The 144179-nt window shown below is 40.8% G+C and overlaps 1 protein-coding gene across 4 annotated transcripts; it reads left to right on the forward strand.

Annotated features, from left to right (window-relative positions):
• The first annotated feature begins 13116 nt into the window (after positions 1–13116).
• Positions 13117–115026, forward strand: RB1CC1 (RB1 inducible coiled-coil 1). 4 transcript variants are annotated; one of them, XM_060243799.1, is made up of 25 exons: positions 13146–13406; positions 42307–42428; positions 44280–44337; positions 46341–46470; positions 47150–47276; positions 47357–47527; positions 48751–48953; positions 53160–53595; positions 63613–63783; positions 68487–68671; positions 73109–73295; positions 73416–73497; positions 73796–73857; positions 75388–75491; positions 76269–76395; positions 82600–84512; positions 96595–96748; positions 97882–97990; positions 98084–98324; positions 102374–102428; positions 103600–103647; positions 109165–109223; positions 112052–112188; positions 112835–112905; positions 113789–115026. In XM_060243799.1, the coding sequence occupies exons 4-25, from the start codon at positions 46400–46402 to the stop codon at positions 113864–113866; spliced, it is 4791 nt and encodes a 1596-aa protein (XP_060099782.1). In that variant the 5' UTR covers positions 13146–13406; positions 42307–42428; positions 44280–44337; positions 46341–46399; the 3' UTR covers positions 113867–115026. The 4 variants fall into 4 exon arrangements, with proteins under 4 accessions (XP_060099783.1, XP_060099782.1, XP_060099785.1 ...); XM_060243802.1 differs by having other exon boundaries at positions 112052–112179; XM_060243800.1 differs by lacking the exon at positions 44280–44337 and having other exon boundaries at positions 13117–13406.
• Positions 115027–144179: the final 29153 nt, after the last annotated feature.

The raw sequence follows: 144179 nt of genomic DNA on the forward strand, positions 1-144179 counted from the left end.
ATTAGAGTCCATGCTCTTCACTATTACACCAGTTATTAGATTTTATCCTATTATACTTATTTATCTAAAACAGGTGTGTCAAACGTGAGGTTCAGGGATCTTCTGGGGTTGAAGCTTGGTGAGCTGACCTGTTTCCCTGTGTGGAGCAGACCAGGATCTTTGTTTTTGGACAGAAAGGGCTTTATAAAGCCTACTGTCTACTTTTTCCAGTAAAGGAAATTGTCTACGGCATGCATGTTTATTTCGAGGGGTATTCACTTTGGCTGACGAAAGATCCCAGGAGGGTTTTTTTTTTTGGCTTTGAAGATTCCCCCAATGAAGAATTGCATTCTATTGCCTACAAAGAATCCTTGGAGTCATTAAATTGACATAAACTCACTAAGGTTTCAACTTCCTATGGACTATAACAACATCTGAGATAAAGTGGACGGGATAATGAGAGAATAGACGTCGTTAATAAGGTAACGATCCTTATCTGCTACTCCGGGTTCAATTTAAGCTTGTTAAAAGGGAAGATCTGGGACCCAGAACTATTTTTCAAAGTGGAAAATCAAGGAGAAGTGGAAGGGGGTAGAAGTGGGTTTTTTTGGACTCAAAAGAAAGCAGAAAAGTGCAGAAAAATACTTGCTGTTATGAATTCCTGTGGCTTCGGAAAAAACCCCCAGTAATAACAAAGCTGCAGTCTCTCTCCTCAAAACAGGAAGTGACGTTTTCTGTAATCATTATGAGACTTCAATGCTAGAGAGTCAGGAAGTAAGTGTGGAGTGAAGAGGAGCATCCAAATATCCGGATACTTGCAAGAGTCAGTAACCATAGAGAAACATTGGAGGCTAATTACAGAAAGGCCAAAATATTTTCACTAAATAACTTGAAAGTGGACTATAAAAGGATTCAAAATTTATATAAACAATCCCCTAAGGGCTAAATAACATGGACTATGTGCTTGAAATTGGAAAATAAGCCCTAGAGGGTAAAAGGAAAACTTTTTAAAAAGAGAGGCTTGGAACTTTAAAAATTAATATCTTGAGCTAGGAAGCTTCGAGGACGGCGTTTTTAGGCTTGTTGAAAAGGGCATGCTCTGTTCTGTTAAATGCAACTATCAGATTGGGGAGTGAAGATACCAATTAAAAACCCATTATTTGTAATGGACAATCAGTAATGTCTGAGTAAAAGTTGGAATCAAGAATTACAAGGTTAAGAGCTGCCTTAGTGAGAGAGGGTAAAATGTCTAAACAAGTTTATGATCAACTGTACGCTATGGAAGGAAGAATATTGAAGGCAATGAGTGATTTAATAACTGGAAGTGAGAAGAAATTAACTAAGGAAATAAACTCCAGTGCTGAAGAGGTAAAGAAAGAATTTAAGAAGGAAATTGATGACCTAAGGAAAGAGTCTCAAGCAATAGCTAAAAAGACTGCTGATACAGAAGTGAAAATTAGAGATCAAGATGCCACCATTAAGAAAATGCAAGAAAAAGCAATACTACAAGACTGTAAGTTGATGGAGAATATGATTCGGCTAAGGGGAGTGCCTGAGAATGAACAAGAGGATGTGAAGACTCATATTGTCACAATTACAGCTGAATTTTTGGAAGAAGATCCGGAGGAGATGGAGCGTTTATGTGATGATGCATACAGAGTCAATTCAGAGCTTGCCAGAAAGCGTAAACTACCCAGGGATGTTGTGAAACAATTTTGGATAATGATTCAACAGGAGATCTCGAAAATCTTGGGTTATAACATTAGGAGAGCACCAGATGTCTTTCTGGTGGGATTACAAATGGAAAGCTTTCCGAAGCAACACAGAACATTGTTGTGGTATTTGCTTTCAGCTGCGAGAACACTGTATGCGCAAACGTGGAAGCAAGATAGAATACCTGAAAAATGGGACTGGGCCTTAAAGGTTCTTAACTGGAGTGAAATGGACAAACTTACTAGAATCTTAAATGACATAATTTGGAGAAGTTTAAAGAAGACTGGAGTAAATCCCAAAGTTACGTGGAAATATAATGGAGGGTGAAGAGTCATTTAGTCTTTTATGACAACATTAACTGAACTTTAAATGATAAAGAGGAATTGTGATTATTTAGTTAGTAAGATATAGTTACATGGTAATTATACATATATGAGTTAAGATAAGAATAAGATAGCGGGAATTCCGGAGTTGATTTTATAACTATGAGTTTTGTGCATAATGAATACCAAGCGAATTATAGAGAAAAGGTTATTGAAAAATTACTTTTTGTATCAAAATTTTATAATGGTGAAAAGATATTTAGTAGTGTTTAATAACATTAATTGAACTTTTAATGATAAAGAGGAATTGTGATATTGTGATAAAAGCATTAGTAGAACATGGTTATTTGGTAAACATATATATATGAGAGTTAAGATATGACTAAGATAGGGGGAACTCTGGAACTGAATCAATAACTATGAGCGTTGTGTTTAATAAGTGCTAAGTGATTATTAGAGAATAGGTTAGTGAATGATAATTTTTTTTTATTTTTAAAGATTTTACAAGTGTGAATTTACCTTTAATATGCTTTTAATTTGTTTTAAGTACCGGCGGAGGTCATGAATAAGAGGGGGGGGAGGAAAATATGTAATGTATTGGAGAAATATATTTGAATTTGTAGAGATGAATTTATCTCAATATATTGCAAAATAAAAAGCTTGGTCACATAAAAAAACATGAGGTTCAGGGACCAAATCAGGCCCCTGGAGGGCTCCTATCAGGCCCCCGATCAACTGGCTGTCATCTGCTTCCTTCTCCCTATATCTTGCTTCCTTCTGCATAACAGCTTGCTTTGCAAGGCTTGCTCAATCGCACAGGAGCTACAGAGCAAAACCTCTATTTTCTCCATTGGTTGAGGCTCCTCCCTTGGGGAGGGAGGAATAGCTTGCTTTGCCAGACTCTCTCAATTGCACAGCAGCTACTGAGCCAAGCCTCTCTTCCTTCTATTGGGTGAGGCTCCTCCCCCTCCTGGTCCCTTGGGGAAGGAAGGAAAGAGCTAGAGCTTCCTTTGCCCAGTTCCCTGGATCCCATGGGAGAAATACAAAGAAAGCATATGTAAGACCAATGAGTGCTAATGTTTTAAGCATGTTTTAAGGTTTTTTTAAATATATATATATATATATATATATATATATATTTGTATTTGTCTGTGTTCTTTATCAAATGTATGTCTCTGCTACCTAATCTTAAAGAGGTACACAAATGGCCCAGCCCGACATGGTCCGGCCCAACAAGGTCTCATGTCAGTTCCGGCCCTCATTACAAATGAGTTTGACACACCTGATCTAAAAAGTTAATGCAGGCTACAAATTATATGAATCCCTCCAAAGGCTTCCAGAAGAATTCATGATAAAATTCAATATATGAACATTTTGGGATAACATATTTACTTATGCCATTTTTATTTTAAGCCAATTCTAAGGAACTGAAAGTTTACTCAAAGTTCATTTGACAGCTACTGGGCACAATGTCCCTCTCCTCTTCCCTACATTCACTAACCCTACTTTGCTTCAACAAGCACTAAACCTTGTTCAGGACAAGGGGCTGGAAAGAGAAAGATGACTCAGTTAAATCACGAATGCATAGCAAATAGGCTTCCCAATCCCCAGGTCCCAGCAGGAGATCCCCTGGTTTTACAGGCTTCCCCCCACCCCCAGCCAGCTGGCCGGCGGGGGGAAGCCCTGCCCCCACAGTTACCATGTACCTCTAGAGCTCAGGCAGGTTTAAAAACCTGCAAATAGGTCCATTTTTAAAATGTGTGCCTTTAAAGTTGAGCAGGAAACAGGAAGCCCTTCATGGAGAAGTGTCAGCAGCAGTTTCGTCAGAGCACAGACCTTCCGTTTGTTTTGCTTTCGTTTTCAGAGCAAGTAAAGTTATGGAGGAACCAGACACAGTGTGTGTATATGAGAGAGAGGGAAGGGGCAGGAAATTCTCAAATTTAGAAAGCTGAGGTGGGGGAAGGGAAATGTCTGCGTGGCACTCTATCATTCCCTATGGAGAATAATTCCCATAGGGAATAATGGGAAATTGATCCACGGGTATCTGGGGCTCTGAGGGGGGATGTTCTTTGAGGTAGAGGCACCAAATTTGCAGTACTGCATCTGATGCCTTTCCTCAAAACACCCTCCAAGTTTCAAAAGGATTGGACCGGGGGGGCAATTCTTTGAGCTCATAAAGAAGGTGCCACTATCCTTCATCATTTCTAATAGAGGGAAGGCATTGAAAATGTGCAGTCCCTTTCAATGTGATGGCCAGAACTTCCTTTGGAGTTCAATTGTACTCGTTCCAAACTTGCTCATGACTCCACCCCCAATGTCTCCGGGCTCCACCTCCAAAGTCCCCAGATATTTCTTGAATTGGACTTGGCAACCCTAATAACAAACCTGTCTCCTAGAGCTCTGTACTCTGCCACTGAGTCTTAGAGAGACATCTGTCCCTATTATCTGCTGGTACTGCAAAAAACACAAAACCACTTAGTTTCTCTTCTGACAAATATCAGATTGCCAGTTGCTCCTATAGCTATGCTAAAAACAAAAAAAACCAAGCAAAAGTATATATACACTTAATAAATGAAATGGAAAAGCTGAAATGAAGGCAGCTAGCAGTACAGGCCGCTTTGAAGATTGAGCAGGGGCGTTAAGTATGGGGAAAACTGCAAGATAAGGTTGACAGCATTGGTAATCTGGATATGTATTCACATTCAGAAGTGCAAACTAAGAGAGGTAGAATTTGGACCTTTCTATCCAGTATATCTTTATCTTGTCTTTCCTCCAAAGAGCTTGAGGAAGCATGCATGGATCTCTCTTCCTGTTGTGATAAATTCTCAAAGTTCTCTTTTCTTAAGAGACGCACAGTATGTATTTACTCACATATACTGACACGTGCATAACACATTTTCTCATGCATCTTGAAATACTGTACATCTTCTTCCCCTGCATGCATGCATATATCAACAAACTCACACATATTGCTCCTTGGCAGATGCACACAAAATCTGCCATCTGTAAATATGGATACATATGTTTCATGTTCCCTCACGGAAGACTCCCATCCCTGCAGATTTCATCAAATTTGGGATGGGGGAGAGCTAAACTGAAACTTACCTTCTCAAATCAATGGAAAACTATGGGAAATAAACCAAAACCAGGCTTGTAGTTAATTGATGAAAACTGGTTAAGTGAGCCAGCACAATGACTCAAATCATTAAAAGAGGCAACAAAAAAATATTTTTGTTTGCATACCCCTAGCATTAAACAGTAGGAGCATGAGGCCTAAGTGGGTGAGCTCCATCAGCTTCTCCATCCTACGCCACCTCTGGTTAAATCCTTCTGATTCTGTCACGGCATGCCAAATGCACAGCATGTTCCAGTCTCTTCTGCACAGTGTACAGATTTCATCATCAAATTTCCATCCACATGTGAATTTGCCTCTCTAGAACAAAATTTCCTGGTTGTTGGCATGTCATAAGATTACTGGATTATTGTATCCTAATATAAATTAACAAATCAGTAAGAAAAATTATTAATGTCCCCTCACCCCCAAATCAATACCTAAGTTCACCAACTAGGGATAAGGCCCATTGTGAAAATAAATACAACGGGCTCTAGAAAGAGGCTGCAGGTGAGTGCCCTGGGGAGCTGGGGAGGGAAGAGAAAGACAGAGGGACACAAGGCATGTTTAGAAGTCAGCTGTTGATCATGTACTTTATTTGCAAAGGAAAAGCAGAATTTTGGAGACAGTGAATCCTTTCTCCATCTTTGCTTCCTTCCTTCTTCCTCTTTCCATCTTCCCTCTTTCTCACCTTTCCTTTGTCAATCTACCCTCATCTCGAATTCCAAACCTTTAATGGCATAACAATTACAAATAAGAGTACACAGAATGTAAAAAGTTAAACATAGGAGATAAAATCAAAAAGAAACAGAGATTATATGTGCATTTATACAAGATCAGATTTACATTTAAGAATGTCAGCCAAAATTTTTGCCACAGCCTCAGTAACCTCCCACTCAGTGTCATTCAGTAAATAATGACAGGGTGGCAGAGTAGATGGATCTGGGGACAAAGAAAGCTTGCAAGATAGTTCCTTATGGAGACTATGGTATATGGAACAATCAAGCAATATATGCTGACTTGAGTCAGGAATATTTGCTCGACTGCTTGCCCGTACTGGCAATTCAGTTAGCATTCGTGCTGCTGCATTTTGCACCAGCTGGAGTTTCTGGATCAGTCTTAAGGGCAAGCCTGCGTAGAGCGAGTTACAGTAGTCCAACCTGGAAGTGACTGTTGCATGGATCACTGTAGCTAAGTCTCAAGGAGCCAAATAGGGTGCTAGTTGTTTGACCTGCTGAAGATGGTAAAAAGCAGATTGTGCAACAGCTGTGATCTGGGCCTCCTTAGAAAGGGTGGGATCCAGTATCACACCCAGACTCTTCACCTTCTGAGCTGGCACAAGAGGTGCGTAATCCAGGGTGGGGAGCTGGATGCCCAATCTGGGCCTCCCATGACTCATGTACAGGACTCCTGTCTTGGTTGGATTAAGCTTCAGTCAGCTCAGCTGTAGCCAACCGGCCACTGCATCCAGTGCCCTGGTCAGATGGTCTGGGGCAGAGTCTGACTGGCTGTTCATCATCAGATAGAGCTGGGTGTCATCTGCATACTGGTGACAACCCAACCCAAAACCTCTAGCAACCTGGGCAAAGGGGCGCATGTAGATGTTAAACATCATTGGCAAGAGAACAGCTCCCTGTGGTACACCACATTCTAATGGATAACGCAAGGAGGTCACCAATAGCCACCTTTGTCCCCGACTATGGAGGAAGGAGGAAAACCACTGTAAAGCTATCCTCTGTACTCCAATGTCAGCAAGGTGGTGAGTCTTTAGATCGTAATCAACTGTATCAAACGCTGCTGAAAGATCTAAAAGCAATAGTGGCACTGATTTGCCTTGATCCAGATGCCTTCTAAGGTCATCTGTGAGGGCGACTAGAGCAGTCTCCATCCCACGACCAGGACTAAAGCCGGACTGGAAGGGGTCAGGAAAACTTGGAACTACTCAGCCATCGCTTTCTCAGTTATCTTGCCCAGAAACGGTCAATTCGAAACTGGCCGATAATTGGCAAGGACCATCGGGTCCAAAGATGGCTTCTTCAAAAGCGGCCGGACCACTGCCTTCTTAAGCTTGGCTGGGAATACCCGATGACAGGGATAGGTTGACAATCTCAGCCAGGGGACCCTGAATGGCATATCCACCTGCTTTGATAAGCCAAGATGGACATAGGTCCAGAGGGCAAGTGGTAGGTTCCAACATGGGACCTTTTTTAGACAATCAAGAAGGTTGTTAGGATCCGTTCTAAAATGAATTTTGGCTGCTTTGGTGAAATCCAACTTAAGGTGGTCCTAATGGACCCCTGCCTACCACTTGCCCAGGCTTGTCCTCCCCAGCACTGACTTTAATCGTGGTTAATGTTTACCTAGCCCCTTTTAATGGAGAGTTGGAGTTCGTTGCTGTTTGGGAGAAATTTTCTGAATATGTTACATCTTTGTCTAGGAAATTTCATATCGCTCAGCTCATGATTTTTGGTGATTTTAATGCTTGGATAGGCAGTAATAATCAGAAATGGAAATCACATTATGGTTTCAAAGTGGCTGAATCCCTCCCACTACAATTATGTTTGTCCCATTGTTCCAAAGATTTTTTTAACCAACAAGGCAGGTCCTAGATTAATTGAATTCTGCATAGCACATAATGTTACAGTATTTAATGGTCTTTCCAAATTTCCGGCTGCAACTGATTTTACTTCTTTTTTCCTCACGGGGTCACAGTGTGATAGATCATTGTTTAGGTTCACCCAGCCTTTTGTCGTCTATTGATAACATTTCTATAGATTTGTGCACGGAAAGTGACCATCTGATATTATCTTTAAGATTGGGTCTGGAGGTTATTACGGTATCATCTTCCCAATCTGTGATGAGCTCTGAGAATGTTTTTTAAAAAATTAAGTGGTCCATAGCCCTAGAAAGGGAGTTTTCTTTCCTGTTTGGCTTTAAAACGCTGTGCAGATTAAGGTATTCAATCATAAATGCTGAATCTGACAATAGAATCCTTTCAGGATTTTCATTATTAATTGATTACTGTAGTGCTAAAGCTAAAGCTAAACCCGTGACTTTGTGTAGGTCCAATTTCTCTAGCTGGTTTGACACAGACTGTTTAGCTCAGAAACAAGAACTGGGAGCACTGTTTAAATTCTGTTACTCTGAAGACCCAACAAAAAGTAAGGCCTATATTGCTTGTAAGAAAGCCTACTTGGAGTTTATCACATCTAAAAAGAAAGTTTTCTTTCAGAATAAATGGGACCAACTTTACCACTCAATAATATCTAATGATAATAAGGCCTTCTGGAGAATCATTTCAGGTAATCTAAAAAACAATTCTGTTACTGACCCAACTATCTCTGCGTAAGCATGCGTTGATTACTTTTCTAACATATTTGCTGCTCTATGTGTATCCCCTTCCTATCTTAGTAAACCCCGTTGTTACCAATAGGCTGGTCTGACCTCCAGTAACTCTGGATGAAATTGGTGATTTATTGAAAGGTTTAAAAGTGGGTAAAGCACCAGGCCCTGATGGCCTTCCCACAGAGTTTTTCACAAAGTTTGCTGACTGGTGACTTTTGCCTCTTGCAAAACTGTTCATTTTCATTGATCTGCATAGTTCCATCCCAGACTCTTCGCTTGATTCTATAATTATCCCAATCTACAAAAAAGGGGGGTTGGAGTTACCAGAAAATGTCCTCCCCATTAGTTTATTATCTATAATGGGCAAGTTGTTTGCTAAATATTTGGAACTCCGATTAATTGATTGGATGCGACTTGATAACATCATAGGTCCTGAACAAATTGGCTTTTCCAAAGGCAGATCTACCCTCATCTCTTTTGCCTCACATTCCTTCTCTGTCAATCTACTCCCCTTCTCTGATATCCTACCCCCTATTTTCCCCCTTTTCCCCATTCCCTTTATCTTAACTTCCTTCTCTCTTCCACCAGTTTGGTGTAGTGGTTAAATGCACAGACTCTTATCTGGGAGAACCGGGTTTGATTCCCCACTCCTCCACTTACAGCTGCTGGATTGGCCTTCGGTTAGCCAAAGCTATCACAGGAGTTGTCCTTGAAAGGGCAGCTGCTATGAGAACCTTCTCAGCCCCACCCACCTCACAGGGTGTCTGTTGTGGGGGGAGAAGATATAGGAGATTGTAAGCCACTACCAGTCTCTGATTCAGAGAGAAGGGTGGGGCATAAATCTGCAGTATTCTTCTTCCTCTCAACTATCCCTGTACCTTTGGCACTCCACTACTCCCCCTACCCTTGGCATTCACTCACCCTCACCTCCCCAACCCTTGGAATCCATTCAATCCTCCCACTCCTTGCTGGAGGGACCCAGTGGTGGTGGCAGCTCCTGGGGTGTTCTGCTAGCCTCAGGAGGGACCCGGTGGTTCTTGGGGTGTTGTGAAGGTCCCAGGAGGCCACAGGAGAGATTGTGTGCATGCATCAAAAGTGCCCATGTGCCAAAAATGAATCGTTGGCAACACAGGTTGCCTTTTATATATGTTTGTCTCAGGTTTCTTTCACATGGGAATCCTCTTCCTACCACCTCTGTGGGAAGTAGGAAGTTCCTGGACTAAAGAGGAATGCTCACATAACATTGTGATCATTCTGAGCATGATTTGTGGCATTCTTGTGGCTTTCACTTTTACTCAGGAGTGGAGGATCAGTCTCATAATGATGTGATGGGGGAAGAGTGGGGGTGGGGGGACAAAGGCAGCAGCAAGTGGAGCACAACTGGATGATGGAAACTGTTCCCACATTGCTTGTTGCTTCTTCTGTGATGGAACAGGTGGGTATATCACCCAGTCACTATTTCCTAATGCAGGTTGCTTGATTTCCAATCCAGGCACCTGGAGGTGTGGTTTGCTTTCCCCTACCTCAGGGTTACACTGCATTACATAGAGGAAGAGCCTGTAACCTGCTTCTTACTCCTCCCTTCTTCTTCTGCCAGCTTCCTCCTATTTCCTCTTCCTCCCTTTTTATAGTCCCAGCTTCACACTTAACCCTTGAGCTAAGCTCTGCCCTCCTCTCTGTTCCCTGCTCTGCCTTGAAACACCTGGGCCCAGAAAGCCATTGTTCTTCCCCGCAGGCTTGCTCAGTGCCTCCAGACTTCCCTGGGCCACACTGTCAAGCCAAAGTACTGTGACTGTACTTTTCTGCCCTACTCCAACCAGATGAGTCTTGATCTGGGCCCTGCCAGGCTGTTTGATTCTGGGTAGTGCACACATGTGTGAATGAAAAAAGAAAGGAAGCATTTCGGTGACTTGACAGTGCAAACCTAAGACTACTTTGCTGAGAGTAAGACCCATTTATATATTTATTTAAAAAGATTTATGTGCTGCCTTCCACCCAAATAGAGTCCCCCAAAGCAGTGACATCAAACATTTCAACATTAAAAGAATGCTTAAAATAAAGAATATGTAAAATAAATCAGTAAAAACATAGAACCACAGAGAACACCAAAACCAAGGAAGAGGACTGGAAACATTTCAACAAAATAAAGAAGTCTTCACAAGTTGGCAGAAAAAAAAATAGAGGGACTAGATTAATCTTGGAAAAAGAGTCCCAAAGTTTTGGTACCATGATCAAGAAGGCTCTTTCTTAGGTTGCAACCTGTCCAGCCTCAGGGGTGTGCAAAGCAGGACCTCCAAAGATCTGGAATGTCTAGGAAGGTCAGCAGCCCTTAAAACATGCTGGCCCCAGGCTGTATAGGGCTTTAAAAGTCAACACCTGCAACTCGAATTGGGACCAGAAGCTGATTGGGAGCCAGTGTAGATGGGAAAGTGTTGGGATAATATGGTTCCTATGACCCACTCCAGACAACATTCTGGCTGCAGCATTCTGTACTAATTGTAGCTTCCAGTCTTCAGCCCCTTGTAAAGCGCATCACAATAATCTAATTTAGATAGAACCAGGGGATGAACCACAGTAACAAGACCCTTCCCTTCAGGAACAGCCACAGCTGGCTTATCCATAGCTGATATAAGGCACCCTTGGCTACTGATGCTACCTGTTTATCCAGCAGGAAGCCTGGGTCCAGGAGCATCCATGAAGTATGAACCTGCTTCTTCAGGGAACATGCAACCCCATCCAAAACAAGAAAGATTTCCTAGGTCAGCCCACCCCCCGCGCATGCCTGTTTTGTTGGGATTAAGTCTTAGTTTGTTAGCCCTCTTTCATTCCAAAACTGGCACCAGACACGTGTTCAGTTTTCATGACCTCCCTGGGATCTGCTGGAAGTGTAAGACAGAGCTTAGTGTCATCTGCATATTGGTGGCAATGTTGCCCAAATCTCCAGATGACTTCTCCCAGTGGTTTAATGTACATTTTGAAAGACATGGGGGGGGGGGGGAGATAGGACTGAGGGGAACCCCATAAGCCAGAGGCCACATTAGCAATCTCCTAGCACCACACTCTGAAACCTGCCTTTGAGGCAGGAATGAAACCACTGCAGAACAGTGCCTCCCAGGCCCAACCCTGAAAGGCAGTGCAGGATACCTTGATCAATGATATAAAAAGCCACTGAAAGGTCCAGGAGAATTAACAGGGACACACTTCCTCTGTCCGTTTCCCAGTGAATGTAACCCACTAGGGCAATCAAAGCTATTTCAGTCCCATAACTAAGCCTGACATTAAAGTGGAATGGATCCTAACAATCTACTTCATTCACGAGACTCTGAAATTGCCCAGCCACCACTTGTTCAATTATCTTGCTCAAGAACAGAACAGCAGAGAGGTATCTGTGTATGTACAATGCAGCAAAACCAAAATGGTGAGTCTCAGGACACCAGTACCAAACCACACTAAATATTAGTTTTTAGCATGGCTGGCATGTAGAAGTAGACAAGGTAGGCAACCACCTAGGGTGCCACCTTGCCTGTGGGGGCACCAGTAGGCACCCCCTCCCCTCTGCTCTTGGCTTCCCGGGTCTGCAACCCAGGAAGCTGACAGTGGCAGGATGGCGCATTGGCATGTGCTTTCGAAGCTGAGCTTGGAGAAGCTGTGCCATTGCCTCATCCGACTGCTTTTGCCTTCAAGAGCAATCAGGGAGGGCACTTTCTCCTTCCAAGCGAAGTCAGGCTTGGAGGGGAGCACACACTAATGCCCCATCCCACTGCTCTCCACGGTGGGGAGGAGGCCCCAGGCAAGGTGGCACCCTAGGTGGCTGCCTACCTCTCCTATTCCCGCATGCCAGCCTTGCAAGGGAGGTGGAGCTCAGAGAATGTGCCCTGCCCAGCTGCTCTCGCCTTGAAGGTGAAAGCAGCCGGGTGGGACGTTGGCACAGCTTCTCTCACAAGGGAAGCCAAGCTCAGAGAAGAACGAAACCCCCCACCCACCCTCCTGCTCTCGCTTTTAAGCGAGAGCAGCTAAATGTGGCATCAGCATGGCTGACCCACAGTCCCCACTCAGACTTCTCAGGTCTGCCGAGAAGGCTGAACGCGGGCAGCAGGTGAGTTGCACCTGCGCAGTGCAATCTTGGAGGCGTTCCAAGCCTGCCCCTAAGAAGGACGCTCTCGGAGAGCCTCTGAGAGCGCACTCCACAGGCACGAATGGCCTGGAGCCCATCCGCCTGCTGCGCCGCCGTGCCTGCCCTTCCCGTGAGCGGGGTAGGCATGGGTAGGGGGGCGCCCAGGGCAGGTGTTGGCCTGGGAGGGGGGGGGAGAGGAGGCCCTACTGGTGGGCCTTGTTATTAGAAAATATGGGGACAAGGCTTACAATAAACCCCACGAAACTATTTTCACTCTGCCATCTGTTTTTTAGAAACTCCCTCATAAGGAAAATACCCACCTCCACCCCCAAAGAGCTTTCCTCATCATTTCTGAACACCAACTTTTATCCCGTTCTACTGGGAACTACAGGAAACTCATCGTCCTCTCCCACCCTCTTTGGTAATGTCGCTCTATCTGCATTTCCCTCTCGATGGTTTTCCTCGCTCACTCCCTTCCGCTCATCCGGCCAGTGACTTACCCGGCATGCATTGCGGCGCAAGCGAGTGACGACAATAACAAACAGCGGCAGTCAGTGTTGCACTAGGGGAGCGGGGGCCCGAGAAGCCACTGGAGTTCACCCCTCCCCGCGCGCTCTTTCTCCTTTCTCGCGCCCTGTTGGCTGTTCCGCCGGACTAGTCGGGCCCGCGCTCCCCGCTTTTCTCATTTGGGTGGTGGCCTGAAGCTACCCGGTAGATCCGCAGCGAGGAGGAGGAGCTTCTGTCGCGGCCGCCGGTCACCGGCGCGGGATGGTGCTCGGGGCCGCCCAGCTGTTGCTGCTGTTATTGCGGCCTCCTTCGGGTGAGTTGAGCCACTATATTGGCCGCGGTGGCAGCTGCTGTCAGCGGGGCGACCAGCGCTCGCCCTCCGATTCGGGTAGGGGGCCTAAGAGAGTTCCATGGGGGAGGTAAAGTCTTGTGTGTGTTTGTGGCGCTGAAGGCGAAGAGTCTCCTTTGGACAATGAAAGGGCTCCGGGTGTTGAGAGGCTAGAAACTGCGGAGGGTCAAGGCCCCCGAATCTGTGTGTCCTTCGCTTCCAGGCAACTAGTCCGACTCTGTTCCCGAAGTTAACTCCAAGGGGGATGACTCAGCCCATCTGCAGCCCCGCCCAAAGCACCTTGTTATTAAAAGCAAGCACCGTGGGTCTGGATTCCTTCGACCATCCTTCAGTGCTGTGTGGGAGAAAGTCTTGGTGTCTAAGGATAAGAACCAAGACTTTTTTCGTTCCACAAATTCTTTCTTGTCTTCTTTATTCCACATTGGGTTTGGGAGTGGTTTAAGTCCATGTACAGATGTTAAGTTACACTTGATTTGTGTAACTTAAGTTGATTTGTCTGCTGCTGGAGTTAAACGGGTTTGGCCCAAATTGAGGGTTTGGTGTTTTGGTCAAGGCCTGTCTTTGAGTTACTTCAGCATGGACTCATGCTAAGAATTCTGTTTGCATGCTTATTAGCACTTGCGAGTCATGCTGTTCCACTTGTGAGAATGCTGTTACCTGTTATAGATACCTGTGAAAATTAAAAGGAAATTTGGCAAGGAAACACCAAGGAACAGGTGCTGATTTATTGCAGTTTGAAATCAAGATAATTATTTTTCAGTTAGTGTAAGTGAAAGTCAGTGAGCTTGTGTGATATGTAGGCTATGCTAGATATGACATAAAAGGTTGGACAACAGTAATGGTTTCAGTGATGTCATAAATATCATTTCTGCAATATTTATTTTTCTGCTGGAAAGTATAAGAGTTACTGAAGTATTTTTATCATGAGGGACACTGCAGTTGTTAAGGCTGTTGTTAAGCTTTGAGAAGTCCTGTTAACTCATATATTTAAATATTCTTAACTATCAGCATTTGAAGTGCATGTAGAATGCCATCAGATAAATATTGAATGCTTTTTATGAGGAATGCTTGAGAAGGTCATTGTTCATAGTGCAATCCTATCAATTTTTACAAGGTATTATTAGATATGTAAGTAAGTAAAAGTAATATGCAGATGTTTCAGTGCTTATTGATGGTTTCAATATTAGATTTCCATATTAAAGAAATAAGATTATTTTTATTAGAAAGTATCAAGACATCTCGCTTGCGTCACCATAACATATGCCTGTTTCCCACAACAAATTATTACTGGTGTTTTCCTAGTATATGTACTATTTAATATCTTTAACCAATACAAAGGATACAGTATAGAATCATTTGGAAGGGACCTCCAGGGTCATCAGTCCAACCCTCTGCACAATGCAGGAAATTCACAAATACCTCCCCTCCACCCTCAGTTACCCCTGTTCCATGTCCAGCAGATGGTAAAAAACCTCTAGGATCCCTGACCAAACTGGCCTGAAGAAGAATTGCTTCCTGAACCCAAAGTGGCAATCAGTATTTCCCTGGGCTTATAAGAAAGGGCCATAAGACCTAAGCACTGATGCAATCCTTCCTGCCCTCCCTCTCATGATCTGCCTAATTCACAGAATCAGTGTTGCTGTCAGATGACTATCTAGCCTCTGTTTAAAAACCTCCAAGGAAGGAGAGCCCACCGCCTCCCAGGGAAGCCTGTTCTACTGAGGAACCGCTCTGTTAAGAAGTTATTTCTAATGTTTAGCTGAAAACTCTTGATTTAATTTCAACCCATTGGTTCTGGTCCGACCTGGAGCAATAGAAAATAACTTTGTGCATTCCTCTATACGACAGTGGCAAGAGCCCCGTGGTGCAGAGTGTTAAAGGTGCAGTACTGCAATCCTAAGCTCTGTTAATGACCTGAGTTCGATCCCCGGTGGAAGCTGGGTTTTCAGGTAGCTGGCTCGAGGTTTACTCAGCCTTCCATCCTTCCAAGGTCAGTAAAATGAGTACCCAGCTTGCTGGGGGGGAAGTGTAGATGACTGGGGAAGGCACTGGCAAACCACCCCGTAAAAAGTCTGCCGTGAAAATGTTGTGAAAACAACGTAACCCCAGAGTCGGAAACGACTGGTGCTTGCACAAGGGACTTTTCCTTTTTCCCTGTATGACAGCCCTTCATGTACTTGAAGATGGTAATCATATTACCTCTCAGTCATCTTCTCTCCAGGCTAAACATACAGAGCTCCTTCAACCCTTCTTCATAGGACTTGGTCTCCAGACTCCTCACCATCTTCATTGCCCTCTTCTGGACATGTTCCAGCTTGTCCTTCTTAAATTGCGGTTCCTCAATTCTATTTTAGGCGAGGTCTAACCAGAGCAAAGTAAAGCGATACCATCACTTCACATGATCTGGACAGTATACTTCTGTTGATACAGCTCAAAATTGCATTTGCTTTTTTAGCCACCATATTACACTGCTGACTCATGTTCAGTGTATTGTCCACTAAGTCCCCTAGATCCTTTTCACACATACTACTGCCAAGAAAAGTCTCCCCCATTCCTGTAATGATGCATTTGATTTTTCCTACCTAAATGCAGAACTTTATATTTATGCCTGCTGAAATTAATTTTATTTATTTTAGCCCAGTTTACCAGCCTGTCAAGATCATCCTGTATCCCGACTCTGTCTTCTACTGTATTTGCAACCCCTTCCAGTTTGGTGTAGTGGTTAAGTGTGTGGAATCTTATGCGGGAGAACCAGGTTTGATTCCCCACTCCTCCACTTGCATCAGCTGGAATGGCCTTGGCGATAGCTTTAGTAGGAGTTGTCCTTGAAAGGGCAGCTGCTCTGAAAGCTCTCTCAGCCTCACCCACCTCACAGGGTATCTGTTGTGGGAGAAGGAAATAAAGAAGATTGTAAGCTGCTCTGAGACTGATTCAGAGAGAAGGGCGTGGTATAAATCTGCAGTCTTTTTCCAATTTAGTCTCATCTGCAAATTTAATAAGCATTCCCTCTGTTCTTTCATCCAAATCAATTATAAAAATGTTGAACACAACAGGTCGCAGGACAGATCCTTGAGACACTCCACTTGTCACTCATCTCCAAGAGGATGAGAAACCATATCACATGCACTTTTTGGGTGCAATCTGTTTATTAGTTGCAGATCTACCTAACAGTAATAGGATCCAAACCACATCTACTAACTTGTCAGCAAGAATATTATGTGAAACCTTATCAAAAGCCTTACTGAAATCAAGATAAACAATGTCTACAGCATTCCGCTGATCCAGCAAGGTAGTAACTTTCTCGAAAAAAGAGATAAGTTTTGTCTGATGTGACTTGTTCTTGAGGATCCAGTGCTGGCTCTTAGTAATCACACCTATAAATGTTTATGACAGTTTAAAAAAAGGTTCCCTGTGACAGCATTTCCCCCGGTTAATTTAGCTGTTGAATGTGTACCAGTTGAATAACCAGCTGCTGAATCGAAATTGTTCTAGCAGTAGTGAATTTCCTAGGTATATTAATAGAATTTAGGGACAGTACAGGTATTGAAATATTGCTTGGTTTATGGGCTTGGGGGTTATGATTGCACTCTATGAGTATGATCACACATGCTAAATAATGCAGTGTCAATCCGTTTTCAATGCACTTTCCAGCTGGATTTTACAGTTTGAACTGACAACTTCCAGTTTGAAAGTGCATTTGAAGTGGATTGAAACTGCTTTATTTAGCATGTGTGATCTCAATCTATATATGTTATGGATGAGAGTCTTTAAGACTTTCTTAAAGGACTTAATGTTGTTATTGTTAAGGTAGAAACATGAAGTATAGGTACATTGTACTCTTGAAATGTAGTTGTTTCTATTCAGGTATTTGTTTAGTAAAAAATTCCAGCATAGCCATATGGGAAGCTACTCCTCCATATTAGTATTATCTAGTCCATAACTGCATATTCTGTCCACAGTAGTGGAAGTGAATTTGTGAGTTTTCTTGAAGTTTTTTTTAAAATTTACGTATTAACTCTTGTCCTGTATGGTGCATATGTAGTTTGGAATCTGTTTGCCAGTGGTAATGAGAGTTTTCAATGATATGCAAATACAGAATCTAAATCTAAAGGGAAGGAGAAAATTGCATCCCTGAATTTAAGGATTTTTGTATCTTATTTGTATCATCCTCTCTTTGGCCATCTACTGATCCTTACAGAGGTCCTGTACATATGGACTTCATGTTGCATATATTATGGATGAGAAGGTGGCAACTTGTCCCAGTCTTACAAATACATTCATAGAGAACTAGCTATTTGACTTCCTAGTTCTGTTCCTATTCATTGGACTTTGGTCCACATGGCATTTGTAGTACTAGCTTTTAGAGTTTTTCTGTGTTCTTCACCGGTAGAACAGTATTAATACAACATTGCATATTTGGGGACTGGAAAAAATACCTAAAGTTTGAAACTTCAGAATAAGCTTTTTTTAAAAAGTTTGCTAGTATTGAAGTGTCAGGCACATAGCTATAGACTTCCAGTTTCATGCTGATGGAGATGGTAGTTTGTTGTGAGCTGTCTGTAAGATTTTATCCTTTTTTCTCTTTACCCAATATTTCTTTTTTCTTGCATGAGCCTGGTGGGAGGTTCTCATGTTTAAATGTCTTAGCCGTGTATACTTGAAGGTGCTCCCATTGAATGTTTTTAAGGTACCTTATTGTCCAGATGCTTGTAGATGTCCAGAGATTTCAAAGCCACAGGAAAAGCCTGGGAATGTGTGTGTGTGTGTGTGTGTGTGTGTGTATATATATATATATATATATATATATATATATATATATATATATATTGGGGGGAGGCAGATATTTTTGGCTGGGAAATATATATATATATATTGGGGGGAGGCAGATATTTTTGGCTGGGAAATAGAATATGCACAGTATTTACCTACAAAGTCTACACTTATTTTACTGTTTTAATAACATAAAATGAATAAATGAATAAAAATTTGATCTTAAGAGTCTCAGCCAATGGTGAAAACAGAGGTTTTGCTCTGTAGCTGATGTGCAATTGAGCAAAGCAAACTATTATGCAGAAGAAAGCAAGATATAGGGAGAAGGAAGCAAATGACAGCCAGTTGCTTGGGGCCTGTTAGGAGCCCTCTGGAGACCTAATTTGGTCTCCGGACTGCACGTTTGACACCCTTACAGTAGACATATCCTTGAAAGTACATTGCTTATGTCTACTGCATATGTAGGAATTATAGTTATCTAATGTTGCAGAAGTTACCTGAATAGCTCAGCTTAGCCCAAGCTAATCAGTTGGGAAAGCTAAGCAGGGTTGGTCTTGGATAGTACTTGGATGGGAAACCACCAAGGAGGACTCAGTGGAACATTACTCATGAATTCAAGGTAGACAAACACATAGCCTTACATTAAAAAATGTTTAAAATATAGTATTTTGAACAAGGAAATTCTTATCTTAAAAAGCATTTCACTGATTTTGAAAGAATAAAGAATTCATTAGAATCTTTTACTATGCTACCCCAAATTTTCAAGTCTTTTGGTGAACAAATTGATGAAATAAAGCTCTCAGGAATAAACAGGTTTCCTTTTCTGGGACTTCATAGCTCTACAGGTGCCTGGGATATTTCTTGTTCTGCTTACGTTTTAGTTGCCATTACGAAATATATAAAAGGAAACTTCAGTAGCTGTGCAAGTGTACCACAGAAATTAAAAAAATTAAAAAAGAGCAATGCCTGAAGATATGGAGATCAAGCCATCTTGTTCAAGTTTTAAAATAACACATCATTGTTAGTATATTGACTAGATGTGATGGTATATGTGTTGCATTTCTTTAAGATATGATGTAGAATCCTGATTAATTCTCAATAGTTTGAGCTCTCATCTAGAAATACTGTCCTTTTTTTAGTGAATGATCTTAAGTACTTTTTGTGGTACATTACTGGAAAATATACCAATGTTGTGTAGCTAGTTAGTTTGTTAACCAACTCTAAATGTGGCTTTGCCCAATCTGTTTAATGAAATTTTAAAAATGTCATGCCATGCCATGCAGTGGACTACAGGCAGATGTAGACAGGGGAACACCAGTCACAGTATAGCTAGCTGCATGTGATGTGATGGTAGTAGAGGAGTGCTAAATAAGTTGTTGCGGCAACTTCTCACCTCACCTGTTTTCTCAATGTTAAAATTCTGGTAACATAAGACACAGAACATGCTTTAAGGTTAATATAATTCAAATATTACATATTCTGTTTAATTACTCTAGAAGGTTAAACATGAAGTTTTCCTTCTTGAGGAATGAATATACCATTAAACAAAAGTACAGCAGCTTGTCAGAGAAGTTTTAAAATGTCAGTTTCTATTTCTGAATTTATTTTATTTTATTATTCAGGTTTAAAGTGTTGTAACTTGTGGATATTGTATATCCCAAGGAACAAGGTCAAAGGCATAATGTTAATGGCAGGGAAAAAAGGGCAAATAGTAATAGACATTTCCACAGCATAACTTGTGGTTCTGTTGCCACATGCTAATTCCAGTGTCATTTCTGCCAGTGCCGCCATATTAGCTATGCATCCAGGGCATCCGTCAACATGTGGCAATTATGGAAAAGTTCACAGAATTCCTGTAGTGGTAGGTTGGCTAGAAGAGCTCATAGGATTCCCATAGTCCTAGGGTAAAGGAAGAGAGCAATTACTGCCACACACTGGTCCAGAAAGTTTTGACTTCCTGGAAATGTCCAGACACATCCAGCAGCAGCTAGCAAAGAACTCTCTTTGCAAGGGGAAATGCCAGTGTCAGGCAGAGAAGGACTACTACATTCCACTGAACTGATTGTATAGTAGTCAGATGGCAGCCTGGCTCTATAATTAGTACATTTGTCTGTAAAATTCTTAGGCAATGAAACTTCTAACAGAGAGAATTTCAGTTTTCTTGTGATACCAATGATTCTATACAGACGATGTACCCATTGCTGCAAATACTACTTGTGTACTAATGTGAGGGAAGAAGGTATTTGGCATTGGAAAAATGGACACATGGACAAGGAAGAATGCATATGACATGAGCAAACATACAAAACTATGACCTGGCTGGTGGCTCTGAGAGATGGAGCAGTGCAGTGTGAATCAGGAAATGATGGATCAGATCCCCGTCTTAAGAAATGAAAGCAAAAGATCCACAAAGAGTCACAGGGCATATTTCTCCTTCCCTGAAAGCCCCCATAGGTTTTCTGCTTTTCATGATTTTTTTCTGAACTTTCCATCCACCTTTAGCCTCTTGTTGTCACCTTTCCCTCCTTCATTCCCCAGAAGCTTCTGCCTGTGAAAACTGTGGCCCAGTTGTGTGGTGCTGGCTGTCAGGCCAAGTCCAGATACACAACAGAGAACCTGCACCTCATTTCCCCCATAATCCATTTTCTCTTTCTCTTCTTCTGGCAACAATTCCTGCTTCCTTCTGTACTTCCCACCAACCTATCTTTTACCTGCCCTGCTGTCTTTAGCTATATTTATTATTTATTTATACGGCACCTTTCTTCACAATGGTGACTCAGTGCTGCTTACATCGTTTTCCTCTCCACCATTTTATTGCCACAATAAACTTATGATGTATATTAGCCTGGATGTATCTGTCTGGGCCAGGGTCACCAAATGAGCTTCCATGGCAAAGTGGTGTTTTGAACCTGGGGACTTTCCTAGTATGAAGCTATAACCACTGCAAGACACTGGCTTTTGTGGAGTGGCTGCTGTTGGACAGTAGTAAGCAGCCAGTCCTGGATGAGTCATGGAAGTCACGTGATATCAAATTGCCTGGTGGTTGCTGTCATATCTGACACCTCCTTTGAAGACCTAAAACTGCTTTAGAAATAACCCACTCATTTGCATATTAGGCCACACCTTCTGATGCCAGACCAGCCGGAACTGCATTCTTGTTTTTAAAAAAAGCCCTGGTCCTATCCCTCCCCAACTTTTACTGACAAAAACTAAGACTTTAAGGCTAGCAATACTTCTTTTATATTGCCAAGCAACCCCCACAGTATCCATTGCAAAGGGCATATGTTTCTTAAAGGAACAAGTTTTGCTTCTATTATTTTGGGAATTTTAATCTCCCTCCCTCCCACCCTTTTTTTTTTTAGGATTTCTAATTTTTGAACAAACATGTTTTCAGGTTTGTATAAGATCTGTCTTGTCTGTTCATAGCTTCCAACTCAGAGTTTCCATAGATTTGGCCAGGTTGAGAATTAGGTAGCTAGACAAACAGGCAATGCACAAGGACTTTGGGGGCATCTAATTTTCCCCTTCTGCACTATTTCCTCTTTTCCTTCCTTGAAAGCCCCAATACTTTCCCCATTTCCTGTTTTCTTCTCTCCTTCCCACCCACGCATCAACGTATCTTTTATCTGCTCTCCCCCCCCCCCCCCCCCCCGGCGCAGAGTGGTAAAGCTGCAGTACTGCAGTCGGAGCCCTCTGCTCACAACCTGAGTTAGATTTCAGCGGAAGTATTGAAAGGTCTGTTTGTAGAAGTGCAAGTTTTGTGGAAATAAGGATGAGCTTGAGTTTGAGCCCTATGTATGGAAAGAACAAACAAAGGAAGGGAAAGCAGCTTATGTAGAATGTGTGTAGTCAAGTGCTTAGTGTAGGAGAGGTTGAGGCCATCAAATATCAGTGATGCTTCCACAGCCTTAGATGCAAATCTCTTTCCCCCCCCCTCCCTTTGGACATGGTGTGTCTCTCAGTGAAGTAAATACATTGGCATAGTAGAGATATATTTCTCCAAGTCAGAGAATGAAGGTGTAGCATACTATCTTTGCTTGTTCTTGTTTGACAGCTATGAGAGGATTAGTTTCCCATCCATGACCCACAGAACAATGTTGCTTCCAGGTAACTTATTTTCTTGCTAGTGCATGATCATATGCTTTGTAGCCAACTGTAATTACTTTCCAGAGTTACACATTATAATAAAACACAGGCTGAGTCAGTACCCTTTCCCTTTAAGTAAGAGAGACATACCATGCTGCTGTGTGATTGTTCAACTTGACAGTTTTTTAATACTTCCTCTATAGTTTGAAGTTTTCTTAGATGGGTATTTTTTATATTTCTGGATTTTTTGGAAACCTAGTATATTTTTTCAGATTCTCCTGAGCAGGAAAATGTGAAACAAAAGAATATAAAGGAAACAAAAGGATATAAATATTTTAAGGGGGAGGTAGTGATGGCGGTGGGGGGGGGACAGACATGTTCCTACAGCCATTGTTACCTCATCCCTACCAGATTCTGCTTCAGGAGGGGAATTTCTGTGCACCCTCCAGTGACAAATAGATCCTGCCTTGGTGGCAGCAGCAAGAGAAAGATGATTGCTTACATAGCTGCATGGAAAGGATCCTAAGAGTAACCCTATTCCTTCCACCTGGCAGGACTGGCTGAGCACTGCTCTCCATAACGACTGTGTTGAAATGGAGGAAATAAATATGCATTTCTTGACTAGGCAAGCTCATCTTCTTAATACTGTGTGTATGGAATAAAGACAGTTGAGGGAGCATCTGCAGCAGCTACCATTATAACGATCCTTGTATCCAGATGAATTATCATGGCCTGGAAATGTGTTGATTCATTGGATGCACTGTGATCAGATGTGGCTAAGGCTTGTGGAGTCGTCTTTGTGTTTTTCAAAGAGCAAACTGTCTTCAGTAAAAGGAATGTTGTAAAAAAATAATAATAAAAATTTCCACAAATCATTAGTTTTTATTAGCTGTTGATGTCAGAGGGTGTGACCTAATATGCTAATGAGTTCATGATAACAGGGGTGTGGCCTGTTATGCCAGTGAGTTCCTGTGAAACTTTTTCTGCAAAAAAGCCCTGGACTTAAAGATTATAGTACTTCAGCTGAAGAATTTCTGAGATGTTCCAGCGAGAAACTTCTAAGTTGGAATTCATATTTCAGCCTTGAGCTCAGTAGGAATGGGATCTTTAACTTACTACAAAAGGTAGTTGTTCTCTGCTGATCTATGTATGCTACTGAGTTTGATCCTATTTTGCTAATTCTTTATCAGTTAGTTGTGATTCTAATTGGCACATTTATTCTTTTGACTGGACCTTGTTTTTAACTGCGCTTTGCAATATAATGTAGCACACTGATATCCTGGGGAAGTAAGCCTTCTGGCTCAGGGGTGGCCAAACTTGCTTAACATAAGAGCCACATAGAATAGATGTCAGATGTTTGAGAGCAGGCAGGCAGACAAATAGATGGGGAGGGAGAGGTGGAAAGAAAGCAACTTTAACTTTTTAACATGCATTCTCCAAGCTGCTGGCTGGCTTGGCTTGGAGAAGTGATTCAAAGAGATCAATATCTTTGCCAAGCCAGCCGATGGAGTGGTGGAGACTTGAGAGCCACACAATATGTGTGGAAGAGCCATATGTTGCTCCCAAGCCACAGTTTGGCCACCCCTGTTCTAGCCTCTTTCTAATAATTCTCCTTCTGTATATGCTGTTCTGCTGTTTTTAGTTCTGTGTGTGTGTGTTTATCTGTCAAATGACTATACAATGCTTCATCCTGTAGACAAAACCGGTTTCATGTTGGCAAATCCAAGCACCCTGATTGGTTGGAACTGTGTGCCATTGATTGAGTCTGCTCCTCTCTCTCACCCAAGTCTGCTCCTCTCTCTCACCCAAGTCTGCTCCTCTCTCTCACCCAAGTGGCTCTTGCTACCCAGCAACGCTGTTTTTGTCAGTGAAAGGCAAACAACCTTTGTTCTGGAAGTTACTGGTTCTCCCTACTCTCCTCTTATTGGCTGAGCTGCCTGTCACATTGATTCACAGAGAAGAGAGAGAAAGCCTTCCTTGATTGGCTGAAGGAGGAGGGAGACAGCCAGAGACAGGCCTCCCTTGATTGGCTGAGGACTCCTCCCTATCCTCCCATAGAAAGGGAGAAAAAATGGCAACAGACCAGATACAGAGAGAGAGAGATTGAAGTCCTGTGCTTAAGACCAACAGCTTTGTCAGAGAGAGACTATTGGTCTGAAAGGTTTCGCTACAGGCCTCTGAGACAGAACTCATAGGGGCCAGTCCTGACTACAGTTTCAGGTTCTGTCAGTGCCGGTGCTGGGAAGCTGGCGCAAGGCTGGAGCCCCAGGGCAGACATCCCCAATGCCCCTCACCTCCGAGGCAAACTTGGCGGCTGCTACCACAGGGCTTCTGGCCTCAGTACACATGCCTTCTGTCGCTCCACCCCTCATGTCTGTGCTTGGAAGCACAGATGTGAGGGACAGAGTGACAGCAAGCGAGTGACATGCATGTGCACTGATGCCAGAAGTCCCGTGGTGGCTGCCACTGAGCTCATATTTCCCTCGCCTCTGAGGCCGAAACCAGTGCCCTCCCCCCAGACCTCACTCCAGGTAGCTGCCTATGGCTGCTTAATAGACATTCCAGCCTGGGGTTCTGTGGTGGCATTTGAGGAGGGCATAGGAGTTAGGGCTTCAGTGTGGGGTCTGCCAGACCCAGGTTCTTGTTGTGGAAGCTGACTGAATGATTTCAGACCAGTCACATATTTCCAGCCTAACCTACCTCACAGGGTTGTGAGAGGAGAATGATGTAAGCTGCCTTGGTCCCCCCCCCACCACGTGAAGAAAGACTGTCCTTTGCCTATGTAGAGGCTGCAGGGAGGGGGGAGGTGATGGAAACTGAAACCAGATAATGGGAAGGAGATGGTTAGGAAATTCCCAGAGATTTAAGGGGTGGGGCCTGAAGAGGGTGAAGTTTGAGGAAGTGTGGGACTTCAGACAAGTATAATGCCATTTCCTTCTGGGGAACTTGTGTTGCCAATCTCCAGGTGATTAGGCAAACCGGAAACCACAGTGCACAGATTGCTAAGAAAACAACAAAACACTGTGTAAATTACATGCTTCAAATAAATGTTTTACATTTAATTTACCTCAGAATTGATTCAAGGATATACAGTACCATCTTTGTCTACCAGTAAGAGGGATATAAAGACAGCAGGATTTGGTATCTGTTGTTTGCAGCATCCAGTTTGAATCCTACTTGCAATAGAGCCTTTGTTTGAGGACTGTGGACTCTTTAAGTTTCAGTATTGGGTTAAGAGCATTTGATTCTAGCCATAATAAGTGATGCATGAGTAAAGAATGTAAAACATTAATTTGAAGCATGTAATTTACACGTTGTTTTGTTGTTTTCTTATCAATCTCCAGGTGATGGCTAGAGATCACTCAGAATTACAGCTGCTCTCCAGGAAAGTGAATGCCGTTGCTTGAGTGGATGGGAAGATAGCAAGGGTGGAGGGGCACTTGCCCAGAGCCTCTTTCTAGAGCCTCTTTTGTATTTTTCTTCACAATGGGCCTTATTCCTAGTACATATGATAAAGTGGATTCTAGCTCACAAAAGCGCGTACCACAGTAAATTTCTTAGCATTTAAAGTGAAACAAGACATAGTTGTTTTGACTGCTGCAGACTACAGCATCTTTCTCTCTGGAATTCATAACGTTTTAAACAGGAGTCGTTTTGTAGGAAAAAAGGTGGGGGAGCTCATCCAGGGATTGTTATGCAGCTACACCTACTATTCAATGGACAAGGAGGTGGAACTCTCAGAAGGAGGAGGTGGAACTCTCAGAAGGAGGAGGTGGAACTCTCAGAAAGGTTCAGGAGCTGTGCTCCTGTGAGCTCCCACTGAATCCGAGGCCTGGTTTTAAATCTGTATCAAGTACCCTTCTCCCCCCAAATGAAAAGCTCTACACATTTTAGTCTTTCTTCATACCATTTTAGTCTTCCTTCATACCGATTATAAAACTATAATCCTAGAAGCTCAGATAAAATACATACCACAAGTTAGGAAAGGCACAAACAGGCATAAGAAAAGGCCTGCGTGGTTAACAAACAAAGTAATGGAAGCTGTAAAAGGTAAGAAGGACTCCTTTAAGCGGTGGAAAACCAGTCCAAGTGAGATTAGTAAAAGGGAACACAGGCTGTGGCAAATCAAATGCAAGACTGTGATCAGGCAGGCAAAAAGGGACTATGAGGAGCATATTGCAAAAAACATAAAGACCAACAATAAAACTTTCTTCAAATATATTAGAAGTAGGAAACCAGCCAGGGAGGCAGTGGGGCCCTTGGATGACCATGGCGTAAGAGGATTACTGAAGGAGGGTAGGGAAATAGCTGAGAAGCTAAATGAATTTTTTGCCTCAGTCTTCACTGTGGAAGATGAGAACTTTTTGCCCTCCCCAGAACCACTAATTTTGGAAGGGGTATTGAAAGACCTGAGTCAGATTGAGGTGACAAAAAAGGAGGTCCTACAACTGATAGACAAATTAAAAACTAATAAGTCACTGGGTCCGGATGGCATACATCCGAGAGTTCTGAAAGAGCTCAAAGTTGAACTTGTGGATCTTCTAACAAAAATCTGTAATCTTTCATTGAAATCTGCCTCCGTTCCTGAGGACTGGAAGGTAGCAAATGTCACCCCCATCTTTAAAAAAGGTTCCAGAGGAGACCCGGGAAATCACAGGTCAGTCAGTCTGACTTCAATACCGGGAAAGTTGGTAGAAACCATTATCAAGTACAGAATGAGTAGGCACATTGATGAACACGGGTTATTGAGGAAGACTCAGCATGGGTTCTGCAAGGGAAGATCTTGCCTCACTAACCTGTTACATTTCTTTGAGTGGGTGAACAAACATGTGGACAAAGGTGACCCGATAGATGTTGTTTACCTTGACTTCCAGAAAGCTTTTGATAAAGTTCCTCATCAAAGGCTCCTAAGAAAACTTGAGAGTCATGGAGTAAACGGACAGGTCCTCTTGTGGATCAAAAACTGGCTTAGTAATAGGAAGCAGAGAGTCAGTATAAATGGGCAGTCTTCGCAGTGGAGGACGGTAAGCAGTGGGGTGCCGCAGGGCTCGGTACTGGGTCCCATGCTCTTTAACTTGTTCATAAATGATTTAGAGTTGGGAGTGAGCAGTGAAGTGGCCAAGTTTGTGGATGACACTAAATTGTTCAGGGTGGTGAGAACCAGAGAGGATTGTGAGGAACTCCAAAGGGATCTGTTGAGGCTGGGTGAGTGGGCGTCAACGTGGTAGATGCGGTTCAATGTGGCCAAGTGCAAAGTAATGCACATTGGGGCCAAGAATCCCAGCTACAAATACAAGTTGATGGGTTGTGAACTGGCAGAGACTGACCAAGAGAGAGATCTTGGGGTCGTGGTAGATAATTCACTGAAAATGTCAAGACAGTGTGCGTTTGCAATAAAAAAGGTCAACGCCATGCTGGGAATTATTAGGAAGGGAATTGAAAACAAATCAGCCAGTAACATAATGCCCCTGTATAAATCGATGGTGCGGTCTCATTTGGAGTACTGTGTGCAGTTCTGGTCGCCGCACCTCAAAAAGGATATTATAGCATTGGAGAAAGTCCAGAGAAGGGCAACTAGAATGATTAAAGGGCTGGAGCACTTTCCCTATGAAGAAAGGTTGAAACGCTTGGGACTCTTTAGCTTGGAGAAACGTCGACTGCGGGGTGACATGATAGAGGTTTACAAGATAATGCATGGGATGGAGAAAGTAGAGAAAGAAGTACTTTTCTCCCTTTCTCACAATACAAGAACTCGTGGGCATTCGATGAAATTGCTGAGCAGACGGGTTAAAATGGATAAAAGGAAGTACTTCTTCACCCAAAGGGTGATTAACATGTGGAATTCACTGCCACAGGAGGTGGTGGCGGCCACAAGTATAGCCACCTTCAAGAAGAGTTTAGATAAAAATACGGAGCACAGGTTCATCAGTGGCTATTAGCCACAGTGTATGTGTGTATATAAAATTTTTTGCCACTGTGTGACACAGAGTGTTGACTTGATGGGCCGTTGGCCTGATCCAACATGGCTTCTCTTATGTTCTTATGATGGTTTCCCAGCCACTTTATTATTTCTTTTCCAGTTCTGGGATACTTGCTTTTGTGAGATGACCAGAAGTGTGTACTTTTTGAACTTCTGAAAGTAGGATTATGTTCTTGCTGTCAAGTCACAGTTTAGGGTGACCCTGATGGGTTTTTAAAGCAAGAGACATTCAGAGGTAGTTTGCCATTCTTTCATAAGCAACCTTGGTAGTCTCTGATCCAAATTCTCACCAGGGCTGACCTTGTTTGCTTCCAAGATCAGACTAGCCTGGGCTATCCACAAATAAATATAAGTTATTCATTTTCCCTTTCTGTTCTCAGACTTGTCTTAAGTATCCTGCTTCATTATTTCTGTTTCAAACAGCCACTAAGAATCTCAACTCCTACAACTGGAGCAGAAAAGACAGGACATCCCTAACAGGTAAACAGTGGGGAACAGGTCATTCCCAAATGGTATAACATTCACAAAACAATCCTGAAGTTACACTCTTGTAAAGCAATTGATGTCAATAGACTTAGAAGGGCACAACTCTGTTTAGGATTACACTGTCAGTACCAGAATGCTATCTATACTGTGGCTACCCTGACCTGAATAGCCCAGGCTAGCCCAATCTTGTCAGATCTCAGAGGCTAAGCAGTGTCAGCCCTAGTCAGTATTTGAAAGGGACACCACCAAGGAATACCAAGGTTGTGAAGTGGAGGCAGGCAATGGCAAGCCACCTCTGAAGGTCTCTTGCCTTGAAAATCCCGTTTTGTCAACATAAGTCAGCTGCAGTCTGACAGCAAAAAAAAAATGTTTAACTTTAGCTGTTCATGCAAAGGGTTCCATTTCTGTGCAAAGTGTTCTTTCATCAGACTTCCCATTACTAAAATTCTTACTTGTGTGAGTCTGATTTTTTTAGATAGTCAAAATGATGAAAGACTCTTGGCTTCATATTTTGATGTACAAGTTTGAATTTATATACCATTGGTGCTGTGTTGTGAGATTGCCTGTAGAACAGGGAGAAGAGAGACAAAATTATCTTTGGTTCTCCATTGACTTCAGCGTCTATGGATTAGCTATTTTTCCAGTGAAGATAGATAGGATCTGTACCCATGTAACTATAAGATAAAAGTTGGTAGCCATCCAACCTGATCCTATTATGTTTACTCTTTCTTTCCCTATTACATCATGGTTATGGTGGCATAGATAGTGAATGACTGACAGGAATTCTGTGATGTTTTTGCCATGTCAGGAGTTCATTGTGCTAGTGTAGGATATTTAGTTGCAATCCTGTCTCTTTTCTAAGCAGCATAATTAAAGGATTACATTATTTATTATAAATCTAATAACCATGAGTGATCCCCTTGTGCAGATCAAAAAGTCTGCTGCAGAGCACATAGGGCTAAAGTAAATCAAGAGTTTCTGGCTCAACATTATAAAGAACTTCCTCACAGAGAGGTTCCTCAATGGAGCAGGCTTCCTTGGGAGGTGGTGGGCTCTCCTTCCTTGAAGAGGCTAGATGGCCATCTGACAGCTCCTATGTGACTCTTATGAATGTAGGGGGAGGTTTTCTCCCAGATAAGAGTCCGCACATTTAGCACATTTAGCCAGTACACCAAACTGGCTCTAGAAATGTGGAATCTGGTAGTATGTTGTACTAGAAGTCAGAGGACAGATAAAGGGAAGGAGATAGGGTTGCCAGCTCCAGGTTAGGAAATTTTGTGCTGTGATGTATTTAAATAGAGCCCACGCAAATCAGTATTCCATGATACAGAACAAATCCCACCAGAATTTGATACAGAATTTGTTTTTTAGTAATAAAAAGACCTTCCTTTACTAAAAAATGTGTTCTGGTGTTGAAGAAGAAAAAAAATGATCTCCAGATCTGTGGGTGGTAGGAGGTTTGACTAGGGTTTAGCATTTAACCAATCAAATATTGGTTAAGTATTTTTTTAAATTGAGTACCCTGCTTGCTGGGGGGAAAGTGTAGATGACTGGGAAAGGCAATGGCAAACCACCCCATAAAAAGTCTGCCGTGAAAACGTTGTGATGCGACATCATCCCAGTCAAAACGACTGGTGCTTGCACATGGAACTACCTTTATTTTTAAAGCAGAAAAAAGATGCTTTAATAAAAGGTTTGATATTTTGCTAATCCAAAAAATACCATTTATTGTGAAAAAGTGATTTTTGAAAAAAGCAGATTAAATTTTTGTGGTTTTTAACAGTTTTATGTAAGGTTTCTATTAAGAAAGATACACTGAGGAGTTCTCTTTTCTTGGAAGACCAAGGATAGCTGCTAGACAGCAATTTTTAAAAATTAAGCTTAAAACAAAATAAAGGTTAAAACAGAGGTAAAGTAATAGGTGTAGCAGTAATGCGAAGTCATAAGTATAGCAGTAATTTAATAGCAGTAATGCTAAATAGGCCATCTTAGAGGTTGTAAATACCTAGTTATAGCAAATGGCAGTGGAAGAAGTTTGTTCTACTGCTAGTTCTTCTACAGATGATTGCTCTGCATTCTCAGTTAGCAGAAAATAGATGTAAAATGATATGTCAATGTCATTAAGAGAACAGCTAAAATGTTTCCAATTGTTGGTTTTGTGGGGAAGACAGACTACTGCTGACATTTGTGATGGAATCACGTAAGGGCCAAGTGGTTTAAAACAATTTTATTGGTAACATATGGTAATAAATCTATATCTTACATCTTTTAAAAAAACTTCTTTTATCTACCCCATATTACTTTCTACCCACCCCTCACCCCGTTACTTGACCCCCACCGGTGTTATTTACTTAAAATGCAAATATTTAAAGGTACCCTTAACTAAAAAATTATATTCCTCTTCTTTTTAAAACTTAATCATTATCAAAGATTGTCCAATGTCCTTTTATTTTCCACTCTTTTTCTATCTTCTAAACTTTTTCCATTCTGTCTTAAAAACTTCCAAATCATAGTCTCTTAATGTTCTTGTTAATTTGTCCATTTCACTCCATGTCATAACTTTTATAATCCAATCCAATTTCTCTGGTATTTTTTCTTGCTTCCACAACTGCACATACAATGTCCTAGCGGCTGAGAGCAAGTACCAGATTAAAGTTCTATCTTCTTTTGGACATTTTTCCGTTTGTAGTCCCAAGAGAAAAGTCTCTGCAACTTTGTTAAACTCATATCCCAAGATGTTAGAAATCTCTTGCTGAATCATCTGCCAAAACATTTTAGCTCTTTCACATGTCCACCACATATGGTAGAAAGAACCTTCATGCTTTTTACATTTCCAACATCTGTCTGGCATCTTATTATTCATCTTTGCCAATTTTTTAGGAGTTATATACCATCTATACATCATCTTAAAACAGTTTTCTTTAATACTTTGACATGTTGAAAGTTTCATAGAGTTCTTCCACAAATATTCCCAAGTTTCCATCTGTATTTCTTTATTTACATTAATTGCCCATTTAATCATTTGCGATTCCACTACTTCATCTTCTGTAGACCATTATAGAAGTAATTTATATACTTTTGAGATTAATTTATCATTGTCTCCAAGCAGAACTTTTTCCAATTCTGTTTGCTCTTTCCTTATTAAGAACATAAGAGAAGCCATGTTGGATCAGGCCAACGGCCCATCAAGTCCAACACTCTGTGTCACACAGTGGCAAAAAATTTTATATACACACATACACTGTGGCTAATAGCCACTGATGGACTTGTGCTCCATATTTTTATCTAAACCCCTCTTGAAGGTGGCTATACTTGTGGCCACCACCACCTCCTGTGGCAGTGAATTCCACATGTTAATCACCCTTTGGGTGAAGAAGTACTTCCTTTTATCCGTTTTAACCTGTCTGCTCAGCAATTTCATAGAATGCCCACGAGTTCTTGTATTGTGAGAAAGGGAGAAAAGTACTTCTTTCTCTACTTTCTCCATCCCATGCATTATCTTGTAAACCTCTATCATGTCACCCCGCAGTCGACGTTTCTCCAAGCTAAAGAGTCCCAAGCGTTTCAACCTTTCTTCATAGGGAAAGTGCTCCAGCCCTTTAATCATTCTAGTTGCCCTTCTCTGGACTTTCTCCAATGCTATAATATCCTTTTTGAGGTGCGGCGACCAGAACTGCACACAGTACTCCAAATGAGACCGCACCATCGATTTATACAGGGGCATTATGATACTGGCTGATTTGTTTTCAATTCCCTTCCTAATAATTCCCAGCATGGCGTTGGCCTTTTTTATTGCAGACGCACACTGTCTTGACATTTTCAGTGAGTTATCTACCACGACCCCAAGATCTCTCTCTTGGTCAGTCTCTACCAGTTCACACCCCATCAACTTGTATTTGTAGCTGGGATTCTTGGCCCCAATGTGCATTACTTTGCACTTGGCCACATTGAACCGCATCTACCACATTGACGCCCACTCACCCAGCCTCAACAGATCCCTTTGGAGTTCCTCACAATCCTCTCTGGTTCTCACCACCCTGAACAATTTAGTGTCATCCACAAACTTGGCCACTTCACTGCTCACTCCCAACTCTAAATCATTTATGAACAAGTTAAAGAGCATGGGACCCAGTACCGAGCCCTGCGGCACCCCACTGCTTACCGTCCTCCACTGCGAAGACTGCCCATTTATACTGACTCTCTGCTTCCTATTACTAAGCCAGTTTTTGATCCACAAGAGGACCTGTCCTTTTACTCCATGACTCTCAAGTTTTCTTAGGAGCCTTTGATGAGGAACTTTATCAAAAGCTTTCTGGAAGTCAAGGTAAACAACATCTATCGGGTCGCCTTTGTCCACATGTTTGTTCACCCACTCAAAGAAATGTAACAGGTTAGTGAGGCAAGATCTTCCCTTGCAGAACCCATGCTGAGTCTTCCTCAATAACCCGTGTTCATCAATGTGCCTACTCATTCTGTACTTGATAATGGTTTCTACCAACTTTCCTGGTATTGAAGTCAGACTGACTGACCTGTGATTTCCCGGGTCTCCTCTGGAACCTTTTTTAAAGATGGGGGTGACATTTGCTACCTTCCAGTCCTCAGGAACGGAGGCAGATTTCAATGAAAGATTACAGATTTTTGTTAGAAGATCCACAAGTTCAACTTTGAGTTCTTTCAGAACTCTCGGATGTATGCCATCCGGACCCAGTGACTTATTAGTTTTTAATTTGTCTATCAGTTGTAGGACCTCCTCTTTTGTCACCTCAATCTGACTCAGGTCTTTCAACACCCCTTCCAAAATTAGAGGTTCTGGGGCGGGCAAAAAGTTCTCGTCTTCCACAGTGAAGACGGAGGCAAAAAATTCATTTAGCTTCTCAGCCATTTCCCTATCCTCCTTCAGTAATCCTTTTAGCCCATGGTCTTCCAAGGGCCCCACTGCCTCCCTGGCTGGTTTCCTACTTCTAATATATTTGAAGAAAGTTTTATTGTTGGTCTTTATGTTTTTTGCAATATGCTCCTCATAGTCCCTTTTTGCCTGCCTGATCACAGTCTTGCATTTGATTTGCCACAGCCTGTGTTCCCTTTTACTAATCTCACTTGGACTGGTTTTCCACCGCTTAAAGGAGTCCTTCTTACCTTTTACAGCTTCCATTACTTTGTTTGTTAAGCACGCAGGCCTTTTCTTGTGCCTTTCCTAACTTGTGGTATGTATTTTATCTGAGCTTCTAGGATTATAGTTTTAAATAGCGTCCAAGCTTCCCCAAGGGTTTTGACCGTATGTATCTTTCCTTTCAGTTTCCTCCTCACATGCCTCCTCATCTCAGTGTATTTACCCCTTTTAAAGTTAAACGTGGTTGTGGCGGTCTTTTTGGACAACTCCCTATTTATACAAACGGTGAAATCAATAACATTATGGTCACTGCTCCCAAGCGGCGCAATCACTTTTACATCTCTCACCAAGTCTTGGGCATTACTTAGGACCAAATCCAGGATCGGCCCACCCGTGGTAGGTTCTGAGACCATCTGCTCCATAGCACAGTCATTGAGAGCATCAAGAAACTCAATCTCTTTCTCTCGACCAGAACACATATTGACCCAATCAATCTGCGGGTAGTTAAAATCACCTATTACGACACAGTTTTTACGTTTAGCCGCTATCTTTAAGCCTTCCATCATATTTTAATCGTCCTCTCTCTTTTGATTTGGTGGGTGATAACCAACTCCCATAGTTAAATTTCCTTTTGGGCCCTCTATTTCAACCCAAAGCATTTCTAAAAGTGAATCTAATTCTCTGACCTCAGTCTTACTGGACCGTATATCCTCTCTGACATACAGAGCCACCCCACCTCCAACCCTTCCCTCCCTATCCTTCCGATATAGCTTATATCCAGGAATCACCGTGTCCCACTGATTCTCCTCATTCCACCAAGTTTCTGAAATTCCCACAATATCTATGTTTTCTCCCAACACTAAACATTCCAATTCACCAATTTTACTTCGAACACTTCTAGCATTTGCATACAAACATCTATAATTTCCCAGGCGAGCTAGGCCCGCCACCTTCCTCTTGCCACCTCGAGACTCTGGCAGACAGTCCATATTGTTTGTCGCCTTCACAGTGGACAACTCTGGTCTGTTACCCGGTAGAAAAATAGCAGCTAACCCTTCATCTCTTTGAGACGAGTCCTCCCGAACCAGAGACATTTCATCTCCTGTCGGCTTTCCCCCAAGATTTAGTTTAAAAACTGCTCTGCCACCTTTTTGATTTTAAGCGCCAGCAGCCTGGTTCCATCCGGGGACAAGTGGAGACCGTCTCTTTTGTACAGCTCCCGCTTGTTCCAGAAAGCATCCCAGTGCCTAACAAACTTAAACCCTTCCTCCTTACACCATCGTCTCATCCACATATTGAGACTTCTTTCTTTGTATTTTTAATAATTGATTATATGACAACCACTTTACTTCGCCTATCTCAGCCGTTATTTTTATTACTTCAGCTGGCACTATCTATAACGGTCTTCTCTCATCTCCATATTTCTTGTATTTAATCCATGTATTTAGCAAATTATTTCTTATATAATGGTGAGAGAAAAAACCATCCATCTTCTTTTTTCCATAATACAAATACGCGTACCAGCCAAATTTATTTCCGTGACCTTCTAACACTAAAAGTTTTTTGTTTAACAACATTATCCATTCTTTCATCCACACTAAACAAACTGCTTCCTGATATAATTTTAAATTCAGCAGTTGAAACCCACCTCTTTCTTTTGCATCTGTCAAAATTTTCATCTTAATCCTTGGTTTCTTCCCAGCCCACACAAATTCTGAGATTTTCCTTCGCCATTTATCAAATTGTTTGCCCATCCTTCACAATAGGAATAGTTTGAAACAAATACATTATTCTTGGTAAGATATTCATTTTGATTGCAGCTATTCTACCCAACAATGACAAAGTAAGCTTATTCCTTTTTAACATGTCTTCATCCATTTTACACCATAACTTCTCATAATTATTTTTAAACAGATCAATATTCTTCATTGTTATCTCCACCCCTAGGTATTTTACCTTAGAGGTGACTTCACAACCCGTTAGTCTCTGTAATTCTGTTGCTTGTTCATCTGCATATTTTTACACAGAATATTTGATTTTTCTCTATTAATACAAAGTCCCGCCAACTCCCCATACTCTTGTATTTTAGCTAGCAGCAAAGGTGTAACTTGTATGGGGTTTTCATTTATAAACATTATATCATCAGCAAAAGCTCTATATTTGTAAGTAAATCCTTTTATTCTTAATCCTTCTATTTCTCTTCTTGGATCTGCATCAATAATATTTCAAGAGTCATTATAAACGAACAGTGGTGAAAGCGGACAGCCTTGTCTAGTACCTTTGCTAATTTTCATATCTTCTGTAAGATCTGTGTTTATACACAACCTTGCACTTTGTTCAGAATATATTGATTTTATCATTCTTATAAAGTTTTCACCCAGCTTCATTTTTTCCATTACTGCAAACATAAAGTCCCAATTTAAATTATCAAATGCTTTCTCTGCATCTGCAAAGATTAATGCTACTTCTTTTTCTGGATGTCTTTCATAATATTCTACAATATTTACAACAGTTCTAATATTCTCTCTTATTTGTCTTTTGGGAAGAAACCCTGCTTGATCTTCCTTTATAAAGTTTATCAAATGTTGTTTAAGCCGTTCTGCCAAGATTCTTGTAAATATTTTAGAGTCATTATTTAATAGCGATTGGTCTGTAATTTTTTACGTTCATGACATCTCTATCTTCCTTAGGTATCAACGAAATAGCTTCTTTCCATGTATTTGGTACTTTCCCTTTTATTATTATTATATTCATCAACTTCTGCAATTTTGGTATTAACTCATCTTTAAAAGTTTTAAAATATTTAGCTGTATATCCATCAGACCCAGGTGCTTTTCCATTCTTCATTGCGTTAATTGCTGCTTCAATTTCTATTTTTTCAATTGGGCCATTCAAAACTTTTCGCATATTTTCAGTTAAGGGCTCTATTTTTATCTTTTGTAAATACTCATCCATTTTCTCTTTCTTTATTTTAACACCTTTAAACAATTTGGCATAGTACTTAAAAAAATCTCTTTTTATTCCCTCTTGAGTAACCACTTCTCTTCCATCTACCACAATTCTGTTAATTATTCTATTTTCTCTCTTTTTCTTCAATTGCCAAGCCAAATATTTTCCCTGCTTATTTCCTCCCTCAAAGGATTTCTGCTGAAGTCTTTTCAAACTCCATTCCACTTTATTTAACAAATGTCTCAATTGAGTTTGTAATATTGTAATTTCCCTTAAAATTTTCTATTTCCCTGGCCTTTTTCTCAACTTCCCTTCCTTTTTCTTTATTTCATTTTGAATGTCCAACAACTGTTTTTCTTTTACTCTCATCTTTATTATTCAAAGTAATCAACATTCCTTTCATTAATGCTTTATAGGCATCCCAGACCGTCTGAAAGTCAATATCCTCTTTGTCATTCACTTGGAAAAAAGCTTTAGTTTCATTTTCTAGGTATGTCACTGTTTCTTTATTCTGTAGCAAATCTTCATTCAATCTCCATCTTCTCACCTTCTTGGACAATTTTGTAATCCACATTATTGGGTTATGATCAGCACCAATTTTAGGTAAAATCTCTATTTTCCTTGTTATAAGACCTAAATCTTTAGTTCCCCACAGCATGTCAATTCTAGAAAAAGTTTTGTGTCTTGCAGAAAAGAAAGTATAGTCTCAAACGTCAGGGTTAAATTTCCTCCATATATCTTCCAGATTTTCTTGTTTAACCAGTTCAAAAAAAGACTTTGGCAATTTTCCTTCTTTACTATTATTTTTTTTCCCTCCCGACCTGTCCAATGAGTTCTTAACTGTTCTATTAAAATCTCCCATTATCAAAACTTGCTCATAGGTCAATTCATCAAGCTGTTGTATAATGTCTTTAAAAAAGAAGATGATATTAGATTTATATCCCACCCTCCACTCCAAAGAGTCTCAGAGCGGCTCACAATCTCCTTTAACTTCCTCCCCCACAACAGACACCCTGTGAGGTGGGTGAGGCTGGAGAGGGCTCTCACAGCAGCTGCCCTTTCAAGGACAACCTCTTCCAGAGCTATGGCTGACCCAAGGCCATGCTAGCAGGTGCAAGTGGAGGAGTGGGGAATCAAACCCGGTTCTCCCAGATAAGAGTCCGCACACTTAACCACTACATCAAACTGGCTCGCCTTTGCACCATTAGGTGCAAAACATCCTTTGCACAATTAGGTGCAGAAAGTCCCAATAACAACTTTTTTTTCTGTCTAATATTGTCTCTACCACAACAAATCTTCCATCTTTATCTTTAAATACTAATTTTGGCTCTAATTCTTGTTTAGTATAAAAAACCACTCCCCTTTTCTTCTGTTCAGCCAATAAAAAAAATTCCACTCCCAATTGTTTGAACCATAAAAATTTATAATCTTTTTTGTTTGATATGCACTTCTTGCAAACAAATTATATTACAGTTTTGTTTCTTAATCCAATGAATTGTTGCCCTTCTTTTTTTTGTGGTGAATTTAGTCTATTTACATAACAAGACAATAATTTGTAATCCATCATGGTGCAAATTCTTTATTTTCTTCAAAAAATCTACGCATATCCTGTGCATTTGTAATTGTGATTCTTTTCCCCTGGAGTTCAAAGCTCAGGCCTTCAGGTATTATCCATCTAAACCTCATTCCATTGTCTCTCAATTTTTCTGTCAACTTTTTATATGTTCTTCTATCATTTATCACTTGCCTTGGCAGCTCCTTCATGATTCTCACTCTATTGCCTCCCACTATCAATGTCTTTTTCAAAGTTTTTACTCATGATCCTTCCCACCATTTCCTTTGTCATATATCTTATGACAACATCTCTTGGTAAGTTATTTTTCTTGGCATAAGGTGAGTTCACTCTACACATATAGTCATACATGTTTTTAGTCTCTTCAGGGTCTTCCTCTAAAAATTCTGCAATTATTTTTATTATATATTCTTTTAAATCACCCTCCTCCTTCTCAGGTACTCCTCTCAGACGTATCTGAGTCTCCATCAATTTGTAGTCATTGATTGTCACTTTTTCTTACATTTTCAACAAGGTGGAATCATATACTTTCATTCTGCCTTCTACCTCCTGCACTTTCTTAGATGTTTCCTCAGTTTCTTTCTGAGATCTTCCATATCTTTTTTAATCTCTGCAATAATTTTTTCCCCCGATTCATTTATCATCTCTCTCACCCCTTTCATCATTTTGGCCTCCATTGCCTCCAATTGGTCCTGCATTTTTCCCAATGAATTAGCCCTTGTACGGGGCTGCTTGTGTTCAGACATTTAAAAAACAACAAAAATTTGGACCTCACCAATTTCCAATTCGACTATCAGATTCAAAAGAGTAGGACTTGCCCTTTATAACAAGCCCAATTTCGCTATTCTCGGAGCTCCCAAAGTCAAGATATTTATTTTTAAAGTTTTTAAATCTTCCAAAATGGTGGTCGCAACTTTTTACTGCTTTTTACAATTTTTTCCCCCCTTTTAAAAACATCCAAGGTCCACACCAATAATATGACCAATAGTATTTAACTTCTTACCCTCTTCTCAGTTAACTCCAATTTTTAATGTCCCGAATTCTTTAAAAACATTGTTTTTATTTTGACCTCCAGCAATGGCCGCCGATGTTTCTCAATGGTAGTAAATTCCTAGAGTAGGTTTTCCTTCCACTGCTTTTGTTGCCACAAAGTCTCATTCACACTGGTAAGGAGATCTCACGATACTTGACGTACTTCCTGTCTTGCTTGAATGTGCTGCAGGTCTGTGACGATGGTGCTCTTTTTCAAAACCGCAAGTAGACTAAACAAGAAATTCCTTTCCACTTTTTAACACTGTCTTTTATATTTATAAAGTCCAAATTTCACCTCTTCCTCCCCTCTTCTTCCAGACTTTCTAGATTTTCCTTTCCCACCTTTTTTAAATTTATTCCATTAAGCTGTAAATAGTTCCAGAATGAAAGATAGTAATTTGTACCTTCTCTTTCAATTATCCAAGTTCCCACCGGTCTTGCAAAGCTTTAGATGTTTAGCAATGTCCAAGAAGGTTAGGATCCTGTCGAGCTTATGTCAAATAAATGATTCTGAAAACTTCTGCAGATGATGAAAATGCAACTCTTCCCAGAGACCCTCAATGCCTCAAAGGAGCGCCCCCCCCCCGGGACTCCCTTTTAGCCAAGATAAATCTTCTAAAAGTTTCCTGTGCATATCTTGGACTAATCTCTGACTGAGAAAAGTAGGCAGTAGGCTTTAAATTGTCTTCTACTACCCCAAACAGAAGTTCCAGCCTGCTCCCGTTATGAGAAGCAGCTCAGCTTGACATTTTCCTCCCCCGAAAGTCCATGTAAGGGCCAAGTGATGACACAGATGTTGTCATTAGCATTTAGTATGAGCCAGCAAACTACCATTTAATTATTTTTCTTAATTATGTTGCTGTAATCCCAAAAGTTTACCAGCATTTTGGCTCTTTATCTGATAGCCACTGTTAAATTAATATTTACCAGGTATTGGAAATCTGTCAATATTAAAAATCAGAATTGGATGGATAAAACTCTGCAAAAGTTTTGTACTAATTGACATATTCTCATTTTTAAAAGTCCATTCTGTAAAGAAAATAGCTAAGAAATTGAATGTTTTTGTTTAACAAAATGAAAACACCCACAACTGACATTTGGTGTAGTTTCTGGCATGTTGAACCTTTCTTTATGTCCTTTGTCAATGATGTAATTTAAAACTGATACTGTTTATTTGTATGTTATAATTTAGGCAATCTTACATTTTTAATTTTTCTTTTTATATACATTCTGTGTTCTTTTGATATATAAAAGTTTTTTAAAAGTGCAATGTATTCATTCCATTGCATTGTAATTCTGTGAGATTGATCTTGTTGGCAATGTTCAATTATTATATATCAAATTGTTTAACCAGAAACTGTATCCCAAAGGTATGTTGTTTCTGTATTTGGCAGTAGCGATTGTGGTTAATAGTCATTAACCTGCCCTCCATTAATTTTTCTTTGGTGCAGTTTCCAGCATTTCTTGTTAAAAAGCAAGTCTGGGAAAGGTCTCATCATCTTGAATCATCCAAGAGTTGCTAAAGGTTTTATTTTTGCCAGTGCTAGCCTTGATGGAGATAAGGTAGATAGTGTGTGCCCATGTGTGTCCGTGAATACTTTTTCCTTCTCCTATTCAAATAAAATGTAGATTTATTTTCTTTATTTCTACCTTATATCTGGAATTAGTGTAACCTACCTTGTCTTTCACACTGGTCTTACCATATCTGTATATCATTAGCCACCTTTGGTCACGGACTGTGAATATCTAAATCTGTGGACTGGAGCCTCGTGGAGGCTAAATAGATCTTTCTGCACAGTTGGGGCGTTCCCCAGGTATGTAGAAAAATCTGATTTTTAAAAAAATGGTGGAGAAAAAAACCCAACATTAAAGTTTACCTTGCTGGTAGGCCATGCTAGATTCAGTAGCAGCACAGCCAAGGAGCCCTGCTGGCAGATGCTCCAGCCCAGGAAGAGAATGAGGGTGGTGAGTGAGTGAATGCCAAGAGGGGAGACAGTGTATTCCCAAGGCTGGGGGTAGATGGGGAAAGCAGCAAGGGAAGGGGTGAGTGAATGCTAATGGTGGTGGGGTAGGTGTGAAAAGCATGAAGGGCTGGGTTGACTGATGGAAAAAAGTGGGGAGAGCAAATAAGATGGGGGGGGGTGTAGGTTGACAGATAAAGGGGAATGGGAGAAAAGAGTGAAATAGGAGGTAGGTTTACAGATAAAGGGAATGGGAGAAAGGGAGGTATAGGTGGGTAGGTTAACAGAGAACGGGGACAGATTGAGAGAGATGGAGGTAGGTGACAGATAAAGGAAAGGGGAGACAGAAGGGGAAGATAAAGAAGGAGAAGAGTGAAGAAAGCATAGAGCAGGAAGGAATCCGCCCTCTTTGCAAGTTTCTTGCGGGTCTTCACTTGTCTTCTTTATTCTTTTGTTGGCTCACTTTGATTCCAGCCAAAACAGTGTTCTTATCCTTACCTTTTAAGTACTTTGTGGCTTTGCTTCCTTTGGTGTTACCCTTCACCGGTTTATCAACTTCCTTATTGCCTGCTCTTTGTGTATGGACCTTGATCTTGGCATATATGTTCTTGAGGTGAGGATTCCCTCAGATAGAGATTTTGAGTTTCAGGTGCAGAAGTTGATAGTTATAAGTGTTATTGACAAAGACTGTGCTGTTCTGAGTGATCCCTACTGCAAATAGCAGTCTAAAAGACGCCAGGATTAGCGCACTTGAGTAACTGTAGGATTTGGTTCTGTGCACGTGTGCACTCATACGTGTGTGCGCGTGCACACACACACACTTTGTTTTCACATGACAACAAGAAATGACTTCTGTGTTGGGCAAGTCCTTAACTGCAAATGTAATTACAATCTCATTGTTTTTCTCCCACTTACAGGTCTCTGATGCTCCGTGTTTAATAGAAATTTCATTCTCTTGCCAAAGTCAGATGAGGAAAAGAAGAGGTTTTGCAATCCAGCTGTTTGGAAAAACCCTTATACCTCCATGCAGTACCTGAAGGTACCTTCTCCCCCCCCCCCCCCCCAGGAACTAAAGATTCAGGTTAAGGCTTGTCACATATGCTTCAAAATAGCTTATTTTGTGAGTTTGTCATAATTTTTTCTAAGTCTGGGTGGTCTGATGCTTTTTATTTAAAACAAGCAACTCTCTCCTGGCTATTCAAACAGGGCAGTCTATAACCACAGTAATTATTCACTTAAGTTTTTAAAATAAGACACAAGTGGAAGAATTAAATAATACCTCATAGTGATCCTATGGGGCACTGTTGATTTTCTCCTAGCATCTGCTCTGCAGAAGAAGACAAATTGGTTGAAATGTTAGGTACCTAGGTTTGTGGTTTCTGCCATTGATTTTTATCAATTTTAAATGATTTTACTGTGAATCACTTGTAGTAATTCATAAATCTGAATTTTAATATTTAAGTTTATTCTAAACAGAAAAAAAATCTGCCACAAGTATATTAGTTATGTGAAAAACAGCAGCTATATAAATCGGTACTAAGGTGATAAACTTAAAATAAAATTAAATAAGACTGTTATGAGTAGGGATGGTCAGAAACAGGAAAACTGAAGATCTGTTCATGAAACAGGAAAACTGAAGATCTGTTCATGAAACAGGAAAACTGAAGATCTGTTCATGATCTCATGGTTCATGAACCTTCCTGTTTACCAAACTGGTTCATTTTGTGAGGTTCGTGATGTGGTAGAACAGCCCCCCTGCAGGCTAGTGATGCCAGATTTGTAGTGACTCTGCAGCTGACTCTCCTCTTCTATAAAAGGGAGATCACCCCCCCCCCCCCTTTTCCTTTTGACCCTGCAATCCTTGACTTCTGGGCCTCCTGGGGTCCCTTTTTTTGGCCTGGCCTCATGTGCCAACCTCCCTCTGACTGCCTCACAAGCTGGTTTCCCAGAACTCCTGCCATTCCTGTGAAAAATAGATCACCTTCCCCTTTCTCTCCCAATCCTTGGGTCTCTGCCTCCTCTCTCTCCTGCACTGCTGCTGGCGTGCACCCCTCCTCCACCTCTCCATCACCCCCTTTTGCTCCCGACCTTGGTTCTTTCATGCTTTTTCCACTCCCACAGGGGCCACTTTTGTTTGATTTTGGAAGGCCACTATTGGTGTTTCGAGGGCTGCAGATGTCCACCCCCTGTTGCTTTGGTGATTAATTGGTCGGTGCTAGTGTGTCTGCCCCACAAACTGCCAACATGAACTGCATGGACCTATGTAAAAGCCATGGAGGTTTGTGGGAAGTCCATTGTTGGCTAGATTGCATGACCTTTGATGCAAAACCCATGAACAAGCAATTTTAATGACAAATTTAGGTTTGTGATGAGCTTTGTGCCTATCCCTAGTTACGAGTGCTACTGTGGAAATTTCTGATTGGGTGGAGGCGTGTGGCTGAAAGAGGACTTGAAGCCTGCTTCTCTTTTCCCCCTTTCGCACACTTTCCCCAGTTCTTTCTCTCTGGTGCAAATTCTCCTGCTCAAAGAGATATGGTACAGTAGGACAGGTTTGGTTGTCTCATTCAGTGAACAGAATAATACACAATAGGCTTCTCTGTAACTGGCAAACCTCACCTGTTCCGATATGATCCCTAGTATTTTCCATTGAAGCCCTTTTCTCCTTGCCCATATCTTCAGAGGTAAGGTGAGTGGCCACAAAGATCCACAATAGCTCAGCACTGGCAGCCAGATATTGTAATACTCTCTGCAGGCATATTTATCACTCTTATTTTTTTATTGGCAAGCTACCAAAAAAGGTCTTTGGTAGCATTTGATTACTGTTTAATTAAAATAATTTCTATAGCTGACTGCTGCTTCTGTTTTGTTTTACTTTGTTTTATTATAATAGATTTTTGAAATTTTGAGCAGACGAGACAGATGTTTCTACAGTCCTGAGAAAAGCCCAGGTTTGCAGAAAAATCTGAAATTTTAAACACATAATCTGGGGGTGTTGGTTTAAAAAAAAACCAAAATAGAAATAATGTCTGTAGCTTTAAGAAATGAATGCTCTCAGTGGCAGTTGGTAGGCAACCACAACAGTATTGCCAGCTGTTCAGCCTTGATCTTGTAGAAGGAGGTGGGGAGAGGGGTCAGGGACTTTTCCAGGGTGTTCTGGCCTTTGAGGAGAAACACACTGGGGCCAGGCCCAGCAGCAACCATCAAGTGACTTGCATGATTTACCCAGGTCTAATTGCTTGCAACTATTCAGCAGCAACCACCTCAGAAAAGGTAGTATGGTGTAGTGAGTAGAGTTTCGAATTGGAATCCCCACTCTGCTGTGGAAACTCACTGGGTGATGTTGCACCAGTTACACACACTTATTATAATGTAACATTATGGTGATAAAATGGATGAGAGGAGAATGATGTAAGCTGCTTTAGGTTCTCATTGTGGAGAATGGTGAAGTATGAATGAAGTAAATAAATACCAGGATAGCCAAAAATGGGGGCAGATAAAGGATAGCAGAGTGGGTGGAAAAGAGAAATAGAAGTAGGAAAAGGTGAGAATATGGGAGTTGCCAGGAGGAGGAAAGATGAAATAGTGTGAGGAATAAGGGGGAAAGTGTAGTGCTTCCTGCAATTCCTTGTGGGTTCTCCACTGGGAAGCTTGGCCTGGCAGACAGCACTGCACAAGTGTTTTACACAAATCTGCTCTGAGTGTCTTTGGCCAATAGAAAAATTTGAGGAGTCCAATGGAAGAGGAAGATAAAGTTTATTGCAATAAACTGAGAACAGATCTAAACCATAGCCTGCAGTTTGCTCTGAAAAATTTAAAAATGGTTACAATCTTACATACCATTGATGACACACTGGCACATGTTATCATATACATATATTAATTGACTGTAACCTGCCTAATTTCATGGTGAGAGCCAACTTAATTGATATTGATACACTATGTCAGCCTGGCATCCATCCATTGGATGAAAATTGTTGCATAGCAAGAAATTCAATGCGCCTGTGTATGTCTTGCCCAGATAAATCCAGTTTGGCGCTCTAAGAACCCTCTACTCCTATTTAGAAATGCAGTAAGGCACAGTTCATGTTTCTGTTACAGATAAGACCAGAATGTTGGTAACTTTTCTGTCTCCTCAGTCAGGCCTAACTGTGTGTTAACCCATAAAGATGTTACTCAAGCATGCTTGAGTGGCCTTCCCAACTAAAGCTGTATCCCACAAGTGGACCATAGTTTTCCTGTGTTGAGGCTGCAATGGAGAGAAAGCTGAAGACAGGGGGTTATAAAGTTATAATTTGTACATATCTCAGACACATCCAGAAGTCTACAGATGTACCAAGGAGATAATCCAGTCCTGTGATTCAGTGCATGGAAAGAGGCTGTAGAGTCTTAGATGCATGCAAGTAGACTTGCAAAGTCAGTGGATGCCACCTGGGACAACACATACAGAACCTTGCATAAGTAACCTATATGACATATCCATAAAGGCATGGGTCTGTGGTGGTCCTTGTATGTAGAAATGAAGAATAGTAGTTGGCTGTTTGTCTTGGTAGGGAGGAGAGGTAATTCTTTGACACGGGCTGCTATCACAAACCCTACTAGAAGAAATGGATTCCATATGCAGCACTCTAGAGATTAGAAGAGGCCAGGTAGACTGGCTGCTGAATGGCTTGTTAAGTCCTGCGACTGCATGCCAAGTGTCAGATTTGAAGCAGCACATCAGTCTCTCTGATCTCTTGCAGACTCTTCGTTAAGGCATGTGCACCGTTCCATGTGCATATGTGACTACTCTATGACTTTGGTTAGCGATTGGTGCAGGGCTTTGGGCATAGCTGTGCATTTAGATTTCTTGGTCCTTAGCACAGAAACTCTGATTTGTGCCTTAAGTTGTGCTTTTAAGTTGACAGTGATTTTATTACATGCTCATGAAACCAATGCTTTCATTTCTTTACAGTTCCTAAATAATAATCACAGAGTCAAAGGTATAAACTTCAGGAGCCTAAAGAAGTCACCATGAAGTTATATGTATTTCTAGTCAACACTGGAACCACCCTTACCTTTGATACAGAACTTGCAGTACAAAAGTAAGATATTCTCATTGGATTTCTATGTGAAGTCTGTTCCTAGGTTAACTCTAGCAAGACTGACTTCTCCTTTATCTCCAAGTTAATTAATAAACTTGATGTTTTCCAAGCGCTATATGAAAACTGTAAGACTACAGCTATAAGTACCTTTTGATAGTGGTCAACTTTTCCAGGGTTTGAAATGGCTGCTGGGGAGGGGGGGTGGGACTGAAGGGCAGAGTCATCAGCACCTTCTGATGATGGATTGCTGGATGCAATGCAAAGTCTGGAATTGAAACTTAAAGAAAAACTGTTGCCAGAAGATGCTTATAGATGTAATTTGACAGTTTTTGTAGTACTTGAAGAACATCCAAAACTGTGGGAAAAGTGCACCTCTGTTGCTATTTACATAGATGGCATACTGTAAATATTGGTAGAACTTTGCCTGATATTTTTCATCATCTTCTGGTAGCTGTTTAAGGGAAGAAGATCAAGAGACTGTCTTGTGCTTCTGCTGGTATTGCTAAGGATAGAATGTCAGTGCTATTGGAGAAATAAGGTGCAGTCACTTTGCCACTGATAAGTTTGGGTACCTAATGTTTAGCATTTATTTGGATTTGCCTTTAAAGATGTACATAAATGAGGTTTACAACTTCTGTAAAAATAGCAATGAATGAACTCAACTTTTTTATCGTTTTAGTGTTGCAGACCTTAAACAAGCAATTCAAACCAAGTACAAGATTGCTATTCAGCATCAGGTGCTGGTTGTCAATGGAGGGGAGTGTATGGCAGCTGACAGGAAAGTTTGTAGTTACAGTGCTGGAACGGTAAATATTAATTTTGTTTTCATTCTTGTCACAAAGAGTCTGGAAAGAAAAGGGAAATAATAGGTTTTATTTTAACACAGGACACAAACCCAATTTTTCTCTTCAACAAAGAAATGATCTTATGTGAACGTCCTCCAGCTATCCCCAAAACGACATTTTCAGCAGAAAATGAGATGGAATTAAAAGTTGAAGAATCTCTTATGATGCCTGCAGTTTTTCACACAGTAGCTTCACGGACACAACTTGCTGTGGTAAGCAACATCAGAAAATACAGCAATTGGTTGCATTCAGACAATTAATTTCAGGCGTTATGTGAAACCATGTTTTGTTTTAACTGTGGCTATTTTGTAGATGGCCATTGAAATCCTTGTTTGCTTTGGCAAATGCTGGCTTTATCCATGAAAAAGTGATGAAAAGCAAGAGAGGTTTTGATTTAAAACTGCTCTGTCCAGTTATCTCTGTAGCCCAGGAAGGAACAAGCCGGGGTGTCTGCACTCATACATCATGAGAAACTGTAGTTAAACTTAAATGTGGTTAATAAACCAGGTTCAAACCCTGGTTTCAGATCCTGGCATGAAGTTCCTAATTGACTGTAGTTAGCAAGGTGTTCCACATTTGAATGATCACCTAAACCATACTTAGTTCAGAAATCGTATAAAACTGGTTTTAATTAAACTGACTCATGGTGTGCCAAAGTTGAGAATAACATCCATCAAATACATAACAGAGTATTAATAGCTCAATAGTCAGTTATATATTAAACTTATTTTGATTGTGTATGGTGGTTTCTCTTCATAGAGCAGTATTTCTGATCATTCTAATTGTGACTCAGATAAGACCTCTGATAAAAATTAAAGAGCCTATTTGTCCAACATCTGGTTAACAAGATCACATATACTTGGTTAAGAAAAAAGTTCTGACTGTGTTTTGTATTATATGGCTTGTAGTTATATGTTTTTTTCTTGTTGGGTACATAAAGTTAGTGCCACTGGAGAGTCTAAGACATGTTGAATAAAACACAAAGACTGCTTAGTTTGCAGCTGCCTCCAATACTTGGCAACCAGCTGCTACATAAGCAGGGTTTGATAGAAATAGCCATCCCCTCTTGTTTTTCTCTGAGATACAATAATTGGTGGTGTACTGCCTCTGAAAATTTCAGCTGTTATGGCTAGTAGCTGTCAAAAGATGCTGCCCATCAGTGTATCTACTCTATGCTGATGGTCATTACAGCCTTTGGCAATTTCATGTTAATGATTTTTTGTAAGAAAAAGTTCTTCCTTTTGTCTTGAGCTTGCTGCCAGTCAGTTTTGTAGGATGATCTAGATTTATAAGCTTTTTAGAAGGATATACCCAATGAAGTCAATTTATTGGAGAGACTAGCAACAAACCAGACCAGTTAGTTTTGCAACAGGTAACATCTGAATGGTTGAAGAGTCAACCTATTCATTTTAATCTGTTTTTTCTCATTATGCAGGAAATGTATGAGATTGCCAAGAAACTTTGTTCCTTCTGTGAAGGTCTCGTCCATGATGAACATCTTCAGCACCAAGGCTGGGCTGCCATAATGGCAAATTTGGAAGATTGCACATATTCCTACCAAAAGCTGCTTTTCAAGTTTGAAAATGCATATTCAAATTACCTGCAGTCCATAGATGAGATTAAGCTGAAACTTACACAGTAGGTTTGCCATTAGACTCATCAATAAGAAGCTACCTCTACACAGTCACTTTACTCAAAACTAAGGTTTTATGATTTTGTATATTTATAGTAAATTTTATTTAACTCAGTAGTTCTAATTTGTGAAGTTTGGATGGTAGTTGAAATAATGAATCAGGTTTGTACTGTTAAGAAATGTAAGTTTTTCCTGTGAGAAGATGATTCTGTTGCATTTCTGTTCAAATATGTAGAAGCTGTTTCGCACTATATGCTGCCCTTAATGTGTTCAATATGATTTATCCATAACAGTTTTCTTAATTATTTAGCAAAGCTTTCTGTAGACTAGTACCCACTGTATGCTCAGTTACTAAGAGCTTTGAGGTTCAGATTTCAGACTTGTTCTGTATGGATTGTATCCAGGGTACCAGGAGTGGAACTCTGCTCACAGAACACATCCTATCCTTCTGCTGCTCATCATGCCTACTGGAGAACCTCCAGGAAGAATATTGGTTGCACTGTGGTAGTCTGTAGTGCAACGGGGGAATTGGCAAAAGTGCCTTTTTGCTGATGGAAACAGATTTAGATGCAACTCATCTAAATGGGCTTTAAGACATATAATTAAAGAATAATGTTAATTCATTTTCAGTCATTTTGTAAATGGTTGTTTTGAAAACTCTGGATTGTTTTGTTGACACCGTTCTGTGGAAAATACTAATTGAGAAAGTGCTGCAAAGATAAAATTTCAATCTTATATCAGTGTTTAAATGACAATTTAATATTATGCCTTGTTTTTTTCTAATTTACCTCAAGATATCCACCTGAAGTTATTGATTAGGACAGTTTTTCAGATACATGCTAAATATTGTTGATAAAGCATTTTTGAAGAAATGTGGGCAGACAACTTTTCCAAAGGTTTTGGATATGTAAAAGCCACACTTTGGATTGGAGTTGTGCATACTTGGTTGAGATTAAAGTTAATGAAAGATAGCTTTATTTTAAAAGGAACAGAAATCAATGAAGTTGCTCCTGATCACAGTGCAGAGCTGACAGCCTGAATAAAACTTTGTTGGTCTTAAGGTGCTATTGGACTCTAACTTTGTAACATTGCTTCAGACCAACATGGCTACCCACCTGGAGCTTGTCAAGAGATGCAAAAACTGTATCAACATTGATCACATGCTTTCTGTCATACAGTCTGAGGGCCTGCATAGCAACTGAAGTGAAGAAATTTTCATGATTGGAAATTATTGTAAAATGATTTGCAGCAAAACCACCCTAGTTTGGCTGCAATGGGGTAATGAAGATGAAAGCAACAGCAACAGTGCAACAGTTCTGTAGAGGTTCAGCATATTTGCATAAGAGCTTCCATGGGATGCTGATGACATTATTGATTGAAATGGTCAAAGACCCATCTTTTCCCCCAATACAAGTAAAGCCCAGGATGGGTAACATCACTGGTGCAAAGGATATGACAATAAGCAATATTCAGAAAATCTCTCCTCAGTATGCAGGAGATGACCCTAGTACAACGAAACATGGGTACTTTGGTTGTCTATGATGATACTTGTACAAAAATGAAGTTTATGAATCCACTGCGCAGATACTGCTCTTGATGAAATATTCTGTCTGATACGACTGAAGCCTCATTGTGTTGCTTGGAAGGCCTGCTAGAGTCAGCAACTTTAATGAACTTGCAAATCCATATATGCGACGTCATATGAATATGGGAAGGCTCTTCCACCAGTACAAAGAAGTCCCAATTAAGGCTGGTATGAGTAGGAGACTTTTGAAACACTCAAACAAGAGAGAAATGGGAAAAATTCAGTGTGAGTTCTCACAAACTGGACCTGCTTTCTGGATGTGCCTGGTAACAATGCAGACTTAGCAACTTTCCTCTCAGATTATCTTGTTATAGATCCTGTTTCTGGCAAAAAAACCCATAGCTGTTAGTTCTAAGTGGAAGTTCAAGTGCAAATACCAATCCATGTTTGGTATAGGCAAATGATGAAGGACCAGGCTTGTATTGCATTGTCCCATGGTCTTCAAACATGATACACAAATGTTTTGATGCTGTTACATCTCAGCAAAATCAAAAGTAAAGTGTGATGATGGCAGGCACATCCAACTGTCACATGTATATGCCATTGCATGAAACGAAGGGGAACCTCTCTATATAATAGCAGGATTTGATACAGTATTTTGCATTGCTGGACATAGAAAGAAGTCTTCAGGAAGTATCCAAAACGGTCACATTCTCCATTAACCCAGGGATGGAGAATTGACAGTTAAAGTATTGAGGGATGCAAAAAGTTTCTGCAAGTTTTGCTCTGTACCAGAAACAACCTACTGTGATAAGGCCTGAATTAAACTGTTTAACAAGTGCAGATAACTGGGAACGTTTCTTTTCATATACTGAGATTTCTCCTTCAGTGAGTAAACTGTCGTGTGAAAGCAAGACATCAGTCCAGCAGCTGTTTTGCCACCACCTGAAACAACAGGCTGGAAAATGGGAGTGTGTTTGTGCACCCGTGCCTGGAAGTCATGGCAGAATCTGGTGACTCCTACTGGGTCATGGGGACATTCGGAGAAGTGGCTTGATAGCCTGCCTCTGTCTCCTGACTCCTGGTATTCTCTGGAGGTCTCCCCTCCAAATATTTGCCAGGGTCGGCCCTGCTTAGTTTCTGAGATCTGACGAGATTGGGCTTGCCTGTGCTATCCAGGTCAGAGCACAAAGGATTATGTTTTTGACCTGTACTGAAGTATGCATGTATGAACAAATTTGACAACGTTTTTCAAGTAAAAGTAGTTTTTTAATGTGCGGAAGACATTTCTTTTTGTATTGTCTTGCAGCTAGTTACAGAAATATATCAAGTCTCTCTATTTTAAAATAATCATGAATCGCATGCTATATTATTGTACTATGGAAAATTTTGTTGGTCTTTAAGTTGCTACTGATATTAATTTTGTTCTCCTATTGCAGACTACATGGATACATTTTTATGCTTGATTTAAACAGATATTTTATAAACGTATCTTAAAACTCTTCTGAGCTAAAAAGTCCATGAAATAGTTTTCACAAATATAGTTAGCACGTTTTCTTGTCTGTTAATTGTATTAATGAGTATGGAAAACATAGTAATAGACACAGAACCATGTTATTACACTCCATTGAAAAGTTATGGTCACCAGCTGTCTTGGTCTCTGCCCAGTTTATTTTTGGTTTTGAGGATTTTGAAATTCAAAATATAGGTTGATAAAGAAAGTCTTTCTTTCAACATACCTTCAACCTTTGAAAAAAGTGGTTTGCATACTTATCCTTAAATCCCTTACATTAACATTTTCTGGGGGGAAAATTCCTAATCATATTATTTGATAAACAGTAATAAGGCTTCAAACAGTTCTTTGCATGAACTTCCACTTATGCATGGAAGTGGGGTTGAACATTTCTTATTTTTCACGATTTCCTTCCTCCAGCTACAATCCCCCAGATCATGTTCCAGAAGTATTTTCAAGAAGTTGCAAAAAGAACATTCCTATGAGTTGCAGCAGATTCATGGTGACCCCTTCCATTGCACATTCCAGGCATGAGATGAGCAGAGGTCACTGCTTTCCTAGGAATAGCAACTACAGTCTTCTATGATGGTCTGCTGTCCAAGCACAGACCCTGACTGTCCCTGCTTAGCTCCCAGGCTCTGATAAACTTACTCCAAACTGGGCTAATCAGGCTGCTTCTGCAACCAGAAGATTGAAGTCTCTGTTTAGGCAAACAAAACTGCTGTTGGTTGTAAATTATTTCTGCTGTTTCACGTATGAATGTAAAACATTTCACAGTCAAAGCTTACTATCGGAATTTTTTTCAACATGGAACCAACAAATTTTCAGCATTGTTTTGCTTGATAGGACATAGCCTTCCTGCCTTCCTCTTTCCACTGCAGATCTCTGAAAAATTATCCTGAAGTTTAAGCATTCTCTGGAACTGTGTGGTATTTGGCACTGGGGACTGAAATAGAAAGAGGAACTCAGTGAAGGACCCCCTCCCCCCCCTTTTTTGCATGAATGGAAGTGCTTAATTCTTGTAAGGGCATGTTTGGGGCCAGTCTTTTATTAGGAAAGAAGTGCCCATCCTTAGAAAAAACGAAACAAATTATAATTAAAATTGTATTATGAATACCACTATTTATTTACTTCTGTTTTATACTTAGCATTTTTGTATGTTTTTTTCCCAAGTTTAGGGGCTGCTGTTTCCATAATGGCCAAGATCCCCCTGCTGGAGTGCCTAACCAGACATAGTTACAGGGAATGTTTAGAACGGCTGGATTCTTCTGCTGAACATGAAGGGACAGAAGGTGAAGACACTGAGAATGAGAAGTCGGCTGAAGTGGTGCTTTCTCCTGACATGTCTAAAACGAACAAACAATCACTGCTGTCCTCATGTTGCAAATCAGTAGAACATTCAATCCTAGATGGCACAATTTCTGAAAAAATGAATGAAAATAAGGAAGCCAGTCAAAATCCTTCAGTCCAAGACAGTGAAGCGTCAGCAGAGCTGGGAGAGAGTGATCTGCCTTCTTTCAACGTCTCCCTATTAGACTGGATAAATGTTCAAGATAGACCTAATGACGTTGAATCCTTGGTCAGGAAATGTTTTGATTCTATGAACAGAGTAAGTTAACACATTTGAGATTTTAATGGCAGCTTGTTTTGTTTTGTTGGATTGCGGTTTTCAATCTTTAAAAAAAAGATTTTTCTGTTAGTAATGAGAGGTTCTTAGCTGGAAAGTCAGGTCATCTGGTAGCCATAGCGGTGTCTCCTCTTTTCCTTAAAAATAGCAAGCTTGTGGTTTGCAAAGGAATCAAGGCTGGAATGGTCATGAATGAAACGGCTTCTTTTATTGCCCAGCACTGTCATTTGAAGATGAAGAAGCATCCCCCTTTCCCCATAAACAGATTAGACCATTTTGTCATAATGGATAAGTTTTATAGAACAACATTCTCCTTATGTTGTGGGGCTTTTCCATCACCTTCTTTCCAGTTCAGTCTGTGCTGTGGCAGACTCACAAGGCTCTCTGCTTTCAGGCTGGTCCCAAAGAGGTTGGAAAAACCCTGCTGCAATCCATGGTCTCCACTCAGCAGTGAAGTTTCCCTTGCTCCTGGGAGACAGGATGTAACAAAAATAAACCGTTACATCTTCTGCAAGCCAGTGTGGGAATTGTCCATTGCAACTTTGTACTTTTGAGCTGTTGTGCTCCTGAGATAGTGACCTTACCTGTTGACACTCCCTGTTCCTGTACTTTGGATAATGAGACAGAATAGGTATGGTGTGGTTTACAGAAATCAGGCTTGGAACAGAGTAAGAAAGATTAATAAATGAATTAACAGAATATACACAGTCTGTTCAGGCACTCTGGAGGACCAAGATTACAAACAAGTATGAAAACTGATTCCTCTTTCCCTAAACTCGATACTTATCCAAAATGATGTTTAAATAGGACAGTCTAGTTTTACTTGGAGTTGCAGTAGTTTAAAGTGCAGTAGTTTTCTTAATAGGCACTTTCTCCTGTTGTCCTTTGGACATGGATGAGATGCAGTCACTAGGTTAAAAGCTTATTCTTTCATGGCTTTTGCTCATCCAAGGAGAAGTGCAAGATGGAAGAAAGCTTTTTTGTGTCCAGAGAATTTGTAACTTATCTTTGGGATTGTCCATCCTATCTTGGAGTTGTTCCAATCTTCCTGCCACCCAGAGGCATGTGACTTAATCCCTCTGTCCTCTTAGGTGTGATATTCTAGCCAGATGTGAGATGGTAAGCCATTGTCATCCTTTGGCCAGAGCCATTAGCGTGCATACGTACAGAAGTGTTCGGCTTGAGCTTGATAGCAGCCAGTTTTTGCCAGCTATGAGTTTACACCTGGGTTCCAACACCTGGGTGTTGATTTCCTTTCTGCTAGCTGAGCAACTTTAGTTTTAAAGATTTGGGGTTAATGTTTTGTTTGTACGTAGGATGGCTGTGCTCTCTGAATAATATATTATTATATAATGCACTGATGTATTTATGTGACTTTCACATTACAAGTTGTATTATTGCCATTGCATTGTGTGTTTACTAATATAGAGAAGTTTTCTGCACAGTTGTTGCTTTTTCCTTAAGTAGATATGATTGAGCATTTATAATTCTGACTTCGTTGATGTTTGTCCCGATGAATAAGTTATTCAGAATAACCAAAGTTACCAGTGAACAGCATGGCGAGAAAACACCCATTTAAATCTGGACCTTTAGGTTTATGCTTAGAACATGCTACTGAAAACTATTGCATACTGTTGTATGAAAACTATTGCATACTGTTGGAAGTTGTAACATTATCTTGATGGTACACCTTGAACTGGTGTTTATTCAAAATTCAGTAGGGGAAAGACAACTGCAAACAGAAGGAAGACGAAAGTGATGGTGAACAGGGTCAGGAAGAAGTAAGAAGGGAAGTAGTAGTTTTATTTCCCCACAGCTCCTAACAGGGTTTTAAGTTTGAAGAATAGCAGTTCATCTTACTGTTTAATAGTAAGTGTAAGAACTGCTTTCATGCTTTGAAGTATGCTGTCGTTTAAAAAATTCTATATGTGGATATGACACAATCAGTCTTCCATTTTTCCCATGCATTTAATTACAGTAAGCAGTGTTGGTATTTTACTGACCCAGCTTAAACACAAGGCATTTTTAGCTGTGATTTGAGGAGGCTGCAATGACAGGGTTTTACTGAGCTTATCATAGGATGAGCTGGGCCAGTGTTTAATTCAGTGGAAGGAAAGCAATGCACTCTGTAGTGCCTTTCATCGTATTTGATTAATAGACTATCAAAATATTGGTCCAGAATGTCAATCCAAACCATCACATGTGATGAAACAGTTCTAACAATGGACTGTAGAACACAAATCTACAGACATTCTGTAGCCATACCATCAACTATTCAGTTTTTCTATTGATTCTGTTGGTTAAATTACAAGTGAAAGCATCACTGTACTCTAATGCAGTAGGTTAGGAGACTGCCAGGAGGGTTGCAGAGCAACTGCTGAGCTGTGAGCCTTTGTAGAGCTGTCATTATTTAGGGTATCTTTTGGAAGCACCCACTTTTAGTGTGGCTGGGTAGAGCTCAAGGGTGAGATGCCTCCCACCTCTTGGTATGCACTGAAAGAACAGGATTATGAGCAGTGGGAAGAATTTCCCAATGGTTCTGACCCATGGCTTGTTCCTCACACTCCAGGGCAACTATTTATGTTCCCTTTTCCCATTTCTCTTGGTCTGTTGCCCAGGGTCTCTTGGCCTTAACACTGATCACAACCTTTGCTCCCCCTTTTCCTATTTCATGATTGACAGATGACTTCCTGTCATCTGCTTTCAGCTCAGTAGGTTCCTGTGTAGAGGTGGTTGAAGAACTATGTTCCAGTGTGTTCAACAGGTGTGACTTGAATTACTTTGTTCAGGGTATCATTTTCATAGTCTGTGGTAGGGGGATACTCTGGCCATTAAAAAGCTGAAAAGAACCTTCATATTATAAACTGTGGGAAGTGGGATTAGGATCTGTGGTGCGAGTATCTGAAACTGACATTTTTCTTTGGGTGGCTGTCATGCTCTTGAATGTTTGCAGATTTATTTGACACATGGCTTCAAATGCTTATTTTGTTATTTCAAGCATTATACCCAAAACAAGTTGTACTTATTTTTACCACCTTACTGACTATAACAACAAATCTGAACCAGTTTGTGTGGATGCTTCAAAATATGGGACACTGTGGGGAATGTTCCTTCTTTAGTGAATGTTCCTTCTTTAGTGTATTTGTTCAGTGAATTTTCATGGCATTTGTTGAATTCCATGATCTTCTAAGGATCTCGTTCATCTTTATCTAATGCTCCTGGGTCACTCTATGTATTTGATGATAGATAAAGCTGTTCTTGTAGTGTTTATAACATTGCAAAACAGGTTTAACATATGCTGTGGAAGAACAACTTCTGACTCTGCAGTTATGCTAGTGACATCACCACCATTTTTTATAAACAAACTACATGAACTACAACCTCCTGATTTTACCAAAATACAGCCATGTGGGCCAAATTTCTTTTGCTGTATTATGTTGTTCTGTGAAAAAACTTCCACCCACATAATGTAAATGTAGTTTATCTATAGTTATCAGGGGTGTTTGCTGCAAATAAGTGTCCCCTGCAGTGTCCCATATTTTGAAGCATCCCCACAAACTGGTTCAGATTTGTTATATAGTCAATAAGGAGATAAAAATAAGTACAGCTTGTTTTGAGTATAATGCTTGAAATAACAAAATGTTAAATGAGTTAAATGCAGGATATGAAGCATGGACAACCACCAGTGGGCCAGGTGTGAACATGGTATATTTGCCTTCTTTTGCTAGCATTATTTAAATGTTGTTAACATTATTTAAATATTTAAATCATTTTTTTTTAAATCTGAATTAGAAAAAAATCCTATTCAAATTTTCTTGGGGAACCCACGTCATTTACAGCATGGAATTCAGTATTTACTTAGTAAAGTGCACCAAAGATAAATTGTTGTCAACACTCACAGTTCTGGTTGTCAAATGGAGAGAAAACTGGAATAAGACTGGATAGGTAGTTGATGTTTGAAGTTTTGGTCATGCTCTAATGAAATTTAACAACATTTCAAACATGCCAAGACGTGCTTCTGAATGTTAAGTTTTTGGAATGCAGTGAAAAGTGCTTAACTATTTTTGCTATGATTTTCAACATTTAAAGAATTTCCTTTATTTATTTTTATTGATTAATTTACTGTCACAGGGACTCAAGGTGATATTAACACATAGTGAGTCAATACAATCAACAGAGTCAGACTAGAATCTGGAAAATCCAAATTTGATTCCCCACTTTTCCATGAAAGCTTGCTGGATAACCTTGGGCCAATGATGCAATCTCAGCCTAACCTACCTGACATGGTTGTTGTGAGGATAAAATGGAAGAGATGAGAACAGAATAAGCCACTTTGGATCCCCACTGGGGTGAAAGGTGGGCCTTCTTGAATAATTCAGATTGTGGAAGCCAGGAGAGTGGGACCTTCCTTGGGCAGGCTATTCTATAAGGTGGGAGCCACAACAGAGAAAGCATTTGTATGGGCAGTATTTGATTTTGCCCACTTCAGTGTTGGCACCTGCAGAAGGCTCTGCTCAGGTGAGCGAAGCTGTCTGACAAAACATAGGAGAGGTAGTTCCTCAGATAAGAGGGATCAAAGCCATGAAGAGTTTTTGATAGCCTAGTTACAAATGTTTGTGATGGGCAGCCAATGGAGTGTCTGCAGAATGGGAGTAATATGCATGCTTTGTCTAGCTCCTGATAAGATAGATAGATAGATAATTTTATTTATATCCCGCCCTCCCCGCTGGAGCAGGCTCAGGGCGGCTAACAACATCATTCAAATTACCATTATACAAAAGACAAAGTTACATTTAACATTAAACATTAACATTAAAATTCTGATAAGTTTAAAATTAATTAAATTGATAAAAGTGCTAATGCTATTTGTTCTTTATGATGGCGGTAATCATTAGCAATTTCTTTCTACGTCAGCGAAAACCAGTCGGAAGAGGAAGGTCTTGCAGGCCCTACGGAATTGTTCAAGGTCCCGCAGGGCCCGCATTTCCTCCTGAAGTTGGTTCGGGGCTACAGAGGAGAAGGCCCGATTGCGGTGCATTGCAGCTTCACCTCTCTTGGTCCGGGGGTGGTCAACAAGTTTTTTCCAGCTGACCTCAGTGCTCTCCGGGGTTCATATGGGGAGAGACGGTCCCTAAGGTAGACAGGTCCTCGACCATATAGGGCTTTAAAGGTAATGACCAGCACTTTGTAATGAACCCGGTATATAACTGGCAGCCAGTGCAGCTCGCGCAGTCCAGGCTGTATGTGCTCCCATTTAGGGAGCCCCAGCAACAGTCTGGCCGCTGCGTTCTGCACAAGCTGCAGCTTCCGGGTTCGGTACAGAGGCAGCCCCATGTAGAGGGCATTACAGTAATCCAGTCTCGAGGTGACCGTTGCGTGAAGTACCGTTGCCAGATCTTGGCGTTCTAGGAAGGGAGCCAACTGCCTTGCCCGCCTCAGATGGAAAAAGGCTGACTTGGCAGTGGCTGCAATCTGGGCCTCCATTGATAATGAAGGCTCCAGTAAAACTCCCAGACTCCTAACCCGGTGCGCCGCTTTCAGCGGTGCCCCGTCGAAGACCGGGAGAGGTATTTCCCCTTCCCGGGTGCCCCGACCCAGACAAAGGACTTCTGTCTTCGCTGGATTCAGTTTCAGCCCGCTCCCCTTCAACCGCATTGCCATATCCTGCAAGGCCCAGTCTAAATTTCCAGGGACGCAGTCAGGCAGGCCGTCCATTAGCAGATAGAGTTGGGTGTCATCTGCATATTGATGGCACCCAAGTCCATATCTCCTGGCAATCTGGGCAAGAGGGCGCATATAGATATTAAATAACATTGGTGAGAGAACTGCCCCTTGAGGCACTCCACAATCCAGTGTGCGCCTCCGGGACCGCTCGCCACCAATTGCCACCCTTTGTCCCCGATCTTCGAGGAAGATAAAAGATGACATTTATATGATATTTAGCTATTTTTCATCTAAGCCATTAATCTCACAGACATTGGCCTTCATAGAGGTTTTTCAAGGTTTTGTCATAACTGTTATTTCCTAAGGTATTGGTTTCAGATGTAGGAGGGTAATGTTTTAGCTGCCCTTTTTAAATTGAAATCAAGTTGCATGGTAAATTGGCAGTATCACTTTATCGTAACTTCTATTATATTTTTTTAAAGTACTAGAAAAGACAGAACCATATCATCTATGCCAGTCTGGTTTGTGAGCACTGCATGGGCATTAAAGCACTATTGCAAAGAAATTGCTTATGCAATATGCTTGTTTAGTTTGTGCAGTTAAGTACATTGTAAACCAAGTTGGGAGAAGACTATTACCTGAATGAATATATGCTGTTATGTCACAAGCAGACATCAATGTAGGCAAGCTGAATTGATGCAAGAAAGCTGAAAATGTGGCTCTTGAAAAGGGAAGGCAAAGCAAGTTACTAAGTAAACTTGATGGGCTTGTACAGATGTATTTTTCACATCGTTTATTACTGTTGTGTGAATCTGGGCTTTCTTCTTGGCTATCTAATACCTTTTTAAATATGTATGAGCAATATGTCATTGGAGGTTCAAGCTTTCACTAATTTTTCTTACCATGTGATCATCGCATTGTTTGAGTCTTTAATTAATTTAACTTTTGAAAAGCATACTAGTGTTGACCCATTCTGTGTTTTCAGTGATGTGTTAAGATTTCCAGAAGCAGTTCTATGATAGCGTTGCAAACGTCCACATTTGAGGTCCTCAGATAATGGGGCCTGGGATATTGTTTTTACACACACACACACACACACACAGAGTGAAGATACAAAAATATATTGCCTGAATGGACTTCAGTGCTGATTACATCTAAAATAGCAATTATTTGTATAATTTCTTATGCCAAATATTACTAATGATATGGTAATTATGTGTCCATTTCTGCTTTAGTAAAATTCTAAAGAAAGTGGGAAAAGGCATTATTCCAGACCTAAAAAAGATTCCGCCCTCCCACTAGTGTTGTTTTGTAGTTGCACTGGTATTATGTCAGAGGCCATGTCCCTAATAAAACATCAGCAATACTTTTGCTATAATCTGGACTAGCCAATAGATGACCATTTAAAATGTTTATATATGCATTGATTTTTTTATTGTTTTGGAAGCTAGATTGACTGACTGGTATCTTCACAGGCATGTTCCACCGGATCTTTGTTTGTTTGCACACATATGTAACATTCTTTGACTTTTTGGAAATATCTATAGTAATAATTCTCTTATCGCCATGGCCAAACCGAGGAAGGCCATTCACATAGAACTTTTTCACACAGCCTATGTATTCTGGTATGGAAGCTGGCCAGTTACTGAGCAGTAACGGGTTTCTGCTGGCATTTCAGACAGACCCAACTCAGTAACTGGCTGCTACCGGAATACTGTCACCTTTTCACACAGTCCCGCAGCTATCCCGGTAGTGAGGCATGCCTGAGTCGTTACTAACAAAGAGCAGCTTCTTCCAGTTTTCAACCCCTCCTTCCAGGTTGAAATTGGTATGGGGCGCTGTGTGAAATGTCCAGTATCTAATCTGGGAGCAGTTTTCGCGCCCTTTTTCGCCTGCCGGCATGCGATCGCCAGCTTTTTTTTTTTGGAACATCGGGCTAAGATCGCTATAGCGCTGTAGCGACGTATCACAACAGCATCACCATAGGGATGCCTGGGTTCCATTAAGATGCCAGAGATCGCCGCTGCTGAAACTTGGTAACTTATCTCAATGGAGCTTAGCCATCTCTATGGTGGGGCTGTTGTGATACGTCGCTATAGCGATCTTTGCCGACGTTCCCCCCCAAAAAATAAGCCGGAGATCGCGCACTGGCAGGCGAAAATGGCTGGCGCTGGTGGAAGCGAGATAAAAGTGGAACAGTGTGAAATGGCTTGCTTCAATCACGGAACCCTACCGGGAAAAAAAAACATGTGTCTGAAAACTCCCATCCCTGTCGCGGATTACTGCAAGGCGGCACAATACCGACTCCCTTCCGGTTTCCACCGGTAAGTGTGAAAAGGCCCTAATATTTTGAGAACAAATGACTGGCCCATCACATGTCAGTTAATGTCTCTGGCATCCCATTGACTGACTTCCCTGCCCTGCCTACTCAGGCCCAGGAATGTAGAACAAACTGCCAGAAGCAGTCTTACCTCAGAGACAACCACATCTCTTAGCTCTTCTCTGTCAAGTGGCTTCAGAAAGGGCTGCAGAGCTCCTGCGGCCTCACAAAAGGCCCTATCAACAGCCCACACAGATGGCCTCCCAGCACACACAGCCTCAGAAGGCCACTGCAATAGCCAGGGAGCCTGGCTGAGCCACAGAGGACATGGCTGCCCCTCCTTTACTGTCTTTCACTCCCTCTCTCCCTCCTCTTCTCAGCCTTGCCCCAAGATGGTTGCCTGAGAAGGAGATAGGGAAGCCTTCACAGGGTTGTTCAGATCAAAGGGGGGAGAGAAATGAGGAGAATGATGTCAGTTGCTTTAGTTTTCCCCCAACACACACTGTGAAGAAAAACTGTTGTTTTCCTTAGAGGCTGCAGGGTTGGTAACTGCAGGTTAGGAACTTCCAGATGGCAGAGATCAGCTCCCCTTGAGGTGTGTGTGTGTGTGTGTGGGGGGGGGAATTAATGCCTTCACTTGGGTGAGTAGAAAGGTAGCAAGTCTGGGGAGGGGAGGCACTCGCCCAGAGGCCTTTAGTGGTACCTTTAAAGGTTGGTGGGAAATTCCTAAAGGATCGCTACAGGCCACTGAGGGAAAGGCCTTTCCTCATAGGGAACCGCTGTTGCCAATCTCCAGGTGAGGGCTGGAGATCTCAGAATTACAGCTGCTCTCCAGATAGAGGCAGAGATCAGCTCCCCTTCAGGTGGGGGGGGGAGTGAATGCCTTCACTTGGATGGGTGGGAAGACAGCAAGGCGGGGGGGGGGGCACTTGCCCAGAGGCCTTTAGTGGTACCTTTCCAGGTTGGTGGAAAATTCCTGGAGATTCTTTGTTGGAGTTTGAGGACGACATATGGGTTAGGGCTTCAGAATGGGATCTGTCAGATCCTGGTTCTTGCTGTAAAAGTTGACTGGGTGATTTTGGGCCAGTCATAGACTTCCAGCCTAACCTGCCTTGCAGGGTTGTTGTTCAGATCACATGGGAGAGAGAATGATGCAAACTGCTTTGCCCCCCCCCCCTTTGAAGAAAGACTGTCATTTTCCTATGTAGAAGCTGCAGGGTGGGAGAAGGCAATGGAAAGTTGAAGTAGAAGGGCAGATAAAGGAAAGGAGATAGGTTTGCCAACTGCTTAGGGGTGGGGCTTGAAGAGGGTGGGGTTTGAGAAGGGATAGAACCTCAGACAGGTACAATGCCCTTTCCTTCCGGGTAGCCAGTGGAGATCACTCAGATTTACAGCTGCTCTCTAAATGGCAGAGATTAGCTCCCCTTGAGGTGGGAAGACAGCAAGGGTGGCAGGAACTTTCCCAGAGCTTCCTTCTAGAGCCCGTTGTATTTTTCTTCACAACGGGCCTTACTCCTAGTGTTTCATAATACAAAAATGATGTTAACATAGGCAGATTGAACTAATCCACAAATTAAAAATGTGTACTTTGTGCCTTCTGAATCATGGTTGTCAGATCCTCTCACGTGGTTCAAATACTTCACACAAATAATAAGATGTTGTTTTTTCTGTCACCTGGTGAAATATATGAAGATGCTTGGGTTGGGGTCTGCAAATTTAACTTGCCTAACTGACATTTTAAAACTTAAGAAGAACGAAATATGCTTTATTTTTATATCCTATTCTGTCAGCCAGATGGCTTCCAGCTTCTTCACAAAAAATAGTGACCAATCAATAGGAAGTAGAAATAAAGTTGTCATTGTTTGAAGAAAACACAGGATCTGGAGGTTTAAAAGATCCCTAGAATTTGTGAAATTATGCTTGTTTAAAATTTTCAAGGTTTTAGTCTAAATAGGGTTTTTTTACAATATAAGTGATAATATATAAATTAATATATATATTATTTTGTCTTACAGCTTGACCCGAGGATTATTCAGCCCTTTCTGACCGAATGCCGACAAACTATTGCCAAATTAGATAATCAGAACATGAAGGCCATTAAGGGACTTGAAGACAGGCTTTATGCCTTGGACCAGATGATAGCTAGTTGTAGCAGGCTGGTTAATGAACAAAAAGAACTTGCTCAGGTGAACATTGGTTTTTATGAAAATGATGAGTGGATGCCATATAAACTACTTTAATTTTCTTATTGTAATTTCATCTTTTTTCTAATTTATTAAGCCATTGATTAAACCTGTTTAGGCTAGGCAATGTATGTTCTTGGATAAGTATATTTTTACTTGAGGTTAAAGCAAGCTGGGGAGGGTAAGAATGGATTCTTTTATTATTACCATTGCCAGAAATATTGTTAAAATATGATGTGATTATTTTAATGTATGTATATTGAGGGTTTGTTTTTGTGTTAGTAAGAAAATGCTATAGTGTTATTCCCATTAAATGCAGCTGTGTACCAGAAGGCATTCAAACAAAATTCAATACTGAACTATATTTTTTGAGGAAAAATTCAGAACATCTCTGATTCAGAGAAGGAGCTCAGACTGCTTTTGTACCCATATAGCCTCTCTCTCTCTTCTGAGAGAAAACATATTTAGTTTTTTGGGAATGGGAACCTGCACAAATAGTTGAGATTGTGCTCATTTTACAGACAGGTGCTGTTTACAGATATCATGGGAATAATCAAAAGATTATTTTTGTTAAAACTAGAATGCAATTCCAAGCTAGAAAAATGAGCTGAAAGAGTAGAAATAGATAACATCTGAAAGGCTTTCATTACTGCCTTAAACTTTGTTCCTTATTCTTTTTAGATTTTGCATAGATTCCATTTTAAATAGATATAAACGCTTTGGGGAAAACATTAAAATAAAATAGATTATTTTGCTATATCTGAAGCCATTTAAATTCTAAATTGCATGGTTTTATGGCACTTTAAAAGATTAGGACCTTTGGCAATTTGGTAAAGATCATAAGAAGGACTGAAAGCACATTGGGGTTAAGTGACTTCATTCCAATACTATAGATTACGGTAGGTCAGAGGTGTCAAACATGCGGCTCAGGGGCCAAATCAGGCACCTGGAGGGCTCCTATCAGGCCCCTGAGCAACTGGCTGTCATCTGCTTCCTTCTCTCTCTCTCTTGCTTCTGCATCACAGCTTGCTTTGCCAGGCTTCCTCAATTGCACAGGAGCTACAGAGCAAAGCCTCTATTTTCTCCGTTGTCTGTGGCTCCTCCCTTGGGGAGGAAGGGGGGAGGGAGAGCTTGCTTTGCCAGGCTCTCTCAAATGCACAGCAGAGCTACTGAGCCAAGCTTCTCTTCCTTCTACTGGCTGAGGCTCCTTCCCTTCCTTGTCCCCTAGGGAAGGAAGGAAAGATCCAGAGCTTCCTTTGCCCAGTTCCTTGGATCCCATGGGAGAAATACAAAGAAAACACCTTTAAGACCAACGAGTGCTAATGTTTTAAGCATGCTTTAAGGGGTTTTTTTAAAATCTTTAATTGTGTTTGTGTTCATTATAAAGTTTATATCTCTGCTACCTAAACTTAAATAGGTACACACATGGCCCAGCTCGACATGGTCTCATTTATGTCAGATCTGGCCTTATAATAAATGAGTTTGACACCCCTGGATTAGGTGTTCCTTTGGCTTGCTGGTGCAATAGCAAGAAAGGTGCTTTGTCTAGCATGTGGTAAAACCTGCTGGCAAAATAGGAAGCAAGGGTCTGGCTGCTGAAAAGGCTAAGGGACCTGCATGTACAAAAACCATGTGGGACAAGAGCTATAGTAAGGAAGGAAACTAAATGTAATTCATTGAAAAGGCTGACCAAATCCAGTCTTTTGGCTGGAATCAGCACAGCTGTTTTTGATATATTCAAAACCTTGGGCATGTGATGGAATGATTGACTTTTTTTCTTTTAAACGGTAGAATGTGTGATTCCCTCTCACTTCTTTCATATCTTAGACTAATTTTGAAACTCAGAACATGTTGTACACGTAGCTGAATCCTGACCAAGGTTATTTTGGAGAATAAGTATTAACTTGAAATTGTATAACACTGCTCACTTTGAGTCTTCATTTACTTAATGGTTGAAATAATCAGTGAAATAAAATTTGAAATACCTCTTTGACAAAACAGTACACTATGTTCAGCGGCTCAGTTTTGATTAATGGAAGGAAAAGTGTTATTCCGCATGGGTAAGTGCCAGTTGTGCATGATTGGAGCAGAAAAAAATGCCATCATTTTGTGTTTTTTTAACTTACTGAGGTTTTTTGGATCATTTGAGCATTAGATCTTTTGATCAACATGGTCAGTAGGTGGCAATGCATAATAAGAATAGTTTCACTGAGTTCTTAAATCCAGTGCAAAGCTTTCAAGTAGGATTATGCTATTACGTTCTGTTATGACTTTAATGAAAGTAACAATGGCTGCTTTTCGTTTACATCTTTATTCCTGTGATCATATGAAACCACTTTTTTTCTGAATCAGTTGATTGCTATACCTAAATCAGTACTATGTATTTCCAAGAATTTAGGCAGTGGTTTCCCTGTCTGAGATCCTTCTTTTACTAGGGATGCCAAGTATTCAGCCTTGGAACTTGGTCATTTAAACCATTTAGAGCTGTGTCCCCTCCTCTGCTAAGAGCTCTGTCTTCAGAACATCTGATGAATTGCTACTAAAGTTCTGTTCACATAATCACTTGGCAAACCAGTCAAGAACCAGCTGTCTTGCGCGCTGTGTTCACCGTTTATATGGTTTATGTGGAATAACCATGCTATTGTTTTAATTGAAATCATGGTGACACTAACATTGAGGATTAGTTTTCAGTGTCACACCAGCAATGTAAGATGACATCAGATGTTGTTTTCTGCGTCACCTAGTTTTGGGCAAGCATGGATCCAGATGGATAGGGAAATGTTTACAGAAATACTATTTTGAATAAATAGAAGTTATAAAGTTACTCTACTTTTCAATGCTTTTAAAAATTTTGCTTTTGTGAGTCAAAGTGACAGAATCACATTTCAGACATATAAAATACAACAGGATAAAGTCATTAAAAGAACAAGAACATATAAAGTTGATATTTACTCTGGGAATACTAGCTTTAACATTGAGCTTTGTTGTTAGATTTTTGTATTTAAAATCCTGCCTTTTCACCTAGTTAGGGTCTTCAAGGTGGAAAAATTTCTAAACTCATTAAAATCAATTTTAGGAGTAATATGTAAAATAGAAAATTAAAACTGAACAGGAAGGAGGATCAGCAAGCGAAAGCCAGCCCTCGCCCCCCCCCCCCAAAAAAAAAGTTTTCATCCTTTGGCAGAAGGTCATGATTGAGGGAAACAGATTAATCTCCCTGGGAAGGAATTCCACAGTTTGGTGCCACAACTAAGAAAACACTTGCTTGAATTTTCACTTGTCTAACCTCAAATGAATGGGCCCCCTGGAGCATGGCCTCTGAAAATGACTGTAAAGAGCAGGTAGGTTCATGTGGAAGTAGACAGTCTTTAAAGGTATGCTGGTTAATACCAGTGCTCAAAATTGGGCTGGGAAGCAACTTGGAAGCCATTGCAGACAGAACAAGACTTGTGTGATATGATCCCTAAAACCCAGTCCAGCCAACATTCTCACTGCAGCGTTCTGTAACAGTTTTGTTTTTTATACACTCTTAAAGGGCTCATTGCAGTAATCTAATTTGGATCTTACTAGGACATGCACCACAGTGGTAATATATATTTTTTACCCAGGGAAGTCTGCAGCTAGGTTAACAGCCCAATCTTGTGGAAAGCACTCCTGGACATCGCTGCCAGCTGTTAATCCAGAAGGTCTAGCAGCATCTCCAGGGAGCAAGCCTGTTCCTTTGGGAAGAATGCAACCCCATCCTCAATTTCTGGGCTAGTCCATCCAGCCACCAATAGCACTTCCATCTGGTTGGAATTAAATTTCAGCTTATTAGCCCTCATGCATCCCAAAACTGCCTCTAGGCACAGCTTCAAGATTTCCACAGCCTCCCAGGGATCTGCAGGAGGTGTGAAATATGTATATTGGTGACAATCTAGCTTAAATCTCTGGTTGACCTCACCCAGCAGTTTTATATAGATGTTAAAAAGCATGAGGCATAAAATGGAACATTGCAGAACTCCAGAAGCCAAGAGGTTGAGCAGGGCTCCCCAGCATCACCATCTGAAACTTTCCTTCCAGTAGGACCCAAGTCACCTCAAAAAGATGCCTTACAGTCCCAACTTCAAAAGGCATTTCCGAAGTACTATGATTGATTGTATTGAAAGCTGCATACAGGTTCAAAAGAATCAACAGGATTGCTTTCCCTCCATTCCCCCATAATTCACCAGGGAAATCAGCTATTTCAGTCCTATAACCAGGCCTTGATCCAGGTGGGAAAGGATCCAAACAGTCCACTTTGTCCAAGAATCCTTGAAGTTGTCCAACAACCACTTTGGATTGTCAGTAATAGATCAGTATCCATTCTGCATGGAGTGGTAGAGGATCTGAAAAACAGAACTCGCCTCATCTAAGGTATTAGATGTTTGACAAGATGCCATTCATTTTGTAGCAGTGTTTCTTGATCCCCACTCTAGATAACTTTTCACACACATTTGACTGCATAGTCTCAAGCAGATTCTATTTTTATTAATTATTTGGTATGTTAAAAACATAATTGGTTTTGGTTATGGGTAGTTCTGTGCTCTCAGAATTGTCAAGATTAAATGGAGATGTGTTCTATAAGTGAATTTTTATCTCATTTGTTATGAGAAATTTATCTCTTGGTTTTATGTGTGTTTCATTTTTTATATCCAGACTAGTGATTTAAAACTGTTTTCTTATAGGGATTTTTGGCTAATCAGAAGAGAGCAGAGAACTTGAAAGATCCTTCTGTGTTACCTGATTTGTGTTTAAGTCATGCAAATCAATTGATGATTATGTTAACTAACCACAGGAAACTTCTAGATATTAAACAGAAGTGTACTACTGCTAAACAAGAACTTGCAAATAACTTACAAGTCCGACTGAAGTAAGTGCTGCTGTAGTGCTTTATCTCCTCTCCCGCAATGTTTGTCAGTTCTATTTGTCATAACTCCCATTCTAAAAACTACAAAAGTTTTGAAGAAGTTTGAAGAATCTGGAATGGAGAACAATGATGCAGATTCCTTCATGAGAACTACCTTACATGGAGTGTAAATATTGTGTAATACAGTTAGGATTTCCAGGCTCCAGGTGGACCTGGAATTGGAATTACAACTGGTCTCCAGACTACATAATTTCTCCTGGGAAAAACACCAGCTTCAGAGTGTGGACTCTGTGGCATCACATTCCTTCTAAGCTTCTACTGATCACAGGCACTGTCCCCAAAACTCAAATAATTTCCTAAGCTATACCATGAACCCTAAATTTCATAGTAGAAAAGAGAAAGCCAAAAGCTCCTTCATCAAACCATAAGCAAGGTATGAGGGAGATTTTTTAAAATGGTGCCTATTTACTTTTAATTCACAAATCAGCAAAAGTTTCCATGGATGTAGTGTGAGATATGATGCATCCAGTAGACGACAAATACTGGGTTTTATGTTACCGCTGTATTCTGCAGCACCTTCTTCATATGCAAGAGGCTCCTTTGCTGATAGATGAACCTCTTTTGTTGGAAGAAGATTCCCTGTGTTAAAGAAGGTTGACACAGAATGGTTGGGCACAACCCAGTGTTTTCTTCCATCAGTCTTTTAAATGACTGAAAAATGTGTTCATCTTTTTTATGAACAGGGACTGCAATATACAGTATGTACCAGCCACAGGAATGCAGGGTTGTATTTTCAAATTTATAATGTTGAAAGGATGGCAGTTGAAGCATGGTATCAGGAAACTGTTCAAACAGAAAGTGCAATCTAGGCAGAGTTAAGCAGGAGCTCAGATCTGTAATTGAAAGCAGTGTTAAAGTGTTTAACTTCTGTTGTGTTGTGTTCTCTGTGTCTGCTAATATTCTTTAGTAGTGAAATAATAGAAGGGAGAAAAAAATATTTTGTGACTAGCTATGCTCTTAGAACACTTGTCAGGACAGATTTAGACACTTTGTTTTGATGAGTTCATAAATAAACCATTGGTAAGATTAGGTAGAGAAAAACATGACAATATTTTCAGATTCTGTAGGCCTATATTTCTTGAAGTTATTTTTTTAAATATTTGAAGTGCTCTTAAATTGAAGTTTAATGTTGTCAGTATTTTTATGCAATCTTTAGGACTTTGTTGCCAAGGCTATTTATGTTTTCTTAAGGTCCATCAATGTTGTCTGAAACAGGGCTTTTTTTGAGCAGGAATGCAGTTCTGGCTGGCTAGGTAGGGGTGTGGCTTAATATGCAAATGAGTTCCTGTTGGAATTTTTCTACAAAAAAGCTCTGCGTGAAACAATGATGACATCATGGGGTGTGGCCTAATATGCAAAATGAGTTCTTGCTGGGCTTTTTCTACCAAAAAAAGGTGCTGGTCTAAAGTATGTCTTCCACAAAATCCAAGGAAGAGAATAGTTTTATAATAATTGGTTTAGAACAGGGGTGGCCAAACTGCAGCTTGGGAGCCACATGTGGATCTTTCACACATATTGTGTGGCTCTTGAAACCCCCACTGTCCCATCCACTGACTTGGAAAAGGCATTTCTCTCTTTCAGTCACTTCTCCAAGTCAAGCTAGCTGGTGGGTTGGAGAATGCATTTATAGTTAATTGTTTTCTTTCCACCTCTTCCTCCCTCTCCCATCTATTTCCTTTCCTTCCTTTCTTGAGGCTTCCAAATATCTGATGTTTATGTCTTGCAGCTCTCAAACATCTGACATTTATTCTATGTGGCTCTTACATTAAGCAAGTTTGGCCACCCCTGGTTTAGAAAATGCATAGGATTGGGCTTGGGTTGGATCCAGGCATCAGTAGAAGGCATTCTCCTCCCTTCAGAGTAGCTTTCAACCATGGAAAAATTGATTCCAGGAATCATGGGATTCCTGTAGGTCTAGACATTGTCTCTCATATGTAAACAAAAGTAATTCCTTTATGAAAGAAGGGATATAATAAGTAGAATGGTGCTTTTGGGAAAAAATCTCAGGTGCAGGTTCACAAGTGTATAAAATGGACCTCTTAAAAGCTACACACACCAAACACACAAGGAACCTCACCGTGCAGATAAGAGATTGCCTGCTATGAATTGTACAAATGTAGTGGAAAGGGGTAGTTAAACAGGAGCATGCTTGTACAGGCTGATGTTTGCTAAGGCAGATGTTTTCTGAGGTTGATGTTGTTCCCTAAAGTAGGTTTGGTGTTATAAAGTAGAAGTTGTTTCATGAAGTAGGTATTGGGTGAGGGAGATTTTCTGTGAGAGTAAAAGTAAAGGGGGGTATCCAGAGGTTTTCTCAGTGGGGGAATTTCAGTTAGAAAGGGTTGGGTGTGGGGCCAGTCCTGTCCACCCCACCTTCACCTGGCAAATGTGGCCATCTTCCCACCCTAGTGCCATGTTTGGTGCCCAGGGATGGGGACTAGGGTACTTAGGGGTGGACGACTTTCCTCCATGATAAGCACCCTGTACACACACTTTCACCCTTACAGCACACAGAGGTGTGAACAATCAGGAGAGTATAATTGTGAGTCTTCAGCTGAGGCTCCCAGTAGCTAACCCTTTCTGCTTGGTGTGAGCAGAGAGATGGGGTGGCTCAGAGCCCTGAGTCCACCTGTTCTGGACCAGTAGACTATTGCCCAACTGATCTAGTCTGTGCTTCCAGAGAGTATCCAACTCACAGACCAAAACAATAGACTTTTAATGAACGACCGTTTATTCTACTGTAGGAAGTAACACAAATCAAAGACTCACGTTCATCCAGGGTGTAGAATATAGAGCATTGTTGTACTTGAGCCTATTTATCTAGGTGCTTGCAGTGGAGAAAGGGTGCTGTGGCACATTTCTCGGCCAGTGAGCAATTGAACAATGGGTTGTGAAAGGCAGGAAGATACAATAAAGTTTCCCAGGCTTAGCTAAGACAGGAAAAGCCCTCTACAGTAGTCAGTAGAGGCTAGGAGCATTCTAAACTACATTTCCCATGAACTCATGCACTTCTTACTGAGTTAAGCCTCTGCTCCCTTGTGGAGGCAGAACACCACTTAACACCCAATCCCCATCAGAGGAAAGGTGTTCACAATCAAGAATAAATGAACATGCTCTGCTTTGAAGAAGTTTCCTGCCTCTCTATCTAACTGCCACTACCCAACAGAAGAGAGAGTGTGAAGCTGAGCTGAGGATATATATAGTATTCTTTTATTTTATTCTTATTTTTGTAAATTTATAGCCCGCCCTTTCCCGTAATGGGCTCAGGGCGGGTTCCAACACAATAACACAATCAAACCAACAGTAAAACAGTCAAATAATAATAAAACAATAAAAAACATTAAAATTTAAACTAGTTAAGTCATTAGCTCAGAATTGATTTAAAGCAGCATGGAATGGTGTGGACATATCAATTAAGTACAGCTTTAGGTGCCCAAGGATGTCAACTGTATCGGCCTGATTTAAGCAACAGTGCTGGGAGGCCAGTTTGATGGTACAATAAGATAAGGACGTCCACCAGCCTCAGCCATAGGTCTGGCAGAAAAGCTCCGTCTTACAGGCCCTCTGGAATGGCGACAGATACGGTAGGGCCTGAACCTTTATAGGGAGCTGGTTCCACCAGGCGGGGGCCAGGGCTGAAAAAGCTCTGGTCAAAGCAAGCTGGACATCCCTTGGGCCAGGGATGGTCAAAAGATGTTGGCTGGCCGATCGTAATGACCTCTGGGGCTCATATGGTCCTAATAGAGCAGAATGGGAACTCTGTTATTGGCAACCAGAAGTGCATGTTAAGCTTTGAAGGGCCCCTATTGGTGTTTCCCAAGGCTGGAGAATTCCACTCTCTCTGTTGCTTTTAACTTTGGTGAACATTCTGGTTGAGTGGAGACAATCTAGAAATGTATTCATTCAGGAACCACTTGAAAGTTCAGGAAAGTTCATGTCAAGTTGACCTACCACAGCCTTCAGTTCACAAAACATGAACCACCCAAGGTTTGTTACAGACTTTGGTTTGTGATCCAGTTTGTTCCCATCCCTAACCAGGACATTTGGGTTGCTGGAAAACAGTCTCTAGTCTTCATTGTATTAATGTGATGTAGAATAATAATCAGGGATGTGTGAATTCTTCATAGGGCAGAATTTGGTATTGAATGCAAAATTTCGCTTATGGAGAACCTTTTTTTAAAAAAAACTATAGAAGCAGAATAAATAAAATGTATGTTAATTTGTGTGAACTTTCTAAAGGCATTAGTAACTGCATTGCTTTTATAAATCAAGATCGGAAAGAGCTCTACTAGAGAAAAATAATTTCAAATGGAGCATTCTGTAAAATGTGTTGTCTTACAGATGTCAGTCCAATATGCCATGTTGAGACTTTATTCTCTTTAGGTGGTGCTGCTTTGTAATGCTTCATGCTGACCAAGATGGAGAGAAACTGCAAGCCCTGCTCCGTCTTGTAACAGAGCTGCTAGAACGAGTGAAGATAGTAGAGAAGCTTAGTAATGTCCCTCAGATGTACTGTTTGGCTGTTGTTGAAGTTGTAAGGAGGAAGATGTTTGTAAAACACTACAGGGAGGTAAGCAACTTGAGTAAGAAATCTAGATTTTACATCCATGAATAACTTGATGAGATGTCTTGTCACATTTTTTGTGTTCATATCCATTTATATATAAACACACACTTCTTTTTCTTTCAGTGGGCTAGCGCTTTAATAAAAGATGGGAAACACCTTTATGATGCAGAAAAGGCCAAAAGGGAAACTTTTGGGAAATTATTTAGTAAGTATCTGTATTACTTATTTTATAAATTACAGTTCTTAAACTAGCTGCACTGGCAGAGGCACCAGTACAAGTTGTGTACTTGATTGAACAGTATGTTTCCCAAATCTTTTTTGGAGTGTTTTGTCCATAGTTGTTTTTTCTAGATCTGAAGACTGATTTATATATGGATAATAGCCCCCATGTTTAGAGTTGTTTTATATCATACCATGTGTCCCTCTTTGCATGCAAAATTTCCATCCCTCAGACCATTTTATATGTGAACAAGCTTTAAAAAGATAACCTATTTTTTGTGCAGGGAAATCTTTTCTAAGAAATCGCTTGTTCAGAGGTCTTGATGCCTGGCCTCCATCATTTTGTGTAAGTATTTGTTATTTGTAGTGAATACATTTGATTTGGGTTTTGGGAAGCTTAGTATACTATGAAACGAAGACTGCTTTGTTTGTTGTTACATTTATCATTTTCAAACTTGCAAGATGGCTTAATCCAGAGATGAGATCACAGAATGATTACTTTGTCTTTGTATTAATGCTGTGATGACTGCCTTTAAAAGAATTCCACTGGTAGTGTTCCACAGTGTCAAATTCCAGGGAGAAAGTTCTCTCTGTTTGCTGTCTTTCTCTCAACTGTTTGTTGTTGCGGGTTAGTATTTATTGTGCCATAAGCTTTCATGAGCCAAAGCCCATTTTGTCATATGCTTCTGACGAAGCAGGCTTTGACTCACCACTAGTGTTTGTCCTGTGGGTGTCCCAAGACTTTTGAATGGTAGCGGAGATCTTCAGCACCACGTCTGTGTGCATTTCAAGTTGAATAAATGGGTAGATAATCCTGACATATGAATAGCTACATTTGATTACCTGTGAAGGATTGCCTCAAGCCAACCAAACAGGCTTTACAAAGTTAATTCTCATTTCCTTTCAGAGACAAAACAAAATAAGTATAGGTTAGGATTACCAAAAAATAATGGTGGGCACATAACTTTTGTGGACACATTTGCAAGGTTACTTTCATAATATCCCAGAGTTTTTGTTGATCAGGTGGAGTTCAAGGATCCTGCACAGCTTTACTAACAGAAAGTATCAGAATTCCTTTTTTTGCACGTACGGCCAGAATAATATGATCATAGTCTTATATTCAATGGTATATAAGGTATTCTAGGAGAGAGTGAGTCCTACCATGGGGTTCCCATAGTTCTAAACAGTTTGCCCATCATAAAATGATACAGAGTGGGGTGGATGCGATCACTCCACTCAGCCTTCCTCTAACTTTTAAGTGGTTCTTCTATGGGAGCAACCAAAATTGGTAGAAGGGTCCTTCAAGGATGGTTAGATCCAGCCCAATACGATGAAAACAAAGGATAATGGGAAGAGGGAAAATTAGGGCAAGCAGGAATAGACACTATAACAGTAAGTTAATGGGAGGCATCACTGTAGCCTTCCTGGAAGTGCAACATGAGATACAAGTTATTAGTTTTGAATATCTTCTCTGGCATTTTATAGCCCTCTGCTTTGCTTAGTTTCTTACATTATGACTCTGGATCATCTTACCTTAGAAAGGGGGGAGAAATTATATTAATTTAGGAAATTCATATGCCTGTTCTACAGAGTTCTGCTCAAAGTAGTTTATAAGTAAAAAAATACCATAAAATCACACACATACACACAAATAAGGCAGTATAAAACTATCTATTTAAAACATTTTGAGAAACCACAGGTAAGATTACGGATTAAGTGTATTTTTAAAAGAAGAATCCTTTTTATTAAAAAAACTTAAAACAAGCAATTAAGCTGTATTTCTAGATAACATCATCTAGTATTTGCAGACTTCTTATTTGTTGTCTTTGAGTTTAATAATATCTATAATATGTACAAATTGTTTTTTTTTATATAGACTCGGAAACCTCGCAGATTTGATAGTGAACTTCCTGATATCTCATTATCTGATCTGCAGTTTCTACAGTCCTTTTGTCCTTCAGAAGTCCAGCCATTACTCAGGTAAGATGAAATGCACTCAGTTTATTCAAATGCCTGTGTATAATAAAATGATTATTTCTGCTTTGGCATGTTCCCTTTCCAGAACATTTATTGGGAAAATTGGAACAGTTGGAACTTAATCGTTTTAAACTAGTTGGTCAAATTTACACTTTTTTGAATCTTTCATGTTAAGATGAAAGGAATGGTTATGACTGAACTGCCAGACAAAGAAACACCTCTGAAATAACTGATTGTTTCATGTGCCTTCAAATTCCTTACAGTCCCAGTCTTTTTCTTTGATAGTGTTAATAAGCCATCCTCTTAAAGCAAAGTGGCTTCCAGTAATTAAAATGATTCCCAGAAAGAGGTGGGAGGAAAAGGTACAATAAGACTAAAATATTGCCATTTTCCAAATCAGGGCTTGGAAGTCTTGATATTCAGCTCCCATAGAACATTTAGCTCCTATAGAATATTTAAATGTTCACTTCAATTAAAAAAAACACTAAAAAGAATTTTTCTGGGGCATCAAAGCCTTCTGACAGCATTTTTCTCCCACTTCAATATTTGTACCCTGAGAAAAACCACTTCTGAAAGTTAGAGGACCCTCCAGAGTAGCATTGGGAGCTGAACCAAGCTGAAAGAGAAAATGGCAAATCTTCCATGTACACATGAAAATTCTTTAAGTGTGTGCATTGAAGCTCCAAAGTGCAAAGAGGTGTTCTTTACATGTATTCTAGAATGCCTTCTGTTACTTTATAACATTCATGTAATCGGTGTTAAATTATTTCACATTTTAAGGGTTCCCATACTTTGTGATTTCGAACCTCTCCACCAGCATGTACTTGCTCTACATAATCTGGTCAAAGCAGCACAAAGTTTGGATGAAATGTCACAGACCATTACAGATCTGCTGAATGAACAAAAGGTATCTTTGGGCTATGCATGTGACTATATGCAAATATAAACTACAGCACTGCAATCATAATCACAACCACTTGGGAGCTAAATTTAGTGGTAAACAGAAATCAGAGTTATTTTTTGAAAATGTAGTTAGAATTGAGGATATGTTGTTGTGTTTCTATTCATCACAGTAGAAATATTTGCCATTTTCAGACCTAGACAATAAAAACAAAGCCAAGACCTAGCAATTATAAAAAACAGACTATTACAAATCATATATAGAATGTGTAAATACTAGATAACACAATACCATGGAATATTAAAATAAATTACACAGGGGTACAATTATCTAAGGAGCCCCATGGCACGGAATGGTAAGCTGCAGTACTGCAGTCCAAGCTCTGCGCACGACCTGAGTTCGATCTTGGCAGAAGCTGGGTTCTGGTAGCTGTTTCAAGGTTGACTCAGCCTTCCATCCTTCCGAGGTCAGTAAACTGAGTACCCAGCTTGCTGAAGGGGTAAAGTGTAGATGACTGGGGAAGGCAATGTCATTCCACCCCGTAAAAAGTCTGCCATGAAAACATCATGATGTGATGTCACCCCAGAGTTGGAAACAACTGGTGCTTGTACAGGGGACTACCTTTACCTTTTACAATTATCTAAGTGTATTAAAGATGAGACACATGATCCACAAGAAATGTAAACATACACAAAATGACAAATGGTACAGATAAATGGCATATGGTACACTTGAGCATATACAAGTTGTTAACATAGAACAATATACAAATAATAAGAGAGAGAACAGTGAGGAGATCCGAGCTTTCAGTATTCTCTAAACATATTTTTCTGATTACATGAACAATATGTAGACCATACTCATATATTCATGAATTAAAAAACAACAACATTCTGTATAACTTCGTGGTAATCCTTGAAGGATAAAACAATAACAAAAATCATAGTAGTGCTAAATTGAAAGGACTATATTTTCATAACTATCTGATATAACAGTTACAATTATTGATAATACAAAAAAATAACCACCTAAAAAACTATTTTCTTTATCTTGAAAGTATAGAAGTCGACAGCAGTAAGACATAAGATCAACACAGGTTGTTTCTTCCAGCTGTGAATATGTTGTACCATACAAAAGCAAAAATTAAACTCCTGTGTGCAAACCTCTGTGGTGGTGTGAAATCTAGCATTTTACCTTTCTCTTTTTGGACTTACATTGAGACCTAGGCCAAAATCCTGTAAGCAATACTAAGCAAAATCCTGTCACTAATACTAATAGTTATTTATGTTTTCATTCATTTATTTAGAATATTCTATGTTGCCTTTTCAGAGACCCGTTTGAGGCAACTTACAATTAAAAAAGAATGGAACAACTGTTAAAACACCTTTTAAAAATGAGCTGTTAGACACAAATAGTATAAAAACTATAAAACAGAAGCAGACCATTAAAATGCTGATAAGATAAAAACCCTAGTTAAAAGCCTGAGCAAAAAGAAGAGTTTTAGCCTGGCTCATAAAAGAAAGTAAAGTAAGTTCCAGGAAAGTCTCATGTGCTAATGAGAGTCCAAAGGTGACGTGCTACCACAGAAGAGGCATTGTCTGTAGTTGTCATCTGCTTCAACTCTGAAAGAGGAACAGAGACCAGGGCTTGGAATGCAGGTCTTAAGTGGTGGGCTGAACTGAGATGGTCCTTCAGGTACCTTGGCCTCAAGCAGTTTAGGATCTTAAAGGTAAGAACTAGCACTTTGAGTTGTGCCCAGAAACAGATGGATAACCAATGCAGATCTTTGAGCATGGAGGTAAACAGCCCCTGACAGTAGCCAGACTTCTGCATTTTGGACCAGTTGAAATTTCTGAACAATTTTCAGAGCCTTATGCATAGTATATTTCAGAAATCTAACTTGTTTGTGATCAAAACATGCATAACTGTAGCCAGAGCACATTTTTAAGGAGCAGCCATAGCTGACAAACCACTCAGTCAGATTAAAATGCTCTGTATGCCACAGAGGAGACATGAGCCTCCAACTATAGGCCAGGGCCTAATATCACCCCCCAAACTATGAACCTGCTCATACAGGGAGAATGCAGCCCCTCCCTATAGTCCCCAAATAGCTTCTCCATTGACCTGCAGCACCTCAGCCTTATTTAGATTGAGCTTCAGTTTATTGGCCCTCATCCATCCCGTTACCTTCTCCCAGTATCTGTTGAGGTCTTCCACATACCCACCTGGCTTAGCTGTTAAGGAGAAATAGAGCTGGGTGTCATCTGCATATTGGAGGTATCACTCCAAATCCCTGGATGAGCTCTCCTGGTGGTTTCATGTAGATGTTAAATAGAGGAAGGGAAGCCAGCAGGACTCAATAACTAAATGTCATTGGGCCAAGCAGCACTACTACGTGGAGTCAGTTGGTTAAGTGACACCACAGTGGCCTGGTGTCCCCTACTCCAGGCCCCCCTCACCAGAAAGATATTTAGATTAGTGGTGTCATAAGCAGCTGAGAGGTTCAGACAAATCAACAGGGATGCACTCACTCTGTCACTGCCCCAACAAAGGGCATCAGTCAGGGTGACATGCTGTTTCCATCCCGAAACCAGGCCAGAGTTTTTCCAAGACTGGCTGAAGCTGTGTATTGTCCACCCACTTGAGCACCTTGCCGAAGAATGGAATATTACCCACTGATTGTTACTTCATTTGGCTCCAGGAATGCTAGTGGGCTTTATAAAGTATATAGTGCATGCATGTACACATGCACTTGCTTCCCTGTTTTTTATGTGTCTGTGCAGGGTGTTGGCAAAATTTGAAGAGATTAAGATAATTGAGAAGCATAAATTTTAATAATTATTGTCATAAGGCAGGTCAGATGGGTGAGCAGGATATGAGCAGAGCTGTACAACAGAGTCCAGTCCAAATAGTCACAAGCCATAGATTCATTACCTGAGAGGTTGTCCAGAGCATAGTCAGGAGATCAAAGGGTCTTTTGCAGTCCAGAGGTTCACAAAGCTGAAGTCAAAATCCAAGAACCAGTCCAAGGTCACACACACACAGGTTCAGGAGCTGTAGTCACTAAGTCTAACACACACAGGCTTCCAGAGCTAGTTTTTGTAGGCACTTCCTAACAAGACCTTGTTAGCAGCCAGCTGCTTGGGAATAACTCTTAACTACTCCAAGCTGTCATCAGCTGGTGACAAGATATGAGGCATGCACTCTGACTCCTTGCTTATAGTTCCCTTCTGAGTCTCTGCCTTCAGTGCTCCAAGGGTGGAGGTGAGCCTGGTGAGCTGGTCTCAAACTGAAGATCACCTGCTGCATCAGGGCTGGGTACTGGTAGCTCTGAGTCAGCTGCTGGTTGTGAGCCTTGATGAGCTTGCAACTCTTCTGACAGTTTATGACTGGCTACACAAAGGTCCTCTCCTGAGGAGTCCCTGCTGCTGCTGAGCTCTGACTGATCCAGGACACCCAGCTCTGGCTGACCCACAACAATTATGCATAATAGATGAGTTAGACTGCACAAAGTATTTCTGCAGATTGAAAGGATTTATATATGCAAAGTGCATTTCCCTGCCTAGTTGCAGCCCCAAATGTCCCCTGAAATGCTGGTCCTGGGGAACCCCTGGAAACAATATGAGGTAGGAGCCAGAGATCTGCCACAAAAGGGGATAACAGACAACTGTCATTTTCTGTCCCTGGAAATCATAGGTGGGATCCAACCAATTGCCTTTATATTCATTAACTAATAAATGTAACAGTGATAACATGTTTTCTGTATGATATGCAGATTGGCACAAATTTCTAATTTCTGTATCAAAATCATAACTTTGGGTGGTTTTAGAGATCATAGCAACTAGGAACAGACCATAATTTTAGCTCACTTCCTTTCTGGTCTTATCTGTCCATTGTGTCTGATTAATTCTTTACTAAATATGTCCTTGCTAAAAATAAGTCATTGCTGAATATGTGTTCATGTTGCCTCTTTCCACAATGTCATTGAAATCTCTATTAGCTATTCCCTGGATTCTTTCATGGAAATACTAGATGAGCTGAATCTTTAAATCTCACCATTAGATATTTTTTTCCAGATCATGGATCCTCTTTGCCATAATATTTCACAGCGTGAACACAAGATAGATATTGGATATGTTGGAATTTTGACCTAAGAGATGCCTTTGGTTTTTTCCTCTCTAAGCATCTGTTGTGAATCCACATCCTTGTCACCTCATCAGGGGGCCTTTGACTATTTTTTTTACAGTTTCTTCTCATAGAAACAACATATGGAGAGACTTAACTCCAGGGGAAAACCTATTTAAAAAAAATAACAACAACTTTGTTTTAGTATTTTTATTCATTACAGTCTTGTAGAACTTGGCATTTTTGCTTCTTAAAAGGCATTTTTCTTGGCCAACTAAAATTGGTAAACTGGCAAACAATTCAGAGTTCTTCGAACTATATTTGTATTTATAAGGTTATAGAGGGTTTTTTAAAATAAATTATGTATACCTGTGCACTGGTTTGTAGTTCAGCATCCTAGCTTAATGATGCAAGTATTAAAATTGGGTTTCTGGCTTGTAGTTTTAGGGCTGATTTGCATGTTACAAAGTCTACATGAGGGATGGATAGACTGTCAACAGATGAAGTTCTATTCTGTGAACAGTCCTCATTCACACAGGGGCTTGATTATAGGAAAAGAGGAATTAAGCCTTCTCCACCTGCACTATTTCTTTGACCTTGAAATGGCTCTGGAAGCTATAATTTGCTCTTTTGGGTAAACTTACATGTAGCCTTCAGTACATAAGTTTCCCCAGTGGGGTGAATAGCTGCACCCTGTGGGAGGCCAAATCCCTCTCTCCCCACAAGATGTAGTCCTGATCGAAATCAGGTCCCTCCATGCTTCAGACTGAGTTCTTAGCATGGAATTTCAGGTGCACATCTTATCCAAAACCCTAAAAGCAGCCATGGGCCTAGTATGTGTGACTAGAGTTGTAAAATTTCTGGAAATTTTGAAGCTTGGGGGAAAAAACGGGGTTTTTTTGGGGGGGAGGGAACTGAAATTTTCAGAAAAAATGGGGGGGGAAAATGCTACATTAGCACTTTTCTTTTCCATATTGAAAGTCATTCTGTTACTTTAGGAACTTAAAATATGACTATGGACAATTTTACTTGGCATGAAATTATCACAACTAGCATATTAAAAGTATAGTGTATCCAAATAGTTATTACAGACAGAATTTACTTTTTAAGTAATATTTATTTGTAATTGTAACAAATGGAGCAACAATTTCCTGAACTGTTTACTAATTTATGTGGAACAGATAAAAAAACCTCAATTTTTTTTTTTAAAAATCCAGAAGTAACAATTATTCATATTTCTTCTCTACAGTATTAAATAAAAATAAAAAACTCATTCTCATAAAAAGAATTGAAGAGGGGGGAAGTGTATAGAAGGGAATGTAGGACTAAGTTTCAATGAATAGGCATGACCTAGGACTTGCTTGTCCACAGTGCATAAAAATTAGAATATGATTTGGAAAATATTTGAACACCTTGTCTTAAAATATTTTATTCATCATGTTAAAATAAAATGTTCCATAATTAATTTTTTTCATTTCTTTTTTTCAGTGAATGGGCATGACCTAGGACTTGCTTGTCCACAGTGCACAAAAATTAGAATAATCTGATACCATACATATTTTTTAGAAATGATTTGGACAATATTTGAACACCTTGTCTTAAAATACTTTATTGATCATGTTAACATAATGTTCCATAATCAATTTTTTCATTTCTTTTTTTCAATTTTTCCAGTTTTCTGGGAAAAAAACTTCAGGAAAAAACCCAGAAAAAAGGAAGTTTTCCGAATTTTTCCAGGCCTTCACAGCCCTATGTGTGACAAGTTAATCAGCCCTTAGGAAAAAATGTAGATATGTTCTGTTGAAAAAATAAAAGGGAAGGCATGCAAGTGAAAAACCTTTCCTAGCCACTGTGTAGAGAACTAACACATAAAGATTAGGAGGCATATATTGGGATCCCACTATCCCCCCCCTCCTTCTTGAGGCAGTGCTGTTAGCAGTAGTTGAGAGTATGTTTTTTGTAAATTTGAAGAACTACTACTGCTGGCATAGAGCTCATGTTTAACTTTTTGCACTGGACCTTGTATGTTGGTAACTGATTATGAAAAGCTGGTGTGTTAACCTTACATTTTTATATGTGTTTTAGGCTTCCAACAGTCAAGCTTCCCCACAATCTGTTATTACTCCAAGAATGGAAAGTACAACAGGAACAATTGCTACCTCTCCTAGAACTCCTCCATCACTTAGCCTTCAGGGACCTCTTTGCCCTCCTGAGTGCCCCCCTGGTCCAATAGAAGACTTGTCTCCAGACAGTATTGATGCTCACACATTTGACTTTGAAACAATTGCCCATCCAAGTATAGAGCATGCTCTGAAACAAGGATCATTAGACTTAGACTCCCTGGCAGAAAGTCCAGAATCTGACTTTATGTCAGCAGTGAATGAGTTTATAATAGAAGAAAATCCAACATCTCCAAATGTGGTAAGTGATCCACAAAGTCCAGAAATGATGGTGGAGTCCCTGTATTCCTCAGTTATCAATGCAATAGATAGTAGGCGGATGCAAGATACAAATATTTGTGCAAAACGAGCAGCCCTAGAAAATTCTGCTATACGTGTTTACATGGAGAAATGTAGAGTTGCTGCCCAGGAATCTCAGTTAAATTTAAGAAACTTCAAAGAAGACCTTTGTCACTTTAGAACATTTGTAGAAAAAGAACAGTGTGACTTTTCTAGTTCTTTAAAATGTACTTCAATAGAAATACGAAACATTCTAGAAAAAGTAAAACTGTCTCTTGAAAAGACACTGAAAGAAAAGCATCAAAAAGAACTGCAGTCTGTAAAAATGGAATATGAAAGTAGAATGAATATCTTAGTTGAAGATGGTGAGGAGGGGAAAAAAAAGATTACAAAATTGAAGTTAGACTTGAAAAGTCTTGAAGATCTTTTGCATGATAAAGACGATGAGTTTGCAATAGTAAAGAATGAAAAGGAAGCTGTTATAGGTTTACAGAATGAAAAAGATCAGAAGCTGCTTGAACTGGAATGCCAAATGAATAACCAATGTTGTGAAATTAAAGAATTAAGGGAATCTCGTGAAAGTGCTTTAGAAAGTTTGAAAAAACTTCATATAGAAACTGATGAAAAAATGCAGCTTTTGAGGGCAGAACTTCAGAGTTTTGAACAAGATCATCTGAAGGAACTAGAAGCCAGTCTTCAGGTCAGACATACACAAGAATTTGAAGTGCTAATGGCTGAACACGGTGTTTGTTTAGAGAAGTTAAAAAAGGAAAATCAGTGCCGACTTGAACAAATGCAAGAATCTCATGCTGTAGATATCCAAGAAAAAGAAAACCAGATTGAGGCACTAAAGCTGAAGGTTTCTGAACTGTCTGACTTGAGATGCAAATTGGAAGTTGAACTTGCTTTGAAAGAAGCAGAAACAGATGAAATGAAACTACTCTTTGAAGAAAGCAAAACTCAGGAGCAGGATAACTTAAAATCTGTTATTGACAAGGAAACAAACATTTTAAGAAAAGAAATTGACAAATTGAACCATCGAATACAAATTAATGATGAGGAATATCAGATAGGATTAGCAGAGCTAAGAACTTTAATGACTACTGAGAAAGATCACTGCATTTCAGAATTAATTGGCAGGCATGAAGAAGAAACAAATTTACTTAAAACTGAGTTGAACAAAGTAACTTCTTTGCATCAGAAAGCTTTTGAAGCTGAAAAAAGGTTGGAAGAACAAATAACAGAGTTGCAAGGTAAGCTAGAATTGGCAGTGACTGCCCTGGAGAAGCAAAAAGAGGAGAATTTGGCCCTATGTGAACAGCAAAAACAATATGAAGCCACTATCAGTAAGTTTGAAGAGGAGAAACAGCTGCTAGTCACTAACCATGAGGAAGACAGGAAGCTGCTTGTTGAGAAGCTCAATTGTGAAAAAGAAGATGCTGTACGAATTGCCCTGAAAGAATTTGAGTTGCATAGGGAAGCTGTTGAAAAAGAACTTTTGGAAAAAATTCAAAAACTTGAGATGCAGGTTAATCAGAGGTACTGTATGAATTAATTTATCCTCATATGATTGAAATAAAATAAACCAACAATGCTGAATATATATGTTCGTAAAGCAACGTTTGAGTCCAGTGGCACCTTTAAGACCAACAAAGCTTTATTCAAAGTATAAGCTTTCACTTGCACACACTTCCTCAGATACAGTGAAATGAAAGTCCATACATATAGGTAGCATACAGCATAATGAAGTTATTTACCATTACTTTCCATGGCAGGAGCAGTTAATTACTCTCAGTATTCCACAGTGAAGGATACAGCTACTCATCAATTTCCAATTTTGACATATTTATTTCCTTTACTGTGTTTTCCCCCAGAGTTAAATCCAAACAAATGGTAACCTAAAGTTGTTGTTCCTGTTTGATCCTTGCATCTGTTAAATGTCTTCATTATGCTGTATGCTTGTTGCCCATCCTCTATGGACTGGCAACTTCCATTTTGTTATATCTGAGGAAGTGTGCATGCACATGAAAGGTTGAATAAAACTTTGTTGGTCTTAAAGGTGCCACTGGACTTAAATGTTGTTCCACTGCTTCAGACCAACAAACCTACCCACCTGATTCTATATATATTTTCAGTCATCTTAAGCTATGTGCTACAGTCCTTAGCCATGTCCTCAAGCAGCCACCTTCTTTCTCTTCAGATATCTTCATCCTGTCTCAGTCCACAATTCCTTTCTCACATGGTTTATTTTGTGTTTATGCAGAGTATTCATTCTTTGCTCCTTAACTTTAGCAGTCAGGCTGATAAGAACATGTTGTAATTGCCAAAAGCATTGGATTGTTCTTTTGGCTTCCTGAGAGTTTGGAGCTCTCCAGTTGATTTAATTAAAGTGGGTTCATCTTCATGTTGGGGTTGGAGTACCTCTGTTTTCTAATGGAAGGGTTGTGATTTTTTGAAGTGTCCTCATGAGAATGCTGTGCCAATATGAAACATATGCCAGAAATATGAAAGGTTTATAATCCACTCTGCTGTAATCATTGCTGTAGGGAAGTTTTGATACAAACTGTACCCTCCGCTATGACAAGAACTTTACTTTTCAATTTAATCCTATTTGAGTCAGTCACAGGGAAGTTAAAAGAAAGAGCGATGCAGTGACAATACCAACAGGATGAAGATCAGTTCACACCTTGACCTCTATAACAATTTATGTGCTTGTAAGCAATGTTCCCTCTAAGCTGCAGCGTCTTGTGAGCAAAAATTCTACTTTGTGAGCTACTGGTATTAAAGTTGTGGGCTACTGGCATTGCAGTTGTGAGCTACTGCATAAATTATTGTGCTCTATAGTCCTTCTTCCTGAGCTAAGACAAAAATGTGTGAGCTGGAGGCTAAAAATCTGTGAGCTAGCTCATGCTAACTCAGATTAGAGGGAACACTACTTGTAAGGTGAAGCTCTTGACTCCCAGTCATGTGGGGTTTTATTTGTTGTTGTTGGGGTTTTTTATAGATACTTTGGCTTCAAAAATATTTCTGCAGCTTTGTTCCTATAATTTGTTTCATTTTTTCATTAATCAACAAATGCACATCCCTAGGATTAAAATGCATTTGACTGTTGTAAATAAAAATATCGTTATAATGAAAATGAATAGGGAAGATAACAATGATATATATTAATTAATACTTATCATTCTGGCATCTGACTGACTGATTTAGAGACTGCACCCTGTATTCAAATACAAAAGGATTAGAAAAATAATGGTAGAGAATGAAACGGTCATTATATTTCCAGTGAGAACAAAATAGTAATGCTGGATCAGAAAGAGCATTATTGATTCTGTATAGCTAGCCAGCATCTCTTTGCTTGAGCTAGTTCTGTTCTCTTTAGAGCCAAAGACTTCCATGTTTATTCTGGTGTTTTGCAGATTGCATAGCTGTTGTGTGAGTGGTGTATATACGAGTGAGAATGTTTAGTGTAGAAGAGTGTAGTTAATGCAAGATTTCCCCTATTCCTTTTCATTTTAATGTTAGTTGTAGTGTTTGTTAATTCTGCACAAAGGTTGTTAGTGTATTGGTGTTTATGTCTTGTGTTAGTGATTATCTATAGTATATATGCAGTTCATGTGTGTTACTTCTGCTGAGTGTGCACACATTATGAATTATTAGTCAGTACCTGCTTGAATCATTCACCACAGCACATGCACACTTAAACGAATTTCCACCAAGCACTATTATTCTAGTGTTTGTTTTGTACCACATGTTTGCACACACTGGGTTGGAGCCAGTGAGTTTGGTGAAGAAGGGAGAGCCCCCCCCCCCATTTAATCATATAACAGACAATGCAGGAGGTGATGGGACCCTGCATGAACAAAAGGCATGTTAGATGGGGGCTACAATAAGGAAGTATGATTCTGTGAAAAAGTGACTGGATCCAGTCCACCATCGGAACAGTATATGCCTCTGCACCCACTCTACCTGCCTTTCTTAGGGCTCCCAAATTCCAGCTTCATCTGGTTGTCTGCCTTGGGGCATCAGATGCTAGTTTCATAGCTTGCAGTGCTATGCTCTTGCTCTTAAGAGCTTGCAATGCTGCCCCCTGTTCCCTCTATAAGTTTGTCTCTTTGCCTTGACTACTGCAAACCCTTCTGCACCTGCTGTGAAAATATTCTTTTATTTCTCGAGATGCCAAATATCTCCCTGTTCCCACTTTTTAACACTGCTGTCTTCTAGGTTTCAAATGTCTACCTCTCACTGTTCCTCAAGATAGAAATTGCCTATGAAATCAGAACTATTTTTTCCTGTATGCGAGGGTACAATCCCTAAAAATGTCATCCAGGTTGGATGGAACACAAACATGCTGCTCATTAAAAGAAATGGGAAATTAAAACAAATAATGCAACAGTGAACGGGTTTTTTAAAAAATTAAAAACAACAAATTGGCATACCCCTCTTTAACTGTGATATCTGCAGTATTACATCTGACCATGTGAGTTGTACTGCAATGAATGTGTTATCCTTCAGAAAGTTGCAAGACTTCATCTGAGACACACACATTTAGCATTCTATAATTGTTAAATGATTTAATTAAAAATCTTGGCTTGGATCTGAACAAGTATAAATAGAGCAACGTTCATGGAATTGATATTTTCTGAACCCCCCCTCCCTTTGTGCATATTTCTGTATCTTACCCCCTAACAGCTGTTCCTTGTGACACTCAAGAACTCTCTCTGTATGTATGTGTGTGAGAGAGGACAATTTGTCTGATTTTTCCTTTCCCATTGCACACTATGTGTGTTACTTGGTGCTGTACCTGAATATCTTCTGACACTTGGTGGCAGCCCTGAGGAAAGTACCCGGGGGTGGGGGGAGAGTCCTAGAAATCCAAGCAATCACTTCTGAATCATAGCAGTTATATGTGTTCACATATGCAGGCTTAGAAGAAAAAAAAACTAAAGGTATGGAAGGTAAAAATAAAATATCTATCTGCATAAAGGAATTGTAATTTTTTAATTAATGGAATTTGATAAGGCCACATGCAATATTAAGTTCCTTCATCTCAGTGCTGTTGCACTATTAAACATTGGACTGTAAAACCTAACAGTGAAATCCTGTGCAGAGTTAACTCCAGTGGAATTTAAATGGGTTCAGAACTGGAGTAACTCAACATAAGATTCCGCTGTCCAGAGTACTACATGCATCAAATAAAATGAACAGTTCTTCAAGCACGGTAGAGAAGGGAGATGTGTTTTAGCTATTGTGTTTGACAAAGAAGTACACATATTCTTCTTTACTTACAGAGTTGGAAAATTCTGTTATTTTTAATTCTGAAACCTTTACAACAAAGATATTCTTTTAGATATAACAGGTGTGCATAAATTGAATTAACTTTTCCCATCTTTGGTTATGTTTTCATGTATTTATTGCTTTTCAATTTTAGTAAACTACAACTGGAATCATGTGGCAGTGAACTAGATCGCGATTACTAGTTTTAGCTTTTGCGTATAAAAATTGTGCAGTGAGTAGCTGCTGTTGGAACCTTCAAGGTAAAATTCTTATTAAGAGAATGACTGGCCACCATAAACAGCAGAAATTAGAACAAAACCCCCAATACTTGTAAGATGTTTTAAATATTTAGCAGGTTTTTAGTTGTACAATTTGGCGCAAACTTGAAGTTAAATTTTTTCTTAACAGTACTTTTAACTGAGCAGATCAGTTCATGTTTTCTTTGTCTGAAATAAGTTAATGGGTTCTCCTTGTTCAGCTGATATGGTTTATAAAAATAGTTATTCTTACTATAGAAAGTAATTCAGTTATTTAAATTAAAGTACTATAACAACAACCTAATGGTTCTGTGTATTGCCTCAAATAAGAAGTGTTATGACATTGTGCAGTAAATTCTCATGAGTTCATAACAGTATGACTGTGAACATAATCACTAATGTTAGTGAATGCTTATGATCTGGACATTCATTTATATCCACAATTTGAATAGGGTATGTCTGTTCTTGCCAGGTGATCATGCATCACCCATTACTAGAGAGAAACTATAGGACATACAGAGCTCAGTTCCATCCACCACTACCCCAGGATATACACAGACATCACACTGAACAAGAGACCTGTGCACAACTCTAGCATCACTTTTGAGTCCATCTTCTTTGCATTGATAAAGTGGATTGGAGAGAGATAAAGATTGAACATGCTGTTTTCCAATGGTCTGGGGTGGGAGCAGTCTCTACTTCTGGGAGAAGCTCCTCCCGCCTGACAGAGAGGGTTGCCAATCTTTGTGCAAGGGTCACAGATCCTAGGAGGAGGAGCTTCTCTCCCTGAACTCAGTCTTTGATCTTGCCTTGAGGCAGACAGTTGTTGTAAGCTGTAATTCTAAATTTACGCTTTGTTTTTATCTTCACTCTTGCTTTCTACCTTTCCTTCTTTGGTGGCGAAACTTTCCAGTGAGAAGGACCTTGCTCTTCTCCCCCTCCCCTCCAGAGTAAGCCTCTTGGCAGCACAAGCCAAGAAGTGAAAAATGGTGGAGATTCCTTTCATCCTCCCTGCTCCCTTGCTGTAACTGGATCTCTCCAGCCACAGGGTCTCCAGCCCTTAGGCTGGGAGCTTCCCCAGTCACAATCTCAAAGGAGTGTTGGTGGCTCTAGCCACGGAGTCTCTGTCCCTCAGGCCAGGACCTTTCCCATGTCACTATCTCAAAAGAGTGTCAGGCCCTCCACATGCCTGTAGAAGCACACTAGGTTGGCTGTATGCAGCAGGCTCAGTCATAACTGCATCACCAGCCTTCAGCAATTCTTCTAAGCCCAGTAAGAAGGCCCAGGTGTGCTTTTGATCCATTTCTTTTCCCAGTTTAAAGAAAAGGTGAGAAGGGGCAGCAGAAGAACAAGGGTTGGCCCTTTCTGAGTCCATGCCTCAGGATAGCTTAGCTCCTTCCAGACCCGTGGGTCTTGCTGCCAGCATGGGCCTGAGCTGGCAGAAGCCCTGATATTGGTCCTATCAGGGGAAGACATTCAGGCCAATCTCCTGAACTGTATTAGAGGGGAAATTGCAGAAGGAAATTAAGAAGCCACCTCTCAAGCTATCCCCAATTTCAGAACTCCTCTAAGTCTCCTAGTAGGTTCAGCCACCATTCTTCTAGCGCTGTATGAAGCAGCAGGGGGGTGGATAGACGTTTCCAATATCCCCCACACACCCAAAAAAGGAGATTAGATCACTCTTCCAGTATAGAAGCAAGCTTTTTATTGGGACATGAAGATAAGGAAATCCAGCTGCTTTGATTCTTCCCCATCGTAGGAAGGGTGTGAGCTGTCTGATGAGGATCAGTCTGTAATGGCCATGCAGCCTTTCTCTTCCCATAGGAAGTTTTCTATAAGATCCTACCAAAAGTGCTGAGCTTTCTGGAAATTCCAGTTAACAGCAAAGAGGCCTGACTTAAGCAAGCTTGCTGGTTCAATCTGAGCCCTTCCAAACAGGGTCCTTGGGATTCAATTCCCACTGTATTTGCTAAGTGAGCCCCGTCTGAGTGGGATTCACCAGCTTGGTCCAAGTCTAATCACATCATAAATTCCTAGTTTTACACTTTGGTATCAGAGGCAAAGAGATGATTCACACTCCCTCTGGTGGATGATCCTGTAGATAGCATGAGTTCCAATTCTGTTTTACTGGCAGAGGTGGATGGCCTGCCTGGGAACCTGGGGGGATAGGAGGAATGAGCAGACTTGCATAAAAACCCTTGAGGCTTCATCATCCTGTTTTGGAGCATCCACAGCAAGCTTCCTTTTTTGCTAGAGTGTTACATTCTTGGGCTTCATGTTTCCTTGGTGGCAGATAATGATATCCCTAAGGAACTGGTCAGTGACATAAAAGCAGGTGGCAGTGATTTCTGCCTCAGGTGCATCTTTTTTCTACTGAGCCTAAATACAGCACTCAAGGCTCTCTCCAAGCCACCTTTTGCGCTCATGGCCACTTGTCCATTCAAGGAGCTCACCTTTAAAACTTTTTTCCTGGTTGCTATCACAGCAGCCAGGAGGGTGTCAGCAGGGCTTTTTCATAGAAAAAGCTCAGCAGGAACTCATTTGCATATTATGCCACACCCCCTGCTGTCACCACTGTTTTGTACATGGCTTTTTTGTGGGAAAAGCCCAGCAGGAACACATTTGCATGTTAGGCTACAGCCCCTGACACCAAGCCAGCCGGAACTGCATTCCTGCTCAAAAAAAGTCCTGGGTGTCAGAATTCAGAGCTCAGTGAGCAAAGAGCTTTGTGTATTCCATATCAATATAGTAGTGCTCAGTCCAGACCTGGCCTTTATCGCAAAGGTAAATTTGGCATTTATTGGTCAAAAGAACTAGTTCTTCACTCCTTCTGCTCTAGTCCCAAAACATCCCCAGGGGTTTGGATGTTAAAGGGACCCTGAGTTTTTATATTGATATATATTTTACCTGTAGATTTGTATATGATGAGTGTATAGCCTCTAATCCATCTACTAATGGTTGATATAGAAACACTCTGTCGGGGGGGGGGGTGCTTCCTGAAAGATATAAACATAGTATCACAGTCTCATGGTTTCGATCCTTCTTCAGTCTGATCTCTCCTCAAATACTGCTTCATGGAGCCACAGAGATGACTATTTTCAAATCAATTGGCAGTGGTTTATAACGCTGCACCTGGGTGCAGGAGAACGGTCCCATATTCTCTCTTTTGGAATTTTGAATTTCTTGACAGTGGCATAGACAGTCAAGAGTTCGAGAGCACGATATATTGAGGCAACACCAGCCCAACAGACTTTATGGGTTTTCTATCCTCGAACTCTCACTGCAATCGCGTTAAAGGGCCAGTTGCTGGTCTGGGGGCCATTATGTAAAAAATATCATTGTGTATTGAGTTACTATAGTGAACTATATTATATTGTCTTTGTCAGTAATACATGTTTATATACACACGTTGGTGTGAAAGTTGAAGAAATTTCCAGTGCTAGTTTATTTTATTTACACATTGGAACCTGTCATATTGTATTATACTGGATTAGGTAGAAGCAATATACACGATGCTCCAGGAACAATATGTTTGAAGGTCAAACACAGAATGTTCTTAGCTATGAATGGAGCTAAGGAATCCATTCAAGATGGTGAGAAATGACAAGGAAAAGACAGACAAATCGAAAACTAAGGACGAATGCAGCACGATAAGAAGAAATCAGATAGGCAGTTCTTCCTGTTGCTCAAGTGAAAACCTCTAATACAGTGTGTTTGTAGTATAGTGAGGTACAGCTAGATTTAGAGGCATATACCATCCTGTGATATTAATGATCAGTGTGTATTAACTAAGTTTACAAGCACTATGGTTAAACACTGGTTTTTTGTTAACATTGATGTGGAAAGAAGCCGATGTACAACAGTCTTTTTGTGTACAGATTACCTACTTTTTTCTTGTTGTACTGATGGAATATTTTTATTTTGAGTAATTGCATGAGACTGGTTTCACTTGCTTAAAATACTAAATAGTACATTTTCAGCTGGTGGGATCAAGGCAGTTTGTAAGGCATGGCCACATCACCATGTGATATGTTCAGACATGCCAAGTTTTCTTCTCTTTGAATTCCATGAAATTGCTCGAGAATAATCTGTAATGTGCAAGATTGAACTGCTCTTGAGCAGCAAGTTTTGTAATAAGATTTCCAAAGGAAATGTGATTAGTTGTAACAGAAGATACAATCAATGAGCTGTGAAATACCTTTTGAGAGGATAATTTTACTGAGGAGGAACAAGCTGAAATTATTTGCTTCATTGCTTTTTTATATACATTGATTTAACTCTCATCACACCTGAAAATGAGTAGTGAACAATCCAAGCATTTCAGAGAAGCAAAATATAATACAATTCTTTTGGTGATAGGCTTCTTTCTTGAGATTAAACTAGTCTCTCTAACAGAATAGAAACAGAGCTTGAAACTCCTATTTAACCTATTAAAACCATCCAGCAGTAGTTTGGCTGCAGTTCTGTAATAAGGGAGTCTTGTGGATCATATACAACACATAGATTATATGCTGGCTAACCATGAAATATGTATAGAATAGCCTAAGCACTTGAGCTGTTCTGACTTAGCAGTAGTAGTAAATAATATAGCAGTGAATGTAATTCTTGTAGCCCATATTTATTCAGATTTATAATTTTCTTTAATCCTTCATGATGCTCAGAATGCCTGAGTCTTGTTTTCCACTCACACAATCAAGTCATTTCTCAGACTGGTAGGAATGACCTATGGAAGCACTAAATAGTGTGTAAATTATTCCTAGTCATTTCAGGTAATCATAGTTTGAAGTCATTTGCCTTAAGATATCTAGATCACAAACATTTGACATACATTTTGGTAAACTTTTTAGTATTTTATATCTTTTGACATTGATCTGCAATGGTCAGGTCTCAAAAACACACAGTTTTACTTACTGTTTTCTTTGAGCAGAAAAACTATCAGTAGCAAATGCTACAGAATTGTCCTTCACATGAAGAGGATTTCCTTTCAGCTTTTATCTTGCCTGTAAATATAATAGCTTCATGATTTCATACAACACTGCTTCTGTTTCTCATTGCCACTAGTTTGAAACCATATAAATAAAAGATAGCTAGGAGGTGAGGTGATTGCTTAATAGCAACATCTCCTCTGTATCATTTCCTTTGCTCGATGAGTAGTAGGAACTGCCATCAAAACCATCTGGAACCCATACAGAGCATAAGTTAGGAAGTGTCGCTACAAAACATACTCAATGAATTTGATGGATGGTCTTGAGCAAGTCACTGTCACTCTGTTCTCAGTCTGTACAGTGAGAATAATAGTGATCTCAGATGTCATAAGGGCTATAACGCATTTTATTAAACTATAGTGAGCTAGTGAATTGCCCATCATGATGACAGGCAATAAACGTGTATTGGGGGGGGGGAGGGGTTAGGATCAAGTGGGATTTGTGACACATACCCATGTTCATGAGAAAATGGTTGGCAGGAGTACTTTGTACACCAAATTTTATTCCTGCTATGTGGTAGAATTTTGGGGACGGGGTGTTGAACTCATTCGTTATGAGGGCCAGATTTGGCATAAATGAGACCTTGTCAGGCTGGTCCCAAGTGTGTCATAAAATGTAATGCCAGGTAGCAGAAATATTAACTTTATAAAGGACACAAACAAAAAGATTTTTTTTCTTAAAATAAAACATGCTTAAAACATTAGCACACTTGCAATATTTTGTTTAACAGTCTGATAACTGACATCTCTTGCTATGAATTATTGCTTCAAAAATTGGAGATAATGCCTATGCTGTAGCAATCTTGAGTATGCTGTTCAGGTGTCATTCAGGTGCAAATCTGTAAGTTGCAAACCTACGTTTGATTTATTTACATTCATTACAGAAATCTCATGGTCAGTGCTTTAATACTCAGAGGAAAACATGAAATGGCTGGGCTTTGTGAGCTTTTGTACATAAATTGCTTCATGTACCGGTCAAGAACATGTGAAGGCACCATGACACAGACTGAGAGCTACTTGTTTGTCTACAAAACTATCATGTTCCCCAGACAAATAATTACAACTCCTGTGTGACAGTGTAAGAAGAGATAGCCATGTATAGTTGTCAGTAACGGCCTACTATCTGGAAAGTCTAAGTTCAGAATCCCCAATCAATCAAAAAGGAAAATGTGAAAGAAAAATAAAAGGAAATGTGCTGGGAGAGCTTGGTCTGGACATACTCTTAGCGTAATCCTAGTGTAATTATTTCTCTTCTGGATCATGAAGGCATGAATATAGTAAAAAGGGGGAGGCAAAGCTAGTTGCACCCAGGAGACCGCTGGTGTAACAAACCAACAAAACAATCTCTGTGTACCAAGACAAAAAGCTCATACCTTGAGTAAAATGTTATTGGTCTTAAAAGTGCTTTCTTTATATCTCTCCTGTGTGATCGATGGAGAGAACTGGGTTAGGAAACACTCCATCATTCCCTCCCTCCCCAGAGTATTTGGGGGGGGGGAGTTTCATCCAACAGAAGGAAGAGAGGCTTGGCTCAGTAGCTCTGCAATATGATTGAAAGAGCCTGGCAGCCCAGGCTATCTCAATCACACAGCAGAGCTACAGAGCCAAGCTCCTCCATTGGCTGAGGCTCTTCCTCCCTTTGGGAAGAGGGAGGGAGAAAGGGAAAGAGAGCCTGCTTTGCTCACAGGAGAGAAATGAAAAATAAAAAAGAGAGCCTGCTTTGCCTTATCACAGGAGAGAAATAAAAAAATGGTGACTGAAGGAAGCAGGTGATGGAGAAGGAAGTTTCCGGCAGGCCTGATCGGAGCCCTCTGAGGGACAGATTAGGCCCATGGGCTGGACATTTAACACCTGTGGTATACTATATAGATAATAGTGAACACAAATAAGCAATATTGGCAGTGCCATAATTCACAGGTCAATGTTAATGTGACCACTGAAGTGGCCATACAAACACAATTATTTGCGGGGAAGGGACAGTCACTTATTTGAGATGCAGGCAAATTGTTCTAATCTTATCTACATTCAAGAATTTCAAGAAGTCAATTGCTAAGCCTTATGTTTGTTTTTGTCCCGCAATCTTTGTCATAGTAGAATTTGTCCTGGTCTTCTTACAGTTATGTTGAAGTTGCCTCTTCTATCATAATATCAGACTCATTACTTCACATAGATCGACATGATAACATTATGTCAGGCTTGATGATACTGCAAGTAGTTCAGGAAAAACACACATGAATGGGGAAAAAACAAGCTTAAGGCTTTTACAATCATCTTTGCTCCTCCCAGAGCCTATAAATGCGAGGTTTGTGGATGTTTTTGTGCTGAATCTCCCCTTTTACATACAGCATTTTCTTATCTCGCTTATCATTCTGTGAATATTCAAATTTTTACAGAGCTCTGTATATATATATATATATATATATATATTAAAAAACTGAGGGGGGGGAGTGAGCAGCATTCTTAATAGCCATATTGGCCATATCTAGTCTTCACAAACCCCATTTATTCTTGTGCACTCCCTTTGCTTGTACATGAAGCACATTTGAAAGCTTCCTGCCTTGAGAGGCCTTCAGCTAAATTCCAGTTTGCCAGGTTCCTGCATTCAGATGTCAAGGTAAATTTGGAGTTTGATCAAAGCCTTCATCCATCTTAAAAGTAGCATGCAAAGGGAGGTAGAAGATATAACACAAAAGCAAGCTGCATTTGGTCCCACCACAGACAAACAAGCATGGTGTGGTGTCTTGTATTCAGTCTATGAGTTCTGGGACTCAGCTTCCCTTCTTTTGTTCTTTTCTGCCTTTAAAAGTGATTGTTTCCATCATATCACATATTGGGATCTTTATTTTTTGGCATGATGTTAGCAAGTTATAGTTGACTAACAATGTTAATTAAAACTGTCAAAGATAATTAGCATTATTCAAGTCTATATGCTACATTTTCAATGTGAACCTAAGCAGAGTATGCACCCTTTGAAGCCCACTGATTTCAATGGACTTTGTGTAACTCTGGTATTACTTTGTTTAGGATTACACTGTTAAAGAAATAAGTTGAGATTTTGTCTCAGTACGTTTGGATACATTGAGTTGTTTGATTATATTTAAAGTTCGTCTGAATCATCAGCATCAAGCTTGGTTGCTGAACTTCAAGAAAAACTCCAGGAAGAGAAACGGAAGTTTTTGGAGCAACTTGAAGAACATGAGAAGAGAAAAAATGAAGAAATGCAAAATATTCGAACATCACTCACAGCAGAACAGCAGGTAAAATGGACTGATTATACATGCTTCTTGGAGCCAAGTGAGATTAAAATAACTTGGAGCTGCTGCTGCTGCTACTTATCTTGGCTGGGGGAGGTCTAGCTTGGGTAGCAGACAGTCATTCCTCAAAATTCCAGAAGGTATTGATGGTATCATGTTGGTTTCATTTGTAAAGGAATGATTTCCTGACTTTAAAGAGTGGTAGAGCCAGTCTTAGGGATAGGCATGAACTGCATTTTCTGTGGCTTGGTTTGTGGTTCATGGCTGGACCACAAACCAGTATGCTGAACCAAAATTGTTCATATTAATCCTTGAGCCATTTAAACCCCTGCTTTCTGCTCACTACTGCTTTTGGCAGAAAGCCAAGTAGGGGGTTAAATAGCTTCTGAGCCATTTAAACTCTTGTTTTCTGCTTCTTGCCACTTTTCAGGGGGAGCAAAAAGCAGTGGTTTAAATGACTCCAAGGTATTTAAACCAAACTGCTGAGCAGTGGGGATCTGAACTGTTTTTTGTTAAGAGAACACAGGATTAAATGTTTTGGAGCCATTTAAATCACTGATTTCTGCTCTTCATGAACTGCATCAAAATTTGTGGAAGTTCAAGGTGGCTCTTCTGTTTATGAACATCACTTTGCAAACCACGAGTTGGCCAAAATTTGTGATGATGCTTCATTCATCAGCCAGTTCATGCCCATTTCTAGCTGTAACTGGCTTCAGAAGGGGTACACCTAATCAATCACAGCTATTATGAAATTTCTATTCATTTCAGTTGAATTTTTAAAGGGCTCCCAAGCAAGTTTCTCACCCATTCATCTTCGCCATGTTAAATGCACACTTCAACATTTCCATATTTAAGATGCAAGCAAATCATTTAATTTCAGAATTGTTTATGGTACCCAAAGCAGACATTTATATCAGTGGATTTAGTATTCCTACACCTTACGATGACAGATCAGTGATATAGTTTTGGAGAAGATACTAATTGGAATGCATTCCTGACTCATACTTCAGGTAGTAAATAATGTAACTTGTTTTCTTAGCTGCTTTAGTATGACTTGGGAAGTTGCAGAAATCAGCATTTTTATTTCTGTGTTTCATATTGCATTATTGAAAATAGTGCTATATTTGTATTTCCAGACTACCTTCAACACTGTTCTAACAAGAGAAAAAATGAAAAAAGAAAACATAATAAATGAACTTAGTGACAAATTAAAAGTGATCACACAACAGCAAGAAAGGGATAAGGGTAAGCACAACATCGTACATTCATGTAAGTAGAATCCAAATAGTTGTTCTGCAATATATCTGAATATTAAATTCAAATCTTTGCCTGCCTTAGATCTGATAGAAACCCTTTCTGAAGATCGTGCTCGTTTACTTGAAGAAAAGAAGAAACTTGAAGAAGAAGTTAATAAGCTGAGAAGTAGTAGTTGTATTCCATCAAGTTATTTAGTTCCTACTTCAGAACCTTCTGGAGCTTGTGCAGCAGATTTTACAGCAGACACTGAGCGATTGACTTCGGATGTACCTGAAGAAGGAAAAATGGATTCCGCAATGGAAACCAGCATGATGGCTGTAAAGTAAGTTGAGCAGGTTTTGTTCAAATATACATTTCTGATTGCCAGTAAACAAATCAAACACTTGGGGTTATAGTGTGTTGGATCCAGTTGAAAATCTTATGGAAGTAGTTGGGGGAGTTGATCATTACAAAATCTCCCCATGCACACCTTGTAAATATAATGCCTTCCCTCCCCAGTATGAAATCCATAGCATGAGAAATTAAGAGAGGAACTTGGGTGACTCGTTCCAGTTCCATCAGTGGCCATGTTTTACATATTTATTTATCAGATTTGTACCCTACCTCTGCCTCATCAGCAATCTGTTAAAACAAGCTGTGACGGACTCAGGCCCTTAGCCTGAGTAGCTGAGAAACAGGCTTGCAGCAATTGGCTGGAATGTTGCTCAAGCAACAGAAAAGTATCCTTTGGAGGTTTGCTCAGCAGAAAATCACCTCAGGATTTTGAGTCTGAGCCAGGGTGTCTTCGAGTTAAGTCTTCAGTATACCAGTCTGAAGTGAAGACAATGGGCTTAGGCCGGGCAGTTGTAAAACCAACTGGACAAGAGGCTGAGAGTGGCCAGAGTGGCTGGGCTCCTTGTGGAAGACAGCTGAGTGGACTCTGTCTGGAAAAGGGAGGTTTCAGAGGGGTTGAAACTCTCTGAGGGAGATTTTGCCAGCACATCAGGCAATCTCCAAGTACAAACTAGATCACACAATTACACACTGAGGAGAGAACTGGATTCTGGGGGTTAGCAGAGGTACCCAAGACTTAGACAAGAGGACTAGCTGTGGGGCTGAGATGCGTCGGTATAGAGGGGTGCGAGTCCTGGAAATTAGCTAGTGTGAAAGGGTCTGTGAGGGAGAATACTGACACCAGTCAGGAGTTCTGTGTGTGTGTGTGGAAGAGTGATTGAAGTCTTATTTATATGATTTGGCACTGCCTAAGTTAGGGTAAAACATCTGAAAAAACTGCATTCTGAAGGCACAGACAGCCTGTGTGAAGTAGAGTCTAGTGGGACTCTGAAACTTGCCTGGTTTATTGTTTATTTTAAAGATACTCTGCCAAAGTCTTATTATATTTTTACCTCAGCCTGAAAAAGCCTCTACTCTCTGTAATTATTGTATTCTGCCAACCAGCTGCCAACTGATTTGTCCTTTTAATATTGAACAGTTATAATCAATATTATTTCATCCCCCTCCTTACCTTTTGTTACCTAATAAATATTTTGTGGTTTTTGCCTTTAAAACTGTCTGGTGCCAATTATTAATAGTTCTGACAGGATTTCTGGGAGTGTTACTGAGGGACTGAGGGAAGGTGACCGGGGAGAAATTTAAAGTGGTTGCCTCCTGAGTAAAGTTTCAGACCGGGGTTCATCACACAAGCATTATTAAAACACATCATAAAAACTATTAAAAATTGAACTATAATACATAACTGAAAGCACAGAAAAGAATAATTAAAACATAGGGCAGGATTGAAGGATCACTAAGGAAACAAAATAAAACAGAAAAGTCTTCACCCACTAGTGGAAGACAGTGTCAGAAAGGGACAGACAAATATCCCTGGGAAGAGAGTTCTACAGTTTTGGTGCCATGACTGGGAAGGCTTCCTCTCAGATTGTTACCTGCCTAATCTCAGAAGATGGAGGTACCCAAGCAGAACCTTTGAAGATGACCTTACTGGTAAGCAGGTTTGTATAGGAATAGGTGTTGCTTCAGATATGCTGGTCCCAAGCCATGTTGGCTTTAAAAATCAATACCAGCACTTGAATTTGACCCAGAAACAAAGCAAAAGGCAATGTAAATGAGCCGGACTGGAGTTATATGGTCCCTAGGACCACTCCAGTCGACATCCTGACTGCAGCATTCTGCAGCAGTTGAAGTTTCCAAACACTCTCAGTAAAGACATTGTAGAAACCTAGTGTAAATATTACCGGAGCATGCTGCACAATAGCCCAATTTTTTCTGCCCCAAAAAGGCCATAGTTGGCTAGCCAGTTGAAGCTGATAAAAGGCATTCCTGGCCATGAAAGTGGCCTATGAAGTGTCCCTTAAAGGATTGTGCAGTCTCATATGTGTAGGGTAACATACTGTCCTCCTCTAATTCTTTTAGGGTTATCAGCTTCACTGATCCAAAAGTTATACATCCTCAGGACATACTGAAATGAGCCCTTAATTTTATTGAGCAGAAGTTTCTATCCTATGCATAGACATGAGCTTAATCCATGTAAACAGGTTTATATTAGTTACTGGTTGCAATTATAAATACTAGTTAGGCTCATATTTTTATCTTGTTCTTTCCTGAAAGATTTCAGAGTGATGTACATAGCTCTATTCTCCCTCCCACCCCCCGGCAGAGACCCTAATAACTTTTTTATAAAAATCAAAAATCAAAGAAAAAGTCACTTTATGTTGACTATTTAGCCCCAGAAATCACTGTTGAATTGGCTGCGAAATTCATCACTGAGGCTAGGTTATTCAGGCTGCTGAAGAATCATAAAATAGGAAGACTTGCTTTGAATGAATACAGACAAATACTTTGTGTATGCCATTAAAGGTTACTATTGATTGGACAAATACTTTGTCACCTGGGACAGGTGTTTACGTCTTTAAACTGTAATGATCAACTAGAATGCACTATACAAAAATGCTTACTAATATGCATAATAGAAGATACATTATGAATATATCATAACTGTAAATACAATTTAATACTGTTTCTATTACAGTTTAAGTACATCTCAGGATTTCTTCCCTCACATTTTGGCTTAATTGCCAAATTGCTTGCCAAATTTTAACAAATTCTTGTATTTTTAAAAAGTTTAATGCTACCAATTATGGCTGATTTATTCCATGATTATAGGTATTCCATCCTTAGTTTTTTGCCTACTCCTCCATATGTTTCTATAATGTTTTACTGCTGGTTCCTGGTTGTTCTTTATTTACAGAAAGTTTATGGTGGAATGTAAGGTTAAAACAAGCTCCTGTTGTATATAATTAAAATTATTCATGTTCTTTTCTCTACTGGATTTTGCTTTCATTGTTGTTAATAGTTCATCTGTGCATATGTGCATACCAGCTCTGCAAAATAACGTTTTGAGGATTAGAGGTAGATATTACATATGCAAATCTAAATTGTATATTCATACATGCATACACGCACACCACAACCTTCATTGTATAACCACAGAGTGTCATTTTTTTGGTGATGAAAGAGATATCAAAACATCAATGCAAAAATGAATTTTTTAAAAAAACCTAATGCAAACTGCAAGCGTGTAACTCTTAAAGATAAATAGTATTATGAAAACTGAAAACCATGAAGAAACAGTAGGAGGAGCTTAAAAAAAAGACTACCCATGAAATTCTTTAGCTTGGGGGAATACCTTCCCCACCCATTGTCACCACTCACATGTTGCTAAGACAAATGGCCATGCAACCACTTCAGAAATGTACACTTGTGATAATACAAGTGACCAGACAACATCATATAAAACTTTATCAGTTGGTTTAAACTAATTGTATTCATTTAACAGTGTGGCCCATGTAGCGTAACCAGCTGAGATATGAAGAAGCCGCCTTTGTTATGAAATTTTTAATAGCACCTAATAATGTAGTTTTAAATTGTTTATATGTGTTTTATCTTTTGTAATTGTATTTACACTGTTGTACTATGACTGCTAGCCGCCCAGAGTCCACTTGCGGAGTGGGCGGCATATAAATCTAAATAAATAAATACATTTAGGAAAGCTTAGTCTAATTGAATATTGATGTTCATTTTACAGTAATGTGAATCTGTTTAAATTGGTATCGGTGGTAGTGACTAGAAAAGACAGGGTTGATTCCTAGTTGCTCCTTTGTGCTGCAGTCTGTCTATACCATGTCTGTACTGTTCCCAAGGGTTCTCCAGTCCTCAGGAGAGACTTTTGGAAAGGAAAAAAAAGGTGTTGAGAAAAAGGACCTAATGGCAAAGATCCATTTACCAGTACAGCACTGCTTTTAGTTTTCTGGACCAAGCTTGTGTCGAGTAACCAGAGACATTCTTGTTAACAACTTGACTTCTTTTATTTAGTGAAAATGCTCAGATGTTGTCTGAAGAAAAGCAGAGGATAATGTTGTTAGAAAAAGTAAGTAATTCTTTCCTAATTAACTATTGGTTAAGCATGTTATGGCTTCTCAATATATGTGAAAATCTGTTTTCATCTAATTGCTGATATAATGATCATAGTGAATGTTTGTTCTCAGTAGTAGCAAAGTGGCCTGAACTTCATGGGACTATTACTTCCTCTGGTGGCTGACCACAGAATCAGTAAGAGAGGCAGAACAAGGGGTAGGACTGTTCATATCCAGTTTTTGCTTTCCTTCTCTGGATAAAAGCAGAACTGATTTTGGTCAGTTTGGTCAAAGGAAAATTCCCTCCAACTAAAGTGTTTATTCTCTGATCAGTGATATCAGCCACTTAAGGGGAGGGGACTTTGCATGGATTTCCATCTGTTGCTTGCTTAGAGATATTTACAGCTAAATCACCTTTTCCACAGCAACTCACAAACGTTACTGCATTGATATTTTTGTTTTTTAAAATATGTGAAAATTGCTATTTTGGGATAGGTAAACCATTTTATCGACATTATATCCACTGAGCCTGTTCTACAGGAAGGGCAGGCTAAAAATCGAATAAAATAAATAAGGCATTGGCTTCATCTGCAATGCATGCTGCGTTTTTTCCCCCTCAGCACAGATTAGGAAAACAGGGAGCCTGAATTCAGAATCAAGAGTAGGGATAGAGGATGGAATTGTCTCCCTGACAAACACGCACATGCACAAGAAACTGCTGCCATCCCATTTGATGGTACCAACCTGATATTTGGCATTTTATATGTTGTTCCCGGTACTCTGTCAGCAACTGTAAGACAGTTTCATATGGCAAGCTGCTCAAATTCAGTGCCATGACAGTACTCATGTGTGGGTGGTTCTTGAGGCACTAAACAGGTAGAATTCTGAGGATTTTTTTTACCCTGGTTGACTGTTCTGCCAGCCAGTGTGGGAAAAAATTCCTGACCTTGCTAGAAAAGAAATTTGTATTTACTTGTTATGAACATAACAGAAGCTACTCCTTAGACTTGGGGTGGGAGAGTTTACAAGCTTTCATCTAGCATAGTGGATTAGGACCATAATTTATATGTGCCTTGAGTTTTTTTGTATTTAAAAATGTATCTGTTGAGATTCTGGGTAAATTGATATAGTACTAATATATAGCAAGCCGTTTTTAAATTTAAGTTTTGTGCTTTTTGTTTTTAGACACTGCAGCTGAAAGAAGAGGAAAATAAGCGGCTTAATCAAAGATTGGTAAGCAAAGATATAAAGTGCTTCAGTAGTCATTCATTCCAGTATATTTTTATTTGTGAAATCTCACACTAATTTATCTTTTAGAAATATAGCCAATCTCTGTTGCCGTAGGGTAGGTATTATAATCAAATTACTGGTAACTTATCTGTCATCAAGAGTAATCCTAAACAGGTATACTCAGAAAAATGACCAATTTTAATTTTATTCAGTGGGGAAAATGTTTTTAGGATCACAGTCATAATTTAGGAATCTCAATAGCTTCTAAAAAAATGGATCCATATAGATCAGCTTCAGTTGCAAGGTCAAGCAATGAACAGTTGTAAAAAATATGTATTTTTGATGTTTGGAACAGCCCCTCTCATTGTCCATGTATACTACAAAGCAGATTCAGTGAAATTTAAGAACTATCCAAACAGCACTCAACCCATGAACCCATGAGGATTAACTTTACTTTAAGGGGGAAAATACTAATCGACTGATCTTGGCAAGACTTTTCTTCTTTACTCTGATAACAAAAATCATCCTGGTTTGCAATAATTTCTTCCAGCCTTTGACTTAAATTTCTGCATCTAGTTATCAGCAGTGGAAGGAATGTGGAGATGGACTAATAAAGTAGTTTATAATGAACTTTTCTCATTTTTGTCATGAACTACTGTCTAATTTCTGTCTCAATTCCCTTCAAAATAAGTCTTCTTGATTTTAAGTAAAACTTGCTTCCAAATAAGCATACTTGAAAGTAGGGTTGCCAGGAAGCCTGGAGAAAACTGTTCTAGTCCTTTGATATGTAGAAAGGGTTAGAGGGACTGGTAATTTTTTTCCTCCAGGCAATTGGCAACTCCACTTAAGTGTGAAGCATTAATTTGTCATAATTAGCAATAACTTGTTTTTTCCTCTTTGGGGGATCATTTCTCATGGGAAAGTGCTTCATCTGTTGATTTGTGTTAAATTGTACACCAGCAAATCTACAAAAGCATGAGTGTTTAGATGTCTGGTTAACAGAATTTGGTCACAGAATTTCACAAGGAAAAGTTATAATTTAATTATTACACAAGTAAGCAAGCATAGACTAAATCTGGTTTTTGCCTGTCTTGTTAGTAGTTATAATGACTGGTTTTAAAACTGTTAAATAAGTGACCAAGACCCATGCCTGCAGGGTTTTTGGGGTTTTTTTAATACTTCAAGATTAATGTTACCATTTTTTCAAAAGCAAAAGAGAGGACATATTTCCCAACTGCCTACTTCAAACAAGTGATCACTATGACAAATCTCATTTTAAATACCCCAATTGTTAAGCTGTGATAACTGCTACTAACAAGGAATATTCCTAACCTTCCAACCCAAAAAGAGGACATTTTCATCATTTTTTTAAAAAAGGAGCCCAAAAGAAGATGGACACATACAAAAAAAGGACATCTGGTATAACCCTACTCAAGATACTTCCTTTTATTTATTTATCAATAATAATTCTCTTATTATATGTTAGATGTTTATAATAAGGAAGAGTTGTGAAGTGTGTTCTCAGCTCAGTCTCCAGATGTGCTGTGAACTCAAGGATTTTAGTTCAGTTTCCCATTGATCAAGTTCTATTTTAGGGTCTTTTTCTTGTCTGTCTGGTACCAATCAGCTCTGCTCAGTTTTTCAGTGATGTGTTCTTCTTTGCGACTGAAAATGGAAGATACTAGCTAAGTTGCCTAAATTAAGGTAGAGATTCTAAAAACAATGGAAAGTATAACAGAGGTACCATATTCATTTGTGAGTTCTATACAAATCCTGCACACAGTATCTAAGGTTGACTCAATCACTTTAAGTAAATAATATACAACCTTCTAATTGACATATCCTAACAATCAGGAAGGGTAGTTTGGTAGTTTTTTCTGCTCTTTGCTTGTACAGAAGTGTAAATTCTAATCCATCTTGATTGTAAATATAGAACCTGGAGAGATAGTTAACACAGTGCACGCAGCTATGATCTAGTTAATACAGAAAAATGGTTGACTTTCATAGTAGCTTTTGTTTGCTGTTTAGCTCTCCAGGTTTTTGAAGTCAAGGACTGCTGGATATATGACTAAAATAATAATATTATTTATTGGTCAATCCAGGCTCATTTTTCTTGCATACAGTCCCTCTAAAACTGTATTCTGAAAGACAGATCAGTGCTGGAAGACAGCATTGGCTCTGGAAAGCTCCCTCTTGAATTCTTCTGGAAGGCATGACAGAAGTCTCATGTTATAAATAAATAAAAATATTAAATCAAGCCATTAAATCAATAATGTATTATCCATTCTTTGTCATGAGAGTTCTGCAGTACTCCTCCCTTCTTCTCCCCCCCCCAAAAAATATCCAGAGGCATTTAAACACCATTTTGGATTTCTTTCAGCCCCATCTACCACCTATCCAGGATCTGTTCTTGTTAGAAACCACAGGAAGCCTTCTTAAAGCCTGAGAGACTTTGTAAAGAACCCACGTATGAAGTGGGACTAGATTCTTAACTGTGTTACTGCTTCTGGTTTGTCATCTTTTACCGCAATGTTCCTCCAGTAATGGCTCTTCCCTTAGGGGAAGTTTTTGTATGTCAGTTATGTTGACATTCATGTCCACCACCTTGCTTCTTGGGAAGATTCATATGGCAGCAAATGAATGATCTTGTGGTACTAGCATTCATACAGTATATAATGTATTTTGATTTATAACTTTCTCTTCCCAACATGTTGGGAGTGATAACATCATTTTATCTGCCATTCAGACCACATATACTCCTATTGGAATTGTACTGTTAAAAAAACCCAGCAAATGGAACAAGGTGGCAGTAAGGTGAACTTCCTGTACATGCCTTCAGGTTTGGAGGATGCAGTGGGGAGAAGGTAAAATCACTCCCTTCTTCTGTTATTAAACCTTTACTGATGAATGAGACAGAAAAAGTGACTGTCCTTTTTGCACTCTTCCTCAGCCTCCTTCCCTGTGTGTCTTTTAGTCTATGAGGGTTTCACTACCTCAGGAATAAACTTTGCTGGGGCTAGAATGGACTGTTGGGTAGAGGGGAAAACCGGAAAAAATGGCAACCATCAGTGTATTGTGGAATCCAACTCTGCACATCACTGCATTAGCTAGCAAGGTCTAATGTTTCATAACCACCTGGCCAGAGATGACCTTATACTAATTAACATTTTAATGGAAATTTCCAGGAAAGCATAGAATTTCTTTCTGACACCTGTTTGGGGAAGTGAAATAGGAAAATTCCCCAGGTAACAGGAAAATTCCCCAGAGCATAACAGGATACTTAGCAGGGATTACTAAGTGAATGGAAAAAGTGAGGGACAGGCTGCTGTTGTTGACTACATAATAAAGTGATGGAATCCAAAAAATAAATAAATGTGGTTTACTATTCCCCCCCCCCCAACTTTGCACTTGTTAAAATTTTCTATCGAGCTACTAAATTACTATGAACAATACTGGTTGTGTTAATCACCCAACATTCATCTGTTCAGAATAACCAAGAATTTAGAACTACCATATTTTTCGGTCCATAAGACGCTCCGGACCATAGGACGCACCTTCCTCCTGGGGGGCGATCCGCTGCCTCCGCCTCTGATCCCGGCGCTTCCCCCGCGCCTGCCTGCCTGGCTCCAGCTCTGCTTCCAGCAAGCGCTGGGATCGCTCCATGCTGCTCCCACCGCAAACCCAGCGCTTCGCGAGCGCCGGCTGCGGAGGGGGCAGCGTGCTTCCTCCGTGCCTGTCTGCCTGGCTCCAGCTCTGATGCTTACAGCAAGCGCCGGGATCAGAGGGTGGAGGGAGCAATCCTGGCGCTTGCTTTAAGCATCAGAGCTGGAGCCAGGCAGACAGGCACGGAGGAAGCACGCTGTCCCCTCCGCAGCCGGCGCTCGTGAAGCGCTGGGTTTGCGGTGGGGGCAGCATGGAGTGATCCCAGCGCTTGCTGGAAGCAAAGCTGGAGCCAGGCAGGTAGGCGCAGGGGAAGCACCGGGATCGGAGGCGGAGGCAGCGGATCGCCCCCCCCCCCGGAGGAATGTACGTCCTATCGTCCCTTCACTCCATAAGATGCACACGCTTTCCCCCCCACTTTTTTGGGGGGAGGAAGTGCGTCTTATGGTCCGAAAAATACGGTAGTTCCCACATGATGGCCTATATGTTAGGCATGCACTTATTATTGATTGATAACATTTATGTCCCACTTTTCTTCCCTATCAGAGCCACCAGTAGCTAGCAGATAAAACAAGCATGATAAAAACACATTTAAAACCAATTAAACTAGGACTAAGATATACAAAAACACAGGAAACAGTAATTAAAATATAACACAGGAAGGAGGGATCACTGGGGGAACAGCAAACAAACAAACAAAAGCTTTATCTGCTGATAGAAGACAGTTATTGAAGGTGAGAGAAATTTTCTCTTAAAGTAGGAGTTCCACAGTTTTACACAAGAGGGGGAAGTGACAGTTTCTCAGTTCCATGACTGAGAAGACCCTCTCTGTTTGCCACCCATCTAATTTCAGAAGGCAGGGGCACCCACAGCAGGGCCTCAGAAGATGACAATAGCAGTCAGGTAGGTTCATATGAGAGTAGGCACTCCGAAAGATATGCTGGTCCAGATTGATACAGGACTTTTAAAGATCAACACCAGCACCTTGAATTGTGCTCAAAGATAAATTGGGAGGCCATGATGAGTCAAACTCAGGTCTCTGTGAGCCACCACAAAATGAGCCACGGCAGATAAAAAATGTAGGTGGAACATAAATGATTGAATTATATACATGCATGTGTTTACTGTGCTTACTGAAATCAGAATTAGTAGACATATTTGTATGAATGAAGCAAACAGCATGGGAGCAACTTGAAATTTCTTTGTTTAGTTGATAGCCTTTTGGGTGTAATTCATTTTTCCATGGAGGTTTTGTCTCTAGGAGCTGAAAAACACAGTAATCTATCCATTTCAGTGTGCCTTGCATTCTTACAGAAATAACAGATGGAAATCAAAAGGAGATTGGGGGGAGTGAGAATCTGAGGAAGTTTGTCACTTCCCCCTCTTGTGTAAATAGAGCAGGAGCCATTCTTGAAGGTTGCCTGACTTTTTAGGAGCCACTTTTGATGGGGTTCAGGGGGCTGCAGAATGAAAAGACGGAGAGAAGGATCCTTCCACATGTAGCACTTGCTCATGATAGCAGAGACCTAGCCCTCAGATTAAAGAAATGTGTATATTATGCATTTGGAGCAGAATATAAATAAAATAACAAAATGGCACTTCAGAATAACAAACTTTGACAGTAATTACTGTGATACTTGCAGGCCAGTCCCGTACAGATTTACCCCCAAGTCGCATTACTAAGTTCAGTGAGGCTTTCCTTCAGGTAGGTATACATGGGATTATTACTTCAAGTTTGCTAGGGTTTATTTGCTTTTCGATTCAGCATGCAATATGAAGTTGTTCCTGATACACTGTGCCTACATGTAACTTCCCTTCTTACCCAAATAGGATAATAAATACACTTTCTGATTTTTGCAGATGTCTCAAAGCATGTCTTCAGTGTCTCTAAGGCATTCTGAAAAAATAGCTATCAGAGAGTAAGTATTTATTTTTATGAACATTAAGTGAAAGTGTTTTATTCTGTTTTGATTCTTTTTTTGTCTTGTGGTGCTCTTTAAAAATAATCAGTATGTATAGATTTCATATTATCCTTAACATGTTTGAAAACTTTTCAGTAGATTCATGCTCTTTTGTTTAATGTAAGTTTGTTTGATTTATAATTTAAGGTAGATTTAACAGATCTGCCTCTGTCTGCTTTGTTGTTGTTGTTTTTAAATATTGAGTGGAAGCTATACTGTAAGATTAAAGTGTGTTTGAAAATTACTTCCTTGCCTGTAGCTGATTTAAGTATTAATTCAGATTTGCTTGTAAATTGCATATAGCCAATTGATGAAATTGATATCTGATATAAAGAAAGCATCTTGAACATTTAAGCTGTTGATATATCTTGTGAAAATTACTAAATGGTTTACTTACAAACAGAATGGATGTAGAGCAGGAAGAGGCAACTTAAATGACCCTGTCAGGCCTTTAAATTAGAGGCATACAGCAGGTTTGCTTATGCAGAGAATTTATGTGATAGGATTAATGAGCAGGTCACATGTGTCTGTGTGCATGAGGCTTTTAAAAAGTTTTACTGTATCACTAAACGAAGCAAAACTTGAAATGGGCTTATTCATTGGCAATTCCTTGTTTAATTACAATTAGTCTTTGTGTGTCTAGAGAGTGAGTCAGTTATAAACTGAAACTTGAAATTATTTGAATTTTGACAGCTAAGAGCATATCTGTTGCACATACCTTATAGAACATTCTTTTCAAGATGATTTGAATTTAACATATCATCATTGGCCCAAATAAAGGGGGGGGAGGGTGTTATGCTCAAAAATATCCAAGGCTGAAGAGACAATTCATAAACCAACACTTTCCTTTACTCGCATTGCCTCACTAATAGGCTTGTCCTCGGTAAGCAGATAGCAAATTAATGAAGAAAGTCTTTTCTGATCCATCCTCTCACACAGGAAAAAGTGACCATGGACTAGTAGAAACTTCCATCACTCATCATTCATGCACAACTGCAGCAATTGGCCAATAAGCAGCTTGTTTGTTCTCAGTTACTGTTAGGGCAGACTCAGAAGGTTCTTAGAACTAAATTACGAGCCTATATATGTATCTGTCCTGACAGTTCACATTTAGGAGTTTTCGTGTGGAAATGGAAGGATGCTGCACCAGTCTTGAACTCAAAATGCATTTAGTCTGCTACTTTTAAGGTCACAATTTGTGGTGGCTCACTGAATCAGATTGTTTTCTTGGTGGAGTGTGTTCATATAAACAACATTGCTTAGAAATGTATAGAAGTCTACCTTGACAAAGAGTAGCTGTGTAGATAGCAAACGCATACATATACAGCATATGCCTAAGAACCACCTTGATTTCTCTCCCAGTTATTCTTGGATGTATTTAAATGGTAAAAACACGATACACCTGGCAATAATATGCATGTTCTGCTATCTACAGTCAAATGCAAAACACCATATTAAAATCTTGTCTCTGAAGGTTATATAACTTGACTATTAAAAGAGCAGAAAAAAGATTTTTTGCAATATTAAATTCGCTGCTGTTTGTTCAATTAAAGCCTTTACATAAATTGAACAAATTCTTATCAAATCTATGGGAATTGTAGTTGCCTTCTTTTGTTTATGCTGATGTTAAATTGACATGTGAAACCAAATGGACTTTGTATTATGGCTCTTTCCTAAAGGACTCATGTGATAGACAGGTCAACGTCCTGCCCATTCACTGAAAGTTACCAATTTCTTTTAAACATGGTTGGAATGTTCACTGAGCAGTACCAGCCAATCCGACTCTTGGAACATTGACAGAACAGGTGGGTGGGGAGAGTTGAAAGAGAAAGCACTTAACCCTCCCAAGGTTAAAAAAAAAACAGCTATACTAATTCAGCAAAAAGCAATGGAAACCTGATAGCTCTCTCAGTCATGGCATTGTCTACTATGAAAAAAATCAGACCTCTAGAATAACTTCCTTCAGGAATGCAGGATGAAGGAGAGTCAACTTTGGAATTGGGATCAAGAATACTCCTCATTGAAAACATCAGAACCCCACAAAAACGTAAATGAGGTCAAATTGACCCCACCATTTTTAAAGCAGAAGATACAATTGGAATCTATAAAACTGTTTATTTTGAAGAAAGCAATCATTGTAACCTTACACACACACACAAGTTGAGAAGGTGACTCAGAGGTTTAGAAAATTTGAAAGTGAACAGTTCAGTGCACAGGTGGCTATGGGTCATCTAGACTAACTTCCCCCTGTGAAGTTGAGATGACCAAATCAGAGTTTTGGGAAATTTGAAGGACAAAGGGAATAAATCAGCTCAGTGGAGAGGTGGCTGGGGTCTTGCAGCCTCCCACTTGTTTTCCAGAATAATAAGATAACAGAGGAGAATTCAAGGCTTATGACAGCACACCAAAATTCATTTTACTCCTCTGTTTAAAGCTTAACCACAACCAGCTTGGGGATAATGGCTGCTTGTAAAATCCATATCACAGTACTCTCATATTATTCTCATACCCATCACTCCCAAGTCCTCATGGAAAAAGGCCTCAATTGGTGGCATGCATTAGGTGTCAGAGAGCAAAATCTAGTAGCAGAACAGATCTGCAGCATCCAACCCAGGATTTTTTTGTGACTCTCATCTTGTAATACAGCTTATCTATTTATAGTATACAGTGTAACTGTTAATAATAGCTGCAACTATATGAAGTTCTCTAACAACCATAAGCAGATCTATATAATACTGCACCAAAAGTCCCTGAAAGCCATCCCTTTCTGTTTGCTTTTTATCCAGTTTTCAGGTTGGCGATTTGGTTCTCATTATTTTGGATGAACGCCATGACAACTATGTATTATTTACCGTTAGCCCAACTTTGTATTTCTTGCACTCAGAATCCCTCGCTGTACTGGACCTCAAACCAGGTGAGTGTGGTAAGTGTCATAAGAGTATAGTATGTTCTGATGCACTAATCTTAAATTTTAATTCTTAATGGTTAATTCTTAAAGGTTTTAATTTTAATGATTATGTGTGAGCATGCATATATATGTGTAAATAAAAACAATTCAAGTTACATTTAATTGTAACACATTTATGTGTAACACATTATAACATTCTGCAAATCATTCCTTGATAGCCTGGAACACAAAAGTTTGGATCCAGAGAATCACATTGAATGGCGATAGCTGCTAGTACTATTCTTGAACACTTGTAGAACAATTTAAGTTATTGTTGGATTTGTTTTAATTTGTTCACTTTTGCTATTTTAAATAGTATATTTTAAAACTGATGATGTAAGATCGCTCCCTTGAGTCCTGTTTTAGGGGAGAGGCAGTGTGTAAATGCAATAAATAGTGTGTGGGAGGGGTGTCTTCCAAGCTTAGATAATTGTCCCAGTTTTGTGTTCTGTGAAACATATATTTATATGTCTTGCAAGGTGCATGTTTTTTCCTGACTTGACATTAATCTCACTCTATTTTTTAAAAAACTAAAAGAGGCTGTTAACGTAGATAGTCAGACAATTTTCATACTTCTTTTAAAGTATAATCATGCAACAAGTAATGAAAATTTTCCTTGTAGCTTCAGGTGCATCTAGAAGACCCTGGGTTCTAGGGAAAGTAATGGAAAAGGAATATTGCCAGGCTAAAAAGGTAAGGAAAATTAATTAAAAATTGATTGAGAGGATCCCATGATAACTCTTGGTGAGTTGTACCTGAATCCTGTTCAAAAGCATGATACTGGAGAAAGTGATGACCCAAGACTTACTTAGGACAATTGTTTTGTGGCCTCAGGGCTAATGATCAGGAGAGAAGAGAGGGATTTCCCCTCAGCATGCAATATTAAAAATAATAAATTCAGATAACTTTTAACTCAGCTTTGAATTTGCTGCTCATTCCACTTCCATATGTCATACAACAGTCCAATTTAGCTACCTCTACTACTATTTATTAATGAAATTGCTCCTGATTAACTTTGAAGATTAAAATCACTTTGTGATGGATATGGATATTGTTTTATTTCAGGGAAGTTACCTGGGAAATTTATTGAGGTTTTGCCTATAGCTAATAACCTAATGTTTATCAAGAAGCAAGGCATCACAACACTATGCTGGTTTTCATCAACTGCTGCTTAGAAAGGTCTAGTTTCCCCCTCTCCCTTTCAAGTCATTTCTTTAGAATTCTCCTCTTTTAGATGGATTGAGCTGTATGTACCTCCAGAGAGCAACCTTTTTCCTTACATGCATGCAGTTGCTTCTCAGAAGAGTTGGCCACCAAGAATGTGCAAGAGCATTTGATTTATAGTCAACTACCATTATTGTGCTAGTGCAAAATAGTGCTATTGTTAGTGATGGTGTTCTTGTGCATGTAATCTGTATACTAGCTAGAACTGGACTAGAATATCGACTTCAAACCATGAACTGTCACAAAACTATCAACACAGCAGCTAAGGTTTGGAAAGTATAAATACGTAATATTGAAGACTGGTTCTTCTACATCATTCTGAATAATCCTTTTTGTTTGTTTTTTTGTTCAGGCTCAAAACAGATTTAAAGTTCCTCTAGGAACAAAGTTCTACAGAGTAAAAGCAGTGCCATGGAACAAGAAAGTATAACACATGATGGAAACTCAGCTCATCATTTTTTCTGGCTTGGCCATCAGTGCTCATTTATCACTCCAAGTAGCAGGCCATCATCTTTTTATACTGAGGTCACATGACAATGCTCCCCAATATGCAAGGCCCCCCCTCCCCTTTTTTTAGTGTGTTATATTTTAGAAGCAAGAATTTCATCAAAATGTCTGGCCCAATTGTTCCAGTTTTTTACCCAGATAACTTTAGATGTGTGGACCAAATTAGTTCATTTTTCTGAAAGGGCAAATCCTGTTTTATCATGGCTTGTTTACTAGCCATGTTAATTGTCTGTTAAATATACATTAGTTCTTATTAGCTGTTTAAATGTTAGCTACCATTATTACCAGCATTCGTCCTTTTGTGAAATCATTATCAAAGTACTTGCACTCTTTAACAAGTTCTTTATAATAAGTATACATTCATCAGCTATTTAAAGAGGAGTGTTCATTGCATGCAGATAATCATAATTTTCTTCAACATGAGTTTGCCTCAGTTAATGAAAGGTAACAACTGCAACTTGCTCCACTGCATTAAAAAGCCCTTTAATATAAAAGTGACAGAAGAAGAAGAAAATTTATTTGATGGGCTGATAATGAATCAGTCATATGTAAATCTGCAGTCTTCAGAAGAACTTTTGAATGTTTGATTTGAAGGGAAGTAACTGTGCTCTTGTATTGAAATGAAGCACCTGGACCTTCCCAAACCACAGGAAAAGTCTTGTATTAATCTATTTAGAAAAATCATATTGATGAAATTGTATTTCATGGATGAGATTTGGGTGGGGGGAGAATCCATTGTACATTAACTATAAAAAGATCATTTAAGTAACAAATTATTGTATTGTAAAAGACATGTAGAATTTTAAAATAATAAAGATTTGAAACTGTAAATGTCTGAATGGTCCGCATGCTTTTTAAACGCCAATGTGGTACGGCAGTTCTATCCAAGACTGTTCTTGTAAATTTAAAATTTAAATGTATAAGAATTTTTATGAATATAAAATGCCTGTATTATTCCAAAAGAAACAGCATTCTACAATTTTCAGTGTATGGTTGAGGTAATAATTTAAATGACAGTTCATGTTTGCACAGCAAAACATATAAATAAAATGACTTAAATAAATTGCTTGGGACAAGGCAAAACAGTGTGTTCTAATTTTTTTTCTGCTCTAGAATTTGTCATTCTAATTGTACCTTATTATTTATATTATGGAAGAACTATTAGATAGTGGACTGATTTACATTTTTTCCTAGGAATCTTTTACACATATAACAGATAAGGGCCAGTTTCATATGTCTTTCTTTTCTGCTTATTTTTATGACTGTATGGTGCTTGGAGGTAGAAAGATTTTTAAAAGTATCTGCTTCCACCATTATGAGCCATTTTATGGGAAGGGCGGGATATAAGTCATAGAATAAATAAATAAATTACACTTGCTTTGCTGTAAGCACCACCATAATGTAATAGTTGGAAGTGCTGGACTTGATCTGGAAAGTTTGAATCTCTGTTCTCTGGTTGACTTCAGGTCAGTTACATGTTCCCTTTAATGTACTTCACAAGATATGGGTGGAGGAATCATCCCCACATGCTGTTCTGAGCTTCTTGAAGGAAGATGGTGAATTTTCAGCAACACTGTAAACAGGTACATAATGGGGCAGATGTATTGCCACAGTTCAGAAGAACACAGAGATAAAATTACTATACCAGTTAAGTGTGAAGCCATGTTTCCAGTAGTGTGACAAGTGCTTAAAGGATATGACCAAGTTTGTTCACTATAATGTCTGAAGGTATAGGTGAGAGAATTGGTATCTAAAGCCTTTATATCTCCCCAGCACGAAGCCCTACAAGTGTAAGTACTTAACAATGAAAGTGAAAAATTGGAAGCATGAGCACAGAACTGAGGTAAGTTACTTAGACATCATGTCCTCAATTTCTCTCAAATGGAACATATGTTCCTATAAACTCTACTGAAAAGCCAGCTCCTTATGGAACTTTGTTCATTGCTTACACCAGCCTCTCAGAAGAACTTTAGGAAGTAACTGTTCAAGTAGTATTAAGTCATACCTTTAGAATAGACATTCAATAATGACCTTGGTTTTTCATAATTATTTGTCATCTGTTTCATTTTATAACCTTGGTGTGTATCTAAAATGGAAATTCTGTCAAACAAAACCCTAACATATTCAGTAATGATTCTGAACAGTCATCTGAAAAATATTTAGTTTACATACTTACTAGATACTGCAATCTGACTAGCTTATGGAAGTATGACTGCTATGTAGTGCCACCTTGTTTCATCAGGCTCCACAACAACAAAACCAGATCTGTATTCTCATAATTTGAATAAACAGTGCATGCACAAGGAGAGAAGATACACTAAATTGCCCAATAGTGCCTTTCCATTTTGGATGTGTCATTTCTGTGCAGTTTTTATACTTGTCAGTCCCTTGTCTGAAAGCAGTTGGTAACTTTTTTCCTTTGGATAAAATTAGTTGCTAATCTCAACTTTATTAGTCTATTCTCCAGTGGTCAGGGGGCAGTCTCAACTTCTGGGAGAAACTCCTCCCTATAGACAGGCAGGATCACCAGTCTTCTTTGCAATTCCTGAAGAAGAGGGGCTTCTCTCTTAGACTCCAGTCTTTGGTCCTGCTTCAAGGCAGACAGAAGTCATCAGCTGTACTCCATTTGAGCACAATGATTCCTAATTTTTTTATTTCTGTTATCCCCCCCCACACCACAAATTTCTGTTTATTCTTTCTGTTTACGTGGGAGATTACCTAGGAGTGGGGAGAACATCAAACCCTCTCCACCATGTACCAAGTTCGTTCGGCAGAAGGAAGAGGGAGCTTTTTGCAGCAGTGAGGATTCCTTGCTCCAGCTCTCCCCCCCCCCCTTCCAAGCTGCAGGGTCTCCAGACTTCAAGCCAGGAACTTCCCAATCACTGTCTTTTAATAGAAGCATCGGAAGCTTTCACACCAGAGTACCCATGCTCTCTACGCAACTTACAGAGGCTTTCCAGGTAGGTTGGATACAGCAAGCTTTAGCCTTTGCTGTACCATCAACCATTTGCCAGCCTGCAGAAGCCTGGTATAAAAGGGCCCAAACTAGACATCCCTTGGTGGATTGCTTTTTTGTTTTCTTTTCCTACCCACCCCCCCACCACCACCCAAAGAAAACAGGTAGGAAATGGCTGTGCAAGATGGCTTTTCTGAGTCCATACCCCAGGATAGCATAGCCTCTAGTCTTGAGCTCTCCTCCTCCCCCTCTCAAATCTCCCAGCATGACAGAAACCTCTGCTTTGGACCTCTCAGGATAATGTTCAAACTACTCTCCTAGCCTGGATTAAGGGGGAAATGCAGAGAAAAATTAGAGAAGCCATTTCACAGGCTATTCCTAACCTTAGGAGCTCCTCTAACTCTCCTAGTAGATATGGACATTACTCTCCCTTAAGTAGTGCATCATGTAGTCAGGAGGGGGTGGGGTGGATAGGATCTCCCGCTTTCCCTCTCACTCTAAAAGAAGATTAGATAATTATACCAGTTCTAGCAGAGAACCAAACCTTCTCTTGGGAACATATGTACCAGGACTCTGAATGCTCCAATTCTTCCTCACATATGGAAAAAAGGTGAGCTATTAGATGAGGAAGAACCTGCAATCACTGCTATGCAAACTGGTCTTTTCCCACAGGATGTTTTGTACAAGAACTTCCCAAAACTGTTAGATATTCTGGATATTCTAGTCAACAGTAAAGAGGTGGAAGCACCTGACTCAAGCAAACCAGCAAGTTCTTCCAGAGCCTTCCCAAAAGCAGGGTTGTTTCCTCTTGGGATTCCTTTCCTGGCTGTGTTTGATAAGGTAGTCCAGACTGAATGGGAGTCCTCAGCCAGGCCTAAACCAAATCATCCCATCATCTTCAAGCTCTACTCTATGGTGCCAGAGGTGGTGGAGTGCTTCAAGCTACCATTAGTGAACTATCCTGTGGCTAGTCTGTGTTCCATTTTGGATTTACCTGTGGAGGCAGACAGCCTTCCCAAGGATCCCTGTGGCAGAAAGACTGAACAATCACTGCACAAAAACTTTGAAGCTTCCTCAACTTCCCTCAGGGCATCCATAGCAAGCTCACTTTTTGTTAGAGCAATCTACTCTTGGGCTTCAAACTTTTCAACAGCAGATAGTGATATCTCTAAGAAACTAAAGGATGAATTAAAGATTGCCCTAGCAGCAGCCTTCTTTGCAAATACTTCACTGTCACCAGGGCTATGGCTTTGAACATCACCTCTGCCTGGCTTTGCAGAAATACTTGCTTTGCAGCTGGGAAGTGGATCCTTCTCCAGTGGTCCCAGGAGTGGGCCTGTCCTCACTCTTGGGATCATAGCTCCTCTCCGAAGGCAGGGCTGAACAAACTTGACCCGGAGGGGAGATGCTTGGCCCTTGGTCTCCAGTTTGTATAGCCCTGCCATCGGAGCAGGACGTGCTGAGCTAGAGCCTTTGGGCACCTTGCCCGGTAGAAAAAAAAGAGAAAGAAAAGAGAAAGAAAAAACACCTTTGAAGACGAAGTGCGGCATCGCGCTAATCCCAGGAGCGGGGAGAGTTCAGCCCCGCTGGCGCAGAAGGAGCCTCGGCCGCAAGGCACGTCCACGCCATTTCCCGCGGCCCCACAGAGGAGCAGGGAGGCCATGGAAGAATCCAGGGGGTCTCGTGAGCAGCAGCGGAACAAGAAGAATGGGGAGAGGTCTCACAGCAGGCACATAGCGCTCCCAGACTGCTGAGGCTGAGCAAGGAGGCTGAGGCAGCCCCAACCCCACCCCAGCATAGCCCATGCTGCAGCATTACCCAGGCAGACGGAGGGGATAATGGGGTTCCTGAGTCCACCTGGCCACAGTAGCAGCAGTGCCCATTCGAGCCCCTCCCTTTTTTTCCTCTGGTTGGAAGGGGAGATTCCCTTTAACCTGGTGCCTGCTCAAGAAGGCGAAGGGTATGGAGGACGAGGGTAGTTCCCAAAGGTTGTGGGGATGAGGGGTTGATTTTAGGCAGGAATGGAGTTCATCTTGTTGCTTACTTTCATTTTCAGTCTTCCCAGGCTAAGATGGCCACCCCCTCTGGTTTCCCCAAGGGAGCACTATTGGACGAAGCCACTTGTGATCTGGAGCTGGCTGATTCACCAGCCCAGGAGGAGAGGGAGGAGAGCCATCCTATAGACTTGTCAGGAGATGATGCCAAGAACAACTTCTTCTGGATCCAGTTTCTAGTTAAAAAAGAGGTCCAAGCTGCATCCTCCGCGGTCTCCACCCCAACCCCTCAGGTCCCCTGAGCACAAACGAGTAGACCACAGCCCTTCTCTTTTAGATCAAGAGGAGGAAGACTCTGACCTTTCAGACGCGTCTCTTCCTAAGGATACGGAGGAACTTTTGGAGGAAGAAGAGGTGGTAGCTGCCACTCACTCCAAGCTTTTCCCCCCAGATGTCTACTCACGATTACTTCTGAAGGTGATAAGTTCTCTGCAGATCCAATACACCCCCAAGAATAAAGAGGAGGAGGACACCGAATTCCCAGTGGGAATGGAAGACATCATTCCGAAATCGGATTTCAAATCACTGCAGGTTCCACTGCCAGCCAGCTTCTACTCCATCATTAGGTCAGAGTGGGAACATCTAACAAAGCCAAAAGCCACTTCCTCAAACGTCGCAAAATTTTTCTCCTTCATCCCGGAAGCCACGAGATGTCCAAAGTTACCAGTGGTAGATGACCCAGTCAACAGCCTGGCTTCCAATTCTATCCTTCCAATGGACGCAGATGGAATGCCAAAGGTCCCCATGGAAAAATGTATTGAGCAGGCCCTCAGGTGGGATTTTGAAGCATCCTCCAACACATTGAAGGTGTTGGCTACCGTGCCCCTTTTCTGCAGAGCATCAGACCTGGCCAAGAGGGATGACCTTCCCAAGGATATCAAGGACTCCCTTAAAAGGTTACCTTGGCCACCACCTTTGCAGCGGACTCCACGTTGGCGGCATTGCAGCTTTCAGCCAGAGCTATGGCTTCCAGCATTACGGCTCGACGGAACACCTGGCTTCGCAATTGGAATGTGTACCCCCCCCCCCGCCAGATCCAAAGTGACAGCAATTCCCTTTAAAGGGCATTTTCTCTTCAGGAAAGCCTTGGACAGATACCTCATCAAAGACAGGAACAAGAAAAAAATTCTGCCCTCCAAGAGAAGAGACAATAGGACAAAGCGGAGGTTCCAGCCCTTTCGGGACAGCAGGAGGAATTCCAGACAATCATCTTTTAAACCTTACAGAACATAGTGGCAGCCAAAGTCTAGAGAAGGCAGACCCTCCTCGGGGAAACAAAGCCAAAACCCAAAGGGACTGAAAAAAACCAACTCAGCTTGACCGGGATGGGACGTCAGTCAAGGAGGGGATAGGCGGTCGTCTCCAGAAATTTTCCCACATCTGGCACCAGACAGTTACAGACAGATGAGTACTGGACATACTATCCAATGGCTACTCCCTGGAATTTCACACTCTACCCCGGGACCATTTCCTAGAGATACCCAGGTTCCAGTCTGCCAAGAAGCATCAGACTCTACTCCTAGCCATCAATCATCTTGTGCAGATAGCGGCCATAGAACCAATTCCTCAGGCAGAAAGATTTCAGGGAGCCTACTCAGTCTTTTTCATGGTGCCCAAGAAAAACGGAGACATGCGGGCGATACTGGACTTAAAATGGGTGAACAAAAGAGTCGTCACGAAGAAGTTCCAGATGGAGACCTTGAAGTCGATTCTAGCTGCGATCCAGCAGGGGGACTTCATGGCCTCGATAGACCTATCGGAGGCTTACCTTCACATTCCCATTGCACAGAAACACTGCAGGTTCCTTCGCTTCGCCTACGATGGGTGAGGCTACCAATACAGGGCATTGCCTTTTGGACTCAAGTCCTCTCCCAGAGTGTTCACCAAAGTGCTGGTCACTCTAGTGGCAACCCTCCAGCTGCAAGGGGTGGCCTTATTTCCATATCTGGACGACACCTGGTCAAAGTCCCCTCACTGGAACAGACTGGTGGAGCCTTAGAGCACACCATGAGGACCCTTGCTTCGCACAGATTTGTCATAAACACCCAGAAGAGCTCTCTTCAACCGTCCCAGTTCCTGACTCACCTAGGGGTCCAGATTGACTCCAGGGGGAACAGGGTCTTTCTGACACCCGTAAGACGAACGAAGATCCTCCAGTTAGTGGCCGAAGTCAAACAGGGACAGAAAGTAAGGCTGATGAGTCTGGCACAATTGCTGGGCATGATGGTGTTGTGTCAGGATGTAGTTCAGTGCGCTCATTTTCACACAAGGCCTCTGCAGAAGCTGTTACATACTTCCCTTTCAGAAACAAATAAGCCTCAAGAGTCCAATGTTAATCTCAATTCCGCTTGACCTGCAACGGGCCCTCAAGTGGTGATAAGCTCCCAACCAGTTTCTCCAGGGACAGGAAATGAGGGAACCCCAAGGGGTTGTGATCACAACAGATGCCAGCCTGTTCAAATGGGGAGCCCACATGGCAGGAGCAGTAGCCCAAGGTCAGTGGTCTGCCCAGGAATCTCCAGAGAAAGCATAAATCTCATATGGGGTTTTCATTTATAAACATTATATCATCAGCAAACGCTCTGTATTTGTAAGTACATCCTTTTATTCGTAAACCTTGTATATCTTTTTCTTCTTGAATCTGCATCAATAAAATTTCAAGAGTCATTATAAACAACAGTGGTGAAAGCAGACAACCTTGTCTAGTACCTTTGCTAATTTTCATTTCTTCTGTAAAATCTGCATTAACACACAACCTTGCCCTTTGTTCGAAGTATATTGCTTTTATCATTCTTATAAAATTTTCTCCCAACTCCATTTTTTCCATTACTGCGAACATAAAGTCCCAGCTTAAATTGTCAAATGCTTTCTCTGCATCTGCAAAGAATAATGCTACTTCTTTTTCTGGATGTCTTTCATAATATTCTACAATATTTACAACAGTCCTAATATTGTCTCTTATTTGTCTTTTGGGAAGAAACCCTGCTTGATCTTCCTTTATCAAATTTATCAAATGTTGTTTAAGCCGTTCTGCCAAGATTCTTGTAAATTTTTTATAGTCATTATTTAATAACGAAATTGGTCTAATTTTTTACATTCGTGGCATCTCTATCTTCTTTAGGTATCAACGAAATAACAGCTTCTTTCCATGTATTTGGTACTTTCCCTTTTATTCTTATTATATTCATCAACTTCTGCAATTTTGGTATTAATTCGTCCTTAAAAGTTTTAAAATATTTAGCTGTATATCCATCTGGCCCAGGAGCTTTTCCATTTTTCATTGCATTAATTGCTGCTTTAGATTCTATCTTTTCAATTGGGTCATTCAAACTTTTCTCATATTTTCAGTTAGGAGTTCTATTTTTAACTTTTGTAAATATTCATCCATCTTCTCTTTCGTTATTTTAACACCCTTAAACAGTTTGGCATAGTACTTGAAAAATTCTCTTTTTATTCCCTCTTGAGTAACCACTTCTCTTCCATCTACCACAATTCTGTTAATAATTCTATTTTCTCTCTTTTTCTTCAATTGCCAAGCCAAATACTTTCCCAGTTTATTTGCTACCTCAAAGGATTTCTGTTGAAGTCTTTTCAAACTCATTCCACTTCTTTATTCAACAAATGTCTCATTTGAGTTTGTAGTATTGTAATTTCCCTTAAAATTTTCTTTTTCCCTGGTCTTTTTCTCAACTCCCCTTCCTTTTTCTTTATTTCATTTTGAATGTCCAACAACTGTTTTTCTTTTCTTCTCTTGTCTTTATTATTCAAAGTAATCAACACTCCTCTCATTACTGCTTTATAAGCATCCCAGACCGTCTGAAAATCAATATCTCCTTTATAATTCACTTGGAAAAAGGCTTTAGTTTCTTTTTGTAGATATGTCACTGTTTCTTTATTCTGTAGCAAATCTTCATTCAGTCTCCATCTTCTCAATTTCTTGGACAATTTTGTAATCCACATTGGGTTATGGTCAGCCCCTATTTTAGGTAAAATCTCTATCTTCTTTGTTATAAGACTTTAGTCTTTAGTTCCCCTCAGCATGTCAATTCTAGAAAAAGTTTTTTGTCTTGCTGAAAAAAAAGTATAGTCCCGCTCTTCAGGATTAAATTTTCTCCATATATCTTCTAAATTTTCTTGTTTAGCCAATTCAAAGAAAGACTTTGGCAATTTCCCTTCTTTCCCATCATTTTTTTTCCTCCAGATCTATCCAGTGAGTTCTTAACTGTTCCATTGAAGTCTCCCATTAACAATACTTGATCATAGGTCAGTTCATCAAATTGTTGTGTAATGTCTTTGGAAAAAAGCATCCTTTGCACCATTAGGCGCATACAATCCCAATAACAACATTTTTTCCCATTTAATATTGTCTCCACTGCTACAAATCTTCCGTCCTTATCTTTAAACACTAATTTTGGCTCCAATTCTTGTTTGATATATAAAACCACTCTTCTTTTCTTCTGTTCAGCTAGTGAAAAAAATTCTACTCCTAATTGTTTATTCCATAAAAATTTATAATTCTTTTGTTTACTATGTACTTCTTGCAAACATATTATATTACAGTTTTGTTTCTTAATCCAATGAAATGTTGCCCTTCTTTTTTGTGGTGAATTTAGTCCATTAACATTCCAAGACAATAATTTGTAATCCATCATGGTGCAAATTCTTTATTTTCTTCAAAAAATCTATGCAACTCCTGAGCATTTGTAAGTGTGACTCTTTTCCCCTGGAGTTCAAAGCTCAACCCTTCAGGTATAATCCATCTGAACCTCGTGCCATTGTCCCTCAATTTTTCTGTCAGCTTTTTATATGTTCTCCTATCGTTTATCACTTGCCTTGGCAACTCCTTCATGATTCTCACTTTACTGCCTCCCACTATCAGTGCCTTTTCAAAAATTTTATTCATGATCCTTCCCACCATTTCCTTTGTCATATATTTTATAACAACATCTCTTGGTAGATTATTTTTCTTGGCAAAAAGTGAATTCACTCTGTACATATAGTCATACATATTTTTAGTCTCTTCAGGATCTTCATCTAAAAATTCTGCAATTATTTTTATTATATATCCTTTCAAGTCACCATACTTCACTTCAGGTACTCCTCTCAGATGTATCTGAGTTTCCATCAATTTGCAGTCATGGATTGTCACTTTTTCTTGAATTTTCAACAAGGTGGACTCATATATTTTCATTTTTCCTTCTACTTCCTGCACTTTCTTAGATGTTTCCCCAGTTTGCTTTCTGAGATCTTCCATATCCTTTTTAATTTCTGCAATAATTTTTTCTTTCGATTCATCTATCATCTTCCTTACCCCTCTCATCATTCTGGCTTCCATCGCGTCCAATTGTTCCTGCATCTTCTCCAATGAAAGAGCCCTTGTTCGGGGCTGCTTGGCTTCAGACATTTAAAAACACCAAAAATTTTAACCTCACAGATTTCGGATTTAACTGTCAGGTTCAGAAGATTAGGGCTTGCTTTTTATAATAAACTTAGTTTCACCTTCCTCAGAGCTTCCTAGACCAAGATATAAATTTTTAAACCCTTCAAAAAACAACAAAATTTTAGATCTCACCAATTTTCATTTTGACTATCAGATTCAAAAGAGTAGGACTTGCCCTTTGCGGCAAGCCCAATTTCACCATCCTCTGAGCTCCCAAAGTCCAGATATTTATTTTTAAAGTTTTAAAATTTTCCAAAATGGCGGCCGCAACTTTTTATTACTTCTTGCCATTTCTTTTCCCTTTTTAAAATTTCCGAGGTCCACACAAATAATATGACCAATAGTTTTTATCTTCTTACCCTGTTTTCAGTTGATTCCAACAATTTATACTGTCCCGAATTCTTTTTATAACAATGTTTATAATTTAGCCTCCCAGCAATGGCCGCCGATGTTTCTCAATGGTATATATTCCTAGAGTAGGTTTTCTTTCCACTACTTCCTGTTTTTGTTACCACAAAGTCACAAGGAGATCTCATGATACTTGACGTATTTCCTGGCTTGCTCAGATGTGCTGCAGGTCTGTTCCAGTATGACCATGTTGCTTTTACTTCCAAAACCGCAAGTAGACAAAACAATAAATTCCTTCTCACTTTTTAGCAGTTTTTAACACTATATTTATAACAATCCAAATTTCACCTCTTCCTTCCTTCCTTCTTCCAAACTCTCTATATTTTCTTTTCCCTCCTTTTAACTTTGTCCCTTTAAGCTATAAATAGCTCCGGAATGAAAAAAATAATTTTCTGTACCTTTTCTTCCAATTATCCAAGTTTCCACTGGTCTTTCAAAGCTTTAGATGTTTAGCAATGTCCAAGAAGGTTAGGATCCTGACGGACTTATGTCAAATAAATGACTGGGCACTTCTGCAGACGATGACTATGCAACTTCTCCTGAGACCCCTCAAATCCTCAAAGAAGTCCCCTCCGGGGCTCCCTTTTAGCCAAGGTAAATCTCCTTAAAGTTTTCTGTGCATGTCTTGGACTATTCTCTAACTGAGAAAAGTAGGCAGTAGGCATTAATTTGCCTTCCACTACCCCGAACAGAAGTTCCAGCCTGCTCCCATTATGAGAGCTCAGCTCGGCATTTTCCTCACCCGGAAATCCGTACTTCAGGATCTTGAGCACCTAGGCCTTTCAAAGGGAGATGGTAGCCCAAGCAGTCAGGTGGCAATAGTTCATCTTTTACTAGAAAAACAGGACAATGCACAGTGTCCCAAAAAGAACCCTTCAACAAAACTACCATGGGGCTTCAGACTCACCAAAGGTGAGTCTTCATCTTTTTGCAGCTCAGTGGGAAACCACAATGGGCAACAAGTGGGTCTTAAATACAATGTCAAATGGCTACTCTCTGTTCATTTTCTCCCAACAGATTTCTTCAAGTACCAAGAAGCCACTGGCCACAGAAACACCTTCTCAATGGCATTGAACACCTATTGGACATTGAGACAATAGAGCCTGTGCTGGAGTCCCAAAGGATTTTGGGGTTTGTTCAGTCTTATCTATAGTCCAAAAAAGAATGGGGATAAGGCTATTTTCAACCTTAAATAGCTAATCAAGAGGATAAGAAATTCAAGATGGAAACTGTAAAATCCATAGTATCCATCAAGAAAGGAGATTTTCTGGAGTCAATAGATCTATCAGAGGCCTACTTGTGAGTCATATTCAGGAGATCACTGCACTTTTCACATGACAGGCTCCATTTTAATATAATAATAATAATAATAAATTTTATTTGTACCCCGCCCTCCCCTGCCGAAGCAGGCTCAGGGCGGCTAACAATACGGTGACCAATGGTGCACCAACAATAAAACAGTTACATTAGAAACATTAAACATTAATTGACCTTAAAAACCTGTACCATTTTCAGTACCATTTTGAGTACCCTTTGGCCTCAAAACAACTCCAAGGGTATTCACCAGAGTCTTGGGTTCACTAACTGAAGGAGTGTCCATCTTTCCATATCTGGATGACATTTTAATCAGGTCTCCATCTCACCTACAGGGGATGAAGGATGTATGTAAACTGTCTCATGCCTCCAGGATCATTAGTTCATCATCAACTGGGAGAAGAGCAACTTGTCAAGCTCTACTCTCTTGTGCCAGAGGTGGTGGAGTGCTTCAAGCTACCATTAGTGAACTATCCTGTGGCTAGTCTGTGCTCCATTTTGGATTTACCTGTGGAGGCAGACAGAGGGTCCTTCATGTAGGGGTCATAATAGATATGGCTTAGGACAGAGTTTTCCTGTCACAGAAGAGACAGGAGAAAATCATAACTTCAATATAGGAACTCACATATCAATCCCAAGTGGAGGTGATATTCCTGGTAAGGCTTCTAGGGATGATGGTATCCTATGCATGCCCCTTTGTTGCTATCACCTCAGCCAGGATGGTGTCAGAACTCAGAGCTTTCTCTGTGGACAACGAGCTGTGTATTTTCCATAGCGATAGGACAGTGTTCTGTCCAGACCTGGCCTTCATCCCAGAAGTCAATTCCACCTTTCATAAATTGGAGCACATTCTGTCTTAATCCCAAGCATTAAGGAGGAATGGCATTGTTTGGATGTGAAGAGGGTTTTGAGTTTCTGCCTTGATAGGACTAAATGCTTTCATAAAACTTACTCCATGTTTGCCTCTTCAGGAAGGCTTCCCTAGGATATGGGATCTCTACTTCTACCATTAGTAGGTGGGTTAGAGGCTGCATTAACTCTCACCTACAAGTCTGCAGGTTTTACAGCACACTCCCTCAGGGGTGTCACCCTAGGCAGCCTACAGATCCTTTCCCTCCTTAGAGGTAATACATAAGGATGCAACTTGGAGATCCATCTACTCCTTCACCAAGCATTACAGGATTGATAAATTGGCCTCTGCAGAGGCTGCCTTCAGAAGGTGGGTACTCAGTCCATGTCTCTTCTCTCCCAGGGATAAATTGCTTTTCCATGTCCCAGAATTTGAGACTGCTCCTCTCCAAACCACTGGAGAACAGAATATTTGTCTACAATGAATCTTCCTTCTCAGTGGTTCATGGGTGGGGCAGCCAAAGGTAGAATTATGGACCCAGCTCTTGGTACACAGGAGGCATGCTGTCCAGTCTTAGACTTCTTCACCCTGCTGTCGTCCTTCCTCTTCCTAGTGAGCTTTCTGTGGAATGTTCATTATTATGTTCGATGTTTCATTCCTGCCTCTGCACTGTTGTGTTGTCTTATCTCACCTATTAGTCAGAAGTTTTTTCCTGGTTCTTGTAAATGTTTGTAAGAGGGAGTTATTTATTTATTATTACTTTAGATTTTTATCCTGCCCTCTCTGCAAGTAGACTCAGGGCAGTTAACAATCAGTTATACTGCTTCAGGACCAGGCTGGGGTCTGAAAGAGAAGCCCTTTGCCTTCAGGAACCATAAAAGAGATCAGCAACCCTCCCTGTCTGTAGGGAGGAGCTTTTCCCAGAGGTTGAGACTGCCCTACACTGGACCACCAAGAAGGAAGATTCATGGTGAGTCAAAACTTCTTTTCCCTTGAAAACAAAATAACAGAAAATGATGAAGGCTGGGTGATATTGGGCCATCCTGACTCAGTCTAATTAGATAAAATTGTTGAGATTATTTTCTGGCTTTCCTCTAATTCTCTGGTGGTTTTCTCAAGTACTTTCTGATTTTTGGGTTTTTTTCTTTAAGAAGGAGTGAGGGATTAGAGGTTATCCTATAATATTTCCATGGCTGCACAATAAGTGGATGGCTGAAACTAAGGGAATTCAGGAATGCTTGAGGTAAAAGTTCATAAAATTAAAATTAAGATGAATTTTAACATTTTCTTTTGAAATATCACTTGCTCCTCCATGTGCATTTTACTGTTTGCATTATAATAGGCAGTTATTGTGGCTATTATTTGCTATAAAGGGCATCCATACGAAAATTCACATTCTGAATAAAACGTTGTTGGTCTTAAAGGTGATACTTGAATCCTACTTTTTTCTACTGCTTCATACCAACATGGCTGCCCACGTGGATCTATAACCTAAACATCTTAGAGAAGGGCCTTTGCTTTTAAGAGTCTGAAAAACATTGATAAAACGTGAGATAAAAACTGTTTAAACCTGGATTTTAGTCCACAGATTGAAGATTCAGCTATCATGACAACAAAGCAGGTTCTGTGTGCATGTACTGTTGAATGCCAGTCTGAAGAACATTTCTCTGCTAGGAATGCAACAAAATAGAATATATGCCATGATACTGCACTACAGCTGCAATTCCCTCAAGCACTGCTAACTTCCTATGACCAAGCATTGATGTTATCTGTGCAAGTTATACCTTCCCCTGACTGTGAACAGCACACCTTATCAAGCCAAGAACTATATTTAAGTCATGTTTTGGTTATCAGGCTTCACTGGATGGCTTAATGGTGTGCTTCGTGACTATATTCTTTCGCAACATCAGAATAATGAAAATTGGAGGTAGTAGCTAATTATAAGTGCATCCAGTGTAACAAAAATAATGGGCTAAATTAATGACATCAACATGTAATTCTACATTAACTTACCAGTAGCCTATGTCATCACTATATTCTTCATTGTGTTTGGTTACATAGTTAACTATGCTTCACTCATCAGCACTCACCTACACAGTGAGTAATATGCCATTTCTGACCAGATTTATCAAAAATCAAGCATGACTCTAAGGGCATTTGAGTTCATAGTCTTGATATAAAATACAGTCTCCAAAACACATGTTTATAAAAACCTTCAAATAATTATAGTAATATCTTTATTCTTTAGTGAACAGAATTTTGAACATAGCAAAAATGAAATGACTTATTATGGTACATGGAAGAGTAATATTTATTATAGTAAGAACATAAGAGAAGCCATGTTGGATCAGACCAATGGCCCATCCAGTCCAACACTGTATCGCACAGTGGCCAATATATATATACACACACACACACACACATACACATACATACTGTGGCTAATAGCCACTGATGGACCTCTGCTCCATATTTTTATCCAATCCCCTTTTGAAGCTGGCTATGCTTGTAGCCGCCACCACCTCCTGTGGCAGTGAATTCCACATGTTAATCACCCTTTGGGTGAAGAAGTACTTCCTTTTATCCATTTTAACCTGACTGCTCAGCAATTTCATTGAATGCCCACGAGTTCTTCTATTGTGAGAAAGGGAGAAAAGGACTTCTTTCTCTACTTTTTCCATCCCATGCATAATCTTGTAAACCTCTTATCATGTCACCCCACAGTCGACGTTTCTCCAAGCTAAGAGCCCCAAGCGTTTTAACCTTTCTTCATAGGGAAAGTGTTCCAAACCTTTAATCATTCTAGTTGCCCTTCTCTGGACTTTTTCCAGTGCTATAATATCCTTTTTGAGGTGCAGTGACCAGAATTGCACACAGTACTCCAAATGAGACCGCACCATCAATTTATACAGGGACATTATGATACTGACTGATTTGTTTTCAATTCCCTTCCTAATAATTCCCAGCATGGTGTTTGCCTTTTTTTATTGCAATCGCACACTGTCTTGACATTTTCAATGAGTTATCTACCACGACCTCAAGATCTCTCTCTTGGTCTGTCTCTGCCAGTTCACAACCCATCAACTTGTATTTGTAGCTGGGATTCTTGGCCCCAATGTGCATTACTTTGCACTTGGCCACATTGAACCTCATCTGCCATGTTGACGTCCACTCGCCCAACTTCAACAGATCCCTTTGGAGTGCCTCACAATCCTCTCTGATTCTCACCACCCTGAACCCTTGGTCTCTGGATCTCCATCTCCTTGACACCATCGAGTTTACCATCGCTACTCCCTTCACCTTCGAATGAAGGATACAGATGCTCTCGGTACCGTGAACTTGATGTCGCTTCTCACAGAGACTTTGAAGTTTCACTTCCTCGACTCTGTGATCTCAAACCCAAGACACTGCCTATCTCTCGTCTCGAGACCGTGAACCTTCTTGGTATCGTGAGTCTCATATGCCACCTCGAATCCATGACGCCCCAGTTTGCTCCACTATGCCTGCGGCACCTGCCACAACTTCGAGCACTCTGCCACCACGACCTAAATCTCTTCCTCCTCCTGAGGACCCCGAGTCTGCACCGACCAAACCCAATACACCTCTGCAGGAACCAGATGACTGAATCCGAGAAGGACAGCTCATGTACTTCCGATTCCGAACATCCACCTGGCTCCCCCGGCTCTGACTCTACTCGTCCATACCATCTTTCCCCATCTTAACCTCATCACCACTATGACTGAGGCCTTGAATGTGTCTCTCCCATCGGACTCACCCAAGATTTCGGATGTGGTACATGACCTGGTTCAGACAGATTTTCCTTCTGGATCACTCCTACCTATGCTACCAGTGCATTTGGAAGGACTTTGTGAGGCCTGGGATAAACCTGCCTCTATTCCACCTACCTTGAGGCGTTTTGATTCCCTGTATAGAATCCATGCTCCGGAATCAAAATTTTTAGCCTCACATCCATCTCCAAATTCCATCATTGTCCATTCCACATCAAAAGCCAAACCTTCAAGACACCCTACACCTCCTGATCGTGAGGGCCGAAAGTTGGACACCCTAGCCCACAAAATCTACTATCTTGCTTCCACCAATTCAAAGGTGAATAATTACTTGGCTTATTTCTCCGCCTATACCTTCAATCTTGCTAACCAATTTACATCACTCATCCCTTCTCTCCCCGAGACTTCTCAGAGGGTGGCTTCCAACTTAGTTTCCAAACTCTCCAGAGTTTCTAAGCAGCAAATAAATTCCATCAGGCATGCTGTTTCATGCTCTTCTAGGGTTTTCGCATCTTCGGTTGCATTACAGCGACATGCTTGGCTCAGATCCACAAATCTGCAACCAGATATCAAGCAGAAAATCGAGGACCTTCCCTTTGATGGCCTTAGACTGTTTCATCCCTCCACTGATGAGGTTCTCACATCTGTTGATGATGGCCACAAGAGAGCTAAGTGGCTTGGGGTCGCTCAACCAGTCCCACAACAGTTTAACCGGCTGAGACCTTAGAAACCATCATTTCAGAGACGTCAGCGTTCTCCTAAACAGTCTGATTATTGGAAACTGAAAACCTCTCAACAAAAACAACCTTTCCATCAGAAGCCACACTCTCAGCAAGCCAAAAAGTCTACCCAGCCAGCCAAGCAGTCTCTTTGACTTCACTCCATGCCCTTTCCGACAGCTGGATTCTCTTTATCAAACCAGACTTTTCCCTTTCTACCAGACTTGGAATTCAATCACCATGGACTCTTGGGTGCTCACCATAATTCGGCTAGGTTATGCCAGCCGAGTTCATTTTGCCCCCTCACCATCACCATTTCATTGTCACCTCACCGTCTCCTCATCTCCAACAAGAGATTATGGACTTGCTCCAAAAAAATGCGATAGAGCCTGTTTCTCATCACCATCAGAGAACAGGTTTCTACTCACAATACTTCCTGGTTCCCAAGAGGGACAGTGGCAAAAGACCCATTCTGGATCTCAGGAGACTAAACAAATGGATAGTCTACAAAAAATTCAGAATCAATCAATCCTGCCCTTAATTCCCCAGGACTCATGGATGGTTTCCCTGGATCTCCACGATGCCTATTTCCATGTAACCATCAGACCTCAGCACCGCAAATATCTCCATTTCACCATGGGACAACATCACTTCCAGTATTAAGCCCTTCCATTCGGGCTGTCCATCGCCCCAAGGGTGTTCACGAAATGCATGGCAGTGGTGGCAGCTGCCCTGTGTCTTCGCAGCATCCCTGTTTTCCCATACATAGACAACTGGTTGCTAATTGCCCCTACAGCACATCAACGTAAAGAATCTCAAAACAACACTCTCTCTTCTCGCCTCCTTGGGCCTGTGCGTGAATGTTACCAAGTCTCACCTCACCCCAACACAGGATCTACAGTGTATAGGTGCTCATCTTTGCATGTCCCCTCATCTCGTCTATCTTCCCATGGATCGGGCCCAAACTATTCTGTCATTAGCCCAGGAGGTCATACTTTATCCAACACAACCTGCAATCATCATTCAACGTCTTTTGGGCCTCATGGCCGCAACAACTTCCGTACTTCGTTTTGCCAGATTGCGCATGCGGCCACTCCAGCTCTGGTTCGTTCGTGCCTACCACCCTCACGTACAACCTCAGAGCACCATCGTTACTGTACCTCAGAAAGTTCAACTTTCCCTCTCCTGGTGGACAGTACCAAACAATCTACTCTGTAGAATGCCTTTTGTTCTTCCCCCTCCGTCTGTTGTTGTAACTACAAATGCCTCCAAGTGGGGATGGGGAGCCCACTTAGAGGACAAGACTGTCAGGGGTCTGTGGACTGCCCCCGAGAGGGCCATGCATATAAACTACCTGGAACTTATTGCTGTTCACAGGGCTCTTCAGTCTTTTCTCCCATCTTTAACCGACTGACATGTTCAGGTTACAACCGACAACATGGCTACAGTTTTCCATGTGAACAGGCAGGGCAGGACCAAGTCCGTCCGTCTATGTTGACTAGCCATAGCCCAATGGGCGTGGTGCATCAGGAACAAAATCTACCTGACTGCTACCCATTTGCCAGGGATAGAGAATGTGTTGGCCGACTCCCTCAGTAGGATTCGCCTAGACAACCACGAATGGTCCCTCAATCCACGCTACCTGCATCGCATTTTCGCATGCTTTGGTCTTCCACAGATAGATGTCTTTGCGACAAGGAACAACTCAAAATGCCATCGCTTTTACTCCAGGAAAGGCAGCAATGCTTTTCTTCACGTTTGGAAAGGACCACTTCATTACCTTTTTCCCCCAACTCCTCTAATTACTCGATCCCTACTCAAGATCGTTTGAGACAGTACAGATTGCATCCTAATAACTCCATGGTGGCCATGGCAACTGTATTTCATGAGACTCCTTCAGCTGTCTCATCACACCTACCGCCACCTTTCTTTGGCAGACGACCTTCTCACCCAGAATCACAGCCAGGTATGGCACCACAATCCCCAGATCCTGGGGCTCACCACATGGAGAATACAGCTGTAAACTTGCCATTAAATGTTGCAAAAGTTATCCTAAATGCCAGGAAACCTTCCACTAGACTTCATACCAATGTAAATGGAAGCGATTCTGCTCGTTTGTGTTTTCTCAACACTTGATCCAGAGTCTATACCTCTTTCTTCGATCCTAGAATACCTTTTGTCACTACAAGTTTCTGGTCTCAGTTATTCCTCCTTGAGGGTTCATCTTCCAGCCATCTTGGCTTTCCATAAGCCTATCGATGGTCAGACTGTTTTTTCCCATAGACTGTCCAAATCATTTCTCAGGGGTATATTGCACCTTCACCCTTTTGTCAAACTAATTGTGCCCGTTTGGAGTTTGTCACTAGTTCTTGCGCAATTTATGAAACCTCTGTTTGAACCCTTGGCTACCGTTGATCTCAACTTTCTTTCTTGGAAGACTGCCTTGTTGGTTGTGCTCACTTCTGGCAAGCGAGCTAGTGACTTGTGTGTGTTCCGCTCTGACCCTCCTTATACAGTTTTTCACAGGAACAAGGTGATCCTGAGAGCAGATCTGGCTTTCCTACCCAAAGTTGTTTCAAAATTTCATCTTTCAACTTCTACTTCGTTGCCCACATTCTTCCCTGAACCTAAGGTCTCTGGACAAAGAGCTCTACACACCCTCGACGTCAGAAGAGCTTTGTCTTTTTACCTCTCTCATACACAACCTTTCCGTAAGGACCCTAACTTGTTTGTGGCCTACAGCAATCCCCAAAGAGGATGCAAAATTTCTACCCAGAGACTAAGTGGGTATCCATTGCAATTTGGTTGTGCTACGAAGTTGCTAAGCAACCTTTACCTGAGGGTCTTAAGGCTCATTCGACTAGAGCAGTCTCGACCTCCTCAACCTTCCTGGAGGGCGTCTCCTTAGAGGATGTATGCTCTGCTGTATCATGGTCTTCTCCATCCATGTTTGTCTCCTACTATGCTTTGGACGTTCGCGCTAAGCGTGATGCCTCCTTCGGCCAAGTGGTTCTTAGGGCCATCCTCCACTGAAATCATCCCAGGTGAGTGCATGCATGCATTGTAAGTATTTAATTTTTTCTTGCCAGCACCCACCTTCCTTCTCTGACTTTCAGCTTGCTAGTCACCCATGTATGGGACTGCACAGAGACCACAATGAAGATAAACAGGTTGCTTATCTGTAACTGATGATCTTTGAGTGGTCATCTGTGCAGTCACACATGCCCACCCAGCCTTTCCCTCTGCTGGCTTTTTCTGCTCTGGTTTTTACCTATGTAGACTGTCAGTAGCGGCTGGAAGAAACTGAGTGGGAGGGGTGCCTCCTGTTCGCTCCAGGCATGCACAGTCGATGCCTGCTCTCCAGGGTGAGCAGGAGAGCATGCCAAAAAAACCACTGTAGGTGAGCTATTGGAGACTCCGAGGTACAGATTCGTTGCCAGCAGCAAGACCCATGTGTGTGACTGCACAGATGACCATTCAAAGATCATCAGTTACAGGTAAGCAACCTATTTTTTTCTTCTTCTGTCAATTTTCTTGTCTTGAAGTGTTGTTTTTCCCCTTTTACAGCAGCTTCCATTGTGGAGCACCTCAAGTCAACAAGCAGCTGTGCATTTTTATGACAACTCCACACTGAACAAAGTGAGAACTTTTGGACCATAGATGGTACTCTAATAGGCCCCTTGCATCTTGTGTTTTAGGCTATACAGAAGTGTGGTATGCATGGTATTTGTCTTTGTATCCCTATTTCTATCCTATCAAAGCTAAGAAAAACTCTTCATCGTAGATGTCTTGTGAGGGTTTTAGTTGCTGGAGCTAAAAGCAACTACATGGTCATGATAGAGAGCCAAGTCCCCTTCATTCTTTCCTTTTTCTTCCTATTCAAATTGTAAGCACTTGCTGCGACATTAGCATCTCCTATGAAGCTTCATAATAGCACCTTTGCTATGAGGAATCTGATATACTTTTGTGGTTCACTAACACAAGATAAATCTGTGTTCAAAGTTAAAATAGTGAGTGTAGAGTTTAATATGGGATGACTATGATGTGAATATTTCTTTGTGACTAGATTTATTGAGTGCCTTACCCTATTCATCTTCACCACAGCCATATCAGTCTTTGCAGAATGCAGAACTGAGAGTGGGTGGCTTTCTTTAGCAAAGCCAGGGCTTATCTGGCTTTAAAACTAATTTTTGTACCCCTTGATTCTCAAGCACAGCTACTAGTTGTATGTGTCTGCATCATATTTCATGACTCACATAAGTAGATATTCACAAAAAATACTCTGTAGTCTTTTCTGTACCTCACCATTTTTAAAAGGATCTTGTCCCTTTGTTGTGAACTTAGTGCAAGATGTCATCTCCTTCTGCATGGAATTCTTGCCTCATTCATATCACAGCTCACTCCCTCAGTACAATCTGTCCTTGGACATTGGATAGGAGGCATAGGCATGAGAGCTCTCCAAAATTTCTCCTGACATTTTGTAAAGCAAAGGTTTAAGCAACCTAAATATAGGTGATGCTACTCTTCCTTTCTAATCTTTGTATAGACAGTTTGTTCCCTGAACACAATCTTTGTGAATAATGTGAATAATAAGAGCACTCCAGAATTCATCCAGATATTTTTTAAATATGTGTTACTATTCCTCTGCCTCCAGTATCTTTATATATAGAACATATTTAATTTCATCTTAAAATGAAGTCAGGACAGCATGGAACACAGAAACAGAAAATACGTTGTCTACAAGAGACATATATTATGGACTTGGATGAAACTAATCCAGCCTCTGGGAACTGGTTCTGTGATGATGCACCTATACATTGAGCCCAATATTCTTACTATTAAATTTTGAATAACCAAAAACAGTTGTCACACTAGCCAATAAGCCCAAAATACAGTTGTATGACCATACAGATGACCAAATGGTCCTTGGGTGATCTTTGTCATTTCAGGGTAACTGAATCATTAACTACCTTATCAAATGGAAAGAGTTAATGCATATCAGCTGCAGTTATGGTAAAGTGGTTGCAAATTTCCACCTTTGTTATTGATTTAATTGCTGCTATTTATGCTGTTGATGAATGGGCATTCTGCCATTAGAAGATTTTTTTTCATGTAACCAGCTGTTCTGTAAAGCAATTTCCAACTGCATGAAGTTAACTTGTTCTTCAAAACCACCTGAACAAGGATTATGCCAAGTTTAAGCATTTTGTACAGCAGTAGTGATTGCCATATGGAAGAGCACCATATATCTCTGCTCTTCGCCATCTTGCCCATTGATTAGTGTCAAAAAATGCCTCTGCTGGGAAGTGATGGGGAAAAAAATGAAAAGATCAAAAAAGTATTATTGTTAGCTTATTTATTGAGTTTTTCCAGCAGTGGCTCAAAAATAAGTGAAATGTTTTGAAATCTCATTGATTTAGTGGGAAAGGTTTGAGTTCTGCTTAACTCCATATGGGACTTCAAAAGTGTTGAAAATTGATTGCATTGTAAAAAGCATTTTCAAAGGGGAAAACAATAGGGAAAAAATCTTGAGTGTTTTCTTTGTTAATGTACATTGTTAATGTACATTGATCTAGCTAGTTGGTCCAAACCATTGTCTTTGATGAACTATGCCCTAGAACACAACCATTCCTTGCAATCATAAACTGCAAGGGTAGATCAATAATGTAAGAAGAGTTGCATTTCAGAAAAGTTTGTCCATCATTAGTGGTCATTCCATTAAAGAACTCCAGGGTTTCACAAAACAGTTTGAAAACTACTATGCAGACTAAAGTGACTGTTCTCAGGTCACCAGCAAGCCTCTTTAGTGTAGTAGTAAATGTTGTGTTTGTTCCATTTTTGAGGAAGGCATTGTTCAAACATTGCTAATATTGAAAAATGGTATTTGTGTAACATCCGGTAGCCATAAGGGGTGTTCTTAATAAAAAGGATCAGCCCTCTTTGAAGTGATTCCTATTTTTGGCAGTACATAGCTAAAATTACTTGTGACAAAATTAGCTTATAGCATGGTTCTGCTTACTGATGAAATGCATTTCCCTGACACGCAACAGCTGTCCAAGTGTCATAATAAAAGCAACTTTATTTCCACTCCATGTTTGTTTTATTGAGTGTTTTATTTTTCTTTGTCAATGGCACCTTGTTCACATTCCATGAACACATGCCTTATATAGCCAGAGTTCTGATTTTCAAGCTATTTGTCTGAGATAGAGTAGTTTATGCAGTGAAGTAAAAAAAATTGTTTCTGTGGTTTATTAAAACACCAGCTGCTTTCCTGATGTTTCATTCTAAGCAGAGTTCCATCCTTCTAAATCCATTGAAGATGATGAACTTTCTAAACTTTCTAAAACTTTATAAAAATGTTTTAATTCCCAATTTATGTTTTGTATGTATTTTAACTTTTAAAAATTGTTTTAATGATGTGTGCTTGGGAGGATTGATTTCAATGTTATTTTATCATGTTTGTTTGATATTGTCAACTGCTTCAGTGGCCCTTGTAAGGGCAGAAGGGGGGATACAAATTTTGTAAATAAATAAAAAGGGTGCAACTCTGTACTGTAAGCCACATGTATCTTCTGCCTCTTCTTTTGTCCAAGTGAGTAACTTGTTGAGTTCCAGCTAAGAGATAATCACAGTGAAAACCAATTTGATAGTTTTGGATCACTGAGTCCAATGTGGAGAGTCTCCTCACTGCATTGGTTCAAAAGACTACTTTCTTCTCCAGACCAGAGCTCTAAATTAAAACAATGTGGCAAGATTACAGCAGAAGCTGGCTGTGGACAGCACTGATTAACTAGCATCCCATGATATTATTTATTCACCTCCAATTTCCAGAATGATTTTCTTTGTTTAAGAAAATGGCAACCAGTGAGCAGATAACCATTTGGGAAAGAAGGGTCGATGGCATGACATGTATGGCTGAAGGAGCCAGAAGGGAGAAGGGAGTGACCATCAACTCTTGTCAGGTAGGGTCTGAGCTTTCACAGCAAGATTGGAGGGATGCTGTCTAGAAGACTGATTTGAGAGTAAGCAAGCTGAAACAATATTTTCAAATAGGGTTTGTGCCTCCAGAGAAATGGGCTGGTACAAATCCTTTCTCATTAGACTTTGCCTCAGAGCCTGGTTTTTGAGATAAAGCAGGATAATACTAGAGAACACTTAAAAGAGGAAACTGCTGTTTCAAAGTCTGGTTTTCAGGGGTAGCAACAAGCTAAGTTATTGGAATTTCCAGAAGGGGCTCACTTATACTAAGGTTGGGGAAAGGTACTTGTGTAATTTAACTAGGGTGACCATAATGTCTGAAGGCCAGCCAGGGACACGTTGGGGGGGGGGAAGGTAGGGGTGCGCGCGCCGCCGGAAACAGGAAGTGACGCCACTTCCGGTGACGCCACTTCCGGTGACGTCACTTCCGGTGACGTCATGCCACCACAGGAAACAGGAAGTGACATCACTTCCTGTGACATCATTTCCCCGCGTCACCTGCCGGAAATGGGAAGTGACATCACTTCCTGTGACATCATTTCCCCCAAATGACATCATTTCCCCCAAATGCCACTGCCGGAAACAGGAAGTGACTTCACAGCACTTCCTGTGACATCCCCAAAAACCCCCCAAATATCACCGCCGGAAACAATTTTGTTCTGAAATCCTGTATATACTTCATCAGTATATGGGATAAGGCACTTTCTCAACTGTGCTGCATAATGCAGCCTATTTATTTTGTCCTGTTTGCTCTGTTGGCTCTATCTGCGCCACCTTCATCACTTTCGGGGTGTGGATCCCCCAGTGGGGTGGTCTCCCGACTCCCTCCGCCAGCTGTTTCTGATAGCCCTGCGCCCCCTCTTTCATTTGATATGTGTCCCGTGCGGGTGCCACCCTCCCGCCGGGAGATGCCGCAAAATGAGCCCCCTTGAGGCTTATGGCAGGGCTGCTTCAGCGTGCCGCTGCGCCGGCCCCCTGGGCCCCACAACGATGGGACCGATGCCACAGGGACGGGCTCGAAACACTCTATAACCCCTCAAAAGAACAGCAGTCTAGCTCGCTTCCCCCGAGCCCTGCCGCCATAAGCCTCAAGGGGGCTCATTTTGCGGCATCTCCCGGCGGGAGGGTGGCACCCGCACGGGACACATATCAAATGAAAGAGGGGGCGTAGGGCTATCAGAAACAGCCGGCAGAGGGAGTCACGAGACCACCCCACTGGGGGATCCACACCCCGAAAGTGATGAAGGTGGCGCAGACAGAGCCAACAGAGCCAACAGGACAAAATAAATAGGCTGCATTATGCAGCACAGTTGAGAAAGTGCCTTATCCCATATACTGATGAAGTAAATACAGGATCTGAGAACAAAATTGCACCAGAAGACACAAACACAAAGCTCCCTTACACTGAATCAGTGCTTGGGTCCACCAAAGTCAGTATTATCTACTCCAGTCACAAACACAAAGCTCCCTTACACTGAATCAGTGCTTGGGTCCACCAAAGTCAGTATTGTCACATAAGAACATAAGAGAAGCCCTGTTGGATCAGGCCAGTGGCCCATCCAGTCCAACACTCTGCGTCACATAAGAACATAAGAGAAGCCCTGTTGCATCAGGCCAGTGGCCCCTCCAGTCCAACACTCTGTGTAACATAAGAATATAAGAGAAGCCCTGTTGCATCAGGCCAGTGGCCCCTCCAGTCCAACACTCTGTGCCACATAAAAATATAAGAGAAGCCCTGTTGCATCAGACCAATGGCCCCTCCAGTCCAACACTCTGTGCCACATAAAAATATAAGAGAAGCCCTGTTGCATCAGACCAATGGCTCATCCACTCCACCACTCTGGTCACATAAGAACATAAGAGAAGCCCTGTTAGATCAGGCCAGTGGCCCCTCCAGTCCAACACTCTGTGTCACATAAGAACATAAGAGAAGCCCTGTTGGATCAGGCCAGTGGCCCCTCCAGTCCAACACTCTGTGTCACATAAGAACATAAGGAGGGAAGGAAGGGAGGAGGGAGGGAAGGGAAGGGAGGAAGGAAGGAAGGAAGGAAGGAAGGAAGGAAGGAAGGAAGGAAGGAAGGAAGGAAGGAAGGAAGGGAGGGAGGAGGGAGGGAAGGAAGGAAGGAAGGGAAGGGAGTGAGGGAAGGAAGGGAGGGAAGGAAGGAAGGAAGGGAGGAGGGAGGGAAGGAGGGAAGGGAAGGGAGTGAGGGAGGGAAGGAAGGAAGGAAGGAAGGAAGGAAGGAAGGGAGGAGGGAGGGAGGGAAGAAAGGAAAGCCGCCCCCCCCCGCTTTCGGCCCCCTTACCTGCTTCCAGGGCGGCGGAGAGTCCAGCGGCGGCGGCGAGTCCTGCGGCGGCGGCCTCGCGGCGAGGGAGGGAGGGAGCTGCCGGCGCTGGCCTCTGGAGGCCTCCAGGGACCAGCGCCGGGCCTCTCCGCTACCGGCGCTGGCCTCTGGAGGCCTCCAGGGACCAGCGCCGGCTGCTCTGCGGCCTCTCCGCAGCCTCCGCTGGTCCCTGGAGGCCCTCCAGAGACTCTGGAGGGCCTCCAGGGACCAGCGGAGGCTGCGGGGAGGCCTTCGCTGGTCGGCGCTGGTCCCGGAAGGCCTTCCAGAGGCTCTGGAAGGCCTTCCGGGACCAGCGCCGGGTGCTCCGCGGCGTCCCCGCGGCCTCCGCTGGTCCCTGGAGGCCCTCCAGAGACTCTGGAGGGCCTCCAGGGACCAGCGGAGGCCGCGGGGAGGCCTTCGCTGGTCGGCGCTGGTCCCGGAAGGCCTTCCAGAGGCTCTGGAAGGCCTTCCGGGACCAGCGCCGGGTGCTCTGCGGCCTCCCCGCGGCCTCCGCTGGTCCCTGGAGGCCCTCCAGAGACTCTGGAGGGCCTCCAGGGACCAGCGGAGGCCGCGGGGAGGCCTTCGATGTTCGGCGCTGGTCCCGGAAGGCCTTCCAGAGGTTCTGGAAGGCCTTCCGGGACCAGCGCCGGGTGCTCCGCGGCCTCTCCGCGGCCTCCGCTGGTCGCTGGAGGCCCTCCAGAGTCTCTGGAGGGCTTCCAGCGACCAGCGGAGGCCACGGAGAGGCCTCCACCACCGCCGCCGGGCCCCGCGCGTGGGCGGGGAAGGCGGCGAATGAGGGAGGAAGCGTCCCTGCGCAGGCGCAGGGACGCTCCCTCCCTCCCTCGCCGCCTTCCTCGCCGGCGCCCGCGGCCCACCGCCTCCGGGGCTGGCTAAACCGGGACCTTTAATGGTCCCGGTATAGGCAGCCCGGGAGCCGGGATTGGGTGGCCAGAACCGGGAATGTCCCGGGAGACCGGGACGGTCTGGCCACCCTAAATTTAACTCAGGAATAAATGTTTGGCTGATAACTGCTCTCTGCACTCCTCCCTTGTTAGCTGAAGCATTGAAACTTTGTGAGCCCAGCAAACACAGTGCCTTATACTTGTGCATAAATTCGAGCCTCTTTATTGAACAACCTTATTTCATCCAAGAAAATTTATTAAAGTTACTTATTTTTCCCTGTTTACCTTAAGCTTCCTCTGGAATTACTGCTTTCAGAAACCACTTAGGGTTTGTCCATCAGATAGAGGTTGGGGTAGAGATCACCAATGTTCCCTCTAAGCCATGGAGTCTTGTGAGCAAAAATTCTACTTTGTAAGCTACTGGCATTAAAGTTGTGAGCTACTGCATAAATTAGTTTGCTCTGGGGCAATTTTTCCTGAGCTAAGACAAAAATGTGTGAGCTGGAGGCCAAAAATCTGTGAGCTAACACACTAATTTAGCTTAGAGGGAACACTGGGGACCACAAGTCAAACTGCACAGCACCTCGCTTTTAAATTGATTTAAAATTCTGATGATGGCAAGACTCATCTGACCCAGCATTCAGGTCACCCGGCCTCTGTACACATTACCAAATCCTCATACTTGTTGGATGACAATGCAGGTACTTTGAATCAGACTCAAGTTGTTCTGTGCCTCCCAGAGTCACATTAGCCCTTTTGTTCTCTTGACTTGGCAACGTGGACAGAGCAGCCATTGCATTCCCTTCCATGCTATTATCTCCTTTTCAAAGTGCCCCACAGAGTTGCTATTGGCTTTGTATGTGCAGTCATGTAAGTAATATGATTTTTATAGCAGAATTGATAGCAAGGGTACTTCAAGGAGGAAAAATCAGCATGGAGGGAAGGCAGCAGCCACTTTTGTCTGCACACCTGGCCATGAAATAGAAAATGCTCCAATAAGTCTGGGATGCCCAAATTCTGTTGGACATCTGATTCATCACGTCAGAAGGGCCCTAGACAGCCCATCACGTCAGAAGGGCCTTAGACAGGGACTTTGACTGCCTTTTTTTAACCCTCCCTTCCCACCTTTCTTCTTCAAACCATACCTGCCTTTTCCCTTTTCTACAGGCATGGTCCAAAACAACTTCAGACCAATGGGTCCTATCCATAATCCGGCTGGGTTATGTAATCGAATTCCATCAAAACCCTCCTACTACGACCTTCGTCTCCACCAATCCTTCAAACACACGGGAGGAGGTTCAATCACTTCTCCTCAAACAAGCCATAGAACAGGTTCCCTCAAACCAAAAGGGAATCGGCTTTTACTCACGCTACTTCACGGTCCCAAAACGGGATGGAGGTCTTCGGCCGATCATCAAGCCTTAAATCTGTTCATCACCTACCACAAATTCAGAATGACCTCTCTACCCAACATCCTTCCTCTTCTCAATCGAGGCGATTGGATGGCCACTCTGAATTTATAAGATGCTTACTTCCACATCACCATTCACCCTTCTCACAGGAAGTACTTAAGATTCACCATTGGAACAGCCCAGTACCAATACCGATCATTGCCCTTCGGTCTCTCTACAGCCCCCAGGGTTTTCACAAAAGCAATGGTGGTCATCGCAGCCCATTTGAGACTACAGGGTATTATGCTATTCCCGTACATAGACGATTGGCTTCTCGTTGCGGAATCCAAGCCTCGACTCTTGCATCACATCACCATCACGCTCTCTCTTCTTCAGGAGCTAGGGCTGCGAGTCAACCAAAAGAAGTCTCATCTACAACCCTCCCAGAGGGTACAGTTTGTAGGAGCCATAATAGACACCCTTGCTTGCAAGGCCTCCCTACAGCCAAAGCGAGCGGACGACATCGTGGCTCTTGTTCAGATCTTTCTACACAGTCCCACTGTCACAGCTCATCAGATTCAGTGTCTCCTTGGCCTCATGGCCGCCACCACTTCAGTTCTGGTCTTTGCCAGACTTCATATGAGGATCCTGCAATTGTGGTTCCTCAGACACTTCAAATGCAACCTCGACTCTCCGTCGCATCGGATGACCATCCCTCCGGAGTACTATCCTCTCTCACCTGGTGGCAACAATGTCATCATCTGTTAGAGGGAGCACCCTTTCACAAACCATCCCCATCAGTTACAATAACTTCCGATGCGTCCCTGTGGGGTTGGGGAGCACACATGAACAGCCTCTGTGTGGGGGACAAGTGGCCCGAACACCACGCGCATCATCACATAAACTTTTTAGAACTGTTGGCGATTCACCATGCCATCCATTCCTTTCAGCCACTCCTCACGGACAATATGGTAGCCATTATGACAGACAACACGACCGCAATGTCCTACATAAACAGACAAGGGGGCACAGTTTCGCGCAAACTATGTCTACTAGCTCTGAACATATGGGAAATTTGCAGAACAATGGGTTCATCGCTGATGGCGACGCATCTT

Source organism: Heteronotia binoei, chromosome 7 (genome assembly GCF_032191835.1).
Source record: "Heteronotia binoei isolate CCM8104 ecotype False Entrance Well chromosome 7, APGP_CSIRO_Hbin_v1, whole genome shotgun sequence".
Taxonomy (NCBI): Eukaryota; Metazoa; Chordata; class Lepidosauria; order Squamata; family Gekkonidae; genus Heteronotia; species Heteronotia binoei.

Bases quoted from the DNA above. Each gene is read 5' to 3' on its own strand.
- RB1CC1 (XM_060243800.1), top strand. From the start codon at position 46,400: ATGAAGTTATATGTATTTCTAGTCAACACTGGAACCACCCTTACCTTT. The intron at 47,528-48,750 runs GTAAGCAACATC...CTCATTATGCAG, and splicing joins CACGGACACAACTTGCTGTG to GAAATGTATGAGATTGCCAA. The intron at 112,906-113,788 runs GTAAGGAAAATT...TTTTTTGTTCAG, and splicing joins AATATTGCCAGGCTAAAAAG to GCTCAAAACAGATTTAAAGT.